Source organism: Arachis ipaensis, chromosome B3 (genome assembly GCF_059453495.1).
Source record: "Arachis ipaensis isolate K30076 ecotype BB chromosome B3, ASM5945349v1, whole genome shotgun sequence".
NCBI classification, from domain to species: domain Eukaryota; kingdom Viridiplantae; phylum Streptophyta; class Magnoliopsida; order Fabales; family Fabaceae; genus Arachis; species Arachis ipaensis.
In genome coordinates, this window is record NC_142438.1 from 37,654,596 (window position 1) to 37,798,774 (window position 144,179).

The 144,179-nt window shown below is 33.8% G+C and overlaps 6 protein-coding genes and 2 pseudogenes across 12 annotated transcripts in view; 6 read left to right on the plus strand and 2 right to left on the minus strand.

Moving 5' to 3' along the window:
• Positions 1-1,209, plus strand: part of LOC107630299 (FRIGIDA-like protein 4a) — a 3,058-nt gene extending 1,849 nt beyond the window's left edge. Inside the window, exons 3-4 of the mRNA XM_088510049.1 lie at positions 48-223; positions 323-1,209. Of these exons, the coding sequence (XP_088366175.1) occupies positions 48-223; positions 323-901 (755 nt within the window). The 3' untranslated portion in view covers positions 902-1,209. The remainder of the gene's footprint in view (positions 1-47; positions 224-322) is intronic.
• Positions 1,210-26,599: 25,390 nt separating this feature from the next.
• Positions 26,600-41,465, plus strand: LOC107630300 (aldehyde dehydrogenase family 2 member C4). 3 transcript variants are annotated; one of them, XM_088509930.1, is made up of 10 exons: positions 26,652-26,850; positions 26,959-27,004; positions 27,321-27,715; positions 38,929-39,312; positions 39,769-39,858; positions 39,949-40,122; positions 40,381-40,518; positions 40,643-40,780; positions 40,857-40,918; positions 41,013-41,465. In XM_088509930.1, exons 3-10 carry the CDS (start codon positions 27,704-27,706, stop codon positions 41,284-41,286), a joined length of 1,272 nt encoding a protein of 423 aa, XP_088366056.1. In that variant the 5' UTR covers positions 26,652-26,850; positions 26,959-27,004; positions 27,321-27,703; the 3' UTR covers positions 41,287-41,465. The 3 variants fall into 3 exon arrangements, with proteins under 3 accessions (XP_020974405.1, XP_016188885.1, XP_088366056.1); XM_021118746.2 differs by lacking the exon at positions 26,959-27,004 and having other exon boundaries at positions 26,600-26,850; positions 27,562-27,715; XM_016333399.3 differs by lacking the exon at positions 26,959-27,004 and having other exon boundaries at positions 26,605-26,850; positions 27,573-27,715.
• A 7,820-nt stretch (positions 41,466-49,285) lies between these two features.
• Positions 49,286-63,645, plus strand: LOC107630301 (aldehyde dehydrogenase family 2 member C4). The gene is made up of 8 exons (XM_016333401.3): positions 49,286-49,610; positions 60,611-60,753; positions 61,396-61,776; positions 62,189-62,452; positions 62,545-62,682; positions 62,749-62,886; positions 62,970-63,031; positions 63,116-63,645. Exons 1-8 carry the CDS (start codon positions 49,514-49,516, stop codon positions 63,390-63,392), a joined length of 1,500 nt encoding a protein of 499 aa, XP_016188887.1. The 5' UTR covers positions 49,286-49,513; the 3' UTR covers positions 63,393-63,645.
• A 7,333-nt stretch (positions 63,646-70,978) lies between these two features.
• On the minus strand, positions 70,979-76,586 carry LOC110269647 (uncharacterized). Of its 5 annotated transcripts, none has more exons than XM_088507752.1 (10): positions 76,156-76,294; positions 75,613-75,759; positions 74,151-74,235; positions 74,016-74,066; positions 73,798-73,905; positions 73,615-73,718; positions 72,212-72,337; positions 71,802-72,125; positions 71,636-71,737; positions 70,979-71,561 (listed from the first exon to the last, which is right to left on the minus strand). In XM_088507752.1, exons 3-10 carry the CDS (start codon positions 74,227-74,229, stop codon positions 71,205-71,207), a joined length of 1,251 nt encoding a protein of 416 aa, XP_088363878.1. In that variant the 5' UTR covers positions 74,230-74,235; positions 75,613-75,759; positions 76,156-76,294; the 3' UTR covers positions 70,979-71,204. The 5 variants fall into 5 exon arrangements, with proteins under 5 accessions (XP_088363878.1, XP_088363876.1, XP_088363877.1 ...); XM_088507750.1 differs by having other exon boundaries at positions 75,584-75,759; XM_088507751.1 differs by having other exon boundaries at positions 75,584-75,826; positions 76,156-76,280.
• A 7,584-nt stretch (positions 76,587-84,170) lies between these two features.
• LOC107632946 (uncharacterized) lies at positions 84,171-89,210 on the minus strand. The gene is made up of 3 exons (XM_088509530.1): positions 85,379-89,210; positions 85,184-85,287; positions 84,171-85,090 (listed from the first exon to the last, which is right to left on the minus strand). The coding sequence occupies exons 1-3, from the start codon at positions 87,949-87,951 to the stop codon at positions 84,333-84,335; spliced, it is 3,435 nt and encodes a 1,144-aa protein (XP_088365656.1). The 5' UTR covers positions 87,952-89,210; the 3' UTR covers positions 84,171-84,332.
• A 4,966-nt stretch (positions 89,211-94,176) lies between these two features.
• LOC107630302 (uncharacterized) lies at positions 94,177-94,662 on the plus strand (annotated as a pseudogene).
• Positions 94,663-101,749: 7,087 nt separating this feature from the next.
• Positions 101,750-105,996, plus strand: LOC107632947 (putative sulfate transporter 3.5). The gene is made up of 10 exons (XM_088509655.1): positions 101,750-102,083; positions 102,327-102,534; positions 103,529-103,700; positions 104,059-104,124; positions 104,306-104,663; positions 104,762-105,048; positions 105,155-105,342; positions 105,432-105,505; positions 105,580-105,656; positions 105,738-105,996. Exons 1-10 carry the CDS (start codon positions 101,750-101,752, stop codon positions 105,942-105,944), a joined length of 1,971 nt encoding a protein of 656 aa, XP_088365781.1. The 3' UTR covers positions 105,945-105,996.
• Positions 105,997-110,169: 4,173 nt separating this feature from the next.
• On the plus strand, positions 110,170-112,032 carry LOC148570326 (uncharacterized; annotated as a pseudogene).
• The last annotated feature ends 32,147 nt before the right edge of the window (positions 112,033-144,179 follow it).

The following is a 144,179-nucleotide window of genomic DNA, read 5'->3' on the forward strand; positions in this document are numbered from 1 at the left end:
AAGGATGCATGTTTTGGAGGACTGATGAAAGAAAGAATTATATGCAGATATAATAGATGAACTAGTAAAAAATGGCAAAGAGGTAGAAGCTGTTTATTTTGCTTCAGAATCTGGTTTGACTGAAAGGTTTCCTCCAGTCGACCTGCTCAAGTCCTGTCTTCGGAACTACAAGAAGAATGCTGCTATAACGTCGAAGAAGGGAAATAACAATCAGGCTGCTACGGTCTGGATCTTACCTATTGAATTCTGTTCTATAGGTTGTTTTAAAGTTCTCCTCTGATTATGCCTTCAGCAACTTTCTTAAGCCTGTCTCACTTTTCAGGATGATTCAACCACTTTGGAGTTGAATACAATTAAGGCCATAATCAAATGTGTAGAAGATCACAAGCTGGAATCAGAATTCAACCTCGATAATTTGAGGAAGCGGGTTACACAGTTGGAGAAAACAAAGGCTGAAAGGAAGAAGAGCGCAACAGCTGGTAAACCTAAGAAGCGCAGCATCCGTGCTGGAGGAGCGGGTTCTTCCCGTCCATCCAAATCAGCCAAATTCCATCCGCATCCATCCTCGTCTTCCAGTCGCAGGAACCTGGCACCTTCTCTGCAGCCTAGTCCCAATGCCAGATTTTCAAGCGCATTCAACTATCCCAGTCAGACTGTATATGATGCCTCAGCTACTGCTAATCCTTATGCTGCAACCTATGGAGCTGCCCACACTCAAAGCCCCGCTGGGATGACCCAACAGCATTACTCACTCCCCGTTGACAATTTGGGTCCACCCGGCTACCGATCCAGCACTGCTTATGTAGCACAGTCTAGCTACGGCATGTATGATTATGGAAATGCCACTCTATCCACTTATCAACCTCCATACACAGTGGATCAATCTAGCTACAGGGGATGAGTTTTCTTTGCTTCCTCCTGCTCTTGAATCTTGTCGTCAGTTCCTTAGAAAATGGAGAAAAAAGCAGCTGCCTTTTTTTTTGCCTCTTAATTTTTCCGTTTCCTTTTGGGAATTTAGGTTGTAATTGGTAATCACAGAGCAATTAAGTCAAGGTAGGTTCCTCACCATTCCTGTATCTTTTCTACTATTTTTATACTATCTACTGGTCCTTGCCGTTTTGAATGCATGGCGGAAGTAGCTTCTGAAAACATGAGTAAAAAGATTACTTGTGCTTTTAATCTTTAATCACAATGGCATGCCTTTTTATCTGTGATCTTTACAGCATATAGTAGTGCTAGTGCATTTATTCTTTTGGGTACAACTTACAAGGGTTGAAGGATACAGCAAAGCTCACCCTTTGAAAAAGAACAAAAACCGAGTGCCATAATTCTGTCAATAGAATTCCCATAGAATCAACACGGAACCCGCTGGTGAACCGGTAAGAGCTAGCTTTGGGGTTTTGATAAGAATGAAAAGAGTTTAACAGGTTTTGTTGGTATGTCAACTAATATGTCTGTTGAGCTTTTAGCCTAGCTCTAAGTACTGCATGCTCATGGCTTGGGATCCTAACATTTATAATATCTTACCGCACTTCTGAGTTGTAACTAAAAAGATATGGATGTGCTCTCTGAAAAGGGTCTTCCTAGTTTCTACCTCATCAATGTTGCAATATTGTTTATTCAATCGGAAGTGGTTTGTTAAGGATTGGATAACTAGGTTGGAACATAGTGCATACCTTGCGGGAAGGGAATTCTTCTGTTTACTATCCTGTCTATGATGGCTGCTACTCACTCTTTTGGTGAGTGTGGGGTTTTCCTCCTTTTTGGAATGGAGTTCTTGTCTGTAGTTTTACTTTTTTAGATGTATCCAAAAGAAGATTACGTGAGAAGTTAGCGGTATACTAATAAAAATATTAGGTGAATTGATTTCAATGACCTGAGTTTGAATTGTAGAGAAGTACTAATATTATAAAAACATCACATAACTCTCATACTGTTTGATTCAAACAGAATTGCGAGTTTCATGTGAGAGTCAGATGTACTATAGTCCTTGTTAGATGGTGCATGATTGAGGAAAAGAATTTTGTTATTGTATCATCTTGCGCATTATATGTGGAGTGTCATATATAGAGTGCTCTGCTACTGCACATATGTGTGGCTGCAATTAACCACTAACTAATAAATTCACTAATTAATCTTAATATACAATTGAGCTAAGTGTGAGCTTAACATTCCCCTTCAAATTGGAGCATACAAATTGTAAGTTTCTAACTTGGCCATAAGAAAACAAAACTAGGGTGCAGGGAGGGTCTTGGTGAGAATATCTGTCGTCTGGTACTTACCAGGAACATGCACCAATTTCACAATTCCTGCTTCCACCTTTTCTTTGATGAAGTGGCAGTCGATTTCGACATGCTTCGATCTCTCGTGCAAGGCTGGGATTTTAGCCATGTGAATGGCGGAGATATTGTCACAAAACAGCATAGCTAAAACGGCTTAAATGTTCATGAATTTGAGGAGGGCAATGACTCAGACAATTTCGCACGCAACATTCGCAAGAGTTTAATATTCTGGTTCAGTGGAGCTTCTAGAGACTACATCTTGCTTCTTACTTTTTCAAGAAATCAGTGAATCGCCAAAGAAAGTGCAGTACCCTATAGTGGAGCGTTGTGTGTTTAAACAACTGCCCCAATCTACATCTGTATAGACCGAAATGTTGAATTTAGAGTTAGAGGAGAAGAGAAGTCCTTGACCTGGTGCCCCTTCTAAGTAGCGGAGGACATGGTAGGTTGCATTGAGATAAGGAATGCATGGGTCATACATGAATTGTGCAAGCTTAATTACAGCGAAGGTGATGTTTGGCCTCGAAATCCTCAAATACATCAAGCGACCGAGCAGTCTTCGATAACTAGAAACATCAGACACAGGATCACCTTCGGCTGCACGAAGCTTCAGGTTTGCTTCCATTGGTATGGGAGCTAGTTTGCACTCCAAGAAACTGGTTTGCTTCCATTGGTATGTGAGTGAGAGAGAGAGAGAGAGATGTGTATTCTTGCTGGGTGAGTGAAATTCCTTTCTTTGAACGTGCCAACTCTAAACCCAGGAAAAATTTTGGATCATCTAAGGTCTTTCGATTGAAGATTGACTGAAGTTGTTGCTTGTCTTTGGTTACTAATTGATGAGCGAAAATTAAAGCTTACAGATATCGGCAAGTGCATTGGATCGTTTAAGTAATACCACAGTGAGTGGATATCGTTCCCACGAAAATTAAAGGATTGAGCAAGAAAATATCAGATTAAATGCCTAATTAGATTAATAAAACTTGATTTTGAAGGCGGCAAGATTGTATCTTGCTGGGAGATTGAGAACCTTGAGTGCTTGAATGCTTACAGACAGAGAGCTGGAATGTTGATTTTCAGAGAAGACAATGATGGTGAGAGTCAAGGGCTTTGGAGATGATGCGTGAGCATCTTATACCATTTTTCTAGTTATTTTTATATTGTTTTTAGTTAGATTTTAATTACTTTTACTTGATTTTAGTGCAAAAATCACCTTTGGATACTACTTTGAGTTTTTCTTGTGTTTTTATTGTTTTAGGTGAAATTCAGAGCAGTTTCAAGAATCTTGGAGCAAGAGAGGAAAATGCTAGCAGCACCCTCCTCGGGTGCTGAACGCCCACCTGGCGTTCAACGCCAGCAGGGGGCACAAACCAAGACGCAAGCTTCCCTCCTTGGGCGTTCAACACCTAAACTGGCGCTGAACGCCCGCATGCAGCCCGAATCACAATATTGAGCCTCCAAGTAGACTTAGCACTTATTAGTTTTATCTTATTTTATCTTTGTAATCTTTATTTTAAAATAATATCTTTTAGGTTTAGCATTTATGATTAGGTTAGTATTTTAAAGGAAAAGATCAATTAGGTTTAGGATCTTCTTCCTTTCACACTTTTCAAAACCCTGTTTTTCCTGTAATATATGAGCAACTAAACCTCCTGATTAAGGTTAGGAGCTCTGTTTATTTCTATGGATTAAGATTATTACTCTTCTATTTTAATATATGTCTGATTCAATTCTAAGGTGTGTTTTCGTTCTTAATCTAATGAAACTGGGTGGAACGGGAGTATGACCCTTTTTCTACATGGGTTCTTGTGATCCTCGGGAGAGTTCGCTTGAACCACAGTTTGAGAACACACTAGACAGCTAATCCATAACCTGTTGGGGACAAGCAACATCTGTTCAGCCGGGATCTGGAGTGATTATGACCTTTGTGGTATAAACTAGCTTTTTGAACTTCACCCTCCAATCTGAATTGAATGACCACGGGAGTGGCGTTTGATGAGGATCGGAGAAGATTAAATCACTAAGGAGTTAGGATTTAATCACTTACAGTTTGCTATAGAATGAATCATTCATAATTAAAATAGTTAGTAAGAAGTTTTAATCCGGAAAGATAAACATCTCCGAGACCTTAACTGTTTTCTCATCATTATTTTACACCAAACCTTTTATTGCTTTTCTTGTTTATCTGTTTATGCGTTCTCAACAACAACCCCTTTTATTGTTTGCTTGACTAAGTTCAACAGGATAACTATTGCTTGATCAGTCCGACAATCCTCGTGGGATCGACCCTCACTCACCTAAGGTATTACTTGGATGACCCGGTGCACTTGCCGGTTAAGTTGTGCGAGTTCTAATTTCGCGCAGTAGGAGATGCTTATGCTTTTAGAGAAATCAAACTTTGTTTAGTTATCTTGAAGTTGCAAAGATCTTTCACAACAAATCTTTAGTAACTGATTTTCAATTCCTTGGCTCCTCAGTTTTTTGAGCATTAATTAGTCATCAATTAATTAATCAAGAGATTAAGCACAAAAACTTATTTTAGATTCAAATAAGGTTTTAAGTAGTCTTTAAGTCGAATTATATGTCACGTATTCAAGCTAGTCCTGTCTAGTTAAATCTTAGAAGAAAACATAATTTTTAAAAGTTGTTCTAATCCGAATTATACGTCACTTATTCAAAATTAGAGTGATTGAAAATTATGCATGTCTCGCATACTAATTGAACCACTATTCCTAGCTAAATTCAAAGATTCATGTGAAAAAGTTTTCAAGTTTTAATTCAAATATCAAATTTTTCAATTATAATAAAAGAATTCAAAAAAGATTAGCATACCTCTCAATACTACTAATCCGAATGAAGAACGAATAACTCAATCATAAAATAGATCAAGGCAAAACTTCAAAATAAAATAAACGTAGATTAATAACCCATAGAAAACATAAATAGAGCTCCTAACCCTTTGACAAAGGATTAGTTACCCATAAAAAAGTGAAAGAAAAACAAGAAGAGATTACGGAGGAGCTGGATAGGATTTGGATCCGAAGATCCTCCTTCTGGATATCCCCTCTTGTGAACAAGGTTCACTTATTTTTATCCTAAATTCTAGAATTCAAATTCAAACTAAACTAATCTTATCTTTCAGAGAGGAAGATAAGAACTATCCTAATCTTATCTTTCAAAAAAAAAAGATAAGATAACTAACTACTTACCTCAAATTCAAATCAAAACAATAATTCAAATCTAATTTAGAAACAAATCCTAACAACCAAATCTTTTATGTTTCTAGAAATAATTAATAACTAATCTTCTAGAGTCTTCAATTGATTAAGGCTTCCAATAATATGGATAATTAATCTTGGGCTTTAATTGTCACTTCTTAAGAGTTGTAATTATGTTTAATTTGGTCTTGTATTAGAAAAAATTGGGAAACAAGCCAAAAATTCACCTACTAGGATATCAATCCGTTGGGCGTGGAGTAGGAGCCGTTGGGAGTGCTAAAGGAGTATAGAAGCTGCCGAGCGTGGATCAAGGCCGCTGGACGTGGAAGTCTTCCACTAGGCGCAAGGGCAATCCGCCGGGCGTGCTGCTTTGTGCACTGGCGTGCTTCATTTCCTTTTTTTCGGGTACGCTTTTTGCTTCTTTAAGTCATGCTTTTTTGTTTTTGAGTTTTTCTTTGATTCTTGCTAGTTTTTAAGCCAAAAATTTTTAAAAATATAAAAACACTATCCCAACTCTAAATATTTGATTATTTATTAAATTATATTAGAAAACATAAGAAATTTAATTAAAACCTAAGAAAATGAATAAGAAAAAGGCCTTAAAAATTGCTTCAAAAGACGTGTCATCACTAACTCATGTTGAGGGTCAACAATGATAATATCATCAACGTAGACAATGAGGAGTGTGGTAGCATCACCTTCTCCCAAGAAGAAAATTGAGTAGTCCTGTTTGCATTACTTGAATCCATGTTGAGTGAGAGTTGTGCAAAATTTTGTAAACAACTGACGCGAAGTTTGGCGAAGCCCATAGAGAGATTTAGTGAGATTGCAAACCAACCCCTACTGTCTCTGAGGGTGCCCGAGAGGAAGATCCATGTAAACCTCTTCATTTAACTCGCCATTGAGGAAGGCGTTGCTAATGTCAAGTTGAGGCAAAGGCCATTGTTTTACAACAGCTATGGTGAGTAGAATGCGAATAGTGGTGATTTTAGAAACAGGACTAAAGGTGTTGTTGAAGTCAACCCCTGATTGTTGAGTAAAATCCTTGGCCACAAGGCGAGCTTTGTAGCATTTAAGTGTGCCATCAACCCTTAGTTTCGCTTTATTAACCCATTTATATCCAATGGTATGTTTATCTTTGGGTAGAGGTACTAGCTCCGATATTTTATTTGTCTCAAGTGCCTCTAGTTCCTCATTCACGACCTTGCATCATTCCTCATGTTTGATAGCTTGATGATAGAACTGTGGTTCTGAGACAGCAGTTGCTTGAGTGATGCTGTGATAATAATTGAGGTTAAGTTTGTGGTTACTAATGTGGTGAGAGATGGGGTATGGAGATGTGGTGGTGCAAATGTAATCAATGAGATAAGAAAGAGGGTGAAGATGCCTAAAGGATCTTCGAAGGGGTTGAGGTGTAGGAACAAGGTGCAAATCGGATGCAATGGTGGTCTGAGTAGTCTCAGGGTTGATGCTTTGGGGAAGTAATGGTAAATCGAAAGCTAGTTGGGGAAGGATTGTGTCTTGGAAAAGGGCAGTTTGAGTATGAAGGTGTGGAGAGTTCTTGAAGGGTAGTATCTGCGCATGGAATATGACATCCCGTGAGATAAAGAGTTATTTGGTTTTCAAGTTGTATAGCTTATAACCTTTATAACCCACTGGATTTCCAACAAACACTGAAGGTTCAGCTCTGGGGTAGAATTTTGTCTTTGAAGGTGACGTATTTGCAACATATGCTAAGCATCCAAAGATCGAAGGGCATCACATTTTGGTGTTTTGCTGAAAAAGAGTTCATGTAATGACTTGAGCTTTAAGAGAGGGCTAGGCATTCGGTTGATTAAGAAAGCTGCAGTGTGGACACACTCACCCCAGAAGGAGATTGGCACATGAGACTGAAAGTACAACACCCTTGCAACGTTTAATAGATGCTGGTATTTTCTCTTAATAATAGCATTCTGCTGAGGTCTATAAGGGCAAGAAAATTGATGTAGTGCACCTTTGCGTTGTAGAAACTCTATCATGGCTAATTCTCTAGCATTATCTGATCTGAGACATTTGATTTTGGCACTAAATTGAGTTTTGATCAAGTTGTAAAAATTCTTAATGCAATCTGCAGCTTCAGATTTTGAGGTTAGCAAGTAAATCCAACAAAAATGAGTTGTATCATCAACTAGAGACGAGAAATAGCGTTCGCCGTTATAAGTTGGGATGTGATATGGTCCCCAAATATCACAGTGTACAAGGTAAAAAGCATGAGAGGATAAATTGTTGTGAGATTGAAAAGGTAACTTTCTGAATTTAGCAATCGGACATACTTCACAATGATCACAATCAGAATTATTTGAAAAGTGTGAGCTAAATGTTGTAAAATTTTGGAAGAAACATGACCTAAACGATTGTGCCATAAAGTTGGAGTGCACAAATTTATTTGTTTAGAAAGGAAAACAGACTTAGAGACATTTGATTGAAGGTTTGGTAATAAGATATTGGATGGGAGTTCTGCTCTCAAGATATAGAGTCTTTAATGTAATTTAGCCTTTCCAATCCTTTTCGATAAGTTGCTACAGTAAATTGTGAAGAAGTTAGACCTAATGGTAATGGTGAGTGATGTATTGGACAGAAATGATGAAACAAAAAGTTAATTGACACAAAATTCAAGCACATATAACACATTTTGCAAGGTAATATTAGAGTTGAGAGTGAGTGTTCCAATTAAGTTGGCATGAAAAACGGTACCATTTGGTAGAGAAACTGAAAATCTTTGTGTTGTGTGAATAGATGGAAAAATAGAAAGATCATATAGTATATGTATGGTAGCACCACTATCCAGGATCCAAGAATCTTTGGAGAAATTTGACCTTGAGACTAAGATGTTAAGGATTATACTTGCTAGATTGGAGACATCAGTGGCACCATTTGAGAAAACTTCATGAATTTGCTTATTATTGAGAAAGTTCAATAGGTGTTGAATTTGTGATGATGAGGTCAGGTTGAGAGAGAGAGAGAGATAACTCTTGGTTTGGTTGAGGTGATTGAGTAGTGACCACATGATGTGCTGACTATTTGGATATTCTCCGTCTTTCATAATTGGAAAAAAAATCCATGAATATTATAATACTTGTTAATTGAGTGTCCAAGAATTTCACAGTGTGGACAAAGGGGTCGATCCTTCTTCGGTGTGCCTCTACCACGACCATTAGATGCATAAGGATTCTTATTTTTTGTGAAGAAAGCAACTTGGTTCTAACTTGAGTGTGCACTTGTACCAGTAGATCTATGCTTTTTCTCTTGAGTAATGAGGGATAGTACATTGTTAATGGCTGGTAGGGATTCCATAAGCAAAATTTGGCCACGAGAAATATTTGTCTAATCCCATGAAAAAGCAATGCACATATTCATATTGGAGGAACTCTCGCATTGCCTGAGTATCTCCACAGTTGCACTGAATTGGCCTGTGGGTGTTCAGTTCTTCCCAAAGAACTTTGATTCGAGTGAAATACTGAAAAATGTTCATGGTGCCTTGATGCAGATTCATTAGCTCGTGCTTCAATTCAAATATACGAGGACCATTACCATGCTGGAAGCATTCCTTCAAGTCATTCCATAATTCAACAGTTGAATCGGTGTATACAAGAGAAGTGGCGATCCCTTTAGAGACCGAGTTCAAGATCTAAGTACTGACAACATCGTTCACACATTGCCAGTTCTCAAATTTCTCTGGCTCAGTGGTTGAATTTGGAGGAGGAAACGAACCAGTGATGAACCTAAGCTTGCACTTGGCATTCAAGGCTTTACGCATGGCATGACTCCAGGTATGATAATTGTCCTCAGCGAGTTGTTGAGTGACGAAAATCAATCCTGATTGATCCGCGAGTGAAAGATTGTAAGGATCGATCACCATAGGAGAGTTGGAAGAAATTCTCCAAGATGCAGGAGAAAATGACACGGGTTGAGCCATGGTGAAGCAAGCAAGAAAAAATAAATCTTCTTTTCTCGTTGATCGAAAATGATGCTGCTACCAATAGTAAAATATGTGGAATATATCAAATCTCATCAATCTCTTTTGGATGAGCTTAGAAAAGAGAAGGATAAAGGAGATTCAGAGAGAATAAAGGAGGAAAGAGAGAGGTAGTTGCGGAAGGTTCAAGAAGATAGAGGAAGGTTCAAGAAGATAGAGGAAAAAAAAGAAGAGAGAAATTTGCTCTGATACCATGTTAGATGGTTATATATATATATATATATATATATATATATATATATATATATATATATATATATATATATATATATATATATATATATATATATATATATATATATATATATATATATATATACTAGCTAATAATTAATTCACTAATTAATCTTAATATACAATTGAGCTAAGTGTAAGCTAACAGTCCTAAAATATAATCCAGGGATAACAACATTTAATAAAATAAAATAAAATAAAAAATCAAGAACATTTTCAACGGTAGTTTCAATTTCAATTTTGTTTTAGATTCTATAAGATGAAAAAATATTTAAGGGACTATTTTTTATAAACAATGATAGTGATTTAAAATTAAAAGTGAAAGTTGTCCCTCTAATGTTTAATCTTAATTCAATTAGAATTTTATATTATTTTTGTTACGGTCCAACCCAGCTGGCCTCATGACCGACCCGAGTTCATCGGATCGGGCACCCGATCTACGGGGCGCCCCACGCCCAGACCCAGGCCGAGGAATCTATCCTCTTCACAGCCAGCTTACCTGGCGACAGCTGGAGGGGGAGGAAACTTCGAGGAAGGTGGGTGTACCCTTGAGGGGCCCACCTCTGACAAGGTATATATGGAGAGGGTCCTACTCCTCCCCCAAGGTACGTCATCATATCTTTACTCACCGCTACCTGCATACTTCCTGACTTGGACGTCGGAGTGTCATTGCAGGTGGCTCCCCCTATATTACACGAAGAGTTCAGGAGGTCGTCCGCTCACGCATCACTCACACCAGACTCAGGTCCAAGCTCACCCCCACCAATTCCCAGGGATCTATCCCGACCCGTCCAAAACCCCGAGGTACCGAACATTGGCACCGTCTGTGGGACTTGCTGACATGGACTTCATTCTGGGTACTATGGCGGTGGACGACGGAGGCGATCCCCGCGGGTAGGAAGGCAGGGTGGCCACTGGGCTCCCACTCGTGAGCGCATCAGATCCCCCCCGCGGCAACCCGAGAGACGACCCTTTGGAGGAATGGGTAGCGATAGCGCCAGAATAATACAAGACCTGCGCTACAGGGTGCAAAACCTGGAGCGAGAGGTGGCTAGTAGGGAGCGTCATCAGCTTACTCCTAGTCAAGAGCGCTCCCGATCTCCTCAAAGAAGAGAAAGAAGTCTCCAACGAAGTCACTCTAGGCGCACTCCGAGCCCCCGGACAAAGTCAGAAAGCCAGGAAAGTAAGGAAGTGCCCCGGAGACAAACAGATCCTGTGATTTACTCCCGGTCACCGACAAGAGATACCGTAGAACGAGAAAGCAGCAGGGAGCAAAGGAGGAGAAGCTGACCATGTAAGACCCAAGAATTTTGAAAAGTTTTATTTTAAATCAATCTCAAATCATATATTTATTTATAGTTTTAATTTTAGAAATTATTTTTATTAAAGATAATAAGAATTTTATATGATTTGATTTTAGATGATTTATATTTATATCATTTAATACTTTAAGTTAAAGATAAAGAAAATTAATTATATTATATCTAATCCTTTAATTAGAATATTTCATCAAAATTAATTTGTAAATTTATGATTAAATAATATTTTCTTTAAAGATGATTTTGTTGAATTAAAATTGGTTTTCAATTACTCTACTACCCCTAATTTTAGTAAAATGACCAAACTGCCCCTAACCCTAATTCTATCCTCACCGCCTCTCTTTCCTCTTCACATGCGCAGCCCCCAACCCTCCTCTCCTTACTCTTTCTGCCTTCAAACCATTCACACACACAAAACAAAAGCATTCACATACATGGAGGAGAGATCTGGGAGGGGAGATGAGTCGCCGGTAGGGTGTGGGACGCCGTCATGCCGTCGTCGAGTTGGAGGGAGGAGCCGTCGCCGCCGCCGCTGCTGACAGAGGAGAGAGGAGATCTGAGAGAGAAGGAGAGTGTCGCGAGGAAGCCGCCGCATCGCGTTTCCGTTTGCGCCAGCTCCGAGGAGGACCGCGCGAGAAGGATCGCCGTTTTGCGCCGCCACTGTGGCTCTTGTCGCCGCCAGACCTGTCGCCGTCGCCACAAACTTCCACCACCGTCGAGGTTGTCGCGAGTCCCGTCGCCGTCATCATCACAAATGGTGTCGCTGTTGTGATCGAACCCAGCCGCCACCGTTGCAAGCTCCGTCGCCACTGTTGGAGGTGGGTTGCCAAGCCGGTGTCGCCGGAAAATGGCGTTGCCGTAGCTGAGGTCCATTGCCGTTGCCATCGCTGAGCTTCTGGCCGCCGGGAACGGTGCTGGGGCTGCTGGAACCTTGGTTTGAGTCGCTGCCGTTAGTCACCGATAGAGGTATCTCTGCTGCCTCTATTTTGCTTTAGGTCCTTCGCTTCCTTAAACTTGTTCTGCTTTTACTTTTACTCTGCTTTTATCCTATTTTCTGCTACTATTAGGTTGAGTATTGACGCTGGTGTTTTCGCGGGGTTGCTGAAGCTGCTGCTAGTTCTGATTTTGTTATCTTGGTACAAATGGTACTGGTCTGATCTTTCGCTTAGGTTTGGTCAATTCGTATGTCCTGTTTTATCACTGCCATGGTTTCCATGTTCTGGTTTTAATTCTAGTCCTTACTTGGTCTTGATTTCCCATGTTGTAATTGCTTTTAATTCCTATCCAATTTGAATCTTTCATTTTGCTGCAACCATGGCCACTGCCGTTCTAGTTGCAGTGAGAGTCGTAGCTGCTGCAGAATAAGGTGAAAAGAGGGTTTATCGCATTAAAATCGCTGCGAGTTTGATTCTTTGAGGTAAGGGGTTTTTCTTAAAATCTATTTTATATTACAGAGTTGTTATAAATAGATATTGACGCAGAAAGATATATTTTTGTGATTATATTTGTCTTGTGAATGTGATGGTTTGTTAGACTGAATTATTGGTTTCTTGATTGCTTGAGTGAAGTACGGTGGTTGATAAGAAATGGGTTTGAAAAGTTATTTACTTAATTATTATAAAAAGTGGTTTTTCTTGGTTTGGAGTTAAAGCGGTTTGATTTTGAGTCGTTCTGATTTTATAAATGATTTAATACTTGAGCTGGTTGATTTTAAAAAGAGTTTTATTTTGGAATTGGTCTAATTTGAGAATAATTTGATATTGGAATTGGTTCAACTCTGGAAAATGTTTGGAATTTGGAAATGGCTGAGAAAAGGTTTGAGAGATGTTTGGGTGGGACCCGAAAAGGGTGGCAGTGTCCGAGTTTTAGAGGAGATGCTGCCGAAATTTTATAAAATTGAAAGTTTTGCCTGAAATGATGATTTAAAAAGATTTAGTTTTTGAACGTTATATGTTTTAAGATTGATTTATTTAGAAAAGAAAGAATTATGTTTTGAATTGAGATTGTTGATTAACGGAAAGGAGGATGATGAGGGTTGATTTGAAATATGATTTTTGAATGAATTTGGAAATGGGATATGGATTGACGAATGATGATGATATTGAGAATGGCTTAGTTGTTGATGAATGATGAATGAATTATTTATATGGCTTATTAATTTGAAACATCTGAGATACGAGGTTCCCTGGATTAAGTGCCGTGGCTTGCCACCACGTGTACCAGGTTGAAAACTCGATACTCTGTTGACCCTACAACGTAAGTGTGACCGGGCACTATATAAATTCCCGGGAATGATACCCCCATTGAGTAATATTGATTATTTGAGAAAAAGCTATGCATAGACTCTTGGGGATGCACGTCGGGGGACGGTCTAAGGACAATTCAGACTTGTCGGGTTGGCTGGATAACCGACAGATGAGCCTCATCAGCCATAGGCCAGGCATGCATCATATGCATTTATATGCTTTGCTTGGGTTTGAACTTGTTTTGGTTTGCCTAATTGCTAAACTGTTCTTAACTGCTACTTGAACTATTTGCTGTAACTGCTACCTACTTGTGCTTTCCTTGTCTGTCTTGTCTGTGTTTGTTCTGGCATGCTACATTTGAGAGTGAACTTGAATGCTGAATTAATGATTGTGTTGTTTGATTGCGTGGTTGATTTCTGATTGAGATTTTCTTATAAGAAAGGAAAGATTTTGGATTTCTGAAAGATTAAACGTTTCTTTGAAAAGGTTTTGAACGATTACCTTCTGGTTTTTAAAAGATTCATAAGGCAATGATAATCACTGAGCTTGAAAACAGTTTTCTTATTAAATATCTTCTTATGATAACTTTGAAACTGCGTGGTGAGACCGTGTGGTTAGGTTCTCACCCCCTACAGCTTTACCTTTTCAGGAACCGGATGAAGAAGCATTAAGAAGAGATATACTGCGTTTGGTTTATAAGATGTTGTATTAATTAGATTATTTTCTTCCCTCGTCTTTGTTATTACGAGTTTGTAAGAGGGATAGGAATTGTATGTTTTACATGTATATTATATTATGAGTTATTATGTAAGGAGTCTTGTATATGAATCTATGCATGTTTGTATTTTTCTTAAGATAAAGTGTTTAATTTCGGTTTTTCTAAGAAATTAGCGATACAGTGTTGAGTCACAGGCTCCTATTTTAGTATTTAGTATATAAAGTAGTCGTAATACTTCTTGCTATCAGAGTAGCGCAGCCGGAAGCGTGACTTCTAATAGTGAGGGTGTTACAAACCACATCAAGAACACAACAGGGAAAGGTTAAGGAGAAGCCGACCACACAGAGAGGACAGCAGGGAAAGACCGAGGAGAACCCGGCGACCGGTGGTCATGGGGACGACCCCTTTCCACCACTCAATCCTCGGAGTCCGACTACCGAAGCACTTTGACAAGCCAACAGATATGAGGTATGATGGGACTCTAGATCCCCAGGAGCATCTAACGGCCTTTGAAGCCAGGATGAACCTGGAAGGGGTAGGCGATGAAGTAAGGTGTCGCGCTTTCCCCGTAACTTTAGCAGGACCGGCGATTTGTTGGTTCAATGCCCTCCTTTAGGGCTCCATAACCGCCTTTGCCGACATCATTCGTGCCTTCCTAGCTTAGTTCACCACGCGTATCGCTAAAGCGAAACACCTGATCAATCTGCTAGGAGTAACAAAAAGAACCAGCGAGCTGACTCAGAAGTACCTAGACATATTCAACGATGAGTGTTTGGAGATTGACAGCCTAACCGATTCGGTGGCCAGCCTTTGTCTGACCAACGGGTTGTTAAACGAGGATTTCAGGAAACACCTTACCACCAAGCCCGTTTGGACAATGCAGGAAATTCAGAACGTAGCCAGTGAGTACATCAATGATGAAGAAGTAAGCTAGGTCGTGGCAGCCAATAAACGGCAGCCTGCCTACCCCAATACTCGTCCATCCGGTGGCGGGGATAGGCCAAAAGAGCACTCCAAAGACGGAGGATCAGCTAAAACCTTCAAGCTGTTTCTCCGGGTAGGAAAGTTCACCAACTATACCCCCTATCATCTCCAATTGTCGAAGTCTATCAGCAGATCACCGACAAGGGCATCTTGTCGAAGCCCCGACAACTCAAGGACAGGACGGGAGGAAACAAAAACCTCTATTGCGATTACCACAAGGGCTATGGCCATAAGACCCAAGACTGCTTCAACCTCAAAGACGCCCTGGAGCAAGCCATCTGGGAAGGAAAGTTGGCCGAATTCTCCCATCTTATAAGGGAACCGAGGAGGCGGGACCATGACCGATGAAATGAGGACAAAATTCACGCCGTCAGACAAAGACGGGAGCCCGAGGAGGATAACGAGCGTGGACTCATTGTGGTAAATGTGGTGATCGGAAGAGACGTCCCCCTAGATCGAAATCGGCTAGCAAGAAAGACGCTAAGGTCTTAGCTATGTCCTCTGGCTCCACGCCGCCCTCTCGGAGGGTACCCTCGATATCATTCGGCCCCGAAGATCAATGGTTTGACGAGGTCGTAGAGAACCCTCCTATGGTGATCACGGCCAGGGTGGGCACCGGCCTAGTAAAACGGATCCTGTGGACACGGGAGTTGATTCCAACATCATGTTCCGCAATGTATTTGATGCTCTGGGCCTACGGGACACCGACTTGAGGGGCCACCAACACGGCGTGGTAGGCCTAGGCGATAACTTCATCAAGCCTGACGGAGTAGTTTCCCTCCCGGTCTCCATTGGTGGATGTTGGGGGAAGAGGTCACTAATGGCGGAGTTCATTGTCTTAAGGGACTCCACGGCCTACAACCTCATCTTGGAGAGGAAGACCATCAACGAGTTTGGGGCGGTAATTTGCACCAAACTACTGCTAATGAAGTTTGTTGCTGATGATGGATCAGTGGGGACCATCAGGGGAGATCTGGAGACGGCGGCCGCATGCGAAAACGCCAACCTCTCCCTGAGGAAGAAGTCTAAAGAAGCATCCGGTGTCTTCCTTGCCGACCTGGACGCCAGGGTTGATGACAAACCCAGGCCGGAACCAGAGGGGGACCTTGAAAAGTTCAGGGTCGTCGACTCGGATGAGAAGTTTACCTTTGTAAACAGAAACCTACCTCATGACTTGAAAGAATCCCTGATGGAGATGATCAAAGCTAACGGTAACTTGTTTGCCTAGACTCCGGCCAACATGCCGGGTATAGACCCCCAGTTCATGTCACACCAACTAGCTGTGAGACCAGAGGCAAAGCCAGTGGCCCAAAGGAGGAGAAAAATGTCCAAGAAAGGTCGAAAGAGGTGGCCAAGCAAATGGCCAGCCTACTAGAAGCGAGTTTCATTCGAGAACTCGGCTACTCGACTTGGTTGTCGAATGTGGTCTTGGTGAAAAAGCCCAATGGGAAATGGAGAATGAGGGTGGATTATTCTGACCTTAACAAAGCGTGTCCCAAGGATTCCTTCCCCCTTTCCAACATTGATGGTCTTGTTGACGCAGCGGTGGGTTATCGGTATCTGAGTTTCATGGATGCCTATTCTGAGTACAATCAGATACGGATGCACCGGCCAGATGAAGAGAAAACGGCGTTCATAACGCCAGGAGGGACATATTGCTACAAGGTGATGCTGTTCGGACTAAAGAATGCAGGGGCTACGTACCAAAGACTAATGAACAAGATCTTCAAAGACCTCATCGGCAAGACGGTGGAGGTATACGTAGACGACATCTTAGTCAAGACCACCAAAGCTGAGGACCTCATCGGCGACTTGGAAAACATCTTCACCTCTCTTCGACGACACGGTATGAGGCTCAATCTGCTCAAGTGTGCCTTCGCTGTCGAAGCCGGAAAATTTTTGGGATTCATGATAACCCAAAGAGGAGTGGAGGCCAACCCAGAAAAGTGTGAAGCAATCCTACAAATGAAAAGCCCAGAAAGTGTGAAAGACGTCCGATCCAGAGGTTGGCGGGCAGACTCACCGCGCTATTCCGCTTCCTCGGTGCGTCGGTGGCCAAAGCTCTACCCTTCTTTAACCTGATGAAGAAGGGGATCGCATTTGAGTGGACCCCGGCATGTGAGGAGGCTTTCAAACACTTCAAATAGATAATCTCGGCACCACCTGTCCTCGCGAGGCCTAAGAATGGAGAAGCACTGTACTTGTACTTGGCGGTAACCGATGAGGCATTGGCAGTGGTCTTGGTGCGAGAAGAGGGGAAGACCCAGCAACCAATATATTTTGTGAGTAAAGCACTACAAGGAGCAAAGCTAAGGTATAGCAAGTTGGAGAAGGTGGCATATGCACTCTTGACCTCGTCGTGCAGGTTGCGGCAGTACTTTCAAGGACACCAAATAATCGTCAGGACGTATCAGGCAATCCGACAAGTACTCCAGGAACCCGATCTAGTGGGTAGAATGATGACATGGGCTGTCGAACTATCCCAATACGACTTGCAGTATGAACCCAGACATGCGATCAAAGCTCAAGCCATGGCTGACTTCCTGGTAGAGGTTACAAGGGACCCTACCAGGACTCCGAATACATGGTGGAGGCTCCACATGGACGGAGCATCCAACCAAATGTTCAGAGGAGCATGAATCATCTTAGAAAATCCAACTGGAGTTATATACGAGCAGTCAGTCAAGTTTGAATTCTCGATGTCGAACAATCAAGAAGAATACAAGGCCCTGCTAGGCGGCCTAGCTCTGGCAAGGGAGGTCGGAGCTACGAGGCTGTAAATATGTAGTGACTCACAGGTCGTGACGTCGCAGATCAATGGGACCTACCAAGCCAAAGATTCATTATTACAGAAATATCTGGAGAAAGTCAGTGAATTGAGTAAGCAATTCGAGGAAGTCATGGTCTAACATGTCCCGAGGGAGAGGAACACACGGGCAGATCTCCTATCAAAACTGGCTATCACAAAACTAGGGACGGGGAACCGATCTCTCATCCAAGGTTTGATAAAGGAACCGGCAGTAGCTTTGCATCTGACTCAGGCAGAACCCTCTTGGATGAGCCCAATCATTGATTTCTTGGAAAGGGCCAAACTCCCCAGCGACGAGAAAGTGGTAAGGACAATAAGACGAGAAGCGGAAAAGTATGCAATCATACAAGGCCAGTTATTTAAGAAGGGGCTTAGCCAACCCCCTGTTGAAGTGCCTGCGTCCCGACCAAACGGACTACGTGCTCAGAGAAGTCCATGAAGGATGCTGCGGTCATTACATCGGAGGGAAGGCCCTAGCCAGAAAGCTCGTCAGATCAGGTTATTACTAGCCCTCTATGATGGTGGATTCTAAGGAATTCGTTAGAAGGTGCAAAAAATGTCAAGAGAACGTCAATTTCCACATAGCACCAGCAACCGAACTAAGTCTAATAACAGCTTCCCGATCTTTCTCGCAGTGGGGAATCGATTTGTTGGGACCCTTCCCAGTGGGGCCGGGACAGGTCAAATACCTAATAGTGGCCATCGATTATTACACCAAGTGGATAGAGGCCGAGCCGCTGGCTAGCATAATGGAAGTCGTCATCTCAAATAATGGAACCCAGTTCGCTGACAAGAGATTTGGGGAATTCCTCGCCGGTCTGGGCATACAGCAAAAGTTCTCATCAATCAACGGACAAGTCGAAGCTGCGAACAAAGTCATCTTGCAGGGCCTCAAGAAACAACTTGACCAGAAAAATGGAACATGGGCAGACGAGCTAGCATCGGTCCTCCGGTCTTACCGCACGACCCAGCAGTCGTCTACCGGGGAGATCCCCTTCCGACTCACGTATGGGGTAGACGCAATAATACTCGTAGAGATCGGCGAACAGAGCTCATGGCTACTCCTAGGCGGAGTCGAAGAAGCCATGGAAAAAGACTTGGTGGATGAAGCCAGAGAGATGGCCCACTTGTCGGAAACAGCGTTGAAGCAAAGGATGACCCTGCGCTACAACGCCAAAGTACTCAAGAGAGAGTTCGAGCAGAACGACCTGGTCCTGCGACGTAACGACGTCGGGCTACCGACGCCTGGGCAAGGAAAGCTGGCGGCGAATTAGGAAGGCCCGTACCGGGTGAAGGAGGTGCTCGGCAACGGCGCCTACAGATTGGAACGGCTTGATGGCAAAGAAATACCAAAGACTTAGAACGCGGTTAACCTAAGGAGATTCTATCCCTAGCAGCCGAGGCAGCTAGGCGAGTAGGCACCCCACCGGTTCAACAGGGTGAGTAAGATCTCTATTGTTGTATGTGGGATCATTTGTCCTATGATTATTGTTTATCCTATGTCTTTTTGCACTACATTTATATTACTCGGCATTATCATGCCCACATTATCATGCCCCATTGATTTTATTTGAAACTCATCATATTCTCTTTTCACACTTAAATAATTAAAGCAAAACAAAACGGCATCCCGGGACTGATCACCCCGGGAACCGAAAATGTTAAAAGCCATAAGTTGGCTCCAACGACTACCAAGCAAAATGATTAGATACCAGTAAAACGGTAAGAAATGCAGACGGTAGACAATCAATTAGTTACATATATGCCAAAAACGGCAACCAAGTTTACCAAAACAATACTTGTTACATATACGCCAAAAAACGGCAGTCAAGTTCGCCAAAAGTATATAGAGATCTACATATTACAAAAAGCAAAGTACAAAGGCAAGACCAAATCACTTCTTCTGGATGTCGACAATCTTGTCATCCTTGATAGTCTTGAAGACGCTAACAGCGGAGGTGTTGAAGTCGGAAGCTAGCAGCTTTACTTGAGCCTTGAGGGCCTCCTCAGTCATCAAGATGGCGTTCTTCCCTTACTTCACGGTCTCCTTGTACTTCTTTTTTAATTCGGCCGCCTCATCCTTAGTCGCGGTTGCCGATGCAAGGGCCTCATTGCGCTCTTTTTCGACTTCCTTCACTTGACCTTGAGCGGCGTTGAGCTGGCCTTCCAGAGTCAACTCCCGCTCAGTAAGCCACGCCACAGCAGCATCAGAGGTCTTAACCTTCTCCTCGACACTAGCCAGCTTCTCCCGAAGTAATTGTACTTCAACCTTGTATTTGTTGTTTGCTTGGGTAGAGGACTCAAGCTTATTCTCCAATAAATGCGTTCTCGCCAGGGCAAACTCTGCCTTCCTTGCTATAACGGCTCCCCGGAGCAAGGTACGATACATCCACCTCGCCTGCGCCGGGAGATCTCCACTATGGAAGAAGTCCTCCGTGCCCGGAGAAGTTGGGAATCGATAAAGTTTCCGGCATCGAAGTTCTTCTCCATCACGGTAAGAGCTCCCTCTGGGCTAGAAGACAGTTTCCTCTTTCTCGGGTTGTCCACTATCATCACGTCTGGGTTCTCCACCTCGATCTCCGGCTGAGGTCCCGGGCCACCACTAGTCCTGATCACCTCACCCTGGAAGGGTTGTATTGAGCTCCGGCCTCAAGGGTGTTTTGAGAAGGCTCCTCCTGGTTATCAGTGGCCTTGTTCTCGGTGGCCAGTTCCTCGTCGCTATCGCCAGCAAGGAAGGTGTTAAATAAAGCTTCAAGGCCAATTTGCTCGCCAGCCATTGACGCTGGTGCAGAACACGGAAACTCGTTAGTCGTTGGGCCAGATAATCAAACAAGCATAAAAAAAACACACTACTCATGTATATAATTCCTAGCTACATCCTAATCACCCATAAGAAGATGGGGATTAACATGATTTTTTTCCAAATACAGCCAACAAGACGTCGGCAACCCTTTTATTCTTCGAGGACAATCCCTTATATGTAACTTTGGTAAAGGCGTTGGCTCCCGTCCCGAAACTCCAATAGGTCAGGATGCGGCACTCTCCCTCCAACGTCAACCAAAATGGGTGATGGCCCTCCATTGGATGAACTTTGAAATATTTATCTTTAAACCCATGGTAAGAGTCCTCAAACAGACCAAAAATCCTCAGACCCTAGGCAGACCAGAAAGACATAAAGCCTTTCTTCGCCTTCCCCTCTTTAGAGGGATTTGTCAAAGTAAAAAGAAACAAAAAAACTTCGACGGAAACCGGCAACTCCAAATATTCACAGACCATCTCGAAACAGCGGATCGAAGCCCAACTGTTCGGATACAATTGAGACGGTGCTACGTCACACCGGTTGAGTAGCGCCATCTGGAAGGGAAAAAAGGGGATGCGAACTCCCAGTTCGGTGAACATTGCCTTATAGAACCAGATCCAATCGACAACTCGGGGGGCGTGCAGATTTAGTTGATAGATCCGCTCATTTGGGGCAGGGACGAAGGCCTCGTAACGGGATTCCTCGTCGATCCCACCGCAAAGATACTCGACTTGCCGGAACTCAGTGAGCTCCGCTAGATCCATCTGGTTGGGAGAATCCTTTACGTCTGAAGTTACCCAAGCATACCGGTCGTAAGGTACTCTCGCAACAGGAGCTCGTGCAACGGGAGCCCGTGCAACGGGGCGTGAGGCCATAGGACGCTGGGCCATACCTACAGTGGGGGCACCACTCAGTTAGTCTAAGAGACCAGGAGGTTGGCACTAATACCAGAAAGCTACAGTTTTCCTACCAGAAACTTACGGTCAAGCTAAGCCTAAATCTAGTCAAAACAAGGCCTAAAAATACCAACATTTTGGAATGGTAACCCCCCTAATGCATCTACCTAATACTAACGTCATTTAACATGCAATTCAACCCAAAGAAACACCACGCATACAGAAATGGCACGAAATAGCAAAACGAAGTTATGCAAGTGGAAGAATGAGAAATAGGGCATACCAGGATAGTAGCGTTGATTTGAAGGAGTCGAGAGGATTAGGGAGACCTGAGCAAAGCAACAAGTTACAACAGGAAATTTGGAACGAAGAAGGAGAATATGAAAGGAATGTGGTGATAATAGTAGAAGTTGAAAGATGAATGGAAAACTGAAAAAAAACTGACGCATGAAGAAGCGCGAAACACAGGGGTAGGATAGTCATTACACGCGGGATTTTAAATACCCATTATGAGCATTAAATGATCAGCGCGAAAGACGAGGTGAGAAGCGGCACACAACTACAACGAAGAAGGCCGCGCGCCCAAGATGCGCGTCCCGACCACGGAGCGACCGTTTAAACGACAACGCGAAGAAAGGAAATTGAACGCGCCCACCACGGTGTTCACGACCTCGGCTGGCGCATTAGGGACACTGTTACGGTCCAGCCCAGCTGGCCTCATGGCCGACCCGAGTTCATCGGATCCGGGCACCTGGTCTACGGGGCGCCCCACGCCCAGGCCCAGGCCGAGGAATCTATCCTCTTCACAGCCAACTTACCTGGCGACAGCTGGAGGGGGAGGAAACTCCGAGGAAGGTGGGTTTACCCTCGAGGGGCCCACCTCTGACAAGGTATATATGGGGAGGGTCCTATCCCTCCCCCAAGGTACGTCATCATATCTTTACTCACCGCTACCTGCATACTTCCTGACTTGGGCGTCGGAGTGTCATTGCAGGTGGCTCCCCCCATATTACACGAAGGGCTCGGGAAGTCGTCCGCTCACGCATCACTCACACCAAACTCAGGTCCAAGCTCACCCCCACCAATTCCTAGGAATCTATCCCAACCTGTCCGGAACCCCGAGGTACCGAACAATTTTTAATTATTTCATCGACGTAATTATAGGAGTGGCAAAATTTTATTGGTTCTTTATCCAGATAATATCATATCTTTAAAGTGTTACCAGTTTCATTTTATCAATTAACTCCAATGTAAGTCACCAAAATTAAAAAAATTAACTCTAATACAAATTTTAATTTTAAATCAATTTATTTATTAAAGATATTAAAAGTGATAATCTAAGAGAATTTGACCAAATAAATTTTACTCATGAAACTTTTCTAGGTTTTAGTCTTAAACTTCATAAATAGTGGAATTATCAAGTGTTTTACTCTATTTCGTTTAAAACCACCTTTTGCAAAATATATAAATATGAATCGTTATATATATCATATATACTAGGTTTTACATTTAAAAAAAATATAAAAATAACTATTTATATAAAATGTAAGAGAACAGGAATGCCGTCCTTTATTATTTAGGACAATCTAATATTTTTTATTTTTATTTGATTTCTTTAAATAATTTACCCTACTTTTATCATGATAATTCACACGTTCAATGCGTGATGATCCATTCTTCATCTATATAGTATATATTAATAAAAAGGGCCAAAAAAATTGTTGAGTGAACGAATAATAATCTTATCCGATAGGCAGAGTTTGACTAGGAAATCCATAAGAGCTTATTTCACTGATCCTGCGAGATAACCCGATCGAGATAGTTGCTGTATTTTAGTATTGTGATGCTTTGTTTGTCGTGGAATTGCAGTTATTGAGTGTTGAGAAATAGTATAAGAAAATAACCATTGACTTAATAATACAGATTTAATTAAGCAGAAAAAGAAGAAGTTGAATTCTTTACAAGAAGTTAAGCCTTTAATTGATATTTTATTTGTGAATTCAATCAACTGTGTCATTCTCTTTAATTACTATCCATGTGGAAGGATTCAACACCAAAATGTATTATTCTAATCTACCCCTCTGGGAGGTACGTGTACGTAATCCTATCCTAACTAGTTACTCAGATTATATCATTAAAGTAATCTTCTGATCAATCTTATGAAAAAAGAATTTGTGAACAAGTGTACTTTGTTAAAAGAACGTTTTAAATTAGTCGAAATATGCTTAAGAAATATATATTCCATTTTTTATAGGGTTGAATAAAATTTTTGTCAATGTAAATAATGTCCTAAATTTTTATGTTTTGACACCCATATATAATAAAACTTTTGTTTTTATTTACGCCAAATATTTCCTAAAACATATTTATTGAAGTCACATTGTTTTATTTGATTTTAATATTGAAGTATTATGTTTATTTTAAGCCTTTTTTTTAAACAATATGATAATTTAGTTTGAACTAGGGTGGTCTAATTCTAATATAATAGTTAAACGACGAATGCAAGTTCTCCAAATCAGGACTATGTTTTCAGTGTTAGATTAAAATCTTTTAAGGTCAATTATATGGTACAGATGTTATTTGGTATATATAAAATTATAGATTTTTTTTGTTTATAAACTAATTGATATGTATAGAGACCAATGAATTATAATTTAAATGGAATATAATCTTTCCATACTTATCTAAGAAGTCGCGAGTTCGAGTCTTCCTATTTTCAATAAAAAAAAATTGACATGTATAGAGGGATGTAAGATGAAAAGGCTTATCATAGCCAAAGTCAAGAGTAATTAACTAACTCATGTTTGTGACTTTAATAACTCCGTTACCATTTATTAATGGATTAAACTTGAGTATGAGTGCATGACAGCAAAATATCCAATTAAATTGTATTCGATTAAGTGTGGGAAAAATAATGTTAAAGATATTTTTTTGTTTTTTTTAAAGGAGTAATATAGATAAAAAAAAATAAAATAGTTGAAAATTTAGTTGACTAAATTGAAACTGACCATATTTTCATATAGAAATTTAATTAAAAATAAATTAAAATAATACATAAAATTTTATATATGTGTATATGTAGATGACATTGTTGTGCAGAGAGATTTTATTTCCTCATCTAATTGCTTCTTAGTTATTTTGTGATTTATATCATGTTATTAATTAAACGAAATAAATAATGTTATTGTAATATTATAAAATTGAATAATCTTTATTAGAATAATTATTAGATTAAATTTTTATTGTTAATTATATTTATTTTGCATTCAAATAAAATAAAATATGTGACAAAAATTTAGCTATTATATTTTTGTGTATGTTATATACAAAATATTTCATAAAGATAAATAATTAGTTACTATATATTTACGTATAAATACATATGTTATTGTAGTCAATTTTCTAATAAAATTGTTATCACCTGATTTAGTATAGAAAAAGAATCAAATTTGTTATAACTGGATAATTAAACTTTTTTCAGGAATACCAAATATAGTGGTAGATTTTTGTGTTTATGTAATATAATTGAAAATTATTTGACATATTTTTTTATATATATCAAAATTAATATTAGTATAAAAGTTTATAATTTATATGAATTTAAGCCAATATATTATTGTTTTAATTGGAAGTTAAATTTTAACAAAATTTGATAGAAATAAGTTCAATCGCTGTATGTTGATAAGTTTTATGAAAAAACTTTTAAAAAAAAAAGGAGATAATTATGTAGTGTAATTTCATTTTAGGATAACTGAGTAAAATTATTTTAGTATGGTTTTTATTCCTAATGTTTGGGGTAAGTTTCAAAATTGTCCTTAACGTTTGAATCGTTCTATTTAAGTTTTTAACGTTTCAAAATTGACTCATTCTGCCGTTAGAAATCTGTTAACGGAATTGACGGCGGGATAAAATTGAGACAATTTTAAAGCGTTAGGGACTTAAATAGGATGAACACCTTGGGACAAAAACGATACATAAAAATAAATTTAAATTTTATTCTTTAATAATATCAATTTTTTACTGTACATAGTTATTCAATTATTTTTTAATCACATCTAAGTAAATTACACTTAATCACATTAATTTTATTCTAAATAAATTTATTTTTTATAATTTTATTCTTAAAAATTTTTACTCATCATAAAATGTTGGTAGAATGACTAGTTTGTGAAGAAAAAATGATAAATATACAATAAAGTAATGTGATTCTACTCATTTTACAAACATTTTATGATAAGTAAAAATTTTTAAGAGTAAAGTTATAAAAAAAATAAATTTATTTAGAATCAAAATAATGTGATTAAGTATAATTTACTTAAATGTGATTAAAAATAATTAAATAATTATGTACCATAAAAGATTGATATTAGTGAAGGATAAAATTAAAATTTATTTTTATGTATCATTTTCGTCCCAACGTTTTCGTCATATTTAAGTCTCTAACGTTTCAAAATCGTCTCAATTTTGTCCTGCCGTCAATTCCGTTAACAGATTCCTAATAGCAGGACAACATTGAGTCAATTTTGAAACGCTAGGGACTTAAATAGGACGATTCAAAGGTTAGGGACAATTTTAAAACTTATCCCAAACGTTAGGGACAAAAACGATACTTTACTCTTTATTTATGTATATTATTTTTTAGTGTACTATTTTATTTTATTTTTTTGTTTTTGGTAAATATTCTCTAAAAAATGAATAATATTAATAATTTAAAATTATACCAATTTTATTTAAATATTCTCTTAACAATTCAATACTATAATTTATATAAGAAAAATTATTAAATTTAATTTATAAAATTGTATAATTACATATTTTTTATTTTTTATTTAAATAAAAAATTCATTGAAATATAATTTCAATAACACTTTAGAATTTATATATTTTGTAAGCATGAAGTCATAATTCATAAGGACAGAAATAAATAAAGTTAAAAAAATTTGATAAACATTATTATCATATCAATGATTTACTGAAATAAAGACGATGGAACAAAAAGGTGCTTCACAGCTTCACCGTTTTCTAACACTAGCCACACAAAAAAAAAAAAAATCTATATATATCGCTGTCCAACTTGTTTTAATAGTAATATATAGAGTAGAGTATAGTAGCTGGAGCTGGTTCCAATTTCACAAGACACGTCACAAAATATATAGACATAGAATTACAATAGAAGAAGTGTCTTACTCCTCCATACAATCTCACCTGTTTGCTAATCCCACATACAAATTAAGGATGACTGAACTCACTAATAATGGCCGTGACTGCTCTTCCGTCACCGTCAAGTTCACCAAGCTATTCATTAATGGGCAGTTTCTTGATTCAGTTTCAGGTTAATCATTAATTTAATATTATGTATTATATATATTCTTTATATATTTAATTTATATATCTCTTTTTCTATATATTTTCCATTTATTTATTTGCCCTTTCATTGCAGGTTATTCTAGTTTAGTTTCCTAGTCCCTCGTTTCTATCCTCTAGGAGTAATTGTATCAAACGTCTTATCCAACAACTTAGCTCGATTCAAAATTTTACGTTGTCACTATTATTGTTTTTGAATTTAGATCCTTCCTTTCTTGTCGATACATATGTTAACTAACAATGAAAAATAATGAATTTAGATCTTTTAAATTTAAATTTTTTATTTTAAAGGATAAAGTGTAATCTTTTATTTTGAAATTTTTTTTATATTTTTTTTTATCCTATCTATGAAATAAATAGTAAAAGATCATATTTTATTCTTTAAAATAAAATTCAAAATTTAAAAAATTTAAATTCATTATTTTTCATCATTATTAGTTAACATATGTATCGACAAGAAAGGAAGGAAGTTCCAAGAGCATAAAATTATTGGTGAATTTGATAGTTCCAAATATTAACAATTTAGTGAAATATATCAAATTATCTCAGATTTTTCATTAACAATTTTATACCAAAGCAATTACATATAAATTTTTACCAAAATTATTAAATCTTGCGTCTGGTTATTACGTTGCGGCTTTTGTTGTTATTATGTTTAATTTGTATCGTTAAAAAATAGAAAATAAACAGGGAAGACATTTGAGACAATAGATCCAAGAACAGGAGAGGTGATAACAAGAATTAGCGAGGGAACCAGAGAAGACATAGATATTGCTGTTAAGGCTGCACGCCACGCATTTGACTTTGGTCCATGGCCTCGCATGCCTCCCTCTGTAAGTTTTTTTTTTTATTTTTATTTTTCGGATATAGAGCGAAAGAATTTGAGAGTTTAACGAATAACGAAAAATGTTTGGGGGAAAAAATTCAGCCAAAAGAGTGTATAAATAAATAAACAATTCAACTAAGAAGTGCTTGTTTGGGCCATTATTTTGATAAAAGAAGATTTTTTTTAATGAAAAAAATTTTTTTTTTAATGTGTTTGGCAAATTTTAGTAGTAAAAGTAAAAGTACTAAAAAAAAGATCTTTTTTTGAGAAGCTGTAATTTACATCTTTTTTTAAAAGATTTTTTTTTTTAAAAAGATGTTTTTCATCTAATAAATAAACAAAAAAGTATTTTTATATCGTCATACACAAACATAATTAATAGATAAAAAGATCTTTTTGCATGAGATACCCAAACATAAAATTACTTTTACTTTTCTATAAGATCTTTTAAAAAAAGATAACTCTAAAAAAAGATCTTTTCTTAGAAGCTCACCCAAACAAACTCGAAGTCAGCAATTATTAGCTAATTTCAATCAATAATAAACATATAAATTTAAGTATCACACCTTTTTTGACGATGATTATTTTACTTTTTATTTCTCACAAAAATTTTGGATATTAAATTAGTTATTTTAATTAATAATTACTGATTTATTAATTTAAAAATTTAACTAAAATAGTTGAATTATAATAGAATAATATATATAAAATTATAAATAAAAACGCAAAAAATATAAGAGAAAATTTAAAGAATCAATTCTATATGTACCTAAGCAATTAACTTTTTTTTTTTCATTTTTTTTTCTTTCGCGTCTCCCTCCACGCCCCTGTTCCTCCGATTGCCTCTCCCTCCGCGCATCTCTCCGTGTGACTTCTTCCTCCACTTTTTTTTATTACTTTTGGAAGTTTTTGTATAATAATTTTTAGATTTTTTTTGTTATATTTTAAATTTTTTTTGTTAGATTTTGAATATTCTTTTTATAATAATTTTAAATGTTTCTTTTCATTTAGTTTTAGATATTTCTTTTATTATATTTTAGATGTTTCTTTTTTTTTACATATTTTTTTTTTTAGATTTTAGATATTTTTTTTAATTGATTTTAACTAATTTTTTGTTTGTTTGTTTGCAGCTCAACTAATAATTAGTTGATATTCCAATTAATTACCTAGCATGATTAAAAAAATATAAATATATTTTAGTTTAAATATTAAAAGTACACAAATTTAAAAATCAACAAAGCTAACTAAAGTCTTATAGTTCTATATAAATACAACATAAAAGTCAAATATAAAAAATAGCATATATATAAGATTTTTTGTTTAAACACCTAAAAAATTTTAGCACGAAAAACTGATGCAGAATATTCTTAAAGTAGAATGGATTCTTAAAAATGTAGTAGAAGAAGCAAAAATAAAAAACACAGAAATAACTTAAGAAAAATCATTAGAGAATGTCAAAACAATATATTAAGAATGAATAGATCACAATTTATTAGAATATTAGATTACCGAAATAGAAAAGAAATTACTTCTAGACATTCTGTAAATAATTCTGTTATAGTCAAAGAAGTTATAGGAATAAACGATATTAGATCAAATATAGTAACTTTTGATGGGACAGAAATTAGCTACTCGCTAACTTCCTCTCAAATCTTAGGAGTTATAATAAAAGAAGAACCTTTTGAAATTGATAAGAGTTGGATTAATAAAAATTTTTATGCATAATATAATAAGAAATTAAGAAAATTGTATTTTATTAAATATTTTGGAAAAGCAACCATAAAAATAAGAAAAGAATTTTATGATTATTTAATAAAAATAAAATCAATCTATACTTCTTTAACTGGTTCAATAATTACTTTTAAGATTTTAAAAAAAATTTCGTCATTTAACAAAAATAACTACTATTTAAAAAACTAGCACAGGACAATTAGTAGAATCTCAATATCTACCTAGAGAAATTATAAAACTAAAAGTGGCCCAAGATTTAGAACTAAAAACCGCCCCTTATAAGGACAATGGGAGAAAAAAAATATAGACAAAAGAGACATTAAAAAAATTTATCAGCAGCTTAACTATACTAATATATACAGTCTTAGATGTTTTGAAAAATCAATTAGAAAGGATTGAACATAAACATGAACAAAACAAACCCATAAAAAATCCTATATATATTCCAAAGTCTTGTAATCAAACAAAGAACAAATGTGAAAGTCGACATAGATGAACTAAAAGAAAAACTTAAATCTATAAGCTAAGAAAAGACAATTGTTAATACAATAGAAGTTAACAAGATGACACATAAAAGTCAATACTATTCGAAATTGAGGAATTATTATCCAAGACCAACCTCTACTGATATAAGTCTTGAAGAAAGAATACAGTTAGTACAAAACAGTTTTACGAGATTCGATTTAGTAGAACGGAATCTAAACGGATTAAGTAAGCAAGCTATCTTAGACCTAATGTGGAGTATGACTATGGCAACAATTGCCTATAAGGCAAAACGAGTTAGTGATAGAGAAGTCGCAGTAATGATTACCCAAAGATTTACAGGACAATTAAAAGGATGGTGGGATAACTTTCTCACCATACCAGAGAAAGATTTAATCCTAAATAGTGTAAAACCAGAAGACCAGACACAAGATGCTACGACAACCTTAATTTTGATGATCATAAAATTTTTTTTAGGAGACCCAATAACTTTTAAAGATGGAATAGGAACCCAATTAATAAATTTAAGATGTCCTACTATGTCTCACTACAGATGGTATAAAGATGTCTTCATCTCTAAAGTAATGATGAGAGATGTATTTTTGAAAAGAAAGATTCATAGCAGTTTTACCCAAATTTTTTGCCGAAAAAATTTTACAAAAACTACAATCCTTATTTGGTGCACAAATATCATATGAGGGACTAACCTTTGATCAAATATATAATATAGTAGTGCAAACTAGAGTAGAAATATGTACTGACACTACTAGTAAGCGAGAATTAAAAATTTTTTGTCAATAATATAGTTTTACCTCTCGAAAAGCACTTAGTAACCAAAATAGAATCATTAAAAAAATAAATATAAAGAAATATACAAATAGGTACTAATCTAAAGAATCATATACAATGAAAAATAGATCAAAGAAAAATCACAAAAAAATGTAAAAATGGAGCAATAAAAAGAAAGTTGACAAAAAATACATAGTCTGTTGAAAATGCCTCATCACGTTAACAACTGCAAAACAGAAGAAAAATAAACAAAATTAGTAATAAAGAGGTAAGGCAAACTTTAGTTTCTATATTAATTGATAGTGAATTAGAAGTAGAATAAAAAAAAAAATACTCTTTCGATGATTCAAAAAACTTTATATAACAGTTAGACATAACCTCTTCTTCAAGTTTTTTAGAATTAGAAGAAGACTCATGTTTAGGGCCAGAAATATGTAATTGTGATAGTTGTCTAAAATCTTTAAATATAATTACAAGGACTCAAGAAAAGTCCGTCAATACATTAATCAGAGAAGAAACAATTACTCTAATATCTATAATAAATAAATTAGAAGATTCTCCTTTAAAAGACGAATTTATATTTCAATTAAATGATTTGCTTAGAAAAGAAGAACAAGTTTAAAAAAAAATAAGGGCAGTAGAGATTAAAGAGATATACAATAGATTTAGAACTCCTAAGAAAGAAACCTCTTTAAAGTATCTGCAAGAAGAAATAAAAATGTTAAAATTTAAAATTTTTGAGTTAAAACAGCAGGATATTTTTCTTGACCATAGAATACTAAAATTAGGAGAAAACATAATAAATTTATAAAAAAAAAGAATGATTAGAATTAATAGAAGAAAAAGAGAAAGTCATAACTCCCTATAACTATATTAATGAATTAATATTACTTATTAATCAAAAGTGGTATACTCCTATAATAATAATAGTCGAAGAAAAAAATTTGAATTTATAGCCATAATAGACTCAGGAGCAGATATAAACTGTATATAAGAAAGATTAATACCTACCAAATATTATGAAAAAATAACTAAAACTATTGTCAAAGCAGAAAATAATAAAATGACTATAAATTACAAGATTTTCAGAACAAAGGTTTGTAAAGACAAAGTATGTTTTTCAACTATTTTTTTCTAGCCAAAAGAATATTTCAACAGATTATATTAGATAACCTTTTTACTATATCCTTTTATAGTAGATAAAGATGGAATAATATCAAACTAACCTATTTTATTTGAGTTTATACAAAAATTTAAGAAAAGAGAACTTAACTTACTACAACAAGCTACTATCTCTCAATTTAATATAATAAAAAAACTAATTTCTTAAATCAAGAGATTGAATATAAAAGAATATCACAACAACTAAAAATTCAAAAAATTCAAACTTTAATGAAAGAATTAGAAGAGAGGATTAAAGAAGATCTGTGTAGTCTAAATCTAAAAACTTTCCATTATAAAAAATTATATGAAATATTATTACCATAAGAGGATAATTTTCATGAAAAGGATATCTCTATTAAGGTAAAATCTATTCAAATAAATAAAAAATTTTTAGAATAATATAAGAAAGAAATCCAAAAATACTTAGACAAAGGGTTAATTAGACCATTAAAATCTCCTTGAAGCTATACAAGGTTTTATGTAGTGAAGGCTTCATAAATAGAAAGAATTTTCAGGTTAGTAATTAATTACAAGTCTCTAAATAAAGCCTTAAAATGAATAAGATATCCCCTGCCAAATAAGAATGACTTAATTAAAAGATTAAGTAATGTTACTATTTTTTCTAAATTTGATTTAAAATCTAGATATTATCAGATATCCGCAGAAGAGAAGGATAGATATAAGATGGCCTTTTTTGTACCTTTTGGACATTATGAATGGAATGTAATGCCCCAAAGATTAAAAAATACACCTAGTGAGTTTTAAAAAATTATGAATAATATTTTTTACTCATATGTAGATTTTACTATAATTTACTTAGACGATGTACTTGTGTACTCTAAAAGAATTAACCAACACATCCAGTACTTAGAAAAATTCATCAAAATTATAAAAGAGAACGATCTTGTCTTATCTGAAAAGAAAATAAAAATATTTGTAACAAAAGTAAGATTTTAGGATATGAAATTTTTTAAGGGACGATCACTCCGATTAAAAGATCTGTCGAATTTATAGGTAAGTTCCCAAATGAGATTACCGACAAAAAGCAAGTACAAAAATTTTTAGGATGTTTTAATTATGTAGCAGAATTTTTACCAAGAATAAGAACTTTATGCGAACATTTATATAGGAGATTAAGAAAACAACCTCTTTCTTGGACAGGGAACATGTCCAAGATAGTTCAAAAAGTTAAAACTTTAATTAAAAAAATTCCTTGTTTAAGCATACCAGACCCGAAGGCAAGCTTAATAGTTGAGACAAATGTTTCAGAATTAAGGTATGGGGTTAAATAGGTCTCCCAAACTCATCAAAAGAACAAATAATTAAATATCATTCTGGGGTATGAAATTCGGCTTAGAAGAATTATGCAACCATTAAAAAAGAAATATTACCCATTGTCTTTTGTGTTTCAGGATTTCAAAAATTTTTTAATAAGCCTTTTTAATCCTAACTGATTGTAAAGCTACTCCTAGTGTGCTAAAAAATGATGTAAAAAATATAGTTTTCAGACAAATGTTTGCCAGGTAGAAGGCTATATTATCATGTTTTGATTTTACTATTAAACATATTGAAGGTGCGTGAATCAAATGCATTGCCTGATTTCCTAACAAGAGAATTTTTACAAGGTAGAAATGAGCACACAGCAAATAAGTAGTGAAGATCATGATCAACCACTTGACAAATCAATGACGTCATTACCAACTAAACAATTATCCATTAAACCTTTGACGATGTCACAGGTTGTTAAAAACGAAAAATTATCTAGATCAACTAAAAGCTTATATGAAGTATCTACAGTTAATAGATATGCATTATTACAACCATCCGATCTTTTTAAAACCAAACCACTATCCGAAGAGCATCTTTGTCATGAAAAGCCTATGCCTATGAAAATAATGGCCTTAGAAAAAGAATGGTTCAAAATTGATCGAAAAACCCTTTATAAAATAATATTCTCAAATACCTTCCATTATCCATCAGTGAGTATTCAATAAACCTGAACTTTCTATGAGTTCATTCTAGTTGATATAGGATCAATTGAACTAACCCACAATAAAAACCAACCACCAAAGACGTAATATACTCCAAAATCAAAATCATTAAAATAATAATTCTGTCAGAATAGGAAAAATCTCCCTTTTACTGTAAAAGTTTTACCAAAAAATTTGAGTCTCAAAATTATTCTTATTATGATTATATAAATGCCTGGTAGTTTACCCTACACCTATCTTCAAACCCACATTCATGGTTCATATGGTTTAACAAGAATTTTTTTTTACAATTTTTTAAATGGTTCAAGGTATGATTCCAAGAACTCGGACTGATAGAAGCCATTTTTTTAAAGGAGACTAGCCTGACCTACGAATATTTTAAAAATAAAACCTCATTTTTAGACAGCTACAAACTGATTTTCTTCATATCTACTATAGGAATATGCTGGATAATGACATAAGAATATGACTCAACAGGATATGAAGACACTCCTAGTGTGCAATATTTAATTTGAAACGTAAAAGTAAAATGGTAGAATAAATTTGATCTCAATCTAATCAGTAAAAGGGTCATTGATAACTGGATGATCATGTCTCAAAAAAGACCAAATCAACTGAACCATAGTTCAGGATTTGATAAAATATCATACGAAAAAGAGACTCATTTCCTAGCACGCAAAAAACAGATGATGGCTGCCCTTGTAGCGACTAACTTGGAAGAAGAAATTCAAAATTCTTTAAAAGCAATAAAATCAGACCCATCAAAAAAAGATGAAGAAGTTCAGTACAGCCCATGACTGTACATATTAGATACCCAAGACCCATTTGAACGTAAAAAAAAAAAATACCGAATGAAAAAATAATACACATGTTTAACCATAAAAAGAAGAGGTATCAAAGAAATTACAAAATCAAAGAGACATCATATGCAGAAGACAACAACCTCTACAACAAAATACTAGCAGAATATTAACAGAATTATAAGACTAACTACCAAATTTACAAAACTATAGCTGAATTAAAAATAGAAGCTATTAAAATCAGGACAGAGCCCCTGAATTAATCTACATAAAAAATAAGCATATTTGTAAAAATCAAAAATAAAATTGTAAAATAATTATCATAATAAAAGGGATAGTCCCCTATAAATAGGGAGGGAGAGAAGGTATTGAAGCATCTGTTTTTACACATACAATCTCCTATACTCTGTATTATCTAAAGCTTTTGTTGTTATCATTATATTTTTAACAATCATCTTTGTATTTTTCTCAGGCTTCTATATTATAATATAATAAATCCGTATTTCGTTCATATTGTGAGTATTATTAGATAATAATTATTTTTATTAATTCATTAGATATTACTCTATTGTTGATTATTTTTAGCTTTCTCTTATACTCTTGGTATTTTATAATTATTTAATAAAAATAAAATTAATTTATACTTATACTTCTTTGACTGATTCAATAAGTACTTTTAAGATTTTAGAAAAGAATTTTTTTTAACAAAAACAACCACCGTTTAAAAAATTAGTATAGAATAATTGATAGAATCTCAATATTTGTCAATTTAATTATTTCTTAATTTGTAAGTTCTTTTTTTTTTAAAAAGCAAATATAGTTTATATATTTTATTTTTAATATATATTTAATTTTAAATTTAATTTTTTTAATAAAAATATTTTGCTTTTTTTTTTCGTCATCAAGTTATCCTTTTTTTGGGATAAAATTTTTTAAAATAGTGGTTTAACATCTTTATTTGAATTCACTTATTTTCCTTCTTTCTAATACTACAATTTCACTCACAACAACTAACTGTCACTACCAACAATACTATCCCTCCGTTGCTGTCGCCTTCATCCACTCTAAATTCTAAATCTTAATTAAATTTTAAATATTAAATTTTAAACTTTAAATCATAAATTTTATGCTCGAAATTTTTTTTTTAACAAGCGAATTCAATACAATAAAGTAGAGCGATAGAATCTCAAACAAAGTCCGAAACACCAAATTCAACGAAATAAAATATGAAAACAATCCCTAGCGTTATCTCCGGCATTGCCATCAACAACAAAAGGGATTTATACTACTCCGTTCTCTGTAACTGGTCAAAGATTTGTGAAATACCTCTTCCACTCCGGCCTCCTTGTTATTAAAGATCCGCCCGTTTCTCTCTAACCAAACATTCCAAATAGCTGCAAAGAAACATATGAGTCACTTATCTCGCTCCTCTTTTCTGTTGACGACCTCTGTCTAACTCTCAAAATGCTCAGTGAATCCAGAATAGACCACAGCCTCCCAAAGTCGAATAGCCATTTACATCACACCTACCAAGTAAACTCACAACCAAGAAACAAGTGGAAGATATGTTCAATTTTTTTTTTTTTACACAATACACATATTTTATCACCATGGCTAATAATTCCTAACCTATGCAATCTTTCTTTGGTATTCACTTTTCCTATCAAAACAAACCAGCCAATAACTCCACCCGTGGCGGAACCAAACATTTCCATAATGTTTTGGTGAAACTATAGCTGGTAGTATCCTCTGGAAGTGTTTCTGACTACATCACCTGCAAAAAAGAGTTAGTTGAAAAAATACATTCTTTGTCACCATATAACTCTATCTTGCATATCATATGCTATCTTTATAAGCCTTAAAGTTTCATGTAATTGATCGACTAATTCCAACTCCCATTGAAATAAATCTCGCCTCCACTGGATTTCCAAATCCATTCTAACCCGTCTCAAAACCTACAATTCCCTATTGATAGATCCTCTTTGGTTTGAAATAGAGAAGAACCTCGAAAAATTCATTTTTAGCGAACTACTCTGTAGCCAAATATCTTCCCAAAACCTGGTCCTCCTTCCATCACCCACCTCCATAGACAATGCAGCATTTATCTTATCTCTCACGTTATGATCTTTAAACTACAACTGGCATATATCCTTCTATAGATCCTCTCTACTAAACAATGTCTGAAATGATAGCATAACATTGGGATTCAAGTTATGACGAGAGCATACCACCTTCTTTTATAGTGGACACTTCCAACATTTATTTTATGTTATTTCACCTTCACATTTTTTTTAATTTCAAATGTTTTGTTTTTTTTTTAGTTTTAGATATTTTTTATGTTAATTTCTTTCTTTTGTTGGTAAATTTTTAAATTAGTTGACTGAATTAATGGTGATTCTTTAAACTTTTTCATATATAAATGACAACATAAAATTATAAATAAATGCCAACATCTTTTTTATTATCTAGTTATTTCATATTTCTCTTGATCACAACTTTTACTTGCCCGTTAAAAATTAAATTAGTCATACACTAATATACCATTAAATATGGATTGGCAATTAACTCTTATATTGATTTTTATTTTAAATATTTTTAATTCCAGATTTATGAAATTGAACGTAATTTGATTTTGAAAAATCAGCCTCCTTCTCGTAAGCAACTATAACTGATAATAATCATAACTTATGATAATTTTTCTCATTAATTTTTTCATATTTACCTTGAATCATTTTATCTTACTCCAGGTGAGTTTGGATTGATTTTTTTTTTTAAAAATCTTATTAATTTTAATCTTTTATATAAACATCTTTTTTATTAGACAAAATAATTTGGTGTTTTAAAAAAGCAACATATTGCATGTTTAAAATGAAAAGAGACACTTAATATGAGACGGATCGAGGGAGTATAACTTTACTTGTCGCATAAACTGAATCATGATGGGTACTGCATGCAGATGCAGTAACATAATTTTCCCTGGATGTGTTATTTTGAAAGGGAGTTTTTTGGTGACCAAGATAATGGTATTTAAAAATGGTCAAAGATTGACTCACAAATTAGAGATTGACATGTAAAATGGTTGAATACAATGAGAATTATCTTAGGAGTATACTTTTGTGAATTATGTTAAAAATGGAAAAAACTAAGTTATAGAAAAAATATATATATAAATACACGAAAGGAAACAAAAAAAATAAAAAATAGCTGTGAAATTAATAAAAATAAAATTTTATATTTAAATCAATTAAATAAATATTTTATTTATTAAAATAAATAATTATAAAAATTATTACAAAAATACGTCTCCCAATCTTATCTCGTTTACATTGTAAACGATATAATTATGAATATATTTCGTTTACACTGTAAACGAGATATATAAAATTTGAAAAAATATACCTATTTCGTTTACAGTATAAACAAGATACATTTATAATTATCTCGTTTACACTAGATATGTGTATTTGTAAATATAAAAATATAATTTTTAAAAATAATAAAAAAATGTTAATAATTTAAATTAGACCAAACTCTTAAAATGAAAATTTTTAAATAATAGAAAAAATAGACAATTTCAAATAATAGAAAAGATAAACCGTTTCAAAATAACAAAGAAGATAGGTGGGTTTGAAAGTTAAAACAGTCTATTTTCCTTCTTATTTAAAAGTTCTATTTTAAGAATTTGGTCTAATTTAAATTATTAATATTTTTAATTATTTTCAAAAATTATATTTTTATATTTATAAATACACATATCTCGTTTACACGATAAACGAGATTATAAATGTATCTTTTTTACATGGTAAACAAGATATGTGTATTTTTTTAAAGTTCATATATCTCGTAACGAAATATATTCATAACTATATCATTTACGGTATAAATAAACGAGATAAGATTGAAAAATGTATTTTTATAATAATTTTTATAATTATTTATTTTAATAATAAAATATTTATTTAATTTATTTAAATAAAAAATCTCATTTTTATTAACTTCACAGTTTTTTATCCCTCTTTTTCCTTCCATATGCATTTATATTTTTTTTTCTATAACTTCGTTTTTTCCATTTTTAATGTAATTCACAAAAGCATATTCTTAAAATGTTTCTCATGATATTCAACCATTCCACGTGTCAACCTCTAATTTATAGGTCAATCTTTCGACATCCTTGGGTACCATTATTTTGTTCACCAGAAAACTCCCCTACTTTGAATCCACATGAATGTTTTCAAGCATATATATATGTATGTGATGATCAGGAGAGAGCAAAGATTATGATGAAATGGGCAGAACTAATTGATGAAAACGTGGAAGAACTTGCGGCACTAGATACTATTGATGCTGGAAAATTGTATCATATGTGCAAGGCTGTGGACATTCCTACAGCATCAAACACTCTACGCTACTATGCTGGTGCTGCTGACAAAATCCATGGGGAGGTGTTAAAGATGTCTGGGAAGTTCCATGCATACACATTGATGGAACCAATTGGTGTTGTTGGACACATCATTCCATGGAATTTCCCAACCACCATGTTCTTCCTTAAAGTTAGCCCTTCCTTGGCTGCAGGCTGCACCATGGTACTCAAGCCTGCAGAGCAGACACCACTCTCTGCTCTGTTTTATGCTCATCTAGCCAAACTGGTACCTACCATTATTATTCTACACATTATTTTAGAGTCCAGGCAGCCAGGCATAATTAGATTTTTGAGGATTTCGACGTTAGACTAATTAGTATCTAAAGGAAAAAAAAAAAAACTAATTAGATCCTCTATGATAGTAAACAGAGAGCAGTTGATAGTATCGTCTCATGCTCATATCGTAGCAACAAGACATATTACGTAAATAACAAAACACATGAGCAACTCTATTTCGTTTTGAATTATCCATAAACAAAAGGACATAACGTGTGCATTGTTTAATATTATGGAGGATCTAATTAGTATTTTTCTTCTTCAAAACTTAAGTAGTATGAGGTCGAATTTCTCATGAATCTAATTGTCATTTTACTCTGTTTTTTTTATTAAAACTACTAGCTAGAGCTAACATCCTTTTTCATATTCATTTGTCTAATTGTTACCAAAATTTCCAATTCTGAAGGCTGGAGTTCCGGATGGAGTGCTTAATGTAGTTCCCGGATTCGGTCCAACTGCTGGTGCTGCAATAAGCTCACACATGGACATTGATAAAGTAATTACTAGTTTAGTTACATGTTACACATTATTTGCAATGTTTTGAGTATGTAACATTTAATGAATAAATAAATATACATATTTTCAGGTTAGCTTCACAGGTTCAACAGAAGTAGGGCGTGAAATAATGCAAGCTGCAGCAAAGAGCAACTTGAAACAAGTGTCACTTGAATTAGGAGGAAAATCACCTCTCATTATCTTTGATGATGCTGATATTGACAAAGCTGCTGACCTTGCTCTCTTGGGCATCCTATTTAACAAGGTCAACAACATACATTTGCTTTCAATTAAAAATTACAAAAATGTTATGCGGATATTAAAAATCAGTTACTATAAATTTGTATATAAATATGTGTAATTTAATTTATTTTTTATATATATTTTATATTTTTAATGTATATTTTATATGATGACTTATTTTAATGGTTGATTTTGATGTACACCTAGCATAGTCATAAGAATTATATCTCTGCCTAATAATTCTTTTATCTGTTTCTTACTGCGTGTCACACACCATCAGGGAGAAGTCTGTGTTGCAAGTTCGCGTGTGTTTGTTCAGGAAGGTATCTACAATGAATTTGAAAAGAAGCTGGTAGAGAAGGCAAAAGCATGGGTTGTTGGGGATCCTTTTGACCCTAAATCTCAGCAAGGACCGCAGGTAATTAATTAGTTGGTTAGTTAGTTAAGACTTACGATCAATATATATATGACACATTGACACACTAACTCATTATGATTCTTAATTCTCTGGTGGCTAATTATTTTCGATATAATTGATGTAGGTTGACAAGAACCAATTTGAAAAAGTCCTTTCCTACATTGAACATGGAAAGAGACAAGGTGCTACCCTGTTGACTGGGGGTAAAACACTGGGCAACAAGGGCTATTACATTCAACCAACAATTTTTTCTGATGTGAAGGTGAGTAATTCTAAGTCATCAAGAGTTTAAATTAGGTAGATAATTAATTATTTTAACAACTGTACCGTTTAATTAGGAGGATATGCTTATAGCACAAGATGAAATATTTGGCCCTGTCATGGCACTCAAGAAGTTCAGGTAAGTGAGATAGATAATTCTATCGTTATCATTAAGGAAAAAGTGCAATAAGTAGTTAACTAGAAAGTATATATTTGATGATCTGAAAAAACAGGACGATTGAGGAAGCAATTAAGAGTGCAAACAACACAAGATATGGGTTAGCAGCGGGGATAGTGACAAAGAACATAGACACAGCAAACACAATGTCACGGTCCATTCGTGCAGGGACTATTTGGATCAATTGCTACTTTGCGTTTGGGGATGATGTTCCTTTTGGAGGGTATAAGATGAGTGGATTTGGAAAAGATTCCGGATTGGATGCACTTCACAAATACCTACAAGTTAAATCTGTTGTCACACCTATTTACGATTCTCCTTGGCTTTGAATATGACATAAACTATATATAAATTCTCCTCCTGCATTTATATATGTTTATGTATATCAAAAATAATTAGGCAGGAGGATCACGTTAGTAGGTAATCAATAATTCAATATGTTATTTCCTGCTTTCCGAGTTTTCGTATCGCACAGCAATTCTCTTCGTATAAAATATAGTTTCATAAAGTGCCTTTAATCAGAATATCAATGATTTTCTAAATTGATAAAGCGATGCAGAACCTCACGCGGGAAACATGTCGGATTACTAAAATCTCATCATATACAATAATAACATTAAAAGCCACCACTCACATAAACATCACAAAAACAACTTTTTCTAAAGACGCCTACGTGGCAAAACCTAAGCCATATATTCTAAAACCACACTTTTCACTACAAAATACTTAAAACCGTAGCTTTTTACAAGAAAAAACGTTACCTAATGAAAAAAAATAAATTAAAAGATTTAAGAGAAGAAATTATTAAACTATAAAAATTAATAGATCAAAAACTAATGATTTTAACTAATGTTAATTGTAATGACACCGAATTCCTAAAATCAATACAAAATGATTTTTCTCAAAATCTTTATTTTACTATAAGTTTTATTGAAGGACTTCAAAAATATGAAAAAACTTATATTTCACACGGAATTTCTAAAAAATGCTACCATGGAAATGATTCCTCATGTCTTTATCATACTTTTAACCCACAATTAAATTCTATAGTAGATATGCTTGAAGAAATTTTAGTATCTATAAAATTTCAAAGAAATAAGGAAAAAGAGAACCTAATATAACGAAATCAAACAGATATTAAATAAATATTTTCAGAAAGAAAATCCCAAAGAAGAAAATTTTCAAAATATAATCAACATAGCAGATTTAAAAGTAAAACCGCTATTGAAATTATGAATATTAAAGAAAAATTAGAAGAAGTTACAATGCTTTTTAAACAATTAAAAATGACTCAGGAAAATAATATTATGGAACAGGGATTTCAAATAGAAGAAGAATTAGTAAATTCTGAAAATATAGAAAATGAAGAACACATCCTAGATTATTCAAGTGACGAAGAACCAGCAATTCCAATACAAGTAAAAAAACGAAGCTGGAACATCTAAGGATAGTCAATCTCAATTTAAATGGGAAACTGGTTTTGATAATTATGCTTTTAAAAAGGGGTTTATAAATAAAGATTCAAAATATACAAAAATACCATCAAAATACATTCCTAAAACCCAGGAAATGGAAGGAGAAAGAATACCAGATTTAGACTGTAAAAAGAATGAAAAAGAAATTTTCGAAAATTGGTTGAATTCCTTCTTATTAGAAGCCTTTACTAATCCAAAACTTAGTGAATTATCTGGAAGAGATATTTGGAATTACATAGGGTTTCATACTAAAGGAACTATAAGAGATTATATGACATCAATAGAAAACCAAATAATAGAAGAATTAGCAACAAAAACAACAGCTTATGACAAGATATTACATATAATGATGATTCTATATAAAGAATTTTTTGGAAAAAATATTATAGATCATAGACAAGAAGTCTATAATAAGGAATATTAAGAAGCAAAAAATCATTTAGCTAATATTCAGATATATGATTTATGTAATGTGGAGTCTTATATATGTGAATATAGAATACATTATTATAAATTAAAAGAAGAAGATAAAAATCATTATCTTAGTATGTATATAACAAAATTTCTATATCCTGCTAATGAATTTATAATGGGAAGATTTATAAGAGAAATAAATAGGGGAACAATTGAAAATAATTTTGGTGGAGCAACCTCTGCAATAAGAGAGGAAATAAAAGAACGTTGTATGTAAGAAGCGACTTAAAAAAGATTTGCAAATATAATTAGAATTTACTGTCAAGATAATGAAGAGATACCCCAAAAATATGGTCTTAATAAAAATTTTCAAAGAAAAAGAAAATATCAATTTAGAAAAAGAAAATACTATCCAAACTGGAGAAAAAAGAGGTATTTTAGAAAAACAAATAACAATAAAAACAAAAGACAAAAAAGTGACTATTGCCCAAATAAAAAAGAAAATTGTAAGTGTTGGTATTGCCAAGAAGGACACTATGCAAATGAATGTCCAAAAAAGAAAGATAAAAAGAATCTTACCAAACAAATAGAAATTGCTAAGTCTTGTTTCATGGAACCATTAGAAGAATCTGATGATAACCTAGACTATATTTTTGAATATGTCTCAGAAACAGACTCAGAGACTGAGTAATAATGCCACATTTATTACTATAAAAATAACAGAAAAATTTATAAATTCTTTCATAGATACTGGAGCAACACAATGTTTTGCTAGTACAAATATAAAACTTGATTGGAAAAAATTAAAGAAACCATTAAGAGTTAGAATAGCTGACAAATCAATACATAAAATTGACCAAAAAGCAGAGATGGCTGAAATTTTTATTCAAAATTATAGGTTCATTGTTCCATCTATATATATGTTAGATTCTGGAATAGATTTTATCATAGGAAATAACTTTTTAAAGCTATATCATCCATTCATTCAAGAATTAACATATATAGTTTTAAAAGCTCCACACAATTCTTCAATAAATCAAAAATTAAAACATATAAAAATACCAACTACTACTATAGATAAGATCTTAAAATTTAAAATATTTTCTATATTAGAGACATGTTATTTAAATTTATACCTTCAGATAAATATTCCAAAAAATAATCTTGAAATAAAGATAGAAGAACTATTGGATGAAATTTGTGCTGAAAATCCTTTAGATATTAAAAACACAAATAACGAATTAGTAAGCATTAAATTAAAAGATACTACAAAAGAAATAAATGTTCCAAATAAAATTCCTTATTCCGCAAGAGATAGAGAAGAGTTCTCATTAGAATGTAGAGATCTTTTGGAAAAAGGAATTATAAGATTAAGTAAAAGTCCTCATGCGGCTCCAGCTTTTTATGTCGAAAATAATAATGAAGTTAAAAGGGGAAAACGAAAAATGGTTATTAACTATAAGAAGATGAATGAAGCAACTATTGGTGATGCTTATAAACTTCCAAGAAAAGATTCTATTTTAGAAAAAATCAAAGGAGTAACTTGGTTTTCATCTCTTGATGCAAAATCAGGATATTGGCAACTTCGTTTAGACGAAGAAACAAAGAAATTAACTGCTTTTACTTGTCCAACAAAAGAATCAACAAGTGTGTTGCTCTATGAATGGAATGTATTACCATTCGGATTAAAACAAGCCCCAGGTATTTATCAAAGATTTATGGAAAAAAATCTAAAATAGTTAAATGAATTTGTTTTAGTGTACATTGATGATATACTAATTTTTACAAAACAGGATAAAGAAGATCATCTTCAAAAATTATTAATAGTTTTAGAAAGATGTAAAGAAAAAGGATTAGTTCTTAGTAAAAAGAAAGCAAGAATAGCAAAACAAGAAATAGAGTTTCTTGGATTAATTTTATCCACTCAAGGAAAGCTAAAACTCCAACCAAATGTTCTAGAAAAGGTAAATTTATTTTCTAATAAAATAGAAGATAGAAAACAATTACAAAGATTTTTAGGGTGTATAAATTATATTTCTGATCAAGGATTTTTAAAGAATATAACAGAATACACTAAAAGCTTATTTCCAAAAATAAGTACTAAAAAAGAATGGAAATGGGATGAAAAAGATAGTATGCAAATTCAAAGAGTTAAAGAATTATGTGAAAAACTTCCAGAACTTTATATTCCAGAAGAAAACGACTACTTAATAGTAGAAACAGATGCTTCAGACATAACCTGGTCAGGATGTCTAAAAGCTAAGAAAGCTATAAAAAGTTTGGAATAAGAAAAAGAATCACTAGATTCTAAATATTTCCCAAAGAAATTATTTTGCAGGTATATTTCAGGGACTTTTACTCCAACAGAACAGAGATATACCACTCATGAAAAGGAAACTCTAGCAGCAATTAAATCTCTTAAGAAATGGAAAATTGATTTACTACCCAGAGAATTTACATTAAGGACAGATTCAAGTTACCTAACAGGTTTCATACGATATAATTTAAAAGTTGATTATAATCATGGACGATTGGTAAGATGGCAATTATTTTTGTTACAATATCCAATAAAAATTGAATATATTAAGGGTGATAAAAATGTTATTGCAGATACATTAACAAGAGAATGGAGTTCGTCTACAACGCATTAGATCAAGAAATTCAAAAATATGAGCAAGAACTCGAAAAATGCAAGCATTGTCAGCAAATAAGGACACAGATCCAATCCCTCAAGAAGGCCATTGAAACAATGAAATCAACACAACAAGCAAAACCATCAGAGTTCAGCCAGCTAAGCATGGTGGACAAATCAGGTGAAGAAAAAATTTCAGAAAATAAAACAATTGCTGAAATTATTAAAAAATCCACCCAAGATAAAAAATATTATGTAATTTATAATGGCCCTATGAAAGGTGTATATGATGCCTGGGAAAAAGCGGCACCATTCACACATCAATCAAGGATAATTCATAAAGGAGGATTTTTAACACTGGAAGAAGCAAAGGAATCCTTCAGGGAATATGAAGCTCTCCATCCAGAGCAAACCCTAAAAAGAGCAGATAAAGCTCCAATTCAAATTTAGAGAATAGGGATAATTAGAAACATTCCTACAAGGGCTGAAATCAAGGAAAAGAAAAGGGTCTGTAGATCAAATCTCAGAGAAACCCTTAACATAGTCCTGAATTGGACTGAAGAAAAAAGGACAATTTTGGGATATTATCCTATTGCCAAAGAACAGCTAACAAAGCTGGTTATATTTCCATATGCTTCCCCATCTGACACCTATCAGTTTTTCCAGTATGGATTAATTGATACAATTTTAATTTTTAATAATCTAAAAATTATTAGTGAGTTTCCTGCAGGATTCGTTGATGCAGTAAAGAGATTTAAAAATATGATTGACAATGTAAATCCAAGGGATATATCCCTAAAATTTACAAACAGTCAACCTATTTTTAATGAAGAAGAAGAATGCTTGGTTCCAGCACACCAAGTAATATTCATGTCCGTCTTCCCAGAAAATTTTCAACCAATTGATCAGATTCAAGATTTAACAATTTACAGTCATGAACGAAGGCTAGCCAGCACATTAGCAAGGGTCTTTGAAAGAACTCAAAAAATAACAAAGGAATCTCACACAAGGATTAATTATAAAAGTAGAAATACCCTACTTGTGTCCAGTAAAAGAAATGAAATTGAAGAAAGAGAGATGAGACTCTTAGTGGAATTTGAATCAGCATTCTACAACTTATCTGGACTTTTAGAAAAGCTCCCTGAAGGGATAAAGAAGAATCTCTGCTATTTGATAAAAGACAGAGAATACCACAAGTGCCAGCTATGTGCCTCAGAGATATCTGAAGAAAACAATAATGAAACGGAATCAACCCACATGATGAAGGAAGAAGACAATGCATCTGAAGGTCACATGATAAAAGAGGAGGACAGTGCATCTGAAGCATCTCTCAACATTATTGCATAGTGACGTAAGCACTTAGGTCATAAAGCACCAATAATGTAGCTGGTGCAAGATAACAAAACAATGACGTAAGCAATGACGTCATAAGAAGGGTAAGGATGGGAATTGTCCATCAAACCAAACTATTATAAATAGGTTGCTTAGGCAATTGTAGAAGGCATCAGACAATAGAAAGCAGAAGGCTAAGAGTATTCATATGCTAGGTGAGCAAGGAGGAAGCTGCCGAGGTGATTCTATAGTCTGAGGAAGAATTCCCTTAGGGAAAAATAATTCTAAACTCCCCTCTGGAGTTAGTATCTACAATCTCCCCTCTGGAGATAAAAACACCTTATGTAAAATATACTAAATAAAGGAAGTTTTTCTCCAGAAAGGTACATCTTCATCCTAGTCTTTAAATTATGAATTATTTAGAAAGTTTAGAATTAACAGAAGAATCTGATTATTATAGATTAACTGCTTTATTAGATAATGAAAAACAGGCTGTTCTAAAAACAGAATTAAATTTCAAATCAAATGAAAACTTTAATAAACAAAATCTTTTAAAAGAAGTTTTTAATAGAAAAAATATAATATACTATGGAAAAATTCAACTAGAAGCCCCTATAAAGATAAAATTCGCCAATGGAGAACTTGAAATAGCTTTGATAAATGATGAAGAATTGAGTAAATAGATTGAGAAAATTAAGGATCAACAAAAAAGATCTAAAATTGGATGGATTCATATTAGTACTATACAAGTCTTAATCTAATCTACATATATGAAAGGAATTAATTCACCAATAAGCTTAGCAATCTGTGACAAAAGAATTACTGATGACCCAATAGATCAAATAATCGGAATTGTTCATGGAAACTTGGCAAACGTAAATGTTAAATTCAATGCCCATCTTGAATATGCTATACCTTTATCAACTGAAAATCTTGGAAGATCTATAAGTTTGGCTTATAAATTTCACAGAAAGAATCTAATGGAACAAGATGATGAACCATTTTCAATTACATATGCAATAAATTATGCTTTAACAAATAGCCATCATAGTATAATATTTAAAAATAGAGAAAGAATTTATGTCAATGAATTATTTCAGAAAATTGTAAAAACAGAATTACCAAAATATAAAGCTATTGAAAACCCGGTTCTATTATTAAAAGAACCATTAGGAAAATTAGTTTCATCAAATTTTCAAATAAGAGAATCTAAAATTAATAGCCCTTTAAGTTTATCTAAGTTAAAGATTAAAGAAGAAAATTCTGAAATAAAAGAATTAACAAAAAAGGTTGAAAAATTAAATGAAACCCTAAACACTAAATTATGACAATAAATAAAGAAGAAATATATGTAACTTATCAAGACAAGAAACAAGAGCTCTTTGAAAGAGAAAATCGTTTGAATTATTTACAGTTCTCTGAAATAAATCAAAGAGCATTTGAAGCTCTAAAGATAATCTATGACAAGTTGAAAAAAGAAGTTGAAGAGTTACAAAAATTAATAGAATCTCTAGAAAATAGTGATGAATCAATGATAGAGTTTGCGAAAATTCTAAAATAAATAATGAAGCATAAAAAGATTGAAAAACCAGAAAATAAAATAAAAAGAAAAAGGGCAGAAAAATTAAAAAGTAAAATAAAGGAGTATAAAAGGGAATTAAGTAATCTTCAGATCGAAATTTATGGCCTTTTAATAAAAATGATAGAAATAAGAATAAATATAAATAAGTTAGAATTAAACTTAAAAATTTTATAAATGCCTGGAAAACCATATTATGACTTAAAAGAATTAAAGCTGTTGAAAGAAAAAATGGAGAATGAAGTCGAAAAATTAAAAAGATATTTAGAAACAACAGAAAGTGTAGAAATAAAAGAAGTTTTTGAGGATTTGAGAAATTATATTAAAGAAAAAGACAAACAGATAAAAGATTTTATATATAATAATCCATGCAAAAAAGAATATTATAAACTAAAACAAGATTAAAAAATTATAAAAATAAAATCAGAATTATAAATATACATCAAGGACTAGTAATAAATGATCATATAACAAATACGAGAGAAATAGTAGAAATGGTCAATACTTTAGATTATGAATTTGCAAATTATTTTTATCAAAATCCTTTAAATAAAGCACCACTAATTGAATCTATACAAATTATAAATTTATTCGAAGTAAAATATGAAGAGTTAATAGAAATTTCGAAAAAGAAATTAAAAGAAAAGTCGACTATAAAAAATTGGTATCAGAGCCAAGTTAACGATTAAGGGTAACACTTTCTCTTTAAGCAACACTTTTAGTGACACACTTTTAAACCAATAACAACCACAAAATAAAAAATATCTTTAGAAAAAGTTGAAATTGACAATTTATCATAGTGGCCCAACATTAAAACTTACTAAATAAAGAATATCAATGATTTTCTTTTCAACCAAACCACGAATTCATGATTAGTCAATAGTAGTTTAAATTTGATAAAATAAAATAAAATAAAGTAGTAGGTGAAAATCGAGAATCGCGCATTATTATATAAAGCTTTAATTTCCAATTTTCCATCCACAAGCATAGCAATAATTTATAAGACCTCTTGTCTATAACCCCTCAAAACGATCCTATATTCTTTTTATTTCTTTCGTTGCTTCTAATAATTAAGGAAAACACTCACGCGGGCGCACACACAGGGGCGAGTCCTTACAATAGAGATGGTTGATAATGGTGTCTCTGATTCCTTATTCAAGATGCCCACCATCAAGTTTACTAAGCTCTTCATCAATGGACACTTTGTTGATTCCATATCAGGTTCCATCTCTATTTTTCTTCCTTTTTATTGATCCTTCATTTCATTTTACTACCAAGTTTGTTCCTTTCTCCTTTTTCCTTCAGTCTTTTCAATTCGCTGTATTTCATCCAATGTATATACATCTTTATGCTTCATTCCTTTAAAGAATAAAAAATAAAAAAGACAAAGTATTATATGTACCTCAGTTTTAGGGTGGTGGCTTCCAAATTAACGATACTTTATTTAATTGCACTAAAATGTTATTTTTTCCATTTTTTCCCCTCTCTATAATATAATATAATATATTTATATAAAGCACATAATATATAATCAACTGGTGTATTAAGTTAATAGTAAAGAATTTAAATGACATATATAAATGATGGTTTTAGTGGCTAAGAGAAGGGGGTTGAATCTTAGCCCCCTTTTTTGTTGCTAACACTTGCTGAATTCAGAGGAGACTTTTCTGTTTTGGCTCGTCTCTGGACACGAGACTTTTTCTTTTATCTCGTCCCTAGTCACGAGACTTTTTGTATTGTCTCGTCACTTTGCACGAGACATTTTTAGTTTTTGCTCCTGTGCAGTATAAAACAAAAATGGAGAGGGAGAGAAGAAAGATTACACCCAGATATATCCTGGTTCAGCTGCTAAGTGCAGTGCAGCCTACATCCAGTCTCCATCACAACAATGATGGAATTTCACTATAATCAACCTGATTACAAACTGTAAAGTGCTAACCCAACTTACAAGGGGATTCCCACAGAATCATGAAACATAACATAGATGAACAAAGGAACTCTAAGACATCTATCGCTTTTTGTTTTAATTTTGCACTCTCTGCCTTTTTCCGCTCTATGGCTTTTTCATACAAACCTCACTGTTTGCCTTTTTTCCATGAGACTCAAGACATGACAAAATTAAACAGAAAAATACAAAACAGAATACATTGAAGGAGAAGAGAAAACTGTTAGCTCAGGTAGCTCTAAGAATTCTGTGCCTTGCCCTCTCAAATTTTTCTCCTTGCTTCAAACAGTGGCTGTTCTCTCTTTTTAAAGAAGAGGGGAGCCTCCACACTTGAAGCCAACACCCAAACCAACTTCTTCCTCCTTCAACAAACAGAACCGGTTCGGCCACATAGAGAGAGAAGAGATAACCATGCAAACCCAACATGCAATTACCTCTAGTCCTTTCTTGATCATCACCCTTCATCAATCTGAGCTCTCCATCCTTGGCTTGCTCTCCAAGATGGATTTCTGGCCCTTGATGCTTCATGATGATAATGACTTCATCTGCTTCAATCTCTGCCTCAACCATCACTTCGCCACTCTAGCTACTTCCTGTGGTGGTTAAACAGAGTCAAAGACAAGCCATGCTTCAAGAATCTCCCTTGCTGGCTGAATCTTCATCTTCCATTTTTGAGCATGAAGAGCTCAAGATTGCTTCACCAAATCTAACCATATTTGGTGAAAATCTCAGCCACAGCTCATTTTTATTTTAGTATGTTTTCTTGCCATCATTAGCTTGATGGTCTTGATGCATGCAACTTCTTCTTTTTCTTGGTAGATGAACATAGCGTCCATAGCTTCCTGGACAAGGACCGAAGAAAAGAAGAAAGAGATGAGAGAGAATAAACAACTTAGAAGAAAAGCAATTCAATGTGATAAACCACTTTGTTGGTAAAAGTTGCTTTTACTCCCCTAGCTTAGAGTGGCGTGTATCATTATAGCCATCAATCAATTCAGCTGAAACTTTTCTCTCTCATAGTTCCCATGCATTAATTGGCAATGTAATAGATTTTGAAATCCATCACATGGTGAAATGCTTGGATCCGTTGGAAGCATTTTGCTTTCATTTTATCTTGGTTTCGGACCAAGCTTGGAAACATTCATCATCAATAAGATTTGGGCTTTGTAGCATTGAAATTAAAACTGGCCCAATCTAGTTAACATTTGCTTTCCTGATGAATTTTGTTTCGGATCAAGCAGGGAACAAATAGGAAAGCTTTCTTTGGGCTTATAGTAACAAAATTTATCTTGGCTCAACTGGTAAAAAAAACCTTTTCAGCCAACAATCACAAAACAAGAATTACATAGGGCTGAATTTTAATTTATTGGGCTTGGGATCTTTCTTTTTATTTCGGCCCAATTATAAAACCTGCAACACAAATTTATTAATTAACATATGTTAGATGAAAATCAAATTAATAATTTTGTAATTAAATGTTTAATAATGTTTAGTCATCACAAATATTAATTTAGAGTTTTCCAAACTCATCAATCTCCCCCTTGATGACAAACATTATTAAAATTGAAATGGAAAGAAATTTAAAAATTGAGTAAAGAATACTCCCTTTGAAGATTGAATTTCTCCCCCTTTCTAAATGTCACATGGCTCCCCCTTGATGTATGCTTATTTTACCAAGGGAAGCACTACCTGTAACATTTTAATCAAGCTTAAAGAACAATGTTATTTAGCATATTATATGATGCTAAATGCTTGATTTATGAGCAGTTTTAATTGATAATCAAAACTCATTTGATATCATAAACTGATTTTCTGCTCAAAGTTTTTCATACATTAAAATAGTATCTAAATATTTTTCAAACATTTTTCTGTGAGGATATCAGAGTAAACAAAATGATGGAAAAATATTTAAAGTACACATGATCAAAACAAGGCAGTTTTTATACTTTATATAATTTAAAGGAACTGCCAAAATAAGTTTTCAATCCAACAAGTTTATCAATTATAAATCAACAGCCAGGCATCAAAATAAATCAAACATCATTATAAACCAAATGCCATATGCAGTTCAAGCAGCAGTGACCATGGTAAAACAAATGCAATAACACATGCATTCTTTGAACAAGGGTGATCATGAATTTTCAAATTGAAAATTTCATCCCCTGTTCTTATCCCCTGTTCCAGTTTCAATTTTAGAAACTTAATTTCCTCCCCCTTTTGTCATCACGGGGGCACCTGCACAAAATATGATTAACACAACAAAATATTCAAGATAAAGTAGCAGAAGTATATCACAGTATCCTAGAGATTATCCTAGAGCAGTGAGTATCAAGTCATGCTCCTACAAAAAAAAAAAAACAGATTGAGCCTAATGGAGCCAATATCAAATAACATTAAAACAATAGTCATCAATCATCTGATAGATGAAAAGCAAAGTCCTCAGCGCCTTCTTCACTATTATCTCCCAGATCCTCCTTAAGGGTTGCTAACATCAGGCCAACCCTTTCTTTGCAATTTTTCCAAGCTTTCTCGCTCTCAGAGGCTTTCTTGCGAGCCTCTTTGTGAGATTGAATCATCATGTCTGCCATGTTTGAGAATTCACCCAAAATTTCTTTGATGGATTTGACTGTTTTGGAAGACTCTGGCCGAGTCTCATTGTCACTATCCGATCCCACATATTTGCCCCCTTTGGTTCCTTAGTCGCTCCTCCTCCTCTAATTGAGGATACTTTATTTTCCACTGCCTCATTCAACAGATCAACTTTAAAGTATTCAAAAATTCTTGTTAAAAACATACCATAAGGCAGATTAGCCTTTTTGGTGCTTCTAACAGAATCCCACATATGCCTAATCATAATATAGCCAAAAGATATAGGAGTAGAGGTAACCAAAGCAAATAATATGAGACAGTCAGAAAATGTTACTCGGTTGTGTGAGCCGCTTTGGGGAGTCAAAATATGGGTGATGATTCGGTGAAGCAGAGAGTTGACTGGTCCTAGAGCTTTGCGGGTTGGAATCGTTCCATGCAAGCCAGAAAGATTCTCGCAAATGTGCTGAAGAACTGCTTTGTATGAAACGCCAACTTGTGTATCCCATTTATCTACCATATACGCTCGCGGTCCTTCATCCTTGAAGCCCAGGGCCGCTCCAATGGTCTCAGAATCAAGGGCTATTTGAACCATTTTGACATAGGAATGAAGAGTGCCGTCAATGAGTCGCATATTGGCGTAGAACTCTCGGATGAGGCCAGGATAGACTAGTTTCTGGATGAGAAGAAGGGGCTTCCAGTTGAGGAGTTCAAACAGAGAGGAGATGTTGATGTCCTTGTTAGTGAGAGTGTCGAGATTCACAAGGTAGGTTGTACATAGATGACGTTTTTCCATAACCTCATTGTGAAACTCAAAAGAAGTACAAGAGTTGAATCTGCTAGGATCAAAGTGGGAGTGAGTCTTGCCATACTTGTTTCTGAATTCCAGGGATTTCAAGTTTGGAGGTTCGGTGGTGTCGTGAAGAGCAAAACCCTTCGTCTTTTGAGCACTCTTCCCGGATGCATGGGGAGTTGATCTCTTTGGTGGTGATTGTGGAGGGGAAGGAATGGGAGAAGTATGAGACTCCTCTTCTTCTGTCACGGGAACACTTTTCTTCTTCCTTGAGGAAGTTTTTGTGGCAATAACCTTTCTTCTCATTGTGTCTGTGCGTTTTGATGGGGGTGAGGGTGATGAAGATGATATAGAATGGATGTGAATGTGTGTGTGTGATTGTGGAGTAGACTGTTTTTGAGAGAATAGAAGCCTTTCACTTTTTCTTGGCGCGGTTTTCTTTTTCATGGTGATGGAAGAATGAAATATGAAAGGTTAGGGAGATAACCGAATTGAGTGGGAGAGAGAACCAAGGTGAGTGACGAATTAAATGAGGTTTGGAGAGAGAATATGAAGAGAGTAATGACCATTAGTGGGCGGTTAATGACCATTATGGGTGGTTATTACCCAAAAAAAATGATTTCCCTCTTAACTTTTGAAATCTAAAACTGAAAAGTTGTTGCCTTAAATCAAGGGATTAGATGGAGAGAAGGATTTTGATTTGACAATAACCACTTCCAAAAAGATTTGATGACACAAGAAGGAGATTCTTATTTGTAGAGAGATAACTGCCATAACTGTTAAGGTGGGGTCAAGAGGTTTTGGTGGGGCCCATAAAATTTGAACTTCAGCGTTGCCTCCCCCTTGATCATAGCTCCTCCAACAAGCTTGCATTTTTATCTCGTCCAAACCTACGAGACAAAACTGGACAGTGTTAAAAAAATTCACAAATTTTCAATGAAACTTAAATCAAACATTCCCAAACTTTTTCTTAAGCTACAAAATCTGTCTTCACAGAGGGGTTTTGTAAAAATATTAGCAATTTGGTCTTCAGATTTTACAAATTGAATATCAATAGTTCCCTTTTGTACATGTTTCCTAATAAAGTGATATTTTATCTCAATATGCTTTGTTCTTGAGTGCAAAACAGGATTTTTTGAAATGTTTATAGCACTCATATTATCACAAAATAAGGGTATACTATTGATTTTCAATTTGTAATCTTCTAATTGTGTTTTTAACCAAATTAATTGAGTGCAACATGCAGATGCGGAAATGTATTCTGCTTCAGCGGTGGATAAAGCCACTGTGGCTTGTTTCTTGCTTGACCACATGTTGAGTGAGCTTCCAAGGAAGCAACACATGCCGGACATGCTTCTTCTATCCACTCTATCTCCCGCATAATCTGCATCACAAAACTCTACTGCACAAAAGTCATCAGATTTAGGATACCATAATCCATAATCACAAGTTCCCTTAATATATCTAATGATGCGCTTAACAGCCGTGAGATGGGATTCTTTTGGGTGAGATTGGAACCTTGAACATACACCCACACTTTGGACAATATCTGGTCTAGAGGAGGTAAGATACATGAGTGAACCTATCATTCCCCTATACCTTGTTTCATCCACATCTTGACCATCATCATCCTTTTCAAGTTTTGTGTTAGGATGCATTGGAGTCCCCATTGATTTGGAATTTTCTAGGCCAAACTTTTTGATGAGCTCTTTTGCATACTTTCCTTGGTAAATAAAAGTACCACTAGGAGTTGTTTAATTTGGAGGCCAAGAAAGAAAGTAAGTTCTCCCATTAAACTCATTTCAAACTCACTAGTCATGAGTTTTCCAAACTCTTCACACAAGGAAATGTTGGCCGATCCAAATACAATGTCATCAACATAAACTTGAACAAGGAGTATATCATCATTAGATGCTTTAATAAATAAAGTAGTGTCGGTGGTACCCCTTTGAAATTGATTTTCCAATAAGAAGGCACTAAGCCTTTCATACCAAGCTCTTGGAGCTTGTCTAAGACCATAAAGAGCCTTAGTTAGTTTGAAAACGTGATTTGGAAACTCTTTATGTTCAAAACCAGGGGGTTGTGCCACATACACTTCTCTATCAATAAAGCCATTAAGGAAAGCACACTTAACATCCATTTGAAACATTTTGAAACCTTTATGGGCGGCATAGGCAAGAAGCAATCTAATTGCTTCCATTCTAGCTACCGGAGCAAAAGACTCATCAAAATCTATACCCTCTTCTTGATCATAACCTTGGGCCACTAATCTAGCCTTGTTACGAACAACTTGTCCATCCTCACCAAGTTTATTTTTAAATACCCACTTAGTACTCGTTACCTTCTTACCATCCGGATGAGGTACTAATGTCCAAACCTCATTCTTGTCAAATTGAGCTAGCTCCTCTTGCATGGCCTTGACCCATGATGGATCTTCAAGAGCTTTTTTGACATTGTTGGGCTCCATTTGTGACAAGAAAGCAAAGTTGCTAGGTTCGGTTTGCCTTTTGGTGGAGGATCTTGTTGTTACACCATGAGAGGGATCACCAATGATGAAGTCATGAGAATAACCCCTCATAGACTTCCATTCTCTAGGCTTTCGGACAGGTGTAGAGCTTTGATGAACTTCTGGTGGTCTCACTGTTTCAGTTGCTCGTGCCTGCTCAGGAGACAAAATGGAAATGTCTCCTCCAATCTGACGAGACAAAATTGGGCTGACAGATTCTTCATTTTGCACAGATTTGAGATTTTCTTTATTTGTTCCAGCCTCTTCATAATCTGAATCAATATCCTTCACAATATTTCCCAACAGCCACAATTTTTCCTTTTGCATCATCACCGAAAGTGACAAGCCCTCCATCATATTCATCAAGCTTTATGAAGAAGGTTGTCTTTCCGGTGATATGCCTAGAATATCCGCTATCTATATACCACATATTTTCATTCTTTTTGGATGCTAGGCACACTTACAAAAACAAGCTTAAGTAACCTTAGGTATCCAAATCTTTTTGGATCCTTTTACGTTAAACCATCTTCTATGTCCTAAGCCATTGTAATCAAAAACAATTTTATAAACCTTATCACCGACCATTCTTTCACCAAAGAAGCATTGAATGGGAAAATGTCCATTCCGATTGCATAGTCTACAAAATCTTGGAGTTGCTGTTTTGTTAAAGTAGGTGGGATCTTGAAATCTTGTATCATTAGAAGATGAAGCAATATTTTCAAAGTGAGATTTTTCAGATTTATAGAACCCCAACCCAACCTTATCATAAAGAGATTTTTGACTAGCCAAGATGTGATTCAGATTTTCAGAACTTTGGGTGAACTTGGCTAAGTCTTCCTTAAGTCTTTTAACCTCTTTAAGCAACTCTTCATTTTGCTTAAAACAATCTACATATGCAAGAACAGAATGGTTACTTTCACAGCTTCTAACTTGGGCTCTTAACTGTTTATTCTCTTCAACAAGGTCACAAGCAGTTTCGGCCTCTCTTATTTTTTCTTTTAAAAAACTGTTTTCAGCCTTGAGAATGGTGATTTGTTGTTCAAGTTCTTGATTTTCCAGCAGAAAACATCTTATTTTTTCAGAAAGGTGGTCTATCATAAGATAAAGATCTTCAGTATTAGGGTTATGAAAGACTACCTGGTCTATGTGGTCTGCTATGAGACATGTTTGTGACTTGGTCTCGGTTTCATCATCATCATCAGAGTCATTCTCCAAGTCTTCCCATGAGGCCATTAGTCCTTTCTTCTTTCCTTTTTTTGGCTTTTCTTCCTTCTTTAACTTGGGACAATCAGATTTGAAATGCCCCATTTCCTTGCAGTTGTAGCAAGTCACTTTGCTAAGGTCTTTCTTCACTCTCCTTGAGCTGCTGCCTTTGCTTTTGAGCTTAGCCATTTTCTTGAATTTTTTGCAAACAATACAAACTCATTTTCAGAAGAGTTATCACTGGATTCTTCGTCCAGAGGGTTAGTCATAGAAGAAAAATCAATTCCTTTCTTTTTTGAATCCTTTTTTAAATAGGTGTTTTCAAAAGCAAGAAGATTTCCTCTCAAATCATCAAGTGTCATGGAATCTAAGCTACTGCTCTCAGAAATAATTAAAGCTTTAGTTTCCCACTCTTTTGTGAGACATCTCAACACTCTTCTCACTAGCATAGATTCAGAGTGTGTAATTCTCAGAGCATCTAAGCCAACAATGATGGCATTGAACCGTTCGAACAGTTCATCAATGGACTTTCCTTCCTTCATTGCAAACATTTCATACTCTCTATTCAACATGTCTGTCCGAGTCTTCTTTACAATGGTGGTTCCTTCATGGGTGATTTGCAATTTGTCCCAGATTTCCTTTGCTATTGTGCATCTTGATACCCGTCGGTACTCCTCGAAGCTGATAGCACAGTTGAGCAGATTAACTGCCTTGGCATTTAATTCTATCTTCTTTCTATCTTCCTCAGTCCATCTTGCTTCTGGTTTGAGAGAGACTACTCCTTCAGCACTTGTAACAGTTGGATATTGAGGTCCTTCCAAGATGATTTTCCAAAGTCTGTAATCCACTGCTTGTACAAATATCTTCATCCTCTCCTTCCAATAGGTATAATTTTTCCCATTGAAAAGAGGTGGTCTGTTGCTTGATTGACCTTCAGTCAGATTATAGGACACCACATTTGCGCCACTGTTTTCTGCCATGAGGATCTTTACTCCAAGCTGCAAAGCTTGATCTCTTTGAGACCAAGCTCTGATACCAATTGATGGTTTCAGTGGCTAAGAGAAGGGGGGTTGAATCTTAGCCCCCTTTTTTGTTGCTAACACTTGCTGAATTCAGAGAAGACTTTTCTGTTTTGGCTCGTCTCTAGACACGAGACTTTTTCTTTTATCTCGTCCCTAGTCACGAGACTTTTTGTATTGTCTCGTCACTTTGCACGAGACATTTTTAGTTTTTGCTCCTGTGCAGTATAAAACAGAAATAGAGAGGGAGAAAAGAAAGATTACACCCAGATATATCCTGGTTCAGCTGCTAAGTGCAGTGCAGCCTACATCCAGTCTCCATCACAACAATGATGGAATTTCACTATAATCAACCTGATTACAAACTGTAAAGTGCTAACCCAACTTACAAGGGGATTCCCACAGAATCATGAAACACAACATAGATGAACAAAGGAACTCTAAGACATCTATGGCTTTTTCTTTTAATTTTGCACTCTCTGCCTTTTTTCGCTCTATGGCTTTTTCATACAAACCTCACTGTTTGCCTTTTTTCCATGAGACTCAAGACATGACAAAATTAAACAGAAAAATACAAAACAGAATACATTGAAGGAGAAGAGAAAACTGTTAGCTCAGGTAGCTCTAAGAATTCTGTGCCTTGCCCTCTCAAATTTTTCTCCTTGCTTCAAACAGTGGCTGTTCTCTCTTTTTAAAGAAGAGGGGAGCCTCCACACTTGAAGCCAACACCCAAACCAACTTCTTCCTCCTTCAACAAACAGAACCGGTTCGGCCACATAGAGAGAGAAGAGATAACCATGCAAACCCAACATGCAATTACCTCTAGTCCTTTCTTGATCATCACCCTTCATCAATCTGAGCTCTCCATCCTTGGCTTGCTCTCCAAGATGGATTTCTGGCCCTTGATGCTTCATGATGATAATGACTTCATCTGCTTCAATCTCTGCCTCAACCATCACTTCGCCACTCTAGCTACTTCCTGTGGTGGTTAAACAGAGTCAAAGACAAGCCATGCTTCAAGAATCTCCCTTGCTGGCTGAATCTTCATCTTCCATTTTTGAGCATGAAGAGCTCAAGATTGCTTCACCAAATCTAACCATATTTGGTGAAAATCTCAGCCACAGCTCATTTTTATTTTAGTATGTTTTCTTGCCATCATTAGCTTGATGGTCTTGATGCATGCAACTTCTTCTTTTTCTTGGTAGATGAACATAGCGTCCATAGCTTCCTGGACAAGGACCGAAGAAAAGAAGAAAGAGATGAGAGAGAATAAACAACTTAGAAGAAAAGCAATTCAATGTGATAAACCACTTTGTTGGTAAAAGTTGCTTTTACTCCCCTAGCTTAGAGTGGCGTGTATCATTATAGCCATCAATCAATTCAGCTGAAACTTTTCTCTCTCATAGTTCCCATGCATTAATTGGCAATGTAATAGATTTTGAAATCCATCACATGGTGAAATGCTTGGATCCGTTGGAAGCATTTTGCTTTCATTTTATCTTGGTTTCGGACCAAGCTTGGAAACATTCATCATCAATAAGATTTGGGCTTTGTAGCATTGAAATTAAAACTGGCCCAATCTAGTTAACATTTGCTTTCCTGATGAATTTTGTTTCGGATCAAGCAGGGAACAAATAGGAAAGCTTTCTTTGGGCTTATAGTAACAAAATTTATCTTGGCCCAACTGATAAAAAAAAAACCTTTTCAGCCAACAATCACAAAACAAGAATTACATAGGGCTGAATTTTAATTTATTGGGCTTGGGATCTTTCTTTTTATTTCGGCCCAATTATAAAACCTGCAACACAAATTTATTAATTAACATATGTTAGATGAAAATCAAATTAATAATTTTGTAATTAAATATTTAATAATGTTTAGTCATCACAAATATTAATTTAGAGTTTTTCAAACTCATCAATAAAGATAATCAAAATTTAGCTAGACTTCATTGTCATAACTCATAAGTAATATAAAATAGATCCAATGCTGTGTTAAATAAAGTAGAATTTAGATGTAGATGTCTTTATGTAAAGTTGCTAATTAAGACATAACAATTTAGTCAAATGTATTAAATTATTTAATACTTTTGGACTAATAATTTCATATGAAAATAACTCTTTACCCTTAAATAATAATTTTGTATTTTGCTATACACAAAACAAACAGGGAAGACATTTGAGACAATAGATCCGAGAACAGGAGAGGTAATAGTGAAGATCAGTGAGGGAACTAAAGAAGACATTGATGCTGCTGTTGCAGCGGCGCGTGAGGCATTTGACACTGGTCCATGGCCCCGCATGACCGGAGTTGTACGGACTTTTATCCCTCTTTAATTTCTTCTGTTATTTTTTCTAGAACTACTACTGTATAGAAAGCCAACACGTAATTGTAAATTCAGGTGGTTAACAAAATTTGTTATTTTTTATTAATATTTAACTAATAAATCTATTTTTATATTAAATTTTAAAAGTAAAATATTAATTTAAAATATTAGTTAATATTAATAAAAAATATTAGTATCTAATATTTTTTAATTAAAATAAAAAATTTAATTTTTATATATTATGTACAAAAATAATTTTATACGTACATTACATTTAATTATATAATATTATGTTAGTAAAAATAATTTTTTTATATTAATTGTCTGAAAATTCATTAAAAACGGACTTGATTATTGTAGAAATGTGTAAAAATTAAGTTGGCCACAATTATCTAACATCTATTCACAATAATGTCAGATCAACGTTTTTTCTATATTGTTTTAGGGTTAGTTATGTTGCATTTCGTTGACTAAGGGAGAATATTTTGCCAACCCCCTCCCCCCCCCCCCCCCCTTTTTTTTTCCCTCTTTTTCTCTTTCTGAATAATAAAAGAGAGTAAATGAATAAAATATAAGCATAGGTTTGGGTGTTAATGATATTGGCTGGTGTGGAAATGAAAATGAACAGGAAAGAGCAAAAATTATGGTGAAATGGGCAGAGCTTATTGAAGAAAATGGAGAAGAATTAGCGGCATTGGACACCATTGAAGCTGGTTTGCTATACCAATTAACCAAGTTTGGGATTCCCGCAGCAGCGGATATGTTGCGGTACTATGCTGGTGCTGCTGACAAGATTCATGGGGAGGTATTGAAGAGTTCTGGACAGTTCCATGCATACACATTAATGGAACCAATTGGTGTTGTTGGACACATCATCCCTTGGAATGTTCCTCTTATGATGTTCTTCACCAAGGTTGCACCTTCCATTGCAGCTGGCTGCACCATGGTCCTCAAACCCGCTGAACAGACCCCTCTCTCTGCTTTATTTGTTGCTCATCTAGCTAAGCTGGCATGTCTCTATTAATTAATTCATTCATTCATTTCCTTAACTAACTTATTTTTGAGTATATATTCAAATAAGTTTCTAAAGAGTTTCTAGGTTTTTAACTTATTTTTGTCACAAGAAAATTTTATTATGTTAGGATTTTTTACTTAATAAAAATAAGACATATAAGTCTTTTCATTATACTTTTAATAATTTATTTATCCAAATAAAAATAATAGATATGACTAAGTTAATAATTTATATATCTTATTTTTATAAAATTTAAAAACTTAAATATAATAAAAAAAAAATTTTGAATGCAAACGTTCGAGTTAAATTTTTTAGGACCTATTTGGGTATATAGACTTTATTTTTTGTTTTTTTGTTTTTTTTGTAAGAGTAACATAAATAATTATATTATTCCAATAAATTGAAGGCTGGAGTTCCGGATGGAGTGCTTAATGTAGTACCGGGATTCGGTCCGACTGCAGGTGCTGCAATAAGCTCACACATGGAGATTGATAAGGTTAGCTTTACCGGTTCAGTTGAAACAGGGCGTGAAGTGATGCATGCGGCAGCTAGTAGCAATTTGAAGGCGGTTTCACTTGAATTAGGTGGCAAGTCTCCCCTCATTATTTTTGATGATGCTGATCTTGACAAAGCCGCTGACCTTGCATTCTTCGGCATGTTCTTGAACAAGGCATGTGGAATTGTGCTGTGCTTGCTTTCGTTACATCGAATAAACAAGCTAAGGCTAAGGCTAAGTCTAAGCAACATTTTTTGTAATTTCAGGGAGAAATATGTGCTGCTGGTTCTCGTGTGTACGTTCAGGAAGGGATCTATGATGAGCTTGAGAAGAAGTTGGTGGAGAAGGCAAAAGCTTGGGTTGTTGGAGATCCTTTTGATCCTAAAACCAACCAAGGACCTCAGGTATATATATGTAATTATTAATTGGCTGGATGGTCTAATATATAACATAAAAAAATTGAATTGCAGGCTGACAAGAACCAATTTGATAAAATTCTTTCCTACATTGAGCATGGAAAGAAAGAGGGAGCTACTCTTTTGACCGGGGGTAAATCCATCGGCACCAAGGGCTACTTCATTGAACCTACAATTTTCTCTCATGTAAAGGTAAATTCCAAGTCCACAATGTATCAAATTGGATAATTAGATAATAAATCATCACCATGCAATATTTTGTTTTTATTCATTAGGAGGACATGCGTATAACTCAGGATGAAATATTTGGCCCCGTGATGACGTTAATGAAGTTTAAGTAAGCTAAATCAATCACTTCAATATATTATTTAGGTAATTATGATTGATGAGTTAATTATATATGAGAATGTACATTCAACAGGACAATTGAGGAAGCCATTAAGAGGGCAAACAATACAAGATACGGGTTAGCAGCGGGGATAGTGACAAAGAACATAGACACAGCAAACACAATGTCAAGGTCCATTCGCGCAGGCATTGTTTGGATCAATTGCTATTTGATTCTTGAGAGTGACATTCCTTTTGGAGGGTACAAGATAAGTGGATTTGGTGGAAAAGATCTCGGTTTGAATGCACTTCACAAGTACTTGCAACTTAAATCTGTTGTAACTCCCATTTACAATTCTCCTTGGCATTGAATATTATATGTAACGTAATGTATCCCACTCCCTCCCATTTACACTTTAAATATCTATCTCCATCATCTCGTTAATAAAAATGGGAGGTTGCATGCGGTCAATTTTCCATGTCTATGCAAGCACACTCTTGGATCTTATATATGTATTCTATATTTAGGGTACTCTTCTATTTATTATCATTATATTGCCCCTATATATTTGTTAGATGAACTCAAAGTAACGGAGAAATGAGATGATTCTGTTCTTGATTTCACTGATTGTGCTATATATACATGTTATGAATGTGACTAACTAACTCTGATACACCTAACTACTATCTTAAGTAACTGATAATGCTTGTTTTCATTAATTAATTAATTAAATTGAACAGAGCACACCAGAACAAGTTAACAAATACCTCTTCCGCCCTATAAGAATTTAGTGCAATTTAATGGAAATATATAATAATAATAATAATAATAATAATAATAATAATAATAATAATAATAATAATAATAATAATAATAATATATGTATTTTCTTTAGTTTGGTCGCCGTGTATATATGCTCCTCTTCTTTCAGGAGAGTTTTGAGCCATTATTTGAATTACCCCGAGAAAAGACATTAGTTGAAATTTATTAAATTGGATCATTCTAGTATATTTATATTATGATGATTATGATGACTATGGTATTTTAGAAAAGTATTGGCAAAATTAAAATAATATTTTTTTATAATTAAATAACATTTTTTTAAAATATTACTTAAAAAATATATTACCAAAATATAAAAAAATAACACTTGTGTAATTCTTAACAAAAAGACATGTCCGATTAATAAATTAAATTTTATGACTCTATTCTTTAATGAAGTGTGGGTCTACATACATGATATATGAACTAATTTTTTTTAGTGTCACTTAAATGTAGCAGCGCGGCATGTATTTTACTCTTTTGATATATAAACGAAGCAATTTTATTATGACTGTATGAACTATTTTATTTATAAATTTCACTACACATTTAATTATTTTTGTCGATTAAATTCAATAAAATTGACCTAAATTTAACAAAAATTACTCATATAAAATATACATGAATCATGTATTTCTCTCTTTCGCATTTCTCTTTTTTCTTTGTATGTTTTTTTCTCCTCATCATTTTTCTATTGTTGTCGTTGTTTCTTTGTCTGATGCTATAGCTGCTTATGCGGCTGTTCTGCTATGATTGCAGTTTACACAATAACTTATAATTCATATACAATTAATCATAAGTGACAGTAAAATTGGAGAGAAAAAAACTAACAACACGAACAAAAACACAAGAATAAACAGACTTTTAATTTCCTTTTAGCTTTAAAAACGAGGAATGCTTCATACATAGCACATGCCCATATATATTATAGGAAATATTTCAAGTGCACCGGAGAGTATCCGTACACTAGTTGTTTTAACCGTTGATTTTAATTAATATATATTATATATATTTTTTATAATTCAGATCAACGGTTAAAATAATTGGAGTATCGATACTCCCAGTGTACTTGAAATGTTTCCTATATTATAAGTATACATAAATTTCACATCACTAATAATTAATAATAATAATAATACGTAAATCAAGATTTTTTTCGTTTCTGAGAGCTTTACCATGATTCATACGGTAAGCTTATGGATTATGAAAAAAAAAAAAAAACGAGAAGAAGAAAATGAAAAAGGAAAAGAAGAATAAGATGATGACAATAAGGGATAAGTATTATTTTGGTTTCTAATATTGAGGGTCAGAATCGAAATTGTCTCTGATGTAATTTTTTATTTAAAATCGTCCTTAATGTTTCATTTCATTTTAAAATCGTTCTTTTTAATAAATTTTTTATAAACGGCGAAACTACCCTTTTTATAAATCGTTCTTTTAAATAAAAAAAATTATAAAATTAAAAAAAAAAAAAGAAAAGACACAAGAAGGAGGGGAGAAAGGGACAGGGGAAAGGACACCGGGGGAGGGGGGAGGAAAAGGGGAAAGGGAGAGGGGGGAGGGGGACGGTGCCGGCGAAACTTGGAGCTGCCGTCGCCGTCGCGAGCCAGGGAGAGAGCTTCTGCTTCTGCACCGCTGGTCCTCACTGCTGTGTTCTCGCCACTGCTCCTCGCCGCCTCGTCGCTGCTCCTCGCCATCTCGCCGCTTCTGCTTCTTGCTTTGGCCTCTGTTTCTGCTTTGTCTTCTGCTTCTTCTGGGTCTGCTTGAGTGCTTCTACTTCTGCTTCTTCTGCTTTTGCATCTTTTGCTCGTCTTCTGCTTTCTGTTTCTACTTGAGTGCTTCTGCTTCTGCATCTTCTGGATCTGGTTCTGCTTCTACTTTTAATCTGATTTTGATTTGTTATTTTCTGATTTCATCGTTGTTGTGTATTGATTTGGTTGTTGAATTTGATGTTGTTATTTCTGGATTTGAATAATGTTTTAGTTGTTGGTGTTGTTGAATATGATTATTAGTATTTATTAAATCTGGATTTGAATAATGGATTTGTTCATCATAATCCTAATTCCTTAATTTTTATTGTTGGTTTCTTGTTCTGATTTCTGGATTGCTGTTGCTTTTTTTTTAGATTTCTTGTTTTTTCCTAATTTTTGGTCTTGTTCTTGTATTTAATTTCTTGGTAATTAAATTTATAGATTTTTTATTTTTGTAATTGAAGATGAATTTGGGTATTTTTAATTCTTGTAATTAGATTTTGCTAACTGTATTTAAAAATTTAAAATTTTGAGTTTTGTTAATGGAAGAAGAATTTGTTCTTCTGAAAGAAGAAGAAGAAGAAGAATGAAATGGTGGAAAAAAGGGAATTTTTGTCATTTAGAAAAAAAATTATTAGAAAGGACGATTTTAAAATGAAATGCAACATTAAGGATGATTCTAAATCAAAAATTATATCAGGGACGGTTTCGATTCTGACCCTCAACATTAGGGACCAAAACAATACTTATCTCATGACAATAGTAAATAAGAGAAAAAAAATTTAATTAGGTAGAATTTATTAAAAAAGTAATATAAAATTTTTAAATTTGGCACAAAAAAATTTTGTATTTTAAAATTAAAATTTTTTAAACGTGACTTTAAAAATTTCTTAACTAATTAGAAGTTATGAAAAACAAAAAATAACACCAAACTTTTTAAAAAATAGCATCGAAATTTCTCAACCATGATACTGAAATTTTTTCTAACATATCTTCTTCTATTTTTTTTTCTTCATATTTTATACAACAAATTTTGATGTCAGTTTTATTTTATTTCTGTGTTTTATATAAATAATTTTGGTATCATTCTTCTTCATCATTATCATCCTCTGATCTTTTTTGTATTATTCTTTTCTTTCATAAATTATTTAAAAATACAAATAAATAAATAAAATAAAGAAGAGAATTAAGAAAAAAATGTATAAGAAGAAGAAAATGAAGCCGAAGATGATAACAATGACGATGATCATTACAAAAAAAAAAGCTCAGTGCCGTTAGATTTATCGGTGAATTTTCTGTCGGAACCAATCCGACAATATAACCCTCACCGGTAATTAATTACTGTCGGATTTTTCAATTCGCTGGTAGTTACCGTCGGATTTTGCGACAGATTCTTTGCCTAAAATTTATTTAATTACCGACGAAAAATTTTCGTCGGTAATTTTGGCGCTCTACTATTTTCTTTTTCGCCTAATTGCTGTCGGATTTTTTTTAGTAAATCCAACGATAAATTCAAAATTTTTTATTTTAAACACAATAGGTGGTCAAATTTTTATTAATTTTTTTATTTAAATTTATTTTTTGCACAATTAGTAGTTAAATTCTAAATAATAGAAACCAAATATGGTAAGTTAAATATCAAGTGTACAAAAAAAATTAAAAATCAAATAAATAAAATACAATGAAACAATCTAAAACAAAACTCTAATCATTAAAGATCCTGATAGTCTTCGTCGTCATTCTCATCCCCTGGTCCTGCTGAGGTAGCGGACTAGGCGGTGATGTCGGTGCCCCTCTAGCAATGCTGTTGTCACCAGCAGTGCCGCTGCTACTTGCCTGCATCTGATCTTGGTACACCGCCATCTGTTGCTCCATCTGCTGAAACCGGTCCAGCTCCTGCCTCCACTCCAGTAGCCTGAGAAAATATGTGTCTAACACGCATATGAGGATCTTCTGATACCTCTCCTCAAACTGCTATAGCTGCTGAACCTGTTGGTGAAAGCTCTGGGTGAGCTTCATCACCTGCTCCCTCAAATTGACGTCGTCGATCCTCGAGATTGACGGGTCGACTGGTGGCAGAGGCGGATGAAGGTCTTAGTGTGGAGGTACAGAGATTGTCGGCGAAGAACGATCCCAACCCGTAAACGTGATTCTTGTACGGCTCAGATGCAGTCTCGCATCAAACCGTGTCAAAATCAACTTTTGATGCAACGGAGTTATTGCCGTCGTCTCCAGTCTGTTGAGATCCCTGGATTGTGGCCTCCAATCTCTGCATGTAGGACTCCTGTGTAACACATGTTATAATTAGGACTGCAGTTAATTGAAAACTTTATACCACATAATGATTCGCAAACCCCTGATAAGCAAATATCTCCTTATTCTCCTTCAAGGTGTGAGTATACTTGAAGGTCTTCGCCATTGTCGCATCATGATCAATCGACTTAGACTACGCAGATTGAAACAATTAACACGTTAAATTAAGTAATAATGACATTATATTTCAAAGACAAAACGAACTTAATAACAAAATGAAACAAGTTATATACCAGTCTGGGCTTTGTCTTCTAAAATCATCGCTCTCTGATCTCAGCAGGGATCTTTTTGTAGCTTGGCCATAAGTGGTCGTACATCAGATGATGACATTAGTACACTCCTGTGTACATGCATTGTTATTTGATGCAAACCTATCAATGAAAAATTTAATATTAGTATTTTACTAAATAATTATTTGAGGTAATCTATAAACTTCAATTATATTTATATTTTTTAAAAATTTCGATAGAGTTTCATCTATAACTAGAAAGTACCAAAAAACTCTATCCATCAATAATTCACTAAACTAATTTACCAAAAAAACTAATATGAAATTACATGACTTAAGCAGCAACATCCATCAACAATCAAGAATTCTCAAACACTTTCAGTAGTTCAAACCTACTAAACCTAAATCGAACATATCTTAACAATCTAAATCCACTAAAACCAGAAAATTGAGTGTAACTAATTAGACTAACTAACTAAAATAAAAAACTTAATATTAGCAACCACATACATATGTTGAATAAGAATGTCAAAATAGTTTGCATATAAAAGACTTAAAATAATACTCACGCTGTCAAACCATTAGGCCAAATCGTCATCCATATGGTGGGAGGTGGTGGAGGGGCATCTGGTTGGGATCCATGAAAGGATTCTGGCACCACATGTCTGTCACTGGAAGAGGTGTCATCGTTGAAATAGTGGGCTACTAAGTGGATGGAGGTGCACTACAAGAATATGGCCGATTAGCTATCACAAAAAGAGTCGTAAAATCGTCGCTAATCCGACGCAAAATATAATTTGTGACAGATTAGCTACCGCTTAGCAACTAATGGTTTCCTCGCTGATTACAAGTCGCAGATCAGTGACGCAAACACAACAGTCGCTAATTCATCGGAAAATTTTTTAGCTACCGAATAAATAGTCGCAAATCAATCACTAAAGTACAAACTAATTCCGTAGAAGAAATGGACTAAACGGTAGTCGCTAATTAGCGATAAACTCTACTGCAGCAGACTCATCGCTAAATGCAAGCTAACTGCGTAGACAAAATGGAATGGTTGGTTGACGCTAATTAGCGAGGAATTTTTTCGAACCTAACTCGTCGCAAGTTGTCCGCTAATATGGTCGCAAATCTGTCACATTGTGTAGCAAATCTATAGCTAATCTTTGAAAATCCTTAATCAAATTTGTAGGAATTTTGTCGCTAAACCAAAGCTATTCGAAAATGATAAAGTAGAGTTATGAAATAGTCGCTAATTTGCTAAGAAATAATATGTAGTCAATTAGTTGCAATATTATCGCAAAATGTCATCGCAAATTCCTTTTAAAATAGTAACAAATCGATAGGTATCTCACAATTGTTTCAATCGCAATAGAGTCTTTAATTTGTCACCATCATCAACAGCGAGTATGTCGCTAATTTTACTAGAATATCAGTTAGAATTCCAATTTTTTTGTTATACTAAAATAAACATCATATTATTTTTTTATTTTATTGATTGAAATGAAAGATTATGCATAAATATAAAATTAGTTCATAAAAATTATACATGTTTAAAAAAAAATCAAACCCAACATATTTATTAAAATAAAAGTCTAATGCAACATCTCCAACATAGATACTTCACAAATAAAATACCAAAACAAGCTAAATCTAACAATATCAATAACTATAAAAACCAATCCAAATAATTATTTATCAACCAAGTAAACTACCAATAAAAGTAAGCCAACTTCTATAAAAACTGAAAATGAAACAAATTGCCTAATCAACATTGTTCTGAAAACCGAACCGGACCGGCCGGTTCGACCGGATTAACTGGGAACCGGTCTTTTGGCCAGTTCGGTTGATGTATAAAACCGTTTGACAAAAAACTGGTATAAAAACCGGTCAAACCGGCAGTAAACCGGCAAACCGGTAGAACCGACCGGTTTTTTAACGGTTTTTAGAATTAAAAAAAAAAGAAAATAGATAATATAAATAGTATACTGCTTGCAGCCCTAACCCCCAAAAATCCCTAACCTCTACGGCGCTACTCCTCTCACTCTCTCAGCCAGCAGCCCCTCTCTCTCTCAGCCAGCGGCAACAGCAGTCACCGCCTCCCCCGTCACCGAACTCTTCTAGTCAGCCAGAGGGTGCCTCGCCGTCGGCAGTGACAGATAGAGGGTGCTTCGAGCTCTTGGCCGTCCATCCTCGTCTCCTCCACGTCGCCGCCTTTGGCCGTCCATCCTCGTCTTTTCTTCATCGTCTTCGTCTTCGTCGTGTGGACTTGCAGATCGAAACGTGGTCGGCTGGCTTCCTCCATTGTTGGTCAGTTTGCTCGATCCCGTCTGTCTCGCCGTTCCTCCCTTGCTGCCTGTTTCGTTACTCCCTTGCTGCCTGTTTCGTTCCTCCATGACGTCAGTTTGGTTCCTCTGTCGATAGCTTTGCTTTAGTTTTTTTTTTCTTTTGTTAATTTCTATGATTTTGACTTTCTATTTTTTAAAGATTCAACTCTGTTTGCTTCAATTTATGGTTCTGTATTTTGTTAATTTTACTGAGTTACTGAAATCTAAGATCTGATTCTTGAGTTGCTATTTCTGTTTCTATTTGTTGTGTTCTGAATCTGAATTGGGGTGAGTTGATATTTTTTTCTGTTGCTGTTTCTGTTTCTATTTGTTGTGATTCTGAATCTGAATTGGGGTGAGTTGATATTTTTTTTCTGTTTGTTATGTTCTGACTTCTGAATTAGAGTTGGTGGTGGTATGATTAATTTTGTCATGGTGTTTTACATGATCTGCATATGAGGACATACATGTTAAGGTAACAAAAAAAAAAGTCATGCTACATGTTTCATTGTATGTTTAATTTTTAATAATTTTATTTAATATTTAATTAAACCGGTTGAACCCCGGTCGAACCTTTGAACCAGTGAACCAGTCACTTTACCGGTTCATTGACCGGTCCGGTTCTCGCAACCTTGCTAATCAATTATCTATCAAAGAAATAAACTACGATAATAAGCTAAGCCTAACAAAATGCATTAACATAAGCCACCTAACCAAATATTATTCCCAACAAAATTACTCTAATGGTTCTTCTCTTGGGGGAATCCTGGAATCTTAGAAAGGAGAGACAGTAAATTATTCTGTATAGCTTCATTCACAACACTAGGCAACACTGCATTTATAGCACTAGGCAATGCTTCTTTAATAGCCTCAGTGATGTCTGTTTGTGAGACTGACTTGACTGTAGAAACACCTGTATCTTCAGGTAATGGCACATCTCTATGATCATGAATACCAATATCCAGACTGCGGCCTAACCCATGAACTCGTCCTTTCTTGTTGGTTCCTGCAACTTCTGTCCACACGTCAGGATCAACTTCAGGTTGATCTATTAAATCTTCTCCATATTTTTGTGATATTGCCTCTCCATATGAGTCCTACAGCAAAAAAATAAGGACATATTATTAAGAAAACTAAAACTAAATTATGCTACAAAATTAAAGACACTTACAATAATTTTCTTGGATACTTCAGAAACATATTCTCCACTTTTTTTCTTATGAACATCATCATATACTTCAAGGAAAGATACACGACGCTTCAACTTAACTTCCTGTAACACTTTATTAGAATATACTATCATAAGTCATTTGTTATAGACAATATTTTTTTTATACCTTTCTTCTCTTGTGTTCGCCAAAACTGATAGACCCTGCAGTGTGTAGTTTATGAGTAGGCATAGCAGCCCTATTTTTTTGACCGGCCACAGACTTGTTTTGCCACTTTGAATCTAACCAATGATCAACTAAGCCATTCCAAACATCAACTTTCATTGCTTTAGGTCCATGACCCTTAATATCAGCAATACTAGTAGAGTTTGCCTCCTTAAAAGCTCTATCCCTTGCTCTTTTCAAAATATCAGGATAGCGGTCATGCATTGTCTTATTCCAAACAGTTCTTGCCATAGCCTTATCATAATTCGATGCAAATTCATGTTTTTCCTAAATTTAAAGAGTGAAAGAATTAGCAAATACTCAATCCAATTATTTGTAAAAAATTGCAGTGAAACAACATTATAATTACTAACCAGAAAACCTTTAAACAATTCGTCCTTCATGTTTGGACAATAATCTTGCCATCTTGGCGCTGGAGAAGGCATCCTACTTAATAAATCTTTCGTGATGTCACGAGTTACCGTATGATATGTAAATCTCTTCATACATTAAAAAATACACAACTATCAAAAACAGTTTAACACACAATAACATAGATCATTAAAATAACAAAAAATTCTAGGCTTAGCTATACTACTCATAACTTTAAAATAATTCAAGAAAATAAAATAGATTAAAAGAATATAAAGCTCCCAATAGTGCAAGACTAAAGCAGCAACCATTGTTATCTTCATGCAAGCAATCCCAACAAACAGTTTTTCAAATAAAAATCAAATTTATAAAATACACTATAAAAGTATCATCATAAAACCAAAGGCAAATTACACACATGACTCACCCCTTTTGAGGTGTGATAAAATATAAACCTGATCCCATTTCTCTAAAATCATGCATTGATTAAATAAAATTCAAGTAATAATAATGTTGTACTCTTATATTTTCTAAAATATAATGGTAAACTGTAAACACTCCTAATGCACCATTTAAAGAGAGATGAATGTCACTTGGACAAATAGAGAGAAGTTATCACAAATTTACCAAACCTCGGGAGGTTAGTGTCTTTTGCATTAAAGACAAATATATTTTAGCTCAAATTGTAAAAGCCATAGGAAATGAAGAGGCAGATCAAAAAAAACAAGTAATAATCAGAACAAATATTTATTTTACTCAAGAGGCATGTATTAACTGCTGGTTACATACCATTTTCATGGAGCTGCTGTTATCCATATTTATGTTTGCTGTTTTGACAAATTTCAGATGAAAGGAATACAAGAAATATGCACATATTTATATTTATTTTTTTTAATTGAGCAGAAGTGATAATACTGGATCAGAGGATATAAAATAAAAGAGATGCTTTATTTCTTTGAAACTATTTACTAATATATTTTTCCATAGTGATATAAAATGGCCATATGTTTTGGACTTTAGTGAAATGGATTCCCTGTGTCGTGAACTTAAGCTTAGATTAATATCAATGTTTTGCAAAGAAGAAAAATGTCCACATATTTATATTTATTTTTTATTTATTTCATAAAAATAAATATAATAATAATTAATAAATAATATAACATAAATGAGACATATATAAGACTCTAACAGCAAATACACCTTTGTGATAATTTGTGATTGCATGAAAAAAACTAGGTACAAATTAGGTCAATTTTAATAAATCTAGTAATAAACTAGTAAATTAAAGATCCTGCACCTAGTGATACTCTTCTTTTTCATTTTAAGTAGAAAGTATGATGATATAGGAAGGTCAACATAATAGTATAACTACTTATGGTTTATCGCCTTTCTCTACAGCTATTACCAGCTTTCCGTTACTCCTAGTTTCAGCATGCACACTTGATTGTCCAACATTAGGTAGCTCATTATCTTCTGCATCTAAAGCAGATGCGTCAGACGAATTCACACCTACAATGAATAAGAGAATTTTCAATTAGATGTGTAGTTATTTGTGAATACATAAACATTTATCTGAAGTAAATCATACCATCTAATTGAGGTGATGATTGTGATAAAACTTGTGGGGATTGGTTTGATGCTGATCCCACATTCAAATGTGTAAGATGAGGTTCATCATTATTAGAGTTCTGTTGACCTAAATAAAAAACAGCCAAAAAAAATAGATAAAATAAAACCACTTCCTCACCAGGATTAATTAAATCACAATAAAGACATACAACTCGAACGTATAGTACAACTACATACCTAACACATGTATCGGTGGTTGAGAAGAATCAATGTCAACAGTTTGCTCACCTAAACTCAATAAAATAAGCATACATCATATTTTCTAAATTAAGAGTTGTTAATGGTAAAATAAATTAAACGGCGAATGTATACCTGACCTACGTGAGGAAAGCTGAGATTGATCGAGACGAGTGTTTCGTACTATTCGTCCACCTCTACCTTTTGGTGCCATGATTATCTATCAAATAAGAAATAAATTAAAAAGAAAGTGTTATTAAATTATTTAAAATACAAGCAGTTAATATATTTAGAAGCGATAGTTACCAATAAAAAAGAATAATAAAACATTATTCAACAGTTTAGATCACAAAAGTTGAATTACCATATTCCAGTAAAATTAATTTAAAAGATATTCCATACAACATAATGAAAAGATTGCACCGAGAAAAGGATTTACCGTAAACAACTAATCTATAATGATATTACCACAAACTAGAAGAAGAAATAGTCATCAAATTTTGTCTATTAACATGATATAGCACTGCGAGCCCCTGGTTCAAGGAGCAAAAAAATAAATAAAACACTCAATATGAATGTAGGAAGAGTAGTAGGTTTTCACGTGCTGCATCCATCTATCGTAGATTAACAAGGTACATTTAATTATTAGAACCTAAAAGATGTCTATGCAATAGTGTATAATGTAATTATTAATAATTGGCATGATTAAAATTTGAATATGCAGGAAACTTAATTGATATGTGAAGTATTAAAATATAAAGAATTAATGTTATTCTCTTTTGCCTGTCCCAAACTGTGTTAAGGCTTTCTCTTATCCAAATATCAATGTGTTATTAGAGAGTTCATTATTCTATTTTAAAATATGAATTCAGGCATCTTCAAACATAATAGATGGCAAGCTCGGATTGGAAGAGTTGGAGGCAACAAAAATCTCTATCTTAGCGCTTTTAGTAAGTGAATCTAAGCATCTAGCTACTCTATTCCACTTCTATTTTCATTTCTCAATGGTAATTCACTAGCGCATGCCAACCAAATTTTTTAATTATGGGCAAAGAAACCTCCAAGTAACTAGACCAAGAAAAAGAACCATGCATGATTACTAATTTTGGGTCCCTCACTTTTACTTGCGTTGAATTAAAACACTTCCTAAAATATCATAGGTACACGTATATATAGAATTAATGAAAGCAATAATTGATGGATACACTAAAATTGGATGAACTTATAATAAACTGTGTAAAAAAAGTCATTACCAAAAATAACAGCACAAAAATAAAATAATATCTCTATTTATTTTATTTAATCAAGAGTATTTAATTATGGAATATAACTGTACCTTTAAAGGATTTGAGAAAAAATGATTTGAGTTTGGGAAGATGTGATTTTAAAAGTTTAAAAATATGTTTCAATCTCAACATATAGGGCCTCCATGAACAATAAAATTCACAGCAATAGCATAATCTAATTCAATGAAGATGCCATAATCCAATAAAACTTTGAATGCAAGTAGTATCATCTGTCATATTAAATTAATGATAAGAACAAGCATGAGAAGAGATTAAGATAACCTGCAACTAGATAGAAAGGAGCAGCGGACCTGCTACAGCAACGTCGTGGATCAGACCTCCTTCAGCGGTGTTATGGGCTGGACCTCCTTCAACGGACCTCCTTCCTTAAACAAACGGCACCAACAGTCCTTCCTTTTCCACCACCAGAAATCCTTGTTTTACTTGTTCTACGATGGCTAAATGGCAGAAAGGGAGATAGTGGGGATAGTGGGGTTTTTAATTTTTGATTTCAAGTATTACAAACTGCAAATTAAAAGTGCGCGCGGTTGTTATTTTTTGCTTTTAGCGCTTTTTTTAATTATATATTCTATAACTTTTTTAAATTTTTGTATTTCTATTTTTAAATTTGAAAATTATTTTTTTAAAAAAGAATTAAATTTGTAATTAAATTTTAACACAATTAACACCAAGCAACAAAAAAAGGCAACTCAAAAACCAACTATCTTCACTGACAGAAAACCACAATGGCTAGAACAAGATGAATTGAAACAGTAACTCACCAATTAAAACAAAGACCAACTAAATCAATAACTGAAAAATTAAAACAATAAAGAAGAAGAAAAAGAAATTACCTTAGTTTTCACATGTTTTGAAAAAATCAGCAGCAGAACGGAGAGGAAGCTGAAGCTTTCATACTTGATGGATATGGCTGAACGAAGGGTTGCACAACCGCAGATGAGAGACTTCACAGCCGGAAAATGACGACTGCGTGGAGGCCCGAAAATGCATGGGAACAAAGGCATTTGGATGACGCTTGAGCAGCGCGTACCGCAGCGGAGCAGACGCGGTGGCGGCAGTGGCTGGGCAGGTTGAAGAATGGCGAAGAGATGGAGGTTGCATGTTCAAATTTCTGCTGCGTTCGAAGCTTCTAAGAAAAGGGGCTCTTTTGGAGGTTTGGGAATGAGGTCACAGAGAGCTGAGGACAACGAGATTTAAGGGTGTTTTGGTTTTGTTTTTGTTTCTCTTTTTTTCTTTGTTATGGTGCCAAAAAGGGCACCCTTTTATTATATTATTACTTGTGGGAATTTTTTTTGTTTTAATAAAAATGAACATAATTTAAATTAACCATTTAATTAATTTAATACAAATAGACATATTTAGTTATTACTAGTATGATTAATTATGTTTATATATTTGATTAAAAAAAATTTATAAAGTTTTGAAATTAAAAAATTAACAATTAAATCTTTTTAAATATATCCAAGATATATGTAAAATAATACAAAATAAATATATACTCGTAGTATTATATATTTCGGATATATTGGTCCCAATACTAAATTGAATTTAATTTCAAATTCATAATCCAAATTAAATTGAAGTCAAAATTACCTCAACATTCAACAAGTTAAATAAATAATGTCTATCAAAATTTTATAATTATATTTTTTATCATTATATATTTTTTAATTCTTTTGAATCAAAAAATAAGAATAAATATTTCTTTTTTTAATTTATTTTAATTTAGGGTAAAGTATACTTTTTGTCCCTAAAATTTAATAAAAGTTTCAAAAATACCCCTAAGTTTTATTTTGTTTCAATTTTGTCCCAAAAGTTTTCGATTTGCATCAAATATACCCTTGACGGCTAAATTTTTAAAAAAATTTAAGACCAATCTAATAATAATACAAGAAAATTATGCTTGATTTGCTTGTATTGAAGGTTGTTCTTATGAAATTATTGTTAAATTGGTCTTAAATTTTTTGAAAAATTAGCCGTCAGGGGTATATTTGATGCAAATCGAAAACTTTTGGGACAAAATTGAAACAAAATAAAACTTAGGGGTATTTTTGAAACTTTTGTAAAACTTTAGGGACAAAAAATATACTTTACCCTTTAATTTATCAGTAAATCAAATATAAGAGCATTAATTTTTGTATCTTTGTCTTCTGTTTATTCTTTTTAATTAATGTCATTTTTTAATTTCTTTTCTGGAAACTACACGTAGCCTAAGTGTTGAAATTTAAATCCTCCTGCGAGCCAAAAATCAGATTATTGAGATGTCATGGGCTGCAATTCCAACAAACTAAGAAAACATCATTAGACTATCCTATAATATATAATTTTTATTTTAAAGAGAAGGAATTAGATTGTCTCTAAATAATATAGCTTTGAAAACTTAATAAATTTATGTGACTTTCAATAGAAAAATTTGCCTAGATGATACATAACCAAAAACATTGCCTATTGCTTACTGTTACAGATTTGCAGCCAAGCCAAGCATAAAAGAGAGCTTCATCCCTTCCATTTCCAAGAAATGTATACTGTACTATATAGCTATCACCACTGTAAAGCCTTGTCAGTTCTGCAACTGAAAGAAGAGAAAATTTATCACCATCCACCAGCCACACTTGAATTTGCGGTATTCAGTTAACAGTCAACACTGGCTAAAAAAACAAGCATGATTATCTGCCAACAACTAAATTGTATAAGGTACTAAACCTGCTACTTTTTCTTATCCTTCCTCATGAAGCCTAGGCTCTGCTGATTTAGGCCAATTAGTAAAATATGACCGAAATATCGGACTTTTCAATCCCTCTGACAAAAATGTCAAATGAATCTTGTTTGATCTGCCTTCAATTCTGACAAAATCCTGGTATTTGGAGATAGTAGTGAGAACAGGCCATGACATTAACACTTTAAGAAAAATTTTCTGGTCTTACTTATCTGTCATTTGCACACTTCAACAAAGAATTCTGTAGGATTACCATGTGTTCATAACACGCAGCGGAAGAAAAGAAGGTAATCCTAAAGATCTATTTTGTACTTAAATTTTATTCCAATAATGTAATATATGTATAGATCAGATCTAAATACCTTTAGACGCTTTAGTAAAAATCATTTTCACCTTCGATGGTACGAAGGCGCTATGCGTATCCACACCAAGACCAACCTTTGCTGTCAACTCTTTGACCAATGGATGTCTGATCTAAATTGAGAACCTCTTTGCAACTTTTGCGCACCATAAAATTCTTCTCCAAGAATTAGGCTCACATACACTTATGTGTGTAGAGGTAAAGGAATAAAACCCTTGTGTTTTATATTCTCTCGTTTTTCGCCTTCCTCTACTCTTGGCATACATATATATAGTATGAGATTTGTTACTGATTTTAAATTTGATTCTCAATTCAAATTTAAATCATATCTTGTTATTTTAAACTTGAATCTTTCAGATTTATGAATCATATCATAACTCAATTTGAAACAGAATCAATTAGGATCTCATCCAAATTTAGAATTCAAGTTTAGAAATAGAATAACTAATTATTCTCAAATCTCATATAATATTCTCAATTATCATACTATTATTATATTCTTGGTGCTAGCAAAAAATATAATAATATTCCATTTGAATTAATATAATTATTTATTTGATCAAATCAAAATAATAATTAAATAATTCTACAGCAAAGATTAAAACACTCGTTAGTGTGTGACCCATAGGTTCAATACTAAGCGGGTAGTAAATTAGTCATACTAAATTTACTAATCAAGGTTGGCGTCTAACAACACTCCTCAACGACCCGATAGTATGAAGTAATATAATTTTTACTAAGAACCTCAGAAGAACAAAGTATAATTCCTTCCATCTTTCCAGCTCTTGGTTAACCCTTAGAGTATGGTTTAATTGTCAAACTCTAACTTTGTTACCATTATTATAATGAACTGTGAATGACTTAAGAAACTCATTTCTTCATTCATTCAATCCCTTGGCCAAGGTTTTATTCATCTCAGTCATTATAATCATAGAGCTCAAACTCTTTACCGAGAGTTGACGGATTCCTTATTGACTAATCATTAATTCTACAAGTATTTAAATTATACCCAATATCCATTCAACTAGCACCCTAGGGTATTAGGTGTCCGGAATCAAAGTATAATAAATACATTGTTAATTACTATGACAGTCGCAGGTCAAAGGAAACTCTATTACTATGTTCATCTTGAGAATATCCTATTGACAAATATACGGTAATTATAACCATTAGAAATTCTCAAAGTGAGTCAGTTCAATGGTCATATCTCTATATGTACCATCTATATATATAATTTAATAAATGAGATCTATTAATCTTCATCCAATGAAGACCATTATATATATATATTGATCTTTCCGGATTATTAATGTCCTTTTTAATAATCCTATGACCAAGAACAATTTAGATTAAATTATAAAAGATTTATCTCTCAATATTGTGATCACTATCACAATGATAAATCTCTAAATTTAATCAAGGACGTTATTATATTAACATCTTAATATAATAACAATAACAAATTATTTGACACGTGATTGATTGGATTATGGTCATACTACTTATTCCCAACAATCTCCCACTTGCACGAGAGCCAATCATGATGGATTGGATCTTGGGCATACTATTATCACAATAATCTCCCACCTGCACTAGAGCCAATCAATCATGTGTATAATTTTTCAATGCACATCTGTGTTTATCAAAACTCTTTTGACCTTAAACACCTTTGCTCTTGAGCATGTTTGCTTGACCTTTTGTAAAATATATCTAGTGCATAATAAATATCACGTTTTCTCAAAATATGAAATCTCCCACTACAATAGTGCATAATTGTATTTTAAGGACAATCCTTATTGAACATGATTATAAAAAAAATCTAAGTAACCATTAGATCTATCTTTATAGAATTGTATCATTATACAAATAGGCTACTTTTTCAAAAAGTTAGTTTGACGTTCAAACCTTTTATATTTTTAGGAGAAAGTATATCCTCTATTGAGTGGTATACAATTCTAATAAAAGTAATTGTACTCCCACTCTTTCTTTAAGATGGAATCCCTTTTCTAAAAAGGAGTTTAACTTCTTATCACAGACACTTTGTCATAAGAAGAGTGATAAAAATAATCTCATTATTTCTTTAGGGTAACCAATAAATCTCATTTATCAGACCTAATATCAATTCTATTGTTGTGCAATCTCTTAACACATATAAGACATCTCCAAACTCTAATGTTCTTGAGTTTCAGCTTATGCCTTTTCCATATCTCATATGGATAAACAAATTGATTTATTGAGAAATTTGTTAATTTAGCAACATTTCTAAAAACGTAGTCCAAATATTTAACAAACAGTGATCCTCAACTAAATCAAATTCTATGTTTCTTTAAACATGACGGAGTATATAGATTACTAGTATTTATGCACGGAGAGAATCTCATTCTCTATTTAATAGAATATCAATTAGATATTAGAGATTTTACGTTACAACTCTTATAATAAAAATACTCAATATTTTTATTATTGGTCAAACCAACCCTTAAGAACAATTTTGATTTGCATCCTCAATACTCATGTTGAATTTTTCTAAAAAGATCACAAACCTTAATCATATTAAGGAAAATTTTGTTTGTAACAAAATAAATATCCAAAAATGCTTGCAAGAACAATTCTCGCTAAAGCCATTTGCCTAATGGCATTCCAACTTCTAAAGTTGTTTAATTCAAAATATATTGCCCAATACTCCCACTAGTTTAAATAAAATCTTTGATAGTCATACTATTTTACTTTGGGCACCATACATCTTCTCAAGATTTTCAGTAATAAATAGTGGGGAGGTGCCTTTGAAATTAGAACTTAGAGTTATCAAAACAACCCATGTAAAATAATATTATAAATACATTAAAAGTTTTAACCATTCCAAAGTCAATTTTATTGGACAATATTATTTTAATAGGATTATCATATTCATGATAACCTTTTTATACATAAGAACAATTCTCAATGTATAGCCAATTTATTACTTTCAAGTATGCCATACGAAAGATTGACATATTTAAAAATTTAAAATATGAAAGTAAATCAAGAAATCCATATTTCTGGCAAAATTATTTAGAATCGTGTATGAGTACCTTGGTTGTCAAGTTGTTACTCATACCTATTCCAAATAAATATGATTAAATTATATCCCATATAATTATAATCCCAAATAATTATCTGGTTGTCAGACAATTATTTAACTGAATTATATTTTATACCCCTAGGTTATCTAGGTTCAAGTATAAAATTAATTCTCCTTATACATCATCATATGCATAAATAAATTCTATCTTTGAGTACAAGTCTCCTGGTTATCAGGTTGTTCCTTGTAAACAAGAGATAAATTTATTTTTGGCAAACTCCTAACTTTTAAGATTTATCTCAATTGTTAGAGAATTTCTACCAGTATTCATGGATTAAATTTAATACTCCTAGGTTGTCTAGGTAAATATAAAATTAAATCCCTAATACATCAAATGTATATACTGATTAGTATCTTGAAAATAAAACTCCTGGTTGTCAGGCCGCTCTTTATAATCAAGAATATTAGAAAAACTAATCTCTAATATTATAGTGTTCAAAACACATAAATCAAATCAAAATTTGATTTTTCATTTACTAACATTTAGCCTTAAAAAATTATCAAATCAAATTTGACCTTTATATATACACTTATATATATAAGAAACAAATAAAAGATATTTTGCATCTTATTTCTTTTATTGTAATCAAAATCACAATAAAATTTAATATATAAATAAAATCAAACAAAATATTTGATTATAAATATAACTTTTATATTAAAAGAATGATAATTTAATCACAATTAAATAATTAAAATAAATTAACTATTAATTTATTAGAAAACCATCTCAATGGAAATAAATACATCACATGCTTAAAAAACAATTTAAATTAATCCTATTAATTTACAAACTTTAAGAAAATAGGAATAAAAATTTAAACACAAAAAAGCCAAAGCTCTGATACCACTGTAGGATTACCATGTGTTCATAACACGCAGCGGAAGAAAAGAAGGTAATCCTAAAGATCTATTTTGTACTTAAATTTTATTCCAATAATGTAATATATGTATAGATCAGATCTAAATACCTTTAGACGCTTTAGTAAAAATCATTTTCTCCTTCGATGGTACGAAGGCGCTATGCGTATCCACACCGAAACCAACCTTTGCTGTCAACTCTTTGACCAATGGATGTCTGATCTAAATTGAGAACCTCTTTGCAACTTTTGCGCACCATAAAATTCTTCTCCAAGAATTAGGCTCACATACACTTATGTGTGTAGAGGTAAAGGAATAAAACCCTTGTGTTTTATATTCTCTCGTTTTTCGCCTTCCTCTACTCTTGGCATACATATATATAGTATGAGATTTGTTACTGATTTTAAATTTGATTCTCAATTCAAATTTAAATCATATCTTATTATTTTAAACTTGAATCTTTCAGATTTATGAATCATATCATAACTCAATTTGAAACAGAATCAATTAGGATCTCATCCAAATTTAGAATTCAAGTTTAGAAATAGAATAACTAATTATTCTCAAATCTCATATAATATTCTCAATTATCATACTATTATTATATTCTTGGTGCTAGCAAAAAATATAATAATATTCCATTTGAATTAATATAATTATTTATTTGATCAAATCAAAATAATAATTAAATAATTCTACAGCAAAGATTAAAACACTCGTTAGTGTGTGACCCATAGGTTCAATACTAAGCGGGTAGTAAATTAGTCATACTAAATTTACTAATCAAGGTTGGCGTCTAGCAACACTCCTCAACGACCCGATAGTATGAAGTAATATAATTTTTACTAAGAACCTCAGAAGAACAAAGTATAATTTCTTCCATCTTTCCAGCTCTTGGTTAACCCTTAGAGTATGGTTTAATTGTCAAACTCTAACTTTGTTACCATTATTATAATGAACTGTGAATGACTTAAGAAACTCATTTCTTCATTCATTCAATCCCTTGGCCAAGGTTTTATTCATCTCAGTCATTATAATCATAGAGCTCAAACTCTTTACCGAGAGTTGACGGATTCTTTATTGACTAATCATTAATTCTACAAGTATTTAAATTATACCCAATATCCATTCAACTAGCACCCTAGGGTATTAGGTGTCCGGAATCAAAGTATAATAAATAGATTGTTAATTACTATGACAGTCGCAGGTCAAAGGAAACTCTATTACTATGTTCATCTTGAGAATATCCTATTGACAAATATACGGTAATTATAACCATTAGAAATTCTCAAAGTGAGTCAGTTCAATGGTCATATCTCTATATGTACCATCTATATATATAATTTAATAAATGAGATCTATTAATCTTCATCCAATGAAGACCATTATATATATATTGATCTTTCCGGATTATTAATGTCCTTTTTAATAATCCTATGACCAAGAACAATTTAGATTAAATTATAAAAGATTTATCTCTCAATATTGTGATCACTATCACAATGATAAATCTCTAAATTTAATTAAGGACGTTATTATATTAACATCTTAATATAATAACAATAACAAATTATTTGACACGTGATTGATTGGATTATGGTCATACTATTTATTCCCAACAAATTCATTACTAAATTTCCAATTTTACTGCCTCCTACAAGAAATCTGAGCACAGGACTAATCAAGAAATGTAGTTTGAGATTGATAGAATGGATCAATTAGATTTTGAAAATTAAACAAGAGCATTTCAACAAATGAACATGAACCAATTCAAAATGAAGCTGTAGAGTAGTAGACATATACAATTAAATAACCCCAGTTTCTTGATAAAAAAAGGTAAAGAAATCAAAGAAACAAAATTTTTTTTACTCATAGCTTACCGTGATTTTGTAGGGTGGCTGAGGCATTTCATCGAACATATGAGATACATAAAGACACAAAACTTGTAAATCTACATCACATAGTCTTCATTCTCGTCTTCGGAACAAGCACTTTCACTATCTTCACCGTCAAAATCTTCGTTATCGTTGATGAACTCATCATTCAGCAAAGTGTCCATTGGACAATTTATATCTTCTGCATTTACCTCTTCTATTGGAGCATTTGCATCAAACAATGAAATAACTTCATCCTCTGAAATGACATTTTGCGCTCTTAATTCAGAAACACTATCTTGATAAAAGTCATTACTGTCATCTTGCCCATTGAGTTCTTCATCTGGATCATGCAAAGTTTCATTTATATATAGCTTGGCTCTAACTTTACAAGCCGCCCACCATTCCCCGTTGGACTTATTCCCACTATGTGGGTATTTTGTATAATATACCTGTTGTGCTTGTTCAGCCAAAACAAACGGCTCATTTGATTGTAGTCTTGATTTATACTTTATGTCAACTAACCCATATCTCTCATCAACTTTGACACCGTTAATTGGGTCAAACCAGCAGCATCGAAAGATAAATACAGAATTTCCATCACCCAAGTATGACAGTTCCAATATCTCCTCAAGAATGCCGTAGTAGTCTAAGTCATTTTCTCCATAAATATTTTCTTTAACACATACCCCACTATTCATAGTAGCTCTATTTTTGTCGTGATCCTTAGTATGAAATCTATATCCATTAACTTTTAAGCCGTTGTACGAAGTGACAGATTTAGAAGGACCATAAGCTATCTGTTGAATCATTCTACTTCTAATATGACCTGTATCTACCTACAAATGAATATGATAACAATTTAAAGTTATACATTCTTGCAATACAAATAATTTTAATGTTATAAATATTTAATTTCAAAAATCACTTAGTTGATTCTTTATCCATCTTCTGAAGTCCTTATCGTGGACAATTAGTATTTCATCCTCGGAGATATTTGGATCTAACTCTTTCAGTGAATCCTCAAATTGTCTAATAAATAAAGTAATGAATATAACATTCAATTTATTTCTTTAAAACTAGTGTATATATAATATGAATACAAAAACTAGTTCTAACTTACTGGAGATAAGGTTCTATTTCTTCGCAGTTGACAAGAATGTATGTGTGGACGATATGAAGTTCTTCATCAGTTAAGTATTTTTTTGAACCTCGCCCAATGGAAAGACATGGGTATCTAAAAATAGACAAGTGATTCTCGTCCATATTTGAGCCACCATCATCGTTCCTGGGAACTTGAGTCCGCCTTGTTTGTATTGTTGATTCAAAATACATAGAAGTAAAGTTTGAAATTTCTTCCAAAATATATGCTTCACAAATAGATCCTTCAACTCTTGCCTTATTTCGAACTTTTTGTTTTAAGAATAGCATACACCTTTCAAATGGATACATCCATCGATACTGCACAGGTCCTCCAACCTTAGCTTCATAGGGGATGTGGATAACTAAATGCTCCATCACATCAAAGAAAGCTGGCGAAAAATTTTTTTCTAGCTTACAATCCGTTTCAATAATGGAAATCTCTGCCTGCTCCACAGCATTAGGGCGTATTTCAATAGCACAAATTTCTTTAAAGAACAAGCTGAGTTCTGTTAGCACTCCCCATATGAATTTTGGCAACACGTCTCGAAATGCCAACGGTATTAGTCTTTCCATGAAAACATGACTGTCATGACTCTTCATTCCATATATCTTCCCATCCGCTAGATTAACACATCGTGAAATATTTGATGCATAACCATCAGGAAATTTTAATTGCTTTATCCAGTCACATACTATCCTCCTTTGTTGAGAATCTAAGACATATGTGGATTTTGGTTTTTTGTACTTTCCATTCTTGAATACCAACTCCAAGTTAGGGCGCTTGCATATTAGCTTCAAATCTTCTCTTGCATTCGCGTTGTCTTTTGTCTTGCCCTTTACGTCCATAACAGTGTTAAAGATGTTGTCAAAAACATTTTTTTCAATATGCATAATGTCTAAATTGTGTCTTATCAAATTAGTTGACCAATAAGGCAACTCCCAAAATATACTTTTTCTCACCCAATTATGAATGGTACCAAAGTCACCCTTTTTTCCTCTCGAATTAGCCCCAAAGTTAGCTTCCTCGAGTCTGTCCAACTCATTTAAGATCATTCGTTTCGGTGGAAAAGAACTTTCCACGGTTAACTTTTTAAAAGAGTACCGATCACGACGAAAGGCATGACCAGCAGGCAAGTACTGTCGATGACAATCAAACCAGCAGGGTTCAGCGCCGTGTTGTAGTCGAAACGATTTAGTGTTCTTCATGCAAATCGGACAAGAAAGTCGGCCGTGAGTGCTCCAACCAGACAACATTCCATAAGCCGGAAAATCGCTTATAGTCCACAATAATACTGCCTTCATGTTAAAATTTTTCTTTTGCCATGCATCATAAGTAGTAACACCATTGTCCCACAAAACCTTTAACTCGTCAATCAGCGGTCTAAGATAAACATCTAATCTTTTTCCGGGAGACTTCGGTCCAGGGATCAAAAGACTAAGGAATATGTACTCTCTTCTCATGCACATACTTGGAGGAAGATTGTAAGGTGTGACAAACACAGGCCAACATGAGTATGGAGTCTTCGAGCCAGAAAATGGATTAAAACCATCAGTGCAAAGTCCAAGCCTAACATTTCTAGATTCTTGGGCAAATGGTTCATGGGTGGCATCAAATTGTTTCCAAGCATCAGCATCAGCCGGATGTGTGATAACCGATTCATCGTGGCGTACTTCATCCACATGCCACTTCATATATTGCGCAGTAGTTTTAGACATAAACAAACGTTGAAGCCTTGGAGTAATAGGAAAATATCTCAATATTGAGTATGGCACACACCTACTACTATTAATTGTATCCCCTGCCTTTGGCTTAAATCGTGGGTGTCCACACATTGTGCAAGCTGCATAACTAGTCTTGTCACTTGTTTCTTTATAATATAGCATACAGTGATTAGGACAAGTATCAATTTTCTCATATCCTAATCCTAATTCTTGAATCATTGTCTTTGACCGGTAAAAATCTTCTGGCAACTTCTCTGATTCTGGGAGCATGCTCTTGATTATGGCAACCATTCGATTATAACAGCTCTCACTCATGTTGAATTCTGATTTCAAGTTTACTAGCTGGGTTACAGCTGATAATATTGTATGCTTGGTGCAGCCATCCCACAAAGGTTCGTTAGCACTCCTCAGCAACTTATAAAACTTCGACGCTGATGGATTTGGATCCTCTTCTAAACCTTCCATTACATTTAAGTTATCACCTGCAGCATCAATAACCATGTCTACATATGGATTTGTATTCTCTTCCTCATGTTCTTGGGTAACATTTGTTGCATCCTGTTCAACCCATCTTTCCTTACCATGAGCAGTCCAGTTTGTATAACCCTCCATAAACCCACGATCACACAAATGCTTTTCGACCCAAAATATTTCATCCCTAATCCTGTTCTTACATTTTGTGCATGGACAAAGAATGCGACCTAAACTATCAATGACTGTCGGGTTTCTTTCTACAAAATCTACGAATTCCACAACACCTTTCTTAAATTCCTCGCTTAGATGACCAGTGCAATCTTGCCTTCGTGACATCCAACTCCTATCAGGCGTCATGATTATCTGGACTAAGGTTTCATTTTAGTTGTAATACCAATGTTTAACGTGTATATAAATGACATAGTCTCGTGTATTTTTTTCCTAAATTTCATTCATATATTTTTATTCACAATCACATTAAATAACCCCTTCTACAAGTCATAAAGTAACAAACTTAATACATTCAATTTGAAAATAAAGATATAAATCATAAAAATATAATATACAAAGCATGAAGGAAACTGTAATAAACGATTTGAAGCATTAGAAACACCAAAAATAATTGGGTATCATTAATCTCATGTCAAGAACTTCAAATCATGAGGTTAAAAAATATGGAGATATACCGGGTTCAATAAACTAAATATCAATTATATCTTTTAATACAATAAAAACCCAACAGATTGATAGAACTACCATAACAACAAGAAAAGAGGAACTTAAGATTCATGACAATATGAAGCAAGACAACAAAACACTCAAGTTCAATCAGTAAAGAATTCAGTTACAGAGAAAGTAAATTTAAGTGATCATTTCATTTCAAAACACCTACAAATTCAAGGTTCCAGCAACAAATTTCAGCAGCACATTCAACCTTAAACAAAACTTCAACCTTCAATAACAAAATCAAATTGCATTCAAGTTCAATCCGTGACAAATTCTTTCAATAATGAACAAATTTAAGTAATCATTTTGGAACAGCAACCAATTCAAAGTTCTAATTACAAATTTCAGCAACATATTCGACTTTCAACAACAAAATCAAAGTCATTCAAGTTCAATCAGTAACAAATTATTTCATCCATGAACACATTTGAGTGATCATTTCAGAACAGCAACAAATTCAAAGGTTTCAAAAACAAATATCAGCAACAACTTCATTTTTCAACGACATCATCAAAGTACATTGATGAATTACAGCAACACAACTAAAACAAAAAGAAAGGGGAAATTAATTGGAACTGACCAAATCGGGGTGCGCCGCAGGAAGCTGACGGCGAGGCTCAAAGTAAGACGACGAATGAAGACCCGCCCACCGGGACCTGCTATCTCTACTGCCGGCGACGACTTGCACAGGGACGGCGTGCTTCTGAGTACGAGGGGATGACGAGGCAGAGAGTCCCGGGACCTGCTGCTTTTTCCGCGGCTGGGTGTGAGATGGTGACAATGAAGAAAGCTGACCAACTGGCGGCGGCACTATGCTTGAGGGAGAGAGTGGTGTGAGCGAGATGAGAGAGCTTGAGGGAGAGGAGGCGTGAGCAACGTAAGCGAGCTTGAGGGAGAGAGACGTTTGAGTTCTTTCAGATGGATGGGGTAGGAATAAAAAATTAATTTTTATGCTTTTTTTAATCATAAATTTAAAATAAAGAATAACAATTTTATAAATAATAAATTATTAATAAATAAAAAATAAAAATAAAAATAAGAATTTTATGAGTTATTTAATTTTTTGGGCAAAATACCTCAATAAACTAAATATACATTAATGTTATCTGAATGTCTCAAATCATAAAATACAATGTCAAAGTTCCAAAGCATATTTCTATATAAATTGAATCCAATATATTCGAATAAAGTGGATTCGAATTAAGTGCATAGTTAAAATGCTAATAAATCGAATGGATTTGGCTTCGATTTACATGTTTGATTCGTCTCCCATAATTCGAATATAATAAATGCATGAAATTTTGGCTATAAAGTTTATGTTTTGAAAAATAATTTATTAAATTAGTTTTTAGAAGATAATTTTTAAATAAATTTTTAGTATTTATTTTTGATAAATTAAACTAAAAATAATTTTCAATAAGCACAACTAATAATATTTATATTTAATAATAGTATTTTAATTTTAAAAATATTATAATAAATATAAATATATAAAAATTAAATAAATTTATATATTTATTAATATATAAAGTTATATTAAATTTTTGTTAATTTTAATAAGAATAAATTAATAACTTGCAGAAATATTTCTATAAAAAAGAGAAATAAAAATATATTATATCCACTTTATTATAGACTTATTCACTCAACATATTCTTTTAGTATTCTTTTCAAGTATTCTCAATATTTTTATTATTATTATTATTATTATTATTATTATTATTATTATTATTATTATTATTATTATTATTAATGGATTGGCTTCAATTTACATGTTTGATTCGTCTCCCATAATTCGAATATAATAAATGCATGAAATTTTGGCTATAAAGTTTATGTTTTGAAAAATAGTTTATTAAATTAGTTTTTAGAAGATAATTTTTAAATAAATTTTTAGTATTTATTTTTGATAAATTAAAATAAGAATAATTTTCAATAAGCACAACTAATAATATTTATATTTAATAATAGTATTTTAATTTTAAAAATATTATAATAAATATAAATATATAAAAATTAAATAAATTTATATATTTATTAATATATAAAGTTATATTAAATTTTTTTAATTTTAATAAGAACAAATTAATAACTTGCAGAAATATTTCTATAAGAAAGAGAAATAAAAATATATTATATCCACTTTATTATAGACTTATTCACTCAATATACTCTTTTAGTACTCTTTTTAAGTATTCTCAATAATTTTATTATTATTATTATTATTATTATTATTATTATTATTATTATTATTATTATTATATGATCAATTTTTTATTTACTTTGTCCAAAAAAATCAACAATTCATACATAATAATCTTATTATTGAGAGTACCTAAAAAGAGTACTAAAATATGTTATTTTATATGTTATAAATATATTTATGAGACCTTTTTTTTAGTACTCTTTTTAGGTACTCTCAATAATAAAATTATTATGCATGAATTGTTGATCCTTTTTGGATAAAATAAATAAAAAATTGATCATATAATAATAATAATAATAATAATAATAATAATAATAATAATAATAATAATAATAATAATAATAATAATAATAACTTTTTAAATGCTAAAAGTTTATTTAAAAATTATTTTTTAAAAACTAATTTAATAAATTATTTTTCAAAATAAAAAATTTATAGCCAAAGTCCACGCAAATCGAATCTATTAGATTCGAATTATGGGAGACGAATCAAATATGTAAATCAAGCCAATCCATCCGATTTATTAGTATTTTAACCATGCACTTCATTCGAATTCATTGGATTCGATTTACTACGTATTTTATTAAATCGAATTTAATCAAATGTGCTTTGGGACTTTGACGTTGCATTTTCTGGCCTGGAACATTCAGGTAATATTGATGTGCATTTGGTTTATTGAGGTGTTTTACCCTAATTTTTTTAATGTATAAGATAATAAAATTTGAATTAATTTAAGTATAATACTAAAATTATTACGATGTTATTATAAGTAACAATTGCGACCAATTACTTCTAACATTTTCTCAGTTAGCTTTGGATTTATTACGACTCTGCGACAGATTTCCAACAAGGTTAGCGAGTAATTTGCTACAAAATAGGTAGGATATAGCTTTTGCTTTGTGACAAGATTGCAGTTGCCAAGTCACTCGCTAAATTAAACTTGCGACAACTTAGCGACAAATATATTTCGCCCGCTAATCAGCGACTTGAAATCAGCGAACGAAGTGTGTCAGTTGTTAAACGGTCGCAAATTTCTCGCTACTTAGGTCATAGGCGCTCAATATCCGTATTTTCACTTTAGCGACTAATTAGCAAGGAACACTTTCCTAGCTGAATGATATATCCATTGCGACGAATTAGCGACGACTATTTTCTGTCTCTACCCTAATTTTGAATTTTTACAATATTATGCGACAAATTAGCGAGGAACGAATTGCTCGCTAAAAATAAAAACTTTGGCGACAAATTAGCTAGGAATTTGTCCATCGCAGAAGGCATTTCAAGTCTTTGTGACGGATTAGCTAGGGACATTGTTCCTCACTAATTAGCCTTTTCACACAAAGTTTATTTAGCGACGAACTAGTGTGTAAATTGTTTCTCGCTAATTGTATATCAAACACTTGCGACGAATAGTGACAATAATATCCCTCGCTACTTTACTTTTATTCGATTGAACCCCTAAGTGACTGATTTGCTAGAACATTGTCACTCGCTAATTAATTTGTGAGAAATTAGCGAGGAAATTTTCCTCGCTCTTTGTTTAGCAACAAAAGTCAATCTGCGAGAAACAAACTTACTCGTGAATCTCTCGCTAATCAGTCGTTTTTCTCAAGTTCGGGTATTTTGTGACCGCTCATTAATTTTGTCGTTAGTACGTCACTAATTCTTCGCAAGTTAGTGATGGATTAGTGACAAAAAATATTTCTCGCAAAAATTCGTCGCTAATTTGTGAAATTCTTGTAGTGGTGGTGGAGGAGTCCACTTTGGTGAAGCAGTCGGACGACTTCCTGGTGGCGGGGGTGGCACAGCAGAAGGAGCCATGGGGTTAGGAACCATGATGAATGGCTGATCCTGTGAACCCGTTGCTTGTCCTAGGGGTAGTCAGAGTAGAGGACGATGACCTAGATGTCCCAAGAGTACTAGTAGACATCCTCCCTCTATTACGACCACAAGGCCAATTCGTGACACATCTGCTTGTCGTCATGTCTGCAAAGAGAATACCAATTAAATTCAAATTTGCATCCATTAAAATTCACTAAAACTTTCCAAAACATAATTCTTTACTTAGAGTTAATCAAATTAAATTCCAAGACAAAGTTTTTGGTCTTTACGAAAACAACAACAATTTATCATTATTATTTTTCGTCTTTACGAAAGCAACAACAATTTATCATTATTATTTTTCAATTTCATTTAAAATCTTATAAAAATTTTGACATAAAATTTGGATTTCTCCACCTTTCAAGAATTCCATCCAAACCAAATATTTCTCAGCCCTTCTCAACTTTTCAAATATCAAACAATTTACTCATCAACATAAATTTTCTTGGTTTGTTATCTTTAATTGTCTAAGTTATTAATTTTTTCAATCATTAAGACAACAAAAAAAAGTTCAAATCCGAATCCACCCACCAATAAGCTTCATACATTATTACTAATAAATTTTATTATTAGAGTTATTAATCCCTTTATAATCTTTAATTAATTTCAACTCAATCGTTTAAACAAATTTTAATATTCAAAATTAGATTAATGAAATTTTTATAAAAAGATAGTCAAGTCATAAAATGTTAATCAAATCAAATGCATGCATTTGCTAAACTTATAAAGCATTCCAAATTTGTGAAACAAACATCCCCTAAATCATAATGCTAATTAACAACTAAAATTTAAATTAATCCTAAATTTAACTAAAATAAAAAAGGAAATTAATTAGAAAACAATGTTGTTACCAGAGAAGGGAAACGGGTGGCTGGAGGTGGTTATCGGTGGTCGCCGGAATGTCAAGAACTATTGTTTGAGGCAGAGGGAGCAACGGCGGCAACAGCAACGACAGAATGCGGGTGGTGGGCGGCGCTATACGAGAGCGGCTGGTAGAGGCAGTTGGCGGCGGCAGCGGAGAGAGAGAGAGAGAGAGAGAGAGAGAGAGAGAGAGAGAGAGAGAGAGAGAGACGAACTGGCAAACGATGATAAGGGGCCGTCAGAGAGGCTGCCGGAGAGGACGTTGAGGGATAGATGAGATGAGAGGGTTAGAGAAAGAGTGGGAGACGAGAGGGTATGAGAGAGAGTGTAGTTCGAAATGGGAGGAAGAGGATTCACGATTTGAATTTATGGCACATTTACCGTCAGATTTACCGGTAAAGCTTCGCGGATGCTCCAAAACGCAATGTTTCGCTATCCAAGGTTACCGTCGGATAAATTCGACGATAAATCTGATAATAAACGATCACTACTAGAAAACTAGTTATTACAGACAGATATTTTCGACGAATTTTATCCCACAGAAATACAAACAGAATTTCAGAGAGATTTTTTGTCGGAAAATAAAAAAATGAATTAGCATAAATTACAGACGGAAAAAATAATCCGTCGATAATTCTGTCGGAAAAATTAATTTTTTTGTGTGAAAAATAGTTACAGACGGAAAATCCGTCTGTAATAAAATAGACAAAATACTGTATTTTATGAAATTATTACAGACGAAAAATCCGTCTGTAATTTAAATTTTTCTGTCGGAAATAATAAACTAAACCTACCATTGCCCCGAGCCCCATTTCCAGCACACAAATCAAAAGAAATAAACATTGAACTTCTAACATGTGTCTGATAACAAACCCTAATTTCGATCCCAAATAGATCGATCGAATTCCATGGCAAACCCTTCCTCATCTTTCTCCTCCTCGTCTCAATTCACCTACTCCTCCGATCCCTCTTACTTCCCCACCCCCTTCCACCTTCAACAACCGCCTTACGCCCCACCCCTTCGTCCCCCTCCTCCCACCGTCGCTGCTGCCCCCGCTGCTGCCGCATACAGCTATCCTCCTCCACCGTCACACTACCACCAATTCCAGCGCGACGCCCAGACCATCGCCCCGGAGGCTCTCGAGAGCGTGAAGGCCGCCATAGCCAGCAGCGATGTCGACCACAAGACCGACGCGAAGTGAAAGGCAGTTCCCCACCGTGCCGCCGGGCAGACGTGGGAGGATCCCTCACTGGCCGAGTGGCCGGAGAACGACCATCGCTTGTTTTGCGGTGACCTAGGGAACGAGGTGAACAACGACGTTTTATCGAAGGCCTTCACAAGATTCCCTTCGTTTAACATGGCGAGAGTTGTGAGGGACAAGCGATCTGGTTAGATTTGTTTTCTGATTAGTGGATTTTTAGGTTGTTAAAATAGGATTAGATTAGGTTTTGAAAATTGATTAGGCCTCAATCTGGCTTTGATTTTGCTTCTTTTGTGGTGTTTAGGCATTAGTGACTAGCTTCTGCTCATAGTAATTATACTAGTATCTTCAATTGAGTCTCCATTTTTTAATTCAGATTCAATCTTTGTTTTCTTCACTACTGTGCTTTTCTTTTATGCGTACATAAGTAGTAATATGTATCTTTATTCTTGCTATTTCACTCTTAATTAATTATTTTTATGTTGCAAGTTCTGTCAAGGGGAGGGGAGGCTGTACAGATGACTACTGACCATGAACCTAATACTGAGCGGGGCAGCATTGAGAACAGAGGTGGCTTTGTCTCAAACATGCTAGGTTCTTCAACTAACCCTGAATTCTATGCTTTGTTGCTATTGATATTCAGTGCTAATTTTTGTGTTTTCATTCATCATTCCTTTTACTATAGGAACTTGAGTTTCATTTGCTGTGATATTAGTTTGCTCAATTTCTTTTACTATAGGGCAATATTTCTTCTCTGAGACTGATATTCTCTTTCCCAGAAAAAAGAAACTTCTTTTGGAACAGAATGGACCACATGTTGCAAGAATCTCAGTTTACGAGGTATGCTATAAGAACCGTTTACTCAATTAAAACCTCCTTGTCTTTTTATTGTTCCTTTGCTGCTTTTTATAACTCGAGTTTTTGTGCAGGGGTGTGAGAGAGAGGTTGTTGAGGCTGGGAAGCAATCCAATGAGTTCTTGCAATAGTTATCTGCAGAAAGTTCCGGCTATTGTTCATGGAAACTTGAAGCTCTCCGAGAGGTAATTCTTGATAAGGAACCATACTTTTTAACCCCCCTTTTCTTATTTTAATGCTTATGGTGGTGCTCCATTGCACCTGTTGGTTATCACTGGGTTGTCAAGATTATTGTCAAGGTTATTTATGTACATTATGGCTATCAAAATGAAGGAAACATGTTGGGATATCCTAATTTAAATCTGAAACATGACATGTATTTTATTTAAGTATCCTCCATTCTGTTCACTTTTTGGTTCTGTTAGTCTAATTTGTGTAATTCATTTTATAAATATGTGAATTTGTGTTTTTTTTACAATGCTTATGTAAGTGGTGGAATTAATCTTGTTTTCTTTTGGCAGCCATGCAATCCTATTATATCTTGCTTCTGCTTTTACTGGAATTGCTGACCATTGGTTAGTAGAACCATCTCATCTGCTTCTTGTGACCTGATGAACTGCTATTGTTCCAATCTTGTTTTTTCACAAGTTTCCTTCTTCAAATTGAACTCAAGGTTTAGTTTTATTGGTGTTTCGCTGACAATTTTCCAGATCTAACTTGCCAACTTTTTCTATTTCTTTCAGCCTATGATGCCACCTTATGCAGCACTTTATTCACCTGGAGGGGTTTATACTCATCCTGCCATTCTTATTGTAAGTCTAGCTACTTTCATGCTCCTTCTAATGATGTTTCATTTATATGTATTATTTGGAAGCTCACCTTACTCCTACGTACCTACATGTTTAATTCAAACACTTAGTCTTGATGGAAGTAGAACAGAAGCATAAACTTTCATGTTTGGTATGCACACTTTTAACTAAAAAATAAAAAGGGTATGCACTTGCTTACCCTCTCAATCCTTTCATCTTGATGTGACCTCCATTGCTCTTTGGTGAATGATTGTAAGGAAACACTATCAATCCATATTTCCACCTTTGAGTTCTTGGTTTGCATAGTTGAATCAGTTTCACTTCACAAAATTCGAAAGATATCTAAATAAAAGAAAACCAGAACCATTTGAGCATTTGACTATTTCTTTCATGTTCTTAAAGCTGAGAAACATGCAGGTGTTAAGTCTAGAAAGTAATTCACTTCACCTGAAAAAGAATCTCAACAGGGCTTGAGTTGTTGGCCACTATGCCACCTTTTAGCAGAGTCCAAGATCCATGCTTTGCTATCGCCTGACCTCCTTGAATTAGCTCAGTTGCATTCGTTTTAAATGTAACTGACACAGTGTCCTTCTTTAACTGAGCTGAAACCAAGCTGAATATGGAAACAAGGTCACAAATTTCTGGTTGAAACAGAACTCATGAGATAATAACAAGTCTAAAACACAGATGGTATGTATTAGAATGCTGTCTTCAAAGTTCAAAGTATAAGTTATCAGTAAAGCTGCATAGCATTCCTTTCTTAAGTCGGACCTTGTGGGAGAAACTATCTGAAAGGGTTTGAGGGGCTTGCAATGTCAATTGGGAATGGCCATACTGATAGTACAGAGCTTAGAACTGAAAACAAGCTGTCACAGAAGTTTGTTAGTCTGTTTTCTTTCTATATAAATTTCTGCAGATTCTTTTTTATTTTTATTTTTTGAATTCTTACATTGTGGGGTCATGGAGGGAAATCAGATACTCTTTAGTGGGATTAAACTCAAATTTTATCCCTCTATTTAGAAGACTAGTCCATGAGTTAGTTATTCTATTAGGTGCTTGTGGATAACTACGTTTTTGATGATATGAACAGTGTGGATACTGGGGGTTCTAGTGATGGAAGTGATGGCAACACTGTGGGGGTGAGAACTTGCTTGCAATTAGCAATTTTTTTTCATGCATTTGGTTGACCATGTTGCCAATGGTTTATTTTTCTTTTTAAATTGATTTCACAAAATTAAAGATTAAATTATGATATTTTCCGTCTTATGTTCAGGCTAATCAAACACCAAGAAAAAGAAGCTGTGAGAGAACACCAACCACTAGTATGACTCTGTTCTTCACCAAGTGTCATATCTTGATGAACAATAGAGTTGTCCTGGGATCATAATTATCTTTCTGATACCATCACTGCACTAATTTTCTCGACCAGTTAATTGAGTAGAGTCTTTATTAGTCTGATGTTAGATTATTTTAATCTTTAAGTTAAGATGAAAATTTACCCAAAAGTTTGTGATTAGTTCAATAAATGCAGTTCACTTTAACATGAAATTTTGCCAGATCAAATTGAACTCAAGTTTCCTTCGCTAACAAGGTTTGTATTTCGCTGTGCCGGATTCTAGCTTCAACAAAGATGATTTGTATCCTTCTCCAATTTTTGGCTGCTGAACAATTTTTAACATAGAACTGAAAAAAGTGAAAATAAAAAAAATTCTATAGATGAAATAGTGAAATTATGTTGATCTGTCACCCTGAATGATACCAAAATCAATTCACATATGATTGTGTTTTACATTTTTCATCCATTTGATTTATTTCTGTACTTTGTTTTCAGAAATTCTATATTGAAGCTATGAAAACTGAAAAGATTAGATGATGATTTTGACTTTTTGTTTACTTTAGTCTACACCACATGAATGTGATCTCAGAATGAGTACATTTTAATGTAGCATGATGTAGCCTCCATTGTATTAGGGTGTAGTTGTATTTTTTCTTGGTATATGATAGTGCATCTCTTGGTTGAGCTTCATTTCTTCATTGCTAATTGCTAGTTGCTCAGCCAGCTAATCTTGATATGGTTTGTTATTTTGCATATTATTAATTTAAAGATATCAATTTTCATTTTGTTGATCACTTATCTGAATTTATTAATGATAGGGTCTATGTTCTCACTCTGGGCATTTTTATTGAGGAACAAAAAGGCAAAGTTTTTTTGTGAGAAAAGCAGTGATGAAGAAGAAAAAGCAGCAGCAAAAAGAGCAAGTGAAGTGAATTTTGCAGATAAGATAAGTGGAATTAACACAGGACCTCCTTCACCAACTTCATCTATTAATTATTAGAGCAGCGAAAATTGTTCAAATAAGTTAGGAAATTGAATAGGAGTTGCTTGCAATATAGGTCTTTTAATTTACAAGTATGAGAAAAATCATTTAGAGCCCTGTGGATACCCATTAATAACTTTTAATTTACTCAATAGACTTTGTTGATGTATGTTTGTTACTTATTATTATAGTTGATGTATCAATACACTTTGTTTATATTTTGAATTATATTGACTTGCTTGTTTAAAGTACTTTTCTTTTAGTTTGATAATACGATGAATTTGTTTATTTTTTGAAATATTATAAATATTTGAATATAAATTAGATAAAAATTTGTATTAAATTTATATTTATTTTGTATGAAAACAAATTTATTTTATAATTGAAAAAATAAAAAAATTTTCTATTTTACCTTACTGACAGATTTACAGACAGATTTTCTGTCTGTACTCAGAGTGTGAGATGATTTTCCAAAGTTCAAATTACAAACAGAAAATCTGTCTGAAAATCCGTCTGTAATTACAGACGGAAAATCCGTCTGAAAATCCTTCTGTAATTACAGACGGAAAATCCGTCGAAAAATCCGTCTGTAATTATAGACAGAAAATCCGTCAAAAAGTTTTTCGTCTTTGGAAAATAGATGGAGAATTTACAGAAGAAAAATCCGTCGGTAACTGGTAAAAATTCGTCTGTAATTTTTCGACGGAAAAAAATCCGTCGGTAAATAATTTCCGACGGAACTTTTATAGAGGGACAAAATTCGTCGGTAACTAAAAATCCGTCTGTAATAAAGACTAAATCTGTCTGTAAATCTGTCTGTATTAATCAATTTTCTAGTTGTGGATGTGCCAATTTTTGTTTTTTCCTCCACTTATTATTGGTAGAATTTACTGTCGAAAACAGAACCCACTAGTAACTTTTTTACCTGACGAATTAATTATCAAATTCGCCGGTAAATTTGTTGCTAATATCCAATGTTATTTAGCATTTTTTTGTAGTGGATGATGATGATGCATGATAATGATGAAGAAGAAGAAAAAAACAAAAAGAAGAAAGAGAAAAAATCAACTGAAAAAGAAAGAAAGAATGAGTAGGATGAGACAAAAAAAAGAAGGAAAAAATGAACGAAAGAAAAAACGCATGTATCATAAATTAGTTGGATTTAGTTACGCAAAATACATAATTGTCTAAAATTATTGTTCATTTATTGTTTGATATGACCATAAATTTATTTATTTTTAAATTAAAATTTTAAAATTAATTATAATAAACAGATTCTCTAACTACCACTAAATTAAGAAAAAAAAACTCTTTCTATGATTTATATGTAATATAATTAATTCTATCTAATATGTGAAACAATGAATATAATATATTATAAGAATTTTTTATATTTTTTACCTAAAAAAAATAAATAGATTAATTCAGAGATTTAAAATTAATTTTACATGAAGATTGCATTACCACTTGATATATATTTTATTAACTGAAGTACAATTTCATGTGACGTTTTGAATCACATAAGAAATCACGAGTTTCATATTAAGAGTCGTTTTACATACATATAAATCACTAGCAATATAATAAAATTTATTAAAAATCATTCAATTATTGTCGGATGATTTACGTTATGAAAAATGATTATTTGAGAATCTTAATTTATTTTTCTAATTATCGAAAGTTTTAAATAATATTTTAAAAATATTTTATCAGTTTTATCCTTTCAAAAAATAATATATATTTTAATTTTTAAAATTGTTATGTACATATAAAAAATTATTTATTAAATTAATTATTATGTATTGTATATAAATATATGTATTATTTAATTTTTTAATGTATATTTATATATTTTAATATATATTTTATATCGAAATAATTATTTAATAATTAATATTTTATAAACACATATTATAATTGTTAAATTTTTTACTCATTTAAGTATTAGAAAAGTAATTAGAAAATGATTTAGCTAGGACTCTTAATATTACTCTTATGCTATTAATGTTTTTAAACTGGTGGTTTTGTGTTTAGAGGAATATTAGAAGATCAACAAATTTTTTTTTTTGTTCAATAATTAGTTAATAATGTTTGAAAATATGTTGTTAGATTGCTACACTAAAAGAATTGAACTTATAACTAAGAGTTTATAAAACATGAACACTTCTGTGATTTGTATGTCCGCATGTTAAATATATTTTGGACACGACATTTATCGACATTCATCCGATACGCATGTCTTTTATGTCTAACAGTATTTTAATAAAAAATAAAAATTTTTTTTCTAGACTCGTTTAGACACACTTAAATATCACTACATGTCAACATGTCTAGCCTCATTCTTAACATGTATTCTTGAAATGGGTTTAGAAATAGTATGTATTATTAATTATTAAAATAAAAAATATTTTAAATACTCTATATAATTAAAAAATATTAAAATAATTAAAAATTAATTTATATTTTAATATGAATAAATATCAAAATATTATTACAATTTATGTAAAAAATATTTTATATTATATATATATATCATGTTCTTGTATCTTATAAAAAATTTAAATTTATGTATATACGTGTATCACATATTATGTCGTATTCCGTATTTCTGCCAGTATCCATACATTATAGCTAAAAGTGTTAGTAAAGAACAATAAACTCTTATAGTGGCTAAATTTACTACATAATTTTCAAGTTGCATGGAGCATTTATTAGTATATGCATATTGATTGAAGAAATGATATTTGCATACAATTCTTTTATACATCTTTCTATTATTAATACATATAAAATTCTTATGTTGATTGCACTTTGCCTATGTACTAATAACGATCTTTTGTTGTATGTAAAACAACTCTCTTAGTTTCTTGATACGAATTAATTATTTAATTAAACATGCATAGTGGCCCTATAATAATCAAAAGGAACAGAATCTATATTAGATTATTATACCATAATATATCAATGTGAGATCAAGAAAGTGAAATTGGTGTTGCGGCGCGGCTTTACGATGAAGTATTGAACTCTACTTTGATTGATCTGAACGGTTGGAGGCAACTTTTTTCAAGTTTATTCTAAGACTCAAAACGATTACTAAAGGCCAAATTCTTATATATAAAGAGCCTAAACTGCTTACCATTCTCCATTTCACTTCAACGGTCGAATTGAATGCCGAGGGTACTAATAAAACAAATTAAAACTTTCAAGTTCATTATTAATTTAAGGTTACTTTGGCGTGTACGTTTTCACTTAATATAATTTACCTTGTTTGGTTATTTTTTAGGGCTAATTATAATCATGAGGATGATGGATTATAGCAATTGCTACCCGGAAGATCCACATGCAGTGAACTTTGCTGGTCAGAGAGGATTTCTGAAAGTATTGAAATCAGGATTCAAAGAAACATTGTTCCCTGACGATCCCTTCAGGGAGATTAAGAAAGAGGAGAAGCCATTGTTTAGAGCTATAAAATGGCTTCAGTACTTGGTTCCAATCTTCCAGTGGCTCCCGACATACACTTGGCGCTTGTTCATCTCCGACTTCTTCGCCGGCATCACCGCCACCAGTATCGCCGTTCCCCAAGCCATCAGCTATGCAAAACTTGCTGATCTTCATCCCATTATTGGCCTATGTAATAATCAACTTGTTCTCACTGGTTAACTTAATCTATCTTAGCGTATAAACAAAAAATTATTTATTAAATCAGTAATTTATATAGAATATATATTAAAATACAAAATAAATATTAAAAATAAATTAAATACATGTTTTCGGATATGTAATAAATACCTAATGATTGATTTTGTTATTTAATTTATGTGGTTTCATATCAACTTATTCACATGAAGCTGATTGTGTTCTTTTGTGAGGTTAGATACATGTTTTGTGCCACCTATTGTGTATGCTATATTTGGGAGCTCAAGGCATTTATCAGTGGGGCCAATTGCATCAGCATCATTGCTTATATCTCAAACTATTTCAACCGTGGTAAGGCCAGAAGAAGACCCCATATTGTATCTTCACTTGGTTTTGACAACTACGTTTGTTGCTGGCCTCTTCCAAACTTGTTTGGGTTTCCTCAGGTAACCAACCTTTTTTATTTCCACTACTACATATGGAATACGTTTTAGTATAAAAAATTCCACAAGTTTAATTAAACTCTCCTTTGTGAGAGTAATCGAGTACGAGATGTATACTAAAATCAGTTATTATTAAAATTAGTCATTAAAATAGAATTCATATTAAAATATAAAATACATATTAAAAGGGTTAAATACGATTTTAGTCTCTAAAATATAAGTTGAAATTTTTTTCGTTTTCAACCTTTTTTTGCATAAAAAATCGTCTCTAAAGTTTAAAACCAAAATCGTACTTAACCATACATATTAAAATGAGTTAAACTATACATATATTCATAGAAAAATACCAAAAAATATCTGAATTTATTATTTTGGTCATTATTTAACCGTCAATTTAATTCCTTTAGTCTAGTTATTTTAATCTAGTAATCTAACAACATACTTTATGTTATATTTTTAAATATTAATAATTAATTGATAATAAAAAATAATAAAATCTGATACATGAACTTCTAACATTCTTTATATTTATACATAAATATATAATAACTAATTTTAATGTATAAATAACAATTTTGTTTATGAACTTAAATTTAACAACTTTAAAATAGGATGGAGTAAACAGTTGGAGAAAAAACTATGGCACTTGTCTAAAGGCATGTAACTAATCAAGAGAATAATATTGTGTGAAATTTTCTGTAAAAATTAATACAACATATTTAAAGAGGAACAATAAAAATTAATAAATATATTTAAAGGATTTAATTTTGATACAGTATATATAGTTATCCAATTGAATTTGTATGTTTAGTTATTTTTGTTTGTGTAATAATATACCATTGATTGTTTTTATTTTATCAATGCATAACATAATTTTTTTAATGAGATAAATTAAATAGAAATACCTAAATAAATAGAAATTTCAATATAAAATAGCTGTTTTCACTCTACTATTGTGGTGTGGTTTGCACGACATTTAACAGTGAAATCATTGCAGGTTGGGTATATTAGTAGATTTATTATCGCATTCAACCATCACAGGTTTCATGGGAGGGGCAGCAGTAATGCTTACCCTCCAACAGCTGAAGGGCATTTTCGGCTTGAAACATTTTGCACATAAAACTGGCGTCACAACTGTGCTCAAGTCCATATGGACCTATAGACATGAGGCACGTATGAATCATATCATTTTATATAACCTTAGTTTAGCGGAAATAATCTGCGCCATTATTTATGTATATATTTTTTTAATAAAAAATAAAAAATAAAAAAATTGTATAATTTAAATTCTAAAATTGAAAATAAATAAAATAATTTTAGAAAAATTAACTAATAATTTTAATTGAAAAAAATAATTATCTAGTATTACTTATTTTTTATACACATTTTTTATTTCGTATTAATTATTTTTAATATATATATATATATATATATATATATATATATATATATATATATATATATATATAATTTTTTTAAATAATTTGTCTAAGCAAATAATTGGGGTTTTTTTTTCTCTATTGACAGATAAGGTGGGAAACCACAGTTATGGGTTTGTTCTTCCTTGCTTACCTGCAGTTTACCAAACACCAGGTCTCTGCTGCACCTATTTAATTCTTAATTTACATAAGAAAGAAATTAAATAAACGATACTGTGATTTATCAAAATATGGTACCTACTTGTTTCACCATGCTGTCTTAAATTATTAAGTAAATACACCAATGACTAATGAGTATGATATATCTCTTTCCGATATTGAACATAATCTTTCAGAGAAATAGAAACCGGAAACTCTTTTGGCTATCAGCCATGGCTCCCATGACAACTGTAATAGTCGGTGGCGTCTTTACTTACCTGGTCAATGGAAAACGACATGGAATTCAAACTGTGGGTCACCTGAGTAGAGGAATAAATCCTCTTACCATCAAATACTTGAAATTTGACAGCAAATATTTAGCACCGGTGCTGAGAGCAGGTTTTATCACGGGTATTTTGTCCATGGCGGAGGGCATAGCAATAGGAAGAAGCTTTGCTGTGGTTGAAAACACGCCTCATGACGGGAACAAAGAGATGATAGCTTTTGGTCTTATGAACATGTGTGGTTCTGTTACTTCATGTTACTTGACTACTGGTAATTAATCAATTAGTTTAAGCATGCATAATGCTTTAAACTTTTTAGCCTAATATTATCCTTATTGCTAATATTGTTTTGGCCCTTTTTTAATGTAGGACCATTTTCGAAAACGGCAGTGAATTACATTGCAGGGTGTAAGACTGCGATGTCAAACTTAGTACAAGCATTCCTAGTAGCACTCACTCTTGAGTTTTTGGCTCCTCTTTTTGGTTATACACCTCTTGTTGTTCTATCAGCTATCATCATCTCTGCAGTGCTGGGCTTCCTTAATTATGCTGAAGTTGTTCATCTTTATAAAGTTGACAAGTTTGATTTCATTATTTGCATGGCTGGTTTCGTTGGAGTAATCTTCGTAGCCTTGGACATTGGTCTCATGATCTCTGTAAGTACTACTCTAATTATATCTATTATATTTACAACTTGTCAAACTCTTAGACATTGGAACATAAGACCTGATATATATAGATTATGTGAAATAATTAATGAAGGTGGGTCTTAGCATTCTTAGAGCACTATTATATGTGGCAAGGCCCGATTCATGTAAGCTTGGAAAGTTACCTGACTTGGGTTGCTATCGAGATACTGATCAATATACAGTTTCAACACTCCCAGGAATTCTAATTGTTCAACTTGGTTCTCCCATGTATTTTGCGAATTCTAATTATGTCAAAGAAAGGTAAAATTGTTTCTTCAGAATTATATTTTGATATGTATGTCCCTACTTCTGGCCTATTGAAATATATTATTATATTATATTTGTATCAGAATTATGAGGTACATTCGATGTGAAGAAGACTCTACTGGAATTACTGTTGAGCAGATCATACTGGATTTGTCAGGTTGGAGATAATAAAATCTTTCTTTAATTTGGAAATATATAATTAATCATAGTAGCTACTACTGGATATTACAGGAGTGACATCCATTGACACCACTTCTCTTGAAGGATTATGGGAAACAAATAAAACCATTGAAAATAATGGAATGCAGGTACACTACAATATACACACTGAATACATAACGAATTGATATAAAAAATAAATAAATAATGTATGTTATTACATATTGTAGTTGTCATTTGTGAACCCAAGGATAGAGGTATTAGAGAAAATGGTGGCAGCCAAATTTGTTTCGAGGGTTGGAAAAGAATCATTTTTCCTTACAGTAGAGGATGCAGTGAAGGCAAGTCAAATAGCACTTCGCAAATCGAGGGCAAGTAATTCTGAAGATGGAGTTAGAGGAACAACAATTCATCAATCTGCAGTTGATTCTTGCTAGTCAGCCACAAAATTCCTTTCCGAATTTTGACTGAACAACTCGTGGGGATTTAATTATGCACTCTCTCTAGTTAATAACTTTTAAATAAATTCTAAGAGTTCAACACAAAATTCATCAGCATATAATTTAGAATCAGTTAAATGCCTTTCTTTTATTATATGCAACATGCATCACTTGAAAGAGGGCAGCAATAAAGGAACAACTCTTTGCCTCTATCAGTCCGCGTCAGAAATGGGAGTGTTTCATTTTATCTGTTACTTTAATTTTTAGAATTTAATTTTGATGGATTTTTAGTCTAAAATAGTTGCATCTAATGATGTGATATTACATTAATAAAAATAATTATTTTTTATATTAATAATATAATATAAATGATTATAAAAAAATAGATATAATTATACAATAATATAAAATACTATATAATCAGTAAATTAAAATTAAACTTTAATTTTATGCACACATTAAATGTTATAACGAATAGAAATTATTTTTTTTATTTATTATTATTCTATTTTTGAATTGTGACAAGCATGAAAGTTGAACGAGATTTTTAAAGATTTTCTCAATATTTGTGATGTAAACAACTGTTTTTTTTTTATAATAAAATAAAAATTTAAGTGCAATTAATTTTATATAAAATTAATAGTTAAAAATAATTAAATAATAATTTAATTAAATTTATTAAATCATTTAATGATTCTTAATTTCACGTCAAATTAACTACACCAAAATTTTTACCTTGTAATAACGGTGTTTCTTCAATGACGGGATGTGGCGCCAAAGGCACTATCTCACATCTTATTACATCAAAACAATTCTTTTCCAACTTTTTTTGGCGTTTTAGTTTCGTTTCAATATACCTTAAAAGTTTAAAATTTTAATGCATTTTTTATTTATATATTAAAATAAAAAATTTATAAACTTTTACTAATCACAACCTTAATATATATTTGAGAAATAATAATTTTATTCTTATTTTTAAACACACTCCAAATATAATTTTTTTATATTATATATTTTATGAATTTGAAAAAAAAAAATGACATTGTCAAAATAAGAGAGACAGTATTTTTTTATATATATTCTTAGATGCAAATTAACTTTTTTTTTTTAAATATTGTTTGGTCTGAGATAATCCAGCACCACAATTACTAAACATTAAATTCTTGGGTTGTGCTAGGATGCCGAAGATTAGTTTTCTTTTTTTTTTTTTTTTTTTTTTTTTGCACCTGCTGAAATGGGTTGGCTGTAGACTCAAAGAGGGACGTGTGGTACTGTTGTTGCCAGACACATAGACATAAACTGAGGTGAAATAGGTGTGCCAGGAATCTGTTAGATTGATGGGATCTGTTTATGCGTTCTACATGGAGCGGCATAATTAATATGGATTAATATGTTGTTAATTATGCATAAAATTGGGTTGGTCAGTTTTTGGGGTTGGGCTTTTTTATTTGTTTTAGATGTGGGTTAAATATGTGTATGGTTGAACCAAGCAATCCTGGCATAAGGCCTTTGATCTAGGCAATCTTAGCATAAGGCCTTTTAATAATAATAATAATAATAATAATAATAATAATAAAATATTCTGTTAGTTATTATAATTTTATTAAATTTAAAATTAGATTTTTATATTTTTTAATTGAATTATTATACTGTTTTTAATTTTGTAATGAGATCTCTCATAGTGTAAATATTATTAGAATTAACTGAATATTTTTTCACAAATTGAAGGTATCCACAATTAAGAATCTAATTAGATATTTGACCATATATTTTTTAAAAATAATATTCTATTAATTTTAATATTTTTGACATGAAAAAGATATAATTACAAAATTATAATTAAGTCATTTTTATATCAAAAAAATATTAAAATTTTAGTTAACTTTAATAATTTTTACACTATAAAAAATTTCATTACAAAATTTAAAATAATATAAAAATTTAATTAAAAAATATAAAATCTAATTACAAATTTAATAAAATTATAAAGACAAACAGAATAATTAAACTTTATTATTATTAAAAGGCGTTATGCCAAGATTGCATGCCTGAATCAAAGGCCTTGTGCCAAAATTGTCTGGATCAACTATACACATATTTAGCCCACATCTAAAACAAAAATGCCCAACCCAAAATTTGACTACCCCAATTCTATGCATAACTAATATCATATTACAAATTCTCCAAGAGTGGAGCCTCACGCTCTCCAGAAGTGGAGCTACACTGCTTCGACAAGCAAAGTCTTTAAATCACAATAATTATTCAAGTCCAGCTCAAATACAAGTTCGAAGATAGTGCCAAAACAACTAATAGAGACGGAAAAAAGGAACACAACTCAACAAGGCAAGTCATGGAAGGGATAGAAAATGTAGCCATGGAAGGGGATGTTCTAGACCTAGAAGATTCTCCAGCTCAACATGGAGATACAGATCAGAAGCTAGTTGGCAGGGTGTTGACAGATAAGGTGCTAAATACAGTCACAGTGCGTAAAATGATCCTCAATATGTGGGGAGATTCACAGGGTCTGGTGATCACTAATGCAGGACCAAACTCCTTTATCTTGAACTTCAAAAGTCAGGAGGAAACTAGAAGAGCGTATGAAGGTGGACCATAGAAAATAGAAGGGCATATACTGAGTCTGCAATGGTGAAGACCAAACCTGTCAATTGATGAGGTAAACTACAATCAGCTTCCTATTTGGGTTCAAATACATGGTTTACCTTATGATAAAATTAACATAAAAAATGCTGAGAAAATAGGAGTCATAGTAGGGAGAGTGATAAGTGCTGAAGATCCCTTTGTTGAAGGAAACATGCTTAGATCCTTTCTGAAGGTCAAAATGGAGATAAACGTTCAAGCACCACTGAAAACTGGATTTTGGTTTAAAAGAAATGATAGAAGCCATTCATGGACTGAATTGAAATATGAAAAATTATATAATTATTGTTATAAGTATGGTAGAATTGGGCATGACAAAAGAGCATGTGAGGAGGAGCTAGTAAGGTCATTAGTAAACCCAGAAATCCCTAGATATGGGCCTGAACTCACAACTCCAGGGTTGAGATTGATAGAGAATGAGGCAAAAAAGTCAGGAATCAGAAGAAGAAAGGAGGAACAAAACAATTGGGTGGAGGAGCTGTGAGAGGCGCGTGAAAGAAGCTTGCAAGGGAAGGAGTGGCTGAAAAGACAAGCACAGAAGGACAGAGGGAAGTCAGATCTAGCGGGTGTGAAAAGCTCTCAAACTAGTGCCTCTGGCAAATCTTGGGACAGATCAGCAAATCCATAAGAACAAATGGGAAAGAGACAGGTGGCAATACAAGAAGTGCAAGATCAATACGAAGGGGCTGATGATGATGGAATGAACAGAGAGAAGCACAACAATATCTTCAGTTTAAATGATGATGGGACAGCAAATCACAAAAAAGGGAAGAAAGAAGGAGCCATCCCACAAAATCAGCAAGCCAGTGAGTCAGTAACAATGGAAAACGTGAATGAGGCCAAGGAAAAAGAAAAGACAAAAGAGAATGTGGAGGACAGTAGCAAGATTCCTAGGAAGCATGAAGAGGAAGGTGGACCAAGTATGAGAAAAATAAACAATACAAAAAGAGGGGCATGGGCTTTCATTAACCAAAGGCCCGATAGAAATAGACAAACTAGAAGTAGGCCATTTGAAGAAGAAAAGAATCTTACCATTAGAGAGATACTGGAGCAGTTCAACAAAAACATGGCTGAAGAGAAAATGAAGAAAAGCATAGAAAAAGAAGCAGAAGAGGAGGTCCAAAAAAGAAATAACATAGACATTGATGGATTAATTAGACACTATAAAACAAATGAGAGAGAATCTGAACAGAGAGACAAGCAAATAGTCACAGAGAGTGAAGGAGGCTTCTATTATGTAGAACTAGCAGAAGAAGAAGAGGAAACAGTGCAGAAAAATAGCAAAGTAATAGTAGTGGCCAGAGAATACAAAACAGAACTTGTCCAAAGAATGGAGGAAAAGTTAAAGCTTAAAAGAAGAAGGGAAGAGGACCAACAGGAGCAGATTGCAAAACTCTGGAAGGAAGAAGAGGAAGCTATGCAGATGTGGAGGGCCAACAAAAAAAAATAGATGGAGCAGAAGCTTAATAGAAGGAGGAGCTCATGAGGAAGGATCACAGATCAGAGACGACTTGGAAGACCCAATGGCTGAGGAGGTGGGCCTACACATGCCCCCAATTCAACCATGAGCATCATAAGCTGGAACTGCCGCGGGGTGGCGGCTCCCGTGACAGTTTCTGAACTGCACAGCATGTGCAAACAATTGAAGCCTGCAATAGTATTTCTAATGGAGACTAGAGCTAGAGATAGTACCATTAAGAAGTTGAAAAGAAGGTTACATTTTGAAAATGTATTTCACATAGAACCCCGGGGACTGTCCGGAGGGCTATGCCTTTTGTGGAATGAAATATATAATATTGATATTTATTTTTGGTGTGAAAATCATATAAAAGCCCGTATTGATGATAGAAAAGGAAAAATATGGGAGTGCAACTTCATATATGGAAACCCATATTTTGGAAGAAGAAAAGAGCAATGGAGAGCTATCACAGCCAACAACAACAACAGGGGAGAGCCACAACTATTCATAGGAAATTTCAATGACATTTTAAGCCAAGAAGAGAAAATTGGCCTACATCCAAAGCCACAAAGTCAGGTAAGAGAATTTAGGCAGTTTGTATATAAGAATTACCTTATGGACTTAGATATAAAAGGAGGAAGATTCACATGGTTCGAAAATCCGAGGAATGGATTCATCACCAGGGAAAGGATAGATAGGGCATTAGTCAATTGGGAATGGAGAGTCTTGTATCAGTAGGCATCACTCAAAGCTCTGCCGCCTATTAGTTCTGATCATTGCCCATTAGTTTTGGATATAAATCAAGTTCAAAGGACAGAGAAGAGTTTCAAATTCGAGGCCTTTTGGACCGATCATAAGGAGTGCGAGTACACAGTAAGAAAGGGATGGGAAAAGGAAGACGTCCAAGGATGCGTCTGGAAAGGAATAACAACAAGAATGGAAAATTGTAAAGAGGAGCTTAAAAAGTGGAGCAAGAAGACACTTAAACGAGCAGATAAAGAAATACACAAGCTGAAGGAGGAATTAAAGAAGCTACAAGATTCGGAATTAACACAAGAGAAGCAGGAGAAAATACAGCAGATAAAAGAGAATATAGCTGCATTATGGAAACAGGAAGAAAAATATTGGCGACAAAGAGCCAGGTTGAAGTGGCTAAAATGGGGAGACAAGAACACATCATTTTTCCATGCCACAACTATTCAAAGAAGGGGAAGGAACCGAATCGACAAGCTTAGAAATAAGGCAGGCTCATGGATAGAGGATAGAAAAGATATCATAAAGCACATAGAGGAACGATTCGACGCGCTTTTTACTTCCAATAACAAAAGGAATTATGAATCAGTCCAAAGCAATATTCCAGTGAGAGTCACGGAAGACATGAACAGGGAGCTTATCTCAGAGGTCACAGAAGAGGAAATCAGCAAAGCAGTTTTTAGCATGGGTAGCCTCAAGGCTTCTGGACCAGATGGCCTGAATGGACTATTCTATCAAAAATACTGGGAGATAATCAAGAAGGAGGTATGTGCAGTAGTCAGAGAATTCTTTCGGAGTGGGTTCTTACCGGAAGAAATTAGCGAAACCATAGTTGTTTTAATTCCAAAGGTCAAGGATCCGGAAGAACTTAATCAGTTAAGACCAATTAGTTGTTGTAACTTCATTTACAAAATTATAACCAGGGTCATAGTTTTGAGGCTAAAAGGGCTCCTCGAGGATATAGTGTCCCCAACCCAAAGTGCATTTGTGGGAGGAAGGCTCATTTAAGATAATGTAGTAATTGTTTAAGAAATTTATCATAGTCTAAATAAGAAAGGAATAGAGGGATCACAAAATATAGTAATCAAGTTAGACATGAACAAGGCATATGACAGGCTTGAATGGGATTTTCTCGAAAAAGGTGCTCATGAAATTCGGCTTCGCCGAAAAGTGGGTCGACTTGGTAATGAAGTGTGTAAGAAGTGCAAGTTATAGGGTAAAGGTCAATGGAGAGCTTTCGAGGAAGATCAAGCCTCAAAGGGATCTTCGACAAGGGGATCCATTATCCCCATACTTGTTCATTTTAGCAGCTGAGGTATTGACGATTCTAATGGAGGCGGCTAAAGCGAAAGGCAATATAACAGGTCTAAAGATAGCCCCAACAGCTCCGGCGCTCACTCACTTGCTGTTCGCAGACGATTGCATTATATTTGCGAAGGCGAAGGAGGAGGAGATATTTCAGATTATAACCGTGCTAAACGAATACACAGAGGCATCCGGACAAATGATCAACATGAACAAGTCAGGCATTTCCTTTGGAAGCCAAGTGCCGATACAAACAAGAGTTGACATTGAAGAAATTTTAGGAATGGCAACATGGGACACGCCAGGAAAATACTTGGGGTTACCAGCCATATGGGGAAGATCTCATAACAAGGCTCTAGCATGGATTGAAGAAAAGATCATGAATAAACTAGAAGGATGGAAAGAAAGATTGCTGAACCAAGCAGGCAAAGAAACACTAATAAAGTTAGTAATTCAGGCAATGCCATCATATATTATGAATGTCATAAAGTTTCCTAAGAGTTTTTGCAGGAGAATTTGCGCAAAGGTTGCAAAATTCTGGTGGGCAGCATCGGAGAAGGAACGGGGCATCTATTGGAAGAAGTGGGACAGCATTACTGAAAGTAAGAGTGATGGGGGACTGGGGTTTAAAGACCTTGAAAAACAAAATACCGCCTATCTTGCAAAACAAGCATGGAGAGCATTGAAGAACCCAAATGCAATCTGGGTACAAGTCTTGAAATCGATATATTTCCCGGACGGCAATTTCTGGACAGCGACGGGTAAAAAGGGCGCATCATGGGTCTGGAGAAGCATCTTACATGGAAAAGAGCTATTAAGGGAAGGCGCAAAGTGGAGCATAGGAGATGGATCCAAAGTTAGCATCTGGAAAGATAATTGGATTGCAGGTAGGAGCAAGCCTCTTAATACAAATAGCACGGATGACTCGAAGGTCAAGGATCTCATTGTAAATGGGGAAGGTCGGAACAGAAGGAAGATTGAAAGCAAGTTTTTCCAAGAAATTTGCAAAGAGATTCTCAGAACCCCTGTTAGTGTAATGAACAAAGAGGACAATCTATATTGGCCATGGAGGGAAGATGGAAATTACTCAATTAGAACCAGATATTATGCTGCAAGAAGAGCAGAACAGAACATGAAACATGGAGATCCATCAACAAGTGAAAATAAAAGGGAGATATGGAAGGAGGTGTGGAGGATGGAAGTCCCACAGAAGATCAAAATGTTCTTATGGAGAGCATGTCATGATATATTACCAGTAGGTTCTAACTTATATAAAAGGAAGATGGCACCAGATCCAGTTTGCCAAATATGCTTAAAAAGTTCAGAGACAGTAGAACATGCATTACTATTATGCGATTGGGCTAGGGCGACATGGATCGGAACGGAATGTCAATGTACTCCAACAGCTGATATAGTTAGCTCAATCGGGAATTGAATAGTTGAACGCATAAAGAAGTTGAGAGCAGGAGGTGGAGAGGACCAGGAAAAGAGAATTAGCAAGCTAGGATTTCTCATGTGGGAGATATGGAAAACGAGGAACAAAAATTTGTTTCAACAACCGGATGTAAATCCTAGATGGATCATTTGCAGGGCAACAGCACTAGAGGTAACATACTGAAAACTAGCAGAAAAGCAGCGGACACATAAAACAGAAGCAAATAGGAGCAAAACTAACCTGGTGAAATGGAGACCTCCCCCTGCAAACTGGTTGAAAGCAAATGTTGATGCAGCCTTCAGGAAGGATACTGGAACAGGGGCAATAGCTGTGGTTATCAGAGATTACAAAGGAAAAATTATATTAGGTTTCTCAGGAAAGATTCAAGCCAAATCAAGTACTGTGGCAGAAGCTCAGGCGATAAGGCAAGCATTAATCATAGTGAACAACCTACAAATAGGCAGAACTCTAGTAGAATCTAATAATTTAAAGCTAGTTCAAGCAATTAAATCCAAGACAGTTTTAGGGGAGGCTTTGGCCATAATCTAAGATATTCAAATTTTGATGGAGAGTTTACCTGAAAAGGGAATAACTTGGACCCCCAGAAACGGAAATTGTCTAGCCCATGCAGTGGCTAAAGCAGCAGAAGCAGAAACATTACGAGCGAGTTGGAGCACCAAACCACCTGCTGACATACAAAGCATCATTAGAAAAGAGTTTCAAATGTGAAGCAACAATAAAAAAAGTTTAATAGGAAAATTGAGTTTAGGCAAATAGGGGATGCTCAAACCAGTTAATGAAACAGGAAAGTCAGGTTTTATCCAGATCGTCAACGATCTGAGACAGAAGATCTACATGCAACCCAAGGCGATGCCGTTACGGAGCAGGTGCTGCGGGATCGTGAGACAGAGGAGGACCACGGCGGATTCTGCGGCGGCAACCTATGGAGGCCACGGAATCCAAGTTCTGGGCAAGGGAAGGCAGCAACGCTGAGATCCTGGTTGACGCTCCAAAAGGAATTTGACGTGGGGTTCTCTCACTGCTCTGAATTGCTGAAGGGAAGAAGTGTATTCGACCTTGACGGAAGGTGCTGGAGGACGCTGTCATGAGGCCCGGTTGCTGCTACGGTGACAAGGCAGAGCGTATGTGGCTCTGATTGGAAAATCCTCCGCGTCCTCACTTCGGTGGTGTCAGCAACCATGCAGCGGTCAGATCAGTTCGCCGGCTAGCTGAGGAAGCTGAACCACGATGCAGCGCGGGCAGCATTCAGCTTCTCACTCTCGCGGCAGGGGGAGATACACACATGGATAATGGGGGCGTTGTTGGTGAGGCCTGGTTGCTGCAGTGGAGACAAGGCGGTGCGATGGCGGTTTGGATGGAAAACCCTCGTCGTCCTCAATCCGACGGCGTCAGCAACATGCAGGAGTCTCGCCGGCTAGTTGAAGAGGAGGAACCTTGAAGTAGCTCGCGGCAAGGGTGGGATTCAGGAAGGGACTATGGGTCGGGTCGGGGGCATAACGGGTCGGTTCGGGGGGCATGGATCTCTGTTCTGGACCTGGGCTGGTCTGCTGGCCCGGGTCCCGGTCCAAAAAAAAAAAAAACTAATATCATATTAAAAATTTGACTACCCCAGTTCTATGCATAACTGATATCATATTAATCCATCAGAAACGGTTTACGTATACCGTTGTACTTTAATAGAACATTGTTGTTCCATCATTTCAACCAATAAGATTTGTAATAAAATATAACGAAGGATGAGATGAAAGGGAGAATTTTATAGGTGAAATTGTTTGTTTGAAGAGCATAGTAGAAAAGTAACTTGCACTTTCCTTCACCCACATAATGAGAGATAAAGTTACTGTCTTGTCCTTTAATGCTTTAACCAATTTGTGTTGGAAAGAGCTGAACGTTGTGATGAATTAATATGAGTGAGTCTCTTTTCCACTAGAATTTTTGTTACAAAATAATTATTATTTTATTTAGATTTTTAATATAATTGAAATAGTATTTAATGAAATATTTTTATTTAATAAAATGTTACACACACATTATTTAAGCTTTTTTAATATATATACAATTTTTTTACAGTAAATAAATATTTAATTTAAATATTTATTATATCTTTATATTTTAAAATATTATCTTTATAAATTTATTTTATAACATTCATTTTAATATAAATTTTTATATTTATCATAATCTAATAATCTCAATAAATAATATTCACCGAAAGACCAATATTCAAATTTTATTTTTACCGAAATATTTTAGATGCAACCATAAAAATATATTTTTTTTGTGTTTGAAAAAGATAATGAATTATGACAAAATGTTTTAGTAAAAATAATCTTTATATCACTTTTTATATACATGTATAAGGAAATAATTTTTTTGTGATAAAATTTCTGTGTTAGTTGCAAAAGAAATTTTACAAAATTTTAATATTATTAAAAAATTTAACACTTTTATGTTTGTAGGAGTGGATTATTTAATTTAATTCTTTTTAAAAAATATTAATTATATATATTTTAAAAATTAACTACTATGTATTTGTATAAAAAATAAAAATACATAGTATTTTTTTATATATTTTTATTCCATATTTTATATTTTAATATGTATTTTATATGAGTTATTTAATTTTCTTGTGTTTTAAAAACACATTTAATAGTATAATAATTAAAATATATGTTAATAAGATTAAAATTATATTATCATTAAAAAATTTGAATAGGAAATTAATATTGTGTAAATATTATAAATGACACAAATATATATGAATGAAAATAGATAAAAATAACTGAGTAATAATTTCATACGTACTTGAATTTAGTTTGTGATGTATATCTATTAGATTATTTTTTTGAAAAAAAATATTTAGAATATTCTAAAATAATATTATTGTACTCTGAAAAAAATAAATAAATAGTGCAACGCTCTTTAAATGCTATAAACTATAAATCTTAATTTTTGAATTCTAAATCCTAAACTTTCAATCCTAAGTTTTAAACTCTAAATCTTAGTAAAGTTTAAACTCTAAATTTAAAGCATTAATATAAAATATAATAATAAAAAACTAAAATTTATTTAATTGACAAAAAATATAACATTCCTTACTTAATAAAAAAATATTTAAGAATTATCTTTAAAATTATAATGTTAGTCTAATTTGATGAAAATTCAATAACAATGTATTTTACATTAAAAGTAATATACTTATATATATGAATTTGAAAGAGATATTATCAATTTTTTTTAAAAGAGAGACATTATCAATTTAAAATTATCAAAATTAACTAACTATTTATTTATGTACTATTTGTACAAAAATAAAAAAATTACAATATAGTAACTAAAATTTGATCATCACCGTATATAAATCTTGAATTGTAGGTAAAATTACTTTTATATAAATTGAAATTGTGAAAATATATAAAATGACAAAAATACTTTGTTTGAATTATTTTTATTAAGTAAGTTATCTTAAAAATTAATTACTAAAGTGTATTTTTTGTGTGTCTTGATTAGACTCTTATTTATAAAATTTAACAGATAATTATACAATAAAATAAATTATAAAATTTAACATCATTCATACAAGAGCATAATATATAAGAGCATAATATATAAATTCAGAAAATGTGTCCCATTACAATTTTAAACTAATAACACTTGAATAATATTTGTGCATCATCGTATGAATTAATATTTGTAAACAAATATTTTCACCATATAGCAACAATATATACCTCCTAATGAATTATTATTTCTCGGTAATGTATCAAAACTATATTAATAACATTCAAAACTAAAATGTATACTTATACTATATGTATATTAAAAATTATTTACTAAATTAACTATTTATATAAAATATATATTAAAATACAAAATATATAATAAAAATAATATAATAAATATATTATGTACAAGAGAAATACATAAAAAAATAAGAGGTTTTCTTGCCGATATTACTATGATATTGTTAAAAATGTAAAATTTTTTATATTAATTGATATATATGTATATATATATTAAAACATTAAAAATTAATATTCAAACCGTCATATATATTTTTTCTTTTTTTGCACATACCGAAAAATAAAAAATAATATTCCAACGAATAAGAGTTTTTTTTTTAATCTTTTAAATATATAATAAAAAATATTTTGCACCTAGTCCACCCACTAAAAAAATTTTGATCCATTAATACCTTATAAAAGAGAAAAATATTAGATAATATTAATTTAAAAATTAGACAAAAAATAAAAAAATATTAACTCCTAAAATTTTTTATACGGTATTTTTTTTAACCATCTTAAAAAAAACTACATATCAAATGGTCTCTTAAATTCACCGTGGCCTTTCATTTCAACATTTATTCGTAGAGTCATTTTTAAAGTTACTGTTTTTGTCTTTTTTTTTTCTTTATTAAAGAATTATATTTGTCATTTTATGAAAAACTACAAAACAAATAAATTTACCTACAATTTGATCTACAAAAAATATTGAAGTTCCATAAAAATACTATGGCATACGTGATAATTTTCCTAATCCATATTAATTATGCCACTCCATATAGCATAAACAGACCCATCAGTCCCACAGGTTCCTGCCACACCTATTTTACCTCACTTCATGGCTTCGCGTCTGGCAGCAGCAGTACCATGCGTCCGTCTCTGTCTACAGCCAACTCATTTCAGCAGGAGCTGAAAAAAAAAAAAAAATATATATATATATATATATATATATATATTCGACATTTAGTGCAACCCTAAATTCTTCGGTTTCCGTCATTTTCGGGTTAACCCAAAGTCACACGTATCAGGTTAAACTAAATACACATCATGTTCAAAAAAAAAAAAAAAAACTAAATGCCCATCCTACTAGGGGTGCACATGGGGCCGGGTTCGTCATGACCCGAACCCGACCCTAAATAATGACCGGGTCTATTTATGAGATCCTTACCCGATCCTAGATCTGATAAAATTGTGTTATTTTCGGGCCACATTTAAGCCGGGTCTAGACCGGGTGAAGTCCGGATCTTGATCAACTTTATCACGACATCACCAAAAATTAAATTCGACATTTTTTGAACCTCTAAATTTTTAAAAATAATTATTCCATAACAATGCAACATTTACATAATAATAATTTAGAATCTAATAATAATAATTTAAAGTTTCATAATAATAATTATATCAATTACACGTTAAACATTCAAAGTTCCAAAGACAATTAAAACAAAGTTAACAACTAATACAAGATTAACATAATAATAATAATTTATAGTGTCATACCAACCAATAACAACAAAATATTAAGTAGCAAACAATTACACGGGTCCAACGGGCCGAGACCGGGTGACCCGAGACTTGGCCCGAACCCGATTTAATAAATAACCGGGGCTATCTATTGAAACCTTGAGTCTGACCGGATCATAACAAAGTCGGACCAAATTAGCCCCGAAGTCATCGGATCCGGTGGGTTTTGTGCACCCCTACATCCTACTATGATCTCCAATTTGGGCCTCAACTATAGGAATACGATTAGGATAGCTCCAAAAAAAAAATGTATCTACGTATATGCTAATATATTATTGTCGCGACTTCTTGATATAGGATTGTTTATGCTCATGTTATGATTTGTACCAGCCAAAAGTCTAAAACAAAAAGTTGAAGTTATAAAGATAAAAGTAAATATTTTTCAGAAAGTTTTTCAATTTTAGATAAATAGAGATTTGAATGGAAATTATGATGAGTGATGAGAATGGAAGAATCCATGCTTGGGATATTGGTGACTATGCTGTTAGGTAGACACTTACATAAAAATGTCATGTGTGCAGATACACAGTATCATTTCAAGGCTTCACTCTTCATCATATATGATATGATAGTACACATACAAATAGATCCTTGTGGTTCTTACAGTGATGTATACCGTATTATATAGTACTTTTATTGGCTTCTATATACAATAGTGCTAACTCTAACTGGTACGCTTGATAGAGCAGTTAGTCCTCTACATTCTACATACATGTTATCTAGAAAATTAATTAAAATTCATGTTATATTTTCTTTATTCGGATCTTGCTGCCTAATCAAACAAGAAATCTCGTATAAATTTTGTTTAGCAAATCCAAGTTTTCATATATATTCGAAAAGAAAAATCGTTAGACTATGTTACGTGTACACCAAAACCAGCCACTAAAATTAGTCATCCGTATAAAATATATGTTAAAATATAAATACACATTGAAAATAAATTAAACCATACATGTATTTATACACAAATACATTGGTGGCTAATTTTAGTGACTGATTTTGGTGTACGAATAGCATTTTTAAAAATGGTTATATGTATTAACATTCAATCACTGTATATTTATGTATATAATTATAATATATATGTTCATATCTTGACTCACAACTCAGTCAGATCCAAAAGCAGATAAAGCTCAACTCGTAGAGTCCAAACACAAACTACTAACCAAGGTTCTGAAAATCAGATCGGACCGACCGGTTCGATCGGGTTAATCAAAAATTAATCTTCTAACCGGTCCGGTTGATAGTTAAAATCGACCTGCAAAAAATCGATAAAAAATCGGTCAAACCAACAATTAATCGGTAAATTAGATGAATCGGTCCAGTTTTTTAAAACACCGGTTTGCTCTCCTCACATAAAAACGGCGTCGTTTTGATCCCTAAATAAATAAATAAAAGATACACGGACAGAAGGCCTCTCCCTCTCCCTTCTCTCTCAGTCTCACCAAAATCATCCTAATTTTTTAAACCCTATCAGAGCAAACAAGGAAGCCACGCCCCCACCATTAACCACACCACTATCGCCTCCATCTTCTCCGTCATCATCATCATCCTCATCATCACCTCCATCTTCTTCTATGAGAGCCTCTTCTTCCTCTCATTCTAATTCTTTACCGTGAGCTTCTTCATCATACTCTTCTCAACAAAATTTTTAATACTCAAAATCTACCAACAAAATTCTCCCTTAATTTTTTCTTGCTCTTCGCTTTGTTCCCTCCCTCGGCACCGTGCTACAGCATCGGCGTTTCTGCTTCTAGGGTTCTGTTAAAATAATTTTGTTAACAGGCTAGTACCACTAACAACCACGCTTTCCTCGATCGAAGAATTCTAGAATCGTTGGATTTGAATGGTAAGAACTATCTTGATGAGATCTTTGGTGGCGAGCCATACCCGTTAAATCCACTCTCTGCACTTGAAGTTGTACCTGTGTATCACTAGCCATTCTGCAGGAGCAGTTTTATATGGCTACGGAACCTGAAATAACCCAATAATATTTATGATTATGAGTATGTTTGCTTCAGTTTATGTTTGTTTATTTTATTAATTTTACTGATTTTGAGTGACTGAAATCTAAATATGAGTTGCTGTTTTTTTGTTACTGATTAGTCACAATTAATTCGTTTTTAATTTTTTTTCAAGTACTCTCAAGTACTCTTCTTTTCTTTGTTTTCTGAAACTCTAGAAACTTATTTCTGCATAATTAGTTTGTTGGGTTTGGATTCTGAGTATTTGTTTTGAGAATTGTTGCTGATTATCTCGTAAGAACTTATTAGAAGTTAATTAAAAAATTTTTATTTTAAATTTTATTTAGAAATAATTAAATTTTTAAAGATTTTATTGAATATTTAATTAAACTGGTTCAACTACGGTTCAACCGAGATTGAACCATTAAACCATTGAACCGGTTCAATGACCGGTTCGGTTCTCGCAACCTTGCTACTAACGCACCCAACCTCATAAGTCCGACCTGGTATCCAGAGCCTAACAACTCCTACAAACATGCTCATATATTCAAATATGAGATCTCAACAACCCCTAGATAAAAGAGGAGAATAACCACCCATCAAGATAGGTGGATAAGTTATAGAAAGATATCTTATCATTCTACTATATAAATACTCATCAAACATAGGTATGATTCAACCTTAATCTAAACAAAACATGCATAAAACTTTTGCTAACTTAAGTATCGGAGTCCTTTGCAGGTATCACTCTCAGCCTCTCCGAAGAGTTCAGAGGGCTTTACCACATCGGAGGGGACAAAGGAGTATCTCACCCATAAGGAGTTTGGACCTCACGTTTGTAACACCCTTGCTATTAGAATGTCACGCTTCCGGCTGCGTCGCTCTAATAGCTTGGATATTACGACAACTATAACATATCATATACTAAGATAGGAGCTGGTTAAAACTTAAAACCGTATAACCTTTTAAAAAGACTTTTTAGGTGAAAAATATAAATACATACTTACAACCCAGATACAATACTTACAAATCATATATATATACATAGTATTAACTTACAAACATTGCATATCATAAATCTTATCTCTCTTACAAAATCATAAGAATAGAGACGAAGGAAAAATAATAATAACTAACTTTATACAAAGATATCGAATAAATAGAAAACAAGATAAACTCTTCCGAACTTCGTTGTTCATATTCTGAAAAGGAAAAACCTATAGGGGAGTGAGAACATCGTCCTCGCTGTTTCCAAAGTATAGTGATCATTGCTCGTCTTATATATCTTTTCGAAAACCAAAGATTCACATTCAAAAATCCAAAATTCTTTTTTTTAAAGAGAAATTAGTTAATTCTTCAAAATCCAAAACATTTTCCTTTCTGGTAAAATGTTAAAAGTTTTCCTAAAAAATATGAATCACCAACTTGTCCCAAGCAAAGGTTCATCAAGTCTATGCTAAAACAGTTTGATTTTTTATACTTTACTAAACCGTAAACATAAAAGAAGTTACCTAAACTGTATGAATGACCATTCTGTTTCAAGCATAGGTTCATTAAGTTTATGCTGAACTAGTTAGATTTTTCATCCAGAACTAGACCTCAAACATAAACCAATCATGCCCTTCCGGCCAATCCCATAATCAAACACGGCCTCAGGTCCAAACAACTAAATCAACATCCAATCCACCACAATCTAACCAATTTTAGTCACAAACACAAGTAAAGAGGTTCAAACACAATCAAAGCAGTTACTTCAAGTATAGCAATTAGCAGTTAAACATAATTATTCACATAGACAAACCAATTACAATATGCACACCCAAATAATATCACATAGATGCGTATTATGAATGTCTGTCTTACTGGCTGTGATATCACATTGTCGGCTCGACTGCCAACCCGACACATTCCCATGGGAATGTCGCCTTTCGGTCAAGAATATAAATGGAAACTCCCGACGAATATAATGTCGAGCACACTACCCACGGGTATAGTGCCGGATACACTCTTGTGATACAAAACGATGTGAGGGGGACACTCTGCCTCCGACCTCACATTACCCGCAAATATAGTGACGGGCACACTGTTGCGACTCACAGATCGTGTCTCAATTAAAACCAAACTCATCTTTATCTCGATTTCAAAATCATTCTTGACTCATTTACTTTCAAAACCAAAACGTATCCAGTTCACATCTCGCCAAAAACTACTTTTCTCAAATCAATTTCCTTTAAAACCAAAACCCATTTTTGGTAACATTCTCCGAAAACTCCAAACAACTTCAAAATCATACTAAATTGGAAATCTCTTTGAAAGGACTCAAAAATCATTCAATCTTAAAATCAGTCATGTAACTATTGTAAATCAGGGTTTATAAATTAACCACCACGGCAAAGTCTCAAGATTTTAAGGGGAACCCACCAAATTTCAATTTCTTAAACTCATTACAGATCCTTAAAAATCATTGCTTCCTAAATCAAATCAACCGAAGCCAATCTCAGTTTCATTGTTAAAACCAATCCTTTAACTTTTTTCAAAATGTCACAAACGGAGTTAGTCAATCAAAATCCAATTTCCTTTAAAATCACTAAAAACTCCTCTGAACGAAATTCTTAAATCCAACTCAAAACATAAGCCCTTTTATATTTAAAATCGATATTAGAACATAATGTTTTTCTTAAGTGATTTAAAATCGTAAAGTAATTATTTTCTAAACAAATCGAACTCAGAACATATATTTTTCTTAAATAAATTAAACTCGAAACATAACTATTTTCTTAATAGATCAAATAATACAATTTCTCAAATCCAAACTTTTCTAAATAACCTTTCAAACAAAGTCTCAGATTTTTATAAAAATTTTGGCAACACCTCCCCTAAAACTTAGACTTTGCCACCTTTTTCAAGGCACATCCAAACCATTCCACAACCTTTTTTAACGGGTTCAAAACTAAATCAGTTCAAAAGCAAGTTGAATCCAACAATTCATATCATTTTCACATCTCAAGGAAACAGATTCAAAATCAAATCTTTTTTTTTAACAAATCAAACTCATTTCCAAAACTTAAAGAAATCATTCGTTAACCTTCCGTTTAACCAAACCAAACAATATCCAATCAAATAAATAATCATATTCATCCAAAACAGCCAGACAATACATAAGACTTATACAATCACTAAAAAATGTATTTCTCACATTAATATCCATTTATAACAATTCCAAATTATAAAATTGAGTTTTTAGAAAAGTCCCTACCTCGATAAGCGAACCCGTAAACTAAACGCATCACAGAAAATCTTTTCTCTTGAACCGCGGTCAACGGAAGCCGCAACCTCAGTTCCAAACCATTTTCGTAGCAGCCACATCAACATAAAAGCGACATATAACCACCAGAACCTGACCCTACGTTACCAAGCATCAGATTCTTTAACCAAACAGAACAGAATACTAACGTGAGGGTTTTTGAAAAATAACTACTTACTGAAATAACAAAACGAAGTAACTGCAAACTCCGAGCATGACATGCAAGCACCGATACTCAACCCTATGATAGACAACACCGCAACACCTCAGCATAAGATAACAAAACAACGACTAAAAGGGCTTTTCGGAATGAAAACGCTTACCAAAGTAAAGGATTCAGCGACGGTTTCTGGCGGCGGAGGCAAGGCGCGGCGACAACCAGCAGCTCTTCCTCTTTCCACGCGACCTAGACGGCGGCACGGGTAGCCGCAGCCGCAGCGAGCTTTAGCTGCAACGGGAAATAGCAAAACAGCACCGTTCTTCCCCTCTTGAACCCTACATGTTCCTCTCTTTCCAGGTGACAATGGCAACGAAGGCGATCTTGGTGGTGATGGTGGTAGCACGCGACGGTGGAAGTCCGCGATGAGGACGATGGCGGCACTGCCTTCGCATTGAACTGACGCAGTCTTCCTCACTCCTCGAAGTTCTGCTTCGACAACGGCTCCAAGGCGGACCAGTGGCGACGGCGAGCTGGGTGGTGGCACGGACAGCTCCTCCTCTCTTCCTTTCCTTCTTCTCCGCGGCCCCCTTCACCTTTCCCTTTCTTCTTTCTTTCCTTCTTTCTTTTTCTTTTTTTCTTTCTTTCTGCTGACTGTGGGTATGGGGCTAGGCTTTGGGTTAGGGAGTGTGTGTGAGAGAGTGTTGTATTGTGTTAGGGTTAGGGTTTCAATTTGGAAATTCTGGGTTTAATTAGAGTGGGATAATTTTAATAAAATTAGGGTATAGAGAGTATTAATTTAAAATCTAATGTAATCCTTAAAATTACTTTAAAAAATATTATTTGTTGTATCAAAATACTAATTGATTCTCAATCAAATACTCAATCTGAAATTATAAGATAATAAGATTAATTTTCTTTATTCCTAAAACTTAAGGTATTAAATCATAAAAATATCAATTATTTGAATTAAATTATATAAAAATTCTTATTATTTCATAACTACTAACTATATAATTTAAATATAGAAAATAATTCAATAATTATAAAATTAAATAAAATTCTAATTTAAATAGTCAAATCTCATTATTTTCGAATTTCTAAAACTTTAAGTTGTAAATAGGAAAATACTCAATAATTATAGAGTTTGGATAAAAAGATTAATTTATTTCAAATTCAACTAATCAAAACTGTCTCTAATTATCTTTAATAAAATAATTTCTAAAATTAAAACCGTAAATAAATAAATGATTTGAAATTAGTTCATAATAAGACTTTTCAAAAGTTCTTGGCCTTACAACGTTCAGGATCAAATCACATTGGTTTCAGGTAACCCCAGAAACATTGGCGCCTTTACTGGGGACTTGGAGTCTAACACCCAACCATGGCAGATAATTACCCACAAGACGGACACATAGCATCTGAATCAGAACACCTAGATGAAGAACAGATCAATGACGATCAGGCACTTGTTATCCCTTTACAAAAAAATAGTAAGACTGACAAAGGGCAAGATGGGAACAACTAGGGAGGACAAAGAGTGGGGTCCAAAGTCCATAGACTAAATGTTTAGGGGATAGAGACGTGATGGAGCTAATAAGATTTGTTCATGGACATCAAGGCTGGCTGGAGCAGCTTGAGGTTGAGCTAGAGTGACAACGTGAGTTTGAAAGAGCCCTACAGCAAGAAGTAAGACGGGGTAGGGAGATGGAAGATAAATTGAAAAAACTGAAATCCGACCTTAAGGGTAGGAGATCTTTGGCTGAGCGAGAGACCATATCCTTGGAGAGTGAAGATCCATTCTCCGAAGAGATCATGCGAGCCAAAGTCATCAGAAGTTTCAAGAGCTTGAACATGGACCTCTACGATGGTACGATTGACCCTCCATCATCACTTGAGAAATTTCAAAAATCAAATATATTTGGCCGACACCTTAGATGCAACTCGATGCAAATCATTCCAGACTACCTCAACTAAGGAGGCAATGAAGTGGTTCAACAGTCTCCTTCCCAAGTCGGTCACCTGTTTCGACGACTTGGCAAGGAGCTTCCTCAGTCGATTCTCCATCCAAAAGGACAAAGCCAAGCATGCCCTAAGCTTCTTGAGTGTCGAATAAGAGATCCCATGGCATACATGAAAAGGTTCCATAAAGGATGCTTAGAAATTCAAAGCTTGCCCACCAAAGCAGCTATCTTTAGGCTCGTCAATGGCCTCAGGGAAGGTCCTTTCTCGCAATCCATATAAAAAAATCATCCGATTTTATTGTACAAGGTCTAAGAACGAGCTGAAAAATATATCAAAATGGAGAAAACTACACAACTGAGGAAGCCTACGTCAGGACCAAGCAGTCAACATCAGCCTCAAGAAAAAAAGAATCAAAGAAGAAAGAAGAATACAACTCGGAAAAATTTTGAAGATATCATTCCTATACTTCACTGCGAGTATCCTTGATTTTCGTCCATAGAGAAATATACCACACACAAAAAATACCACCTCTTAGGGCCATAAGGAGCAAGAAAGGAGAAATCGGTTAGAATATTGTGAATACCATAAAATTTATGGTCATTCCACCAATGATTGCTACAATTTGAAAAACGTCATTGAAGAGTTAACCCAAGAAGGGCGGTTAGATAAATACCTTGCTCAAAATTCAGATGAAATTAGTAAGAGGAAAAGAGAAGAAAAAGACAGAAGAAGGTAAGAGCAACCACAAAGGACCCCCGAAAAACATATCCACATGATTGCTGGTGGCTTTGTAGGGGGGGAATAACAAAGTTCTCATACAAATGACACTTGAAGGAAGTTTACCAGGTCAAAAAAGTTGGGAAAATGCTCGAATTACCCACGATAACTTTCACAAAGGAAGATACGCAAGGTATAGTACCCGAGCATGATGATCTAGTTGTAATAACAATGATATTGACCAATACAAATCTTCACAAAACCCCAAGTAGATCAAGAAAGCTCAGTCGATATTCTGTTTAAACTAGCGTTTGACAAGCTAGGCTTGGAAGAAAAAGACTTGAATGCATAGCTAGGCACTCTCTTTGGTCTGGGAGAATCCCTTATCTAACCTTTAAGGTTCATATCCCTTTACACCACCTTTGAAAAGGGATTGAAGATGAGAACCCTAAACATAGACTACATCGTGGTAGATATCGCAGCAGCCTATAATGCCCTAATAGATTGGTCAACCTTAGACTGACTTACTGCAGTGGTGTCAACTTTCCATCTTTACATGAAATTTTCTGTCCCGAGAGAATAGAAACTATAAAGGAAAATAAAAAATTGGCTAGAAGATGCTACAATAAAAGTTTAAACCCACATGGTGGTACAAAGGAAAAAGAAGTAAATTCGATAGAACTCGGGGTTGTCTGAGCTCATGAAGAATTGAGACCTTGGCTTAAAGGAAAAATTGAAGAAGTGCAAATAGGAGAAGTTTGAAAAATCACAAATGTGGGAACAAATCTGGATCAAAAGTTGAAACAAGATCTTAGCAAGCTCCTACAAGACAATTATGACATCTTCGCCTAGAAAGCCTCCAACATGCTGGTATCCACATTGACCTCATGTGTTACAAGCTAGTTGTATATCTAGAGTCACAATATATACAGCAGAGATGGCAAAAGCTCTACCCTAAAATAGCACAAGTCATGACGTGCTTGTCAAGACCAACAAGGAGGTTAGTCTGCTATCTGACCTATCAGAAGTGTTCCACACCATAAGGCAGCATGGGTTGAGAGTAAATCCCACTAAATGTACCTTTGTAGGATTCATACTTATCCAAAGGAGTAGATATAATTGAGATGCAAAGCCTAACATGCTTGAAAGATGTTCAACAACTAAATGGTAGGTTGGCAACCCTATCTAAATTCTTGGCGGGCTAATCCTTGAAGTCGTTACTGCTATTTTCAATCCTCATGAAAAAGGCATGACTACCAGTGGACCCAGGAATTTGAGCAATCTTTTCAGGAATTTAAAAACTTTCTGAGTCGACCCCCGTATTAACCCAACCTGAAATAGGATAAGAGCATGTGATGTACTTACTTGTTGCTGATAAAAATATAATCTCAACCCTTGTTCGAGAAGATGAGAAGGGGAAAAAGCCTGTATACTTTACAAGAAAGGCGTTGCAAGGGGCATAATTGAACTATCAAATGATAGAAAAATTCACCTACGCCCTTGTTTTGGCTCCTAGGAGGTTACGACCTTAATTATATGCCGACACCATCAAAGTCTGAACTAATCAACCTATGAAACATATTCTGCAAAAACAGATATTACAGGATGAATGCTACAGTAGGATGTAAAGTTATCAGAGTTCAACTTAAAGTATGAGGCTCGAACAGCCATTATGTCGCAATACCTAGCCGACTTCTTGGACGAATACACTGGGAAACAACAACGGAGCTGTACCACTTGGAAGTTATACATAGATGGGTCAACAAACAAAGCTAGTAGTGGGGATCTAATCATCCTTGAGAATGAAGAAGAAAATCGGATAGAACTCTCATTAAAATTTGACTTTTCGGCTTCTAATAACCAGGCTAACCATGAAGCTGTGCTCGTTGGTCTTCGAATGGCCAAAGAGGTCAGTGCATTGAAGGTCATAATTTACAACAAATCGCAAGTAGTAACCCCACATATCAGCGGTGATTACCAAGCCAAAGGCCCCAACATGAAGAGGTACTTAGAGAAGGCACTAGCCTAGGTGGCCAAATTTCAAAAAGCCAAGGTCAGACATATAACTCGATAAGTGAATGGCTGAGTTGATGCCCTCTCCAAACTAGCCAGCACTTAGCTACGGTGCAATAATAGAAGTCTGATCCAGGAAACCCTATAATCACCATCAGTAGCAAACGAGGTCGGCAAGTCGAACACATAAATAGTCTCTAACGTGAACTTGGGGTGGATGACCCCTATCATCGAATACCTCAAATTTAATATCCTCCTTAAGGAAGAAAGGGAAGCAAGGGGGTTAGTAAGAAGAGTTTAGAACTATATAATGGTTTATAATGACCTCTAAAAAGGGGGATATCTACACCTTTACTAAAATGTATTTCGACCTTGAAAACAGAAGAGGTCTTAGATAAAGTCCATAGTGGCATATGTGAAAATTATCTAGGGACAAGGTTGCTAGCAAAGAAAGTGCTACGTGCAATTTTTTGTTGGCCGGCCTTACAAAGAGACACTACCGACTTCATAAAAAAATGCCCACTTTGTCAAAATCTTGCAAATTTCCATGTAGCACCTCTAAAAGAGCTCATCAATATCACTTCTCCATGTTCCTTTGCGAAAAAGGGATTAGACCTACTCAGGCCATTTTCTCAAGCGCCTGGACAGGTCAAAGACCTCCTAGTGGGATCGAGTACTTTACCAAGTGGGTTAAGGCAAAACCTTTGGCATCCATTATAGTAAAAAGAAGTCAGAAGTTCCTCTATAAAAATATTATGACGAGATTTAAAGTACCATTCTTAATCACAACTGACAATAAAACTCAGTTCACTAGTTTAACATTTAGAAGCTTGGTAGCAAGTATGAAAATTAAGCACTAGTTCACGTTAGTCGAACATCTCCAAGACAGCAGATAAGCAGAAGCTGCCAAAAAAATCATATTGTGCAAACTAAAAAGAAGACTATAAGGAGTGAAAGGGGGCATGGACTAAAGAACTCCCACAAGTACTATAGGCATATCAAATCACTCCACAGTCAACCACTGAAAAATCTCTATTCGGACTTGCCTGTGGTACAAAAGCTATGACTCCCATTGAAGTAAATGAAGAAAGTCCAAAGGTGAGATTCTACAATAAAGTTGGTAACATTTGAGCACTTAAAGAAGAGCTCGATATCCTATTAGAAATCCGAGAACAAGCTCGGATAAGGGAGGAAGCACTAAAGTAATGAATGGCAACAAGGTACAATAAAAAATTCATAAGGAGGAACTTTGCTCTAAACGACCTCATCTTGATCAGAAATGACATCGGAGAATAGAGATCGGGCAAAGAGAAGCTGACAACAAACTACAAATGACCATACAAGATCATATAAGTCTTAGGAAAAGGTTATTGCAAGGTGTTCAACCTCAAGGGCGATGAGCTACCCAGGTCTTGACATGCCTGTAACATGAAGAGGTACTACAGCTAGAAACTGAACTTTATTCTATGGTGTACTCTTTTTCCCGATTTCACATTTTTTTCCAAAAAGAGTTTTCCTGAAAGGGGTTTTAACGAGGCATCATCGCAAGGGCTAAGAGTTAAAGTATGAAAAATCTTAGTAGCAACTAGCAAACACTTGTAAATCATTTTAATTAATAATATATTCTCTTTTCTGCAAGTATCTTTTCATTACCGACCTCTTAAGGTAGGCCAGATAGAGCAACGAACACTGTCATACATGCTAGCTACCTCCAAAACATCTCAGACAAAACGAGTTGTGTGATCTACGAGCACTACAAGAGATGTGTTGAATACCATCGGATTTTTCGTTGGATTTAGCGTTGTACATTAGCGTCAGCTTTATCGACGATTTTATGGACAATTTTGGTCTAGAATTTGTTTAGTCAAATCATTACCGGCGGATTTCCGTTCTCGACGGTAAATTCATTGGTAATAATTGGAGAGAAAACAAGAAAAATAGGCGTGAAATATAGTATGGGATTTACCGGCAGCTTTGTCTTCCATTAAATCCCATTAGTGGAATGCTGCAATTTGGTGATCCGAATGTGTTATCGTCAGATTATTAGTGGAACACTGCATTTTGGTAACTCGCAATGCGTTAGTGTCGGATTTATCCGCCAATAAATTCGATGGTAATGAGCCCTAAAATTCAAAGCGAGAACCCTCTTCCCCCTCATTTCGAAATCTCCCCTCTCTCTCTCTCTCTCCCTTTCTCTCTCTAACCTCTCTTCTCTCACTCTCTCTCTAACCCTCTCCTCTCCCCGTCGTTTCGTTAGCCTCATCGCCGTCGGTGCCTCTAGTCGCCGGCTTCTCTCCTTGCTCTATTCCCTCTTTGCGACAACAAATTTGCTCAAGCCGCGCCTCTGCGACGAGAAATCTGCACCACCGCCTCCTCCATTGCAAGTAAGTTGGTCATTTCTATCATTAGATTTTTTTGAAATTAATGTTTAAATTTTTCTGTGAAATTATTTTTAGTATATGTTTTAATTTCAAATTGATGAAATTTCTATGAAATTAGAATTTAGAGTTTAAATTATGTTACTGTAAAATTGGGTTTAAGATTTGTATTTTGCTGTGAAATTGTTTTCAATATATGTTTTAGTTTTAAATTGATGAATTTTTTGTGAAATAGAAATTTTGAGTTTAAATTATGTTAATGTGAAATTGCGTTTGAGGTTTGGAATTGATTACTTTGAAATTGAGTTTAGAGTTTGAATTTTGCTGTGAAATTATTTTTAATATATGTTTTAATTTTGAATTGATGCCATTTCTGTGAAATTAGGATTTAGAGTTTAAATTATGTTACTGTAAAATTGGGTTTAGGATTTCGAATTGATTACTGTGAAATTGGGTTTACGGTTTTGATTTTGCTGTGAAATTATTTTAATATATGTTTAATTTCAAATAGATGAAATTTCTGTGAAATTGGAATTTAGAGTTTAAATTATGTTACTGTAAAATTGAGTTTAAGATTCGAATTGATGAAATTTTGTTGCTTTATTATCTTTCTTGTGTTCTAACTTTCATTCATTGTGTTGATGATTGAAGTGGTTAGTTTTGTATAATTAGTACTTACTTTGTTCTTATTATTGCTGATAACATTGTTTCTACAATCTACTTAAAATGTAGCACTACTTTCATATAGATTTAGATATCATATGCTAATTTAGGATTTAGGCTTTAGAATTTAGTTATATGTTGATTTATGATTTAGAATTTAGTTATCAATTATTTGCTAAATTTTTTTAGCATAACACAAACAAAAATGTTGTCTTTTTAATGTATAAACAAGTTAATATATTCTACATGAAAAGTTGGAATTTAATTGAGCTTTGAGTGATGCTGTAGATTGAGGTTGGTTGGATTTTTAGGAACTGTAAAGGTGAATATATGTCTAATTTTATGAGAAGTTATATCAATTTTTTTTGAAATAATATAAATATTGAAGGATTTATGTTGTATATATGCTGATTAGTGTTAAAAATATATTCTCTTTGCAGAGTTGACGACAGGTAGCAGAGGTAAAACGAGTGGATTTCGTGGTCGTGGTAGAGGGAGGGTTTCCTATCGACCCATGGGACGTCGCAGGCGAATCCAGTGGACCAGTAGTTCATCATGGTCCCAAACTCGAACTATGTGCCTCCTTTTGCTATGCCCCTTCGATGCGTTCGTATCTTTTATGTTTTCTCTTAGAATTCCATTCAATAAATTAAGAATTATTGCAAAACAAGTAATGATTTTATGGTTAATTGAGCAATATTCTGAGTTAGTGCGCATTCATGGATTTTAGGAGAATTTAGAAGAGAATTGGTGAAGATTAAAGAAAAAGGAGGACATGAATTACATGGAGCAAGAAAGAACAAGAATAGAGAAGGAAACAAAAAGCTTTCTGGACTAAACAAAGAGCTCACTGTGTTGAAAGTAAGCTTCATGTGCAACAGGGGAAAGCAACATGCCACCCCAACAAATGATGCACTAGGCTCTTCAACGTGCAACGTGAGAGCATTGGTGTGCATTGCCAAAAACGGAAGTCGTGCATATGAATGACCCATGCGTATGCACAAGTGGAAAAATATGCTCAATCTTGAGTACACATGGGCCAAGTTCGCGTGGTAAGTAGAAGAATAGACGTGGGACGTGAAGGCTTTCACGTGGGATGTTGGCTATCATGCACACGCATCACCCTTGCGTACGCACAACAAGAAGATTTTGAGCAGTCATGCATACGCATGAGGCATGCGTACGCACGATTACACTTTCACATGGAACGTGAGTTTTTCCACGTACAATGTAATGGAGAAAACAGAGACAACAATTGAAGGAACTCAAAGCCATGTTCAACGTGGAATACTCCACGTACCACGTAAGCAATCTAGGGAGTGAATTGAGTGAAGAATGGACTTCACATTCCACGTGAGACACTCCACGTACAATGTGAACTATCCAGGGAGTAATTGGAATCAAGATTTAGCTTCATGTGTGATGTGGGATTTGGGACACTCTCCAGGTACCTCAATTCACCCACTAAGTCTTCAAAATTTTCAACGATTATCTGATTCACTCAAGGATTAACTTAGGCCCACCAATCACAGTATTAATTGAGGAATTGCAAGAGAAAAAGATTGAGAGCTTTATTGAAGGAAAACATAATTAGTTAAATTTGATTTTCTTTGAAATTTGATTCTGTTCTAGTTTGAAATTGAATTTCTTTTAAGGTTAGTATTTAAGAGGAGAAGTCAAAAACTTTGTAGGATCTTCTCTTCCTCTTCAGACTTTTACCTTTGATAATTCTAGGATTTCTCTAAAGAACATGAGTGGTGCACGAAACTGGCTCCGCACATTTCACACAGATAGACCGGCAAGTATACCGGGTCGTCCAAGTAATACCTCAGGTGAGTGAGGGACGATCCCATGGAGATTGTTGGTTTGAGCAAGTAATGGTTACCTTGCAGATCTTAGTTAGGCAGATAGAAAATATAGTTGTCACGAGAAAACACATAAAATAGATAAATAAATAAAACGTTATTATATAGGTGTAAAATCAATGGTGTGAGAACGGTTGAGGCTTCGGAGATGCTTTGTCTTTCCGGATTAACTTTTCTTATTGTCTTCTTCAATAACTTTCTGATTCCTTTAATGGCAGTCGTAAGTGATTAACTCATGTCCTCTCATCAAGTTAACCTCCTCCACTGCAGCAATCCACCATGTTTCAAGTGACTCATGTCCTCTCATCAAGCCACCTCTAGGTTTCTCACTGTAGCAGAAGATGAAGCTCTAAGCAATCCACTCCTCTTCACCATCCTACTCAAGGTGCGACAGACAAGGCAGATCTTCTGGATCAGAAAGTGCTACTTCTCTGACTCTAGCCTTAATTCCATAGAGACCTCACTTACCCACAGTCAACGGAATTTCATGTCACATATCCAAAGTTGCCCAGGTACTCTATTGGATTCCGCAAATACAATCTCTAGCTTTGGTTCAACACTATCTGGGTCAGGACTCGCACGGAACCATGTAGAACAAGGGTGATTGTCACGGGTCACCCTCAATTCATAAGATGAAGAACGAGGTTGCATAAGAGAATAGAATCAGACATATTGAAATAGAACAGTAATATTATTAATCCATGAAACTCAGCAGAGCTCCTAACCTTAACCTTAGGAGGTTAGTGACTCATACTGTACAGAAAATAATAGTGCAAGGTTCGAATGGGCAAAGAGATGCCAGAGAGATCCTAAACATGGTTGATCTTCTCTTATATATACTAATCTACTAATTAGGAATTACAGAAATAAGATAAACTAGTCTTGTAGTGCGAAAATCCACTTTTCAGACCCACTTAGTGAGTGTTTGGGCTGAGCCAAGGGTGTCTCCACGTGCTAGGACTCCTTAGGGGCGTTGAACGCTGGCTTGGGACTCCCTTTTGGGCGTTGGACACCAACTATCCCCTTTTGGGTGTTGGACGCCAGGAATGGGGTTGGTGGCTGGCATTGAACACCAGTTTTGGACCTTCATTTTCAAAGAAAAGTGTAGACTATTATATATTTTTGGAAAGTCCTAGATGTTAGCTTTTCATAGCCATTAAGAACACGCTATTTGGACTTCTATAGCTCCAGAAAAGCTCTTTCGAGTGCACGAAGGTCAGATCCTGACAGCATCTGCAGTGCTTTCTCTGTCTCTGAATCAGACTTTTGCTCAAGCTTCTCAATTTCAGCCAGAAAATACCTGAAATCACCATAAAACACACAAACTCAAAGTAGAATCTAAAAATGTGAATTTTCCACAAAAACCTATGAAAATATAATAAAACTTAAACAAAATATAGTAAAAACTATATGAAAATAATGCCAAAAAGCATATAAAATATCCGCTCATCAATGAGCAACTAATTTCTTTGGTTAATGTTAGACGCTCTGTTGATTTCATGGATTAATACACTAGATTCTTCTACCTTTGATTTATGCATTGATATCTTTTCAAGAAAAGGTTTTCGTTCTTCATCCTAAAAAGTTTGAATGTGTTGGAAAACAATTCTTCTCTTACTTGAATTCCTTTAACTTCTTAGAAAAGTTGATTAATTGAATTAAGCTTGAAAACCAATTCTCAAAACTCTTAAGTTTTAAAACTAGACTTGATAAGTGACATTGAATCAATTAGGGGAGATTCTTATGAATTGTGTGGCTTATGAATTAGTGAACGGGCTTAACTCTTTTCTTGCATAATAGACTAAGGGATTAGTGATTAATTAGGTTAAAGAGAAATCAAATTGCCAAGGAATTGGGGTTTGATTATTGATAATTTGCATGATTGTATCTTTGCATGATTAAAGTGGAAAGTGAAAAGTATTAATCCGGAAGTTTCAACATCTCTAAAACGTTATCTCTTTTAATTATATTCTCTTCTAATATCACTGTTTGCTTTTGTTACTTTACTATTTATGTTAAAGCTTTCAAAAACCTGATTTTGATTGTCTGACTAGATTAATCAATTGACTATTACTTGCTTAATTCGTTAATCCTTGTGAGATCGACACTCACTCACCGTGAGTTTATTATTTGGTAAGACCTAGTGCACTTACCGGTAGTACTGTGGTGTAAAATCTGCATCACTCCCCAGTCCCCTACCGCTTCAGTGATAGAGCCCGCAGTGGGTGATTCCTCTAATGCGTCCCAGCCAAATGCCCCTCCGCCACCGCTCGTGATACAGATGAGGATTTTACCTAAGGGTATGTAGGCATGAGTACATACTTGTTTAATGTCTTTTATCTACAATCTATTTTAAATTTGTTGTGTTTTATGTATTTTTATGTGTTTGATAATCTTAAGTTTTTCATTGATAAGTTTGCACCAAACAACAATGCATGTACACAGGAGATCTCTAATGTGATTAAGTCCATATACGACAACGCATGACCGAGCTATATGAAGATCCTTGATGAGACCAGAGAGCGATGGTTTCAAAAGTGGGCGGTAAGAACTCAATGTTGTTGAATTAACTGTATTTTAACTATTTTTTATTTCGACTAACTAATGTTGTTGAATTGCTTTGTGTAGGAGAAATTTATTTGGGATAAGGAACATGATATCTTGATCAGGAAGATCTACGATTATTGGGTAGCTAAGCGACTTCAGCAGATGGTGCAAAACATCCATCAGGAGTCCGACAACCTCACGATTTGGCTCCATCTAGATCTTAAGAAGGAACTAGACGTCAGTTTTATTACTGATGAGGGCTTCAAGCATCACTATCTGATGAACAGAACTAACAGGGCTTCGCCGAGGTCGTCGAAATATACTGTTGGGTCGGCAACTTTCATAAAGACGAAGAGCAAGCTAGCATGTAGTTTATTTTCTAACCTTTGTTAATTATTACTTGAATTAATTATTACTTGATTTATTTTATTAGTTAGTATCAATATGTGTAGTCTAAGTTGTTGGATTGTGAGGCGATATTGGTGGAGATCTTCAAGTACACCCATACGTTGAAGGCCATCAAGGAGAGATTTGCTGATGAGTTTCAATTAATGAGATTCAATTAATTCTAACATTAAAATTTATTCAGTTAAAATTCAATTAGCTATCATCCTAATCATAACATGTGTTATACAGGAGACTACATACAGAGATTAGATGCCGCGACCCAGCAATCTTAGCTGCCTAGTGGGGACGACTTCACCAGCTCTGATGCCTCGGTGATAGATCCTGATAGGGTTTGGTATGAGACCGCCTCTAAGCCCTACAAGACTCGTGTCTTTGGGTTGGAGTCGTTCTTTGCTAGTTTCCTCCGCACCTCCGCATTGGTGGCTTCATCTGCCTCTGCCTCTGTCACCAGCCCTGCTGATCCCAAGAAAGTTGTCGACCCGAGGGAGGAGGTGTAGAAGCTCACACAGGAGCTTCAACAATAAGCTCAGTAGTCTGAGCAAAGGTACAACGACCTTCTTGCACGCATGGGAGGAGCTGTTGTCATCAGCTCAGATTAGAGTAGATGGAAGTGTACAACGAGCAGATGTGCGCTGGAGGCAATGACACTATTGATGGAGCACCAACATTGGCACCCACTCCACCACTTCAGCAGGGGGAAGACAACGACGACGATGATTACCGGGATCCGTAGGGTTTAGGGATTTAATTTATTTTATGTCTATTTCATTGTATTCTACTTCTTCGACTTTTTATTATATTTAACCATTGATATTTAATAAAATCATTAGTTAATTTCTGGTAATTTTGAATTTTTTCCTAATTTCGTAAACAAAAATTTTACTTTGACTACTAATAGTGGGCTGATTGTGAAAAAAAACAACTACTGTAAGATTTATCGGCGAAAAACTCTGATGATAATTGGGCGCCATAAAACATAATATGGCACCAAAGTAACTGACGGTAATCATCAACTTACTCTCATCATATTAATTGAAAAACCGACGCAAAATTCATCGATAATTACCCTCGGACAAAATAATCCGTCGGTAAAAATTTTTCAGTGTCGTTTATACAGTCAAATTTAATCCGACGGTACTCAGCGCATTTCTTATAGTGGAGAATAACCACATTATAAAATTTGTTATTGTGAAAATTGAAATAATAATGAGTAAAGAGCATTCTCCCTACATTTACGCATCAATTTATGACCGACCTTTTATGGTTGTCACGATAAAGAGATGAACTTCAAATTGGTGTAAAAGTTATAAAAGCAACTCATCAACCGACCTCTAAAATAATTTGAAAAAAATTGATTTGTAGAGACATTAAAATGTATCGCAAAATAACTTAGTATTTTTAAACTTGTAAAAGTAATCACAAACACTACATTGCTTATTATGAAAATGATGCAAAAACATAAAATAATAAAGCAATATCAGAAAAAGCAAAGTAAAACTTAGAAAGCCCAAGAAAGGACTAAAGCTATCTAAAAAATTACAAGTAAATTATTCATCAAGCCCACAAACTCGGGCACTACACTTGCACATATGACAAAATAAAAGAAACATCAAGGAGTGGAGGCAAACTGATCAGCACCGGTGAGGACCTCTAACTTGGGATTGGGGACCTCGACCTCATAAGCGAGAGGAGTAACCTCAGACTCCAAAACGATAGAAGAGGTCGCCAACCCGGCCACAGAAACCTCCGCCTCGGAAGGAGAAGAAGTCGGCATGGTCAGGGAAGGCAAGGGTGCCTTCAAGCTCTTAAAAGGTATGAGCATCTCGTCATCCTCAGGAATATCCATATCTTGGTTGTCAATGACCATCTTATTCGGATGCATCACAGAGAGGTCAAGCTCAGGAGTCAATACTTAGACTTGAGCCTTCCAAAAAAAAATGGCAATTTTCGCATTGCAGGAAGGGAATGCAAGACAAATTATTTAAAGACCTGCTTAACTTTAATTATTTTTCCCATGTCTTAGTTCTTTTAAATTTTGGAAATTCATTATATGTATTATTTAGTATAGTCTTTCACAAATGGATTCGAGTAGAATTTTTCTTTATTCTTATCACAATCAACAATCATAAGTATTTGTTTGGAATACATTAGAATCTATTTGGACTATGTAACAAGAATAATATATTCTTATATATGCTAATAATAATAATAATAATAATAATAATAATAATAATAATAATAATAATAATAATAATAATAATAATAATAATAATAATAATAATAATATATTTTAATTAGAATTTTTCTATATTGTTTTTAGTTGATATGGAGTCATTGACATATATTAAAGTAATCTAATAAGATTAATATGATACATCAAGAGAGGTCGGGATAGCTTAGCGGGTAGAGCAGAGGACTAAAAATCCTCGCATCACCAGTTCAAATCTAGTTCCTGGCACATGATGAATCTGTATGAGGATCTTTTATCCAAAATCTATATTCATTAAAATGAAATAGGAATATGGATTGTGGATAATAGATACGTATTCTTTTTTTATCGAATGTTGATACATATTAACTTATCCTTCTAGGTATTTGGAGATGTCCAATCCCTTAGTCAAAGCATCCTCTAGTTCTTCATACTTTTGCTTGAATTCCTCGAGGTCCTTGGCCAGGGACATATTCTCCTGGAAAAGTTGGACGTTCTTCGTCGTATCCTGCTTCCTCTTTGCGATAGCCTTGGTGTACTCCTCATCCGCCGACTTAACCATCTCCCTTTGTTAGGCGGTGTCCAACTTCATGTCTACCTCCCTGGCTTCTCACAAAATCTTGGCCTTCTTCAGTTCCTCCACCTCTTTCCTAAGCTCGGAGGCCTCCGACTTAAGTGCATTAGGAGGTGCCTCCTTCATCACAGCTGTACATACCGTGGCATCCAAATTTTCCCTTTCACCAGCATCTCAATATTATTTAGCATAATGAGATAATCTATAGTAATACTATTGCCAGGGAGGATGCACTCCTAAAAAAACCAAGGGCATCAAAATCCGGGTCTAAGACACTCCCGAACTGACTGGATGAGACCTTCCTCTTCCTTTGTGACCCTGAGGGAGACTTTGAAAACGGAGGAACCGGTGGCAGTTGAGTAATTGACACCCGAGGTGAACAGGTAGGAGAAGCCTCCGAGGTCGGATCAACAGGAGCAGAAGAGGTCAAGTCGACAGTAGGAATAGGGCCAACTTTTCATACTCGAGCTGGGCTACTTGTCGGATAACAATGTTCTTCTCGCCTGCCTCATCTTCTTGTAATGACCAGAGTTGTTTACCATTTTCTCTAAAAAGGAAAGAAGAAGTCAACAGCATAAACAATTATATCAAGAAAGCTATCTACAAAAGCAAAAACTACCTAGCTTAGTTTGAACATAGCTCGGCTTCGCTACTAAAAATCTCTTTGTTGAAAAATTTGGCAATCGACCCCAACACTCTTAGAAGAGAGCTACAATCAGTTGTTCTTCCTCATTCAGGTTCTCGAGGTCATGCTTCACTACCACCGACTCTTGTTCCCAATATAAGTAAAACATGTATTTCAACTTCTCTTTTATCCAGAAAGGTTGGATACCTTCAACGAGATGGATATAAGTAATAGTTCTCAAAAATCATGGAAAATGGCGTGTGCGACGACTTTGAGAGTAACAATTACTCACAAGCAACCTCGAACAGGGGCAATCGCCAGAGGGAGAAGAAATTCGAAGAAACTGAAGCTCTGGAGGCGAAAAGGAAGAAAACGATTTTGCAGAAAAGGAAAGGAAAGAAGGTGGTTTTTGAAGAGCAAAGAAAGCTTTTTGTAAAGTGAAGAAAAAAAAAAAAGAAGAAGAGAAGAGTTGTGTTTATATAATGGTACGGGCAAAACAGTAAAGTCACCCCACTTTAAATAATGGAACACAGTTACTGAAAAAGCGCACGAACAGTTATGAAGTGAAGAACATTACAAAAATATTACAAATACTTAGATCACATCGATTTTCTTACCTCTACAAATACAAATCACGTCGAGATCCCTGTCTTGTTCCCTCAAATCACATCAAGAATTTGACACGAACGACTTACTCAAATGATAATGGCAAGATTTAAAAAGCGACTCGGTAGAATGCTCAAGCCCAACTTACAAAGAACTTGGTCTCGAGTAGGGGCATTGTTCATATCTTGGTCCACAACTCATCTAGGCCTAAAAGCAGATAAAGCCCAACTCGTAGAGTCCAAACACACACTACCGGTGCACCCGACCTCATAAGTCTGACCTAGTACCTAGAGCCTAACTACTCGTATAAACATGCTCATATATTCAAATATGAAATCTCAACAACCTCTAGATAAAAAGGGAGAATAACCACCCATCAAAATAGGTGGATAGGTTATAGAAAGATAATTTATTCTTCTACTATATAAATACCCCATCAAACATAGATATGACTCAACATTAATCTACACAAAACTTGTCTAAATTTTTTACTAATTTAAGTATCAGAGTTCCTTATAGATACCACCCCTAATCTCTTCAAAAAAATCCGGAGGGCTTCACTATTCAGAGGAAACAAAAGAACATCTCACTCACAAAGAGCTTGAACCTTATGTTCAAGCCCAAATCACACCAGTTTCAAATCATCTTCAAAACAGTATGTATAAAGAATTAGCCACCAAATTAATTATTTATATAAAATATATGTTATAATAAAAAATATAAATTAAAAATATGTCCACCAATATAATACATGTAATTATATACTCATTCCATTTCAAATTTATGGTCTCTTTTTAGTTGTAATAATTATTAAGACCATTATTAAATTTTTTTGAAAATATAAACAATTAAAAAAACTAAAATATTATTAATTAATACTATTTCTCCGTCTATTTCTTTAGTTTTTTAACTTTCTTTTTATTAAATAATAGAAAGCATAATAGACAAAAATTAATTAATAATTTTTTGAAATTAGAAACTGACACTTAATTTGCAATAAAAATAAAAGTAAAAAAAAAAAAAAAACTCAATATGAAACTGAGGGAATGTTAGCTAATATTTATATAGTTTTAACATGTATTATATTTAATATGATGGTTGATTTTAAGGTAGCAAATGTTCAAAGAAATTGTAATTAAGCACGTAGCAGATTGGTGCCTAACAAGTAACAACAATATATACAACACAACTAATAATAAGGATACGCATCATTATATTCTCCTTGGCATGAGGAGAAATTCAAGATTGCACAGTGCAATATAAATGCTTGCAGTCTTGAACTGCATTCCACTCAAATAATTCATCAATTGCTAGTTAGGCGGGCTTTTAGGTGCAAACAAAAATCTAGTCCGGAAGATGAGTTATGTGTCATCATAATAATGTGGTTCCACCGACACGTCCAACCACTGTAGCAAAGTGGGACATTTAATTATGTGAACACACATGTTTCAGTACACAGCAGGGAGCAATATTAGCAATTTTCTTGCCACTCATTTTTGCTTTTACAGATGCTGATGAAATTAAAGGCACGCAAATTAACATGGGAAAAACAATAGTAGAGTGAAAACGAACAATGGAAATCTTATAAACAGGAGTAAGCTTGATTGGAGTGTTACGTTACATGCATATGCCATACAACTGGTGGCACAATTTGTGTGTGGGCCAAAAAAAAAAAACGTATGTTTGTGGTAGTTAATCCGAAATATCTATAATCTATGTTACTATATTATTACGTATAATGTCGATCTGTATCTTAATTACTAGAAGTTTGAATTACAATAATAATTAACACCTTTCTTGTTTATGTTTTGTTTAATGATTTATGCTTAATTAATCTTATCACCGCCGGGCTCGTAATTATTTAAGAGTGTCCCAATCATAGCCAATCATTTGGTTACCTTTTGATTATTTGAGCAAACAAAAAGGTGACGGAGACTCTAGGGTCAGAAAAGTAGTGAAAAACGTAACCACCTTGAGACAGATTAAACTCTTTTTAATTAAAATTAAAGCCTGGGTCATTCGTACTTTCTAGATGTATCAAATTAAATTAGCTCAACTTTTTATACATATGAAAGTAGTGGGAGTGAGCTGGCGTTTAAAAAGGTTTGAGCATTCCCCTGGCCTGGGTTGTGTGGGGTTACGCACTTACCCACTTACGCGTTTATAACGAATCTGCTTTGTGCTTTGTCACGGTTCGTTTGAACATACAACAAAAAAGTTGTTTATTCTAACGTGCCGACAAGTTCATGTATCTCTTAGGAAAACAAGTCATGTTGGTTTGCCAATTCCATTCCAATTATCCATTAATCTTCCGGTTGTTTCTTTGTATAAAATTCCACAAGAGAGTGATTAGACAAAAAAAAAAAAAAATTGCATTGATATCGCGAAGAGGTGGCTCTCATGTTCTGCTTTTATATCATTCTGAGCTTCATTTGAAAAATATTAAATATCATAGACACTATTATATAACTCTCATGCTTGTCATGGGTGCTAATATCATTAAAAGTTAGATACATTGCATGTTAATTAAAGCCAACTTCATACCTTTTAAGAATAATAAGAAAAATCAGTGGTAATTATTTAATTCATTTATAATTTTACGTACATTGTTTAATAAAAATAAATTATTGCACAACCAGATTTTTGGTCTGATGAGAAGCTTTGGCTAGGTTAGGGGTATACATGGCCGAGCTACACCGGGTTTGGTTTAATCCAGACTCGACCCAAAATATAGATCGAGCCTAATTTTTAGACTCTAATCTGATCCTAAACCTGATGAAATCTACGTACCTTCGGACCGGATGAAAATCGGATAAAAACCGAATAAAACCGAGTCTTTAACATGTAAAAATCACATAATCTCCAACCATTATTTCACAATTCACATAGTAAAATTCACTTAAAAAATTATAACAAGAACCAACCATTCTCTAAAATTAAAGCATAACCATAATCAATACTAATATTGTTTAATAACACCAAATATTTAAATCAATACAAATAACACAATATTATGCATTAGTTTAAAGTCTTATACATTTTAAACATAAAACATTAACTTATAACCTTATAATGACTAATAACACAAAATATTAAGGTTTACAATATTTAAATTCCACATAAGAATAGCCATCATCCTCACTAATAACACAAAATATTAATTGTGTATGATGACCGGGCTACTGAACTGAGTTCGGGTAACTCGAGCTATGGCTCGAACCCGACCCGAAATAATGACCAGGTCTATTTTTGAGACCCTTACCCGATACTAAACCCAATAAAATTACATTAAATTAGTCC

Excerpts from the sequence above, each read along its gene's own strand:
- LOC107632947 (XM_088509655.1), top strand. The coding sequence starts at position 101,750 with ATGAGGATGATGGATTATAGCAATTGCTACCCGGAAGATCCACATGCA. Across the intron at positions 105,343-105,431 it reads TCTAATTATGTCAAAGAAAG|AATTATGAGGTACATTCGAT; the intron begins GTAAAATTGTTT and ends TATTTGTATCAG. Across the intron at positions 105,506-105,579 it reads GATCATACTGGATTTGTCAG|GAGTGACATCCATTGACACC; the intron begins GTTGGAGATAAT and ends TGGATATTACAG.
- LOC107630301 (XM_016333401.3), top strand. The coding sequence starts at position 49,514 with ATGGTTGATAATGGTGTCTCTGATTCCTTATTCAAGATGCCCACCATC. Across the intron at positions 60,754-61,395 it reads GGCCCCGCATGACCGGAGTT|GAAAGAGCAAAAATTATGGT; the intron begins GTACGGACTTTT and ends GAAAATGAACAG. Across the intron at positions 62,887-62,969 it reads CAATTTTCTCTCATGTAAAG|GAGGACATGCGTATAACTCA; the intron begins GTAAATTCCAAG and ends TTTATTCATTAG.
- LOC107632946 (XM_088509530.1), bottom strand. The coding sequence starts at position 87,951 with ATGACGCCTGATAGGAGTTGGATGTCACGAAGGCAAGATTGCACTGGT. Across the intron at positions 85,288-85,378 it reads GAAATAGAACCTTATCTCCA|ACAATTTGAGGATTCACTGA; the intron begins GTAAGTTAGAAC and ends TTTATTTATTAG. Across the intron at positions 85,091-85,183 it reads ATGGATAAAGAATCAACTAA|ATACAGGTCATATTAGAAGT; the intron begins GTGATTTTTGAA and ends ATTTGTAGGTAG.
- LOC107630300 (XM_016333399.3), top strand. The coding sequence starts at position 26,754 with ATGACTGAACTCACTAATAATGGCCGTGACTGCTCTTCCGTCACCGTC. Across the intron at positions 39,313-39,768 it reads ATGCTCATCTAGCCAAACTG|GCTGGAGTTCCGGATGGAGT; the intron begins GTACCTACCATT and ends CCAATTCTGAAG. Across the intron at positions 40,519-40,642 it reads AATCTCAGCAAGGACCGCAG|GTTGACAAGAACCAATTTGA; the intron begins GTAATTAATTAG and ends TAATTGATGTAG.
- LOC110269647 (XM_088507748.1), bottom strand. The coding sequence starts at position 76,326 with ATGCCTTTGTTCCCATGCATTTTCGGGCCTCCACGCAGTCGTCATTTT. Across the intron at positions 74,067-74,150 it reads GCTTTCCTCACGTAGGTCAG|GTGAGCAAACTGTTGACATT; the intron begins GTATACATTCGC and ends TATTGAGTTTAG. Across the intron at positions 71,738-71,801 it reads GCGAACACAAGAGAAGAAAG|GAAGTTAAGTTGAAGCGTCG; the intron begins GTATAAAAAAAA and ends AAAGTGTTACAG.